The 144179-nt window shown below is 37.1% G+C and overlaps 1 protein-coding gene across 1 annotated transcript; it reads right to left on the bottom strand.

Annotated features, from left to right (window-relative positions):
• Positions 1-24069: 24069 nt before the first annotated feature.
• Positions 24070-140231, bottom strand: MAN2A1 (mannosidase alpha class 2A member 1). Its single transcript, XM_072860259.1, has 22 exons — positions 139565-140231; positions 127199-127459; positions 117006-117150; positions 104890-105061; positions 103081-103208; positions 101383-101556; positions 98797-98983; positions 93057-93234; positions 88725-88927; positions 86434-86619; positions 84914-85028; positions 81928-81995; positions 64423-64588; positions 62249-62479; positions 62014-62136; positions 53458-53572; positions 49266-49399; positions 48016-48157; positions 43126-43259; positions 33203-33397; positions 27984-28094; positions 24070-27052 (listed from the first exon to the last, which is right to left on the bottom strand). The coding sequence occupies exons 1-22, from the start codon at positions 139697-139699 to the stop codon at positions 26900-26902; spliced, it is 3456 nt and encodes a 1151-aa protein (XP_072716360.1). The 5' UTR covers positions 139700-140231; the 3' UTR covers positions 24070-26899.
• Between the last annotated feature and the right edge of the window lie 3948 nt (positions 140232-144179).

Below are 144179 nucleotides of genomic sequence, written 5' to 3'. Positions count from 1 at the left end.
ATATAATTATGTTTCTTGCAAGATTTATGTGGGTGCTGAGCATTGTCTTGACTCTAATATTCTCCTGAGCTGTTGTTAGAGCTCTCCAGTCCTGAGCTCCGTCATTCTAAATTAGGTCTATTTGCATGAGATATTTCAGATTTCTTTCTTTTTTTTAACCATTCTTGTTGCTTTGGAGTGGTGCACACATTTTATAAACTTCATTCTGGTTTGGGCTACTTCTGATGCCTGCCAAATTGCTTTGTCAAAAGTCAGACTGAGGTTTTTGGTTGTTCGTTCACTCCCTTTCTCCTCCTCCAATTCTTTTGTTCCAGACCTAATCAAGGTCTACTCCTCTTTCTGGGGTACTGTTCATCATTTCATTCTTAAATAAAGTCAAAGCCTTTTTGTATTTTCATTCTATTTAAATACAATACCCTCAAAGATTTTACTTTTATGTGAAATGCAAAAATACTCAAAATTTTCAGTGGTTTCAGCTAGCTTTCTGTTTGATTTAACTGCTGTGCCCATCAAGTGTGTCAGAATTAGCCATTTGGTAGAAATATGGCAAGGTTTTTTCTGTCTTTTGATTCTTGCAGATACAGAGTGCAACATCGGTAAAATTTCTACACCCTCCCTCCATACACATATTTTTTGGTCATTGACCACTTCAGCCTTTCATTCAGGCAGTTTTCTTAGCTCCTTTTTAATTCATTACCCTGTGGGATTCAGAAGGTGCCTAGTGCTTCTAGCACTTTATCCTCTGTTGGCTTATCTTCAGGTCTGAAGCCAGGATGAAAAAGTCTGCACTCAAACTGCCCCCAGTTATGAATACAGCCAGTTCCCTTGCTGTGATAGAAATTCTGTAACTTTGAAATGCATAGTTAAGGACAAACTACCATCTTCAGGCAGTGATTTCCATCAGTGCTACACCTGTCACAGTGCTGTGCCCTAAAAGTTTCAGAAATTTCCGAGGCTTCTCCCCTGCTGGGTGCCGCATAGAAGGACCTCAGTTGGGGCATCAGCAACCCACATAAGCCCACTCACATGGACAAAATATATCAGGGGCAGGACCCTCGCAGCACTCTGGACTTGCCTTTGATGGCTGTTACCCCCACAGCTCCTTCACTGTGTCTGATGCTGTCCCAGAATGATTTATACTTGTTGTCACTAGGATCCCGATGAAGCCTCAGAGGAATCTTTGTTCCTCATGCAGGTCGCTCAGAGTAACTAAGTAACTACAGCAGTGCGAACTTTCTTCCTTGCAGCTGAGTGAGTGCAAGCTTAGGAGGGAGGGGTGAGCTGCTCATAAGAGTGGAAGAGTCATAACAGAACCAAGGCTTCAGACCAAACCCACAATATCTGTTGCATTGCTCGCTGACTCCCTGTATTGGTACACCTGCATCTCTGTCTCCTCTTTCCATCTTGTTCAGCTTTACCAGTTATTACATTAACCTCCTCTCAGCCACCAGCACTGCTTTGCAAGCCATGTGTGGCCTGCAGATACTCTAATGAGCAACTACATTTCTAAGATTTCCCTCAGGTGAAGTAGCAAATGCTTGCACAGTATCACTGTGCTCAGTAGGTGCAGTCTTTTCAGCTGGCTAATTCCCCCCCCAAAGCAATGCAAATGTGAGACTGGAAGAGTTAGTCTCCTTCTCCTTTGTCAGAAAGACTTCACAGAAAGCATATTTGATCACTTCAGGGTTTTGGATTGGATCAGTGCTTTATCATCCGTATCAGTAAATTGCATCTCTTCATGTCTTCCAACACATTTCTCTGTACAGTTGCTTGTTCTTTGGTTTTGGATACCTAATAAAAAAAAAATCACTTTTAAAAACCAACCATGTGATTATATAAAAATAAAAACTAATTATCTGCTTCATTCCAGACTGGAAGCTGGTAGGTAGGAAAACAATTATATTTAATCTAGATTGCTGAATCTGGGTAAAGAAATATTCTTCCTCAAGAAGTCTCATTAACTGTATTTCTGTCTCATCATTTCAAAAGCTTGTGGAAATAGGAAGATAGCTAATATTTCTTCTCTAGAATGAGTCATTGCATTCATATACTAACAGAGATCCAGGGAAGATTCTCTCCTTTAAAAGCTATAAGACAAGTTTGTCTGTAACTTCCAAATCATTGTTTAAATGTCAAGATAAATCAGTGAAATTTGTTTGAATATACCACAATATCTTTCAAAATCACCATTATTTTTGGAGTTAGAAGCCACTGAAGTTTCTCTGCTAGGGGAGCTCCTTAACACAAACCAGTTAAAATTAGGTTCAGTTGTCCTTAGTGGTCAATATATCTGATCTTATAAAATAGTCTAGTCTGTGAGAAGTACTTAGACTTTTCAGCAAATTTCTCTGTAAGAATCTAATAAAACTTTATTTGTGCAAGCACACTATTTCATGTAAAACATCTGCACTTTAAAAATAAGTTTTCTACCTTCTTGCACGAAATATTCATAAATTTTTTAAGAGTTAGGATTCCAATTTTAAAATTACAGTCTATGAATTGGAGCAGAACCTAAACTGCTTTTCTATTGAAACTTTAGAAGAAATTTTTGAATACATGAACACATGCATTATAAATCTTGGAAAAAAAAAATTGTTTCTTAGATGAATGAGTGCTATAATAGTCAGAGCATCTGGTATAACACTTTACTGACCTCTATACAAAATACAGTTTGGCTAACCCTTGATCAAAATTGATCATTCTTTCTGCAAACTAAGATGCAATCCATATAGCCTGAAAAGCCTCCTACACATTCCTCCTACAATATGTTCAGTTTAGATTTTGCCTATGACTTGCACTCTAATTTGAAGACCTCCATGTATACACAGAAGAATCCTCCAGCTTTCAAGGCACTATTTTCAGCACAAACTGCACAACTATCAGCCTAAGCTGAGAAGGTTGTGGCATGGCATTGCTTATCACTACATCTCTATGTATTTATACATATGAGCACACAGAGAGAGATTTTTTGTGTTTAGTTTCTAGCAGAAAGACATTCATTATTCCATGAATTTCAGACTGGGACTTGCAGTTCTTTATTAAATGAATGACAAAAATGTGAATGATACTGAACAGAAATGTTAATATGAAGACTAATCAGTTTCCTTTTTTGTATGACTTCCATTTCAAGGTCTTCCCTTCTTCAGTTAGTCTCCATGAATTGATTGTTTAATGCACAACTAATCTTGAACTTGTTCTTCTCTTGCTGATGGGAGAATCAAAGTTAATTTTGTTGAAGTCATGGTGCTTATGTTGCACATTTATCAAATGATGATATTTTCAAAATCCGTATGGCAGCTGTTCTGTTTTCTCCTCAGCAGTACATGGAAGTCAATTTTATTTATAAACATGCAGACTTCTAGCCTGTTTCCTGCAAATAAAAAAACCCAAACAAACATTTTCTCCATCAAACCAGAATTTTTTCCTCATGGTGCTAGGAATTATGTTCCCATGTGCTGTATTACAATAGGTTAAAACATAATATTGCTTAGGCTGGAAGGTCTAAGCTGCTGGCAAAAAGGGATAGAAACCCAACAACAACAGATTATTTCTCTATAGAACGCAGACAAAAAGAATAGATGAAAAGGTCTGTGATATGTTTATTTGCTACAGTAGTTATATTTTAACCAAGTGAAACAATACCTGCACCTTGAAATGAATCTGAACCTCACCTCCAAGGCCCTTTGGGAGTACATGACGAAATTCACCTTTTGTTAGTCCTTTATTTCAAGCTTTACATTTTTCCAAGATAATTTTGCTTTGTAAAACACTGGTGAGAACTATGTTCTCATTCAGAATGTAGTTGCAGCTTTTGCATTTACCTTCCACTGATTTTCAACAAATCTTTTGTAAAAGGGTCATCCAACACAAAACTTGTATTAAGTCTCCTGGTGCTGTAAAGCAAAATGAATGGATAAAGGTGAAAGTAATCATATAAACAGTATCAAATCCTCACTACAAAATCAACTACACAGAGGCTGTGAATCCTTATCTACAGCAAAGGTATAGAGTGCTGACGATTTGTAGATAGTCACTGCTAAGACGTTGACTAAGAAACAGCATAAATTCAGACCTATTGCACTAATTTTGCAAGGATCTTTTTTTTTTTTTCCCAGCTGTGCGCTATCCAAATCCCTTCAACCCTGCTAGGATCACTTCAGTCATTTGTACCATATTTTTCACATGCACAGATGCCATGGATTTGTTTCATTGGATGAAGTAGAGATGGAATCTGCCTCTCTTTCCTGTGCCAGCCTTGTTTTGTGCCCCAAGACACAGCAGAGCACCATGTGCCAGCAGGAGGATGGAAGAGATTCAATTCTGTTCACTCAAGTTTACCCATAAAATTATTCGAATGATCTGAGCCTTGAGCTTTTGAATTCCCAATCTCTATTCTTGACTACATTGTGGCAAGCAGATAATTTCATTAACGATAACAAACTATGTTAATTTCCTCTCATTTAAATAATAGAGGTGTGACATTTTTACTTTTCTGTTTTTTACTTTACTAGCTAGTTTTTTCTTAGCAATTACTAACAGGTCATATTAAGTTTAGCTAAATCCCTTGACATACGTGCTCAAGCATCATAGGAGTCTTGTGACATAGCACAAAGAAGCTTCTGTTGTCATTTGGAGACAGAAAAATAAATATAGGTATCTAAACATATATAATTGATGAAATTAAACAGCCTGAAATTACACAACATTAGTGAGCATTGGGAATTAATTTATGAACTCAAAAAATGGTTAAGGAACTGCCTGAAAGGGAGATGGCATGGAGCTCTGATGAAAGAAGAACTACTGGGCTGGAGAAAGGCAATTAGGGAGTTTTTCAAGTATTGTTTTTAGAACTGATGGTATTTAAATATTTTTGTCAATGACCTTGGGAAACAGAGTAGGAATATGCTAATGCAATGTGCCAGTGCCATGTATTCCTGTTTTATCAGGTCATGGCTACATTCCAGCTACAATATAAAAATGGCCATATGGATTTCTTTTCATTACATGATAAGCTGCTACTGCCAAAGCAGTTTGCCTTTTGGCCCACTCTATGCCACTGTTCTTCCTAACACCCCTCACATGTGGAAAGGGAGCAGGATACAAACCTGATGACTGTTTTGGAAGGCTGGTGAATATTCTGGGAATGCTGCAGCTTCTTCCCTATCATTCACTTTCCCAAGGGCCTCTTGGTGTCCTTGTCTTGACATGACCAGATATGCGTACTGTGTGAACAAGTTCGGTTACTTAGTTATCCCTGGTTACATACCAGACACACACCAAGTTAGGGAATGGGAGCACGCATGCATTTCAGGCCACATGGGAAGAAAGAGCATGGGTGTCCTATCTTATGGCCTACAGACAGGTTAGGGGAAGACACTCATGCCAAGGCAAAGAGTAGGGAAGAAATCCTGTGTTACAGTCTTAACTGACTCTGTTGCCAAAAGTTACATAAATTAAGCTACCTAATAAGGCTTTCAGGGAAGCAAAATGTGAATTACCCAGATATTCTACTTAGGAATGTTCTTGATGTATGAATAATGCTCTTGGATCAATATAAATTTTAGACTGCCTTTCTGTTGACTTTTATTTAAGCACAAAGTAGATGTATAGGATACAGCTGAAGTTTCTATCAGAACAGCTTTTCTTTTGAGTCAGTCAGCTTTCTATGTACATAGTTTAATAAGGTTTTCCTTTTGTTATAAGAGTCTGACAAAGAACAAGAACACCATGTGGATCTGTCTTCAATAATGTGTTCTAAGTCTACATACCTTTCATGTGCTTTTCAAGTATTCCAGCCTCACAGAAAATGTAACTTTCTTCTTTCTGTTTCTAAACTCATGGGAGTCCAAACCTGGATGACTTCTGAGGACCCAAGAACAACATATTTGCTAGTTTTTCAGGCTAATGTTTTCAGGTTTACTACAAGGTTAAAATTATGTATAGCCAAAAACAGGAGGAAAAAAAAGAGTCACTGCTTTTTCTTTCCCAACACAGTTCTGTAGGTAGACAAATCTTTCCTTTTAGGCTCTAAATGACAACAAATCTTGTTTCCCTGTGTTTTGCAGACATCTGATATTCTTTACACCAAAGATTATGAGGTAACTGGAGTCATGCCTCTGCTCTGGAAACTATTCTGTGTGCTTATGGCAAATAACAGTGGGCACTTGTGTGAGCTTGACTGACATGGTATATACTCCAAATACAGAAGTCGGTTACTCTACACAACTTCTCTTAAGCTTTTGCCAACAGAATTAGACTATAATACCATGCTATATCGTGTATGTAAAAAAGTCTATAAGCTTCTATTTCTAAGAAACAGCAAAGTTTTGTTAGTGATTCACTTTTTATTTTTATCTATTTATATATTATATTTTTATACTTTTAAATATATATACTTTTAAATAGATATACTTTTAAATAGATATACTTTATATAAATTTTTATACTTTTTATTTTTATCTAAAAGGGACATAACACTTATGTATAAATTTTAGTCTGTTTATCTGAATTGTACCTGTTTTCCTACAACCAGCATTTCAGTAGAATCTTGCCTGAGAACTATTCTGCAGATGATTAGATAAGAATAGGCATAAAGTGGTCTAGGGAGAGGAATACATGATTTATATCTTGTGTAAGCAATTTTGCATAATTGCTGGATTGATCAGCTTTGGGGTGTACGTAGTATAAGAAACAGTGATTAATATATTATCTTTAAGAAGAGAAGAACATTACTACAGGACTGTTATAAAATAATCTTTACCCTGCTTTACTCTCCTGACTTCCAACAATTAATAGTTCAGGGATTTTCAGAACTGCATTTTGTACCTGGGCTCTTGTTTTTAACAGCCACTGGAACACCTATCTTTTCTGAATTTGTCTAACCTCTTTTTGAATCTATTTACCCATTGGGTTTCCACAAGTTATACTACTTCCTTTTTTTTGGTTTAAATTTGTTACTCAATAATTTGATTCTGTCTTAACTAGTTCTTATAAGGTAAAAAGATAGTAAGTCATTTCCTATCTACTGTATCCACACACATCTATAGTTCCATAATTTTATAAATGTCTTTCAGTTTTGCCATTTCATAATTTTTTATTCTGTGCTGAGGACTCCCAGCTTTTTGCTCTTTCTTCATATGGGAGCCACTCTAATCATCCCTATTAGGCATCCATTACTTTTTCTAGTTCTGCTATATCCTTTTAGAGATGAAATAATTAGAACTGCAGGCAATATTCAAGACAGGGGCATACTGTTGATTTGTGCAAATTCACAACAGTATTTTCTGGGTTTTTTTTTCCTCAACTCTCCTTCTAACAATAAAAGCCAATGTTCTCTTTTTCTTCTTGCCTGCCACTGAGCACTGGAACTAACATTTTCAGAGAACTGTACACAGTGCCTCCTGGATCTCTTTCCTCAGTAATAGTTCATTTAGAGCTCATCATTTTATATATATATATATATATATATCTTTCCATATGTACTTACCCATTCATCTCCATAATTTTACCCATAATTCATCTCCCTGTCCAGTTGTCCTGTCTCTGGTATATATATTGCAATGCCTTATCCTGAATAGTAGGTGTGGTGCCAAAAGAATATAAAAGCATAAGAATTATAGAAAAAACTTCATAATAGATGTCTGAAATGAAAGGCATGTTTCTGATTAAAGGTATTTACATGCCAATAGAGAAGATGTGTTTAAGGTAAGATGCTAAAGTATCAAGTCTACTAACATTGTTGCAAGGTTGATTAAAAGTCTGGACAAAGCGTTACAGCAAATGCCAGAATTATTTCACAGAAAAGACAGTAGTCTCAAAGACATCCAAAGACTATGAAAATATTAACAGGAATTTGATCCTCATGCAGGCCTGAAGCTACTGAAAGCAGAGAACATTCAAGTCAGAAAGATTTGATACCAAAGAAATATCACCAAATCAGAAAAATGAGGGAAGGATATTTTCCACTATTCTTCACAACATGTGTTTCTTCTGATAATTTTTTTTCAGTCCAAAAAACACAGTGTCTAGAATGAAAAGTGCTGTGAGAAGACATTTTTCTTTCTCTAATAGATAGCACATGCCCATTACATCACATTCATCTCACTATGGATAGGTGAAGAGATCTGGAAGGCCTGAAATAAAATTTTTAATTGACAAAACCCCCCTTTTCTTTACAGATGGGAATTTAAGACAATTCAGAGAACTCCTTATATCACAAAAGCTAGTTGATTAGAATCAGAACAGACCAATTAAATCAAACTTTTAATTTGCATAGCAACCAATAACATTGTATTTTCTCTGTTGGTCATGTGGTGCAAACATTGACATAAATTATGTAGTAAGCCCTTGGGAAAACTAATGAATGTTTCATATGATAAATAAGGTATTTCCTTCTCTTTCCTTTCAAATCTTTTCCTAAGACTTATTACTATTTAGATGCCTACAAAAACATTAGCAAATATATTTTGCTAGATTGTAGATCAATCATAGACAAGTACTCTTGCTTATTTATGAGTTTAAATAGATGACCTCAGAAATAACCATTCATGAATCTAACAGAAATACAACTGCCATCTAATAATTTATGAATATGATTAATCTGGTACTGGGCTATTTTCTTTTTGAACATACAGGTTTAGTCTAATGGCAAATAGGACAGAGACAGAGTTTGGAAGAAGCAGGAAAAAAGGAAAAAGAAATCAAAATAACTTCACATCTCATTAGCAATAAAGAGTTAAGAGAAAATCCTATGAAAGGGCAAGGGTGAAGATATAATAGATCAGAAAGACTACTGTAATTCTTTTTTGTTTTTTTAAAGGAGAAGAGGTTAGCTGCTGTGGTAGCTTTTATAACAGACTAGACAAATGCAGACACCTATTGGAACATCTGAAGATGAGAAGCCTTCCAGGGAACAGGAGGGTAGATGTATATACAACAGTCTCTCTTTTAAAGTCTTTATGTTTTGTTCTTACTGTTAAAATAAACCATGCATTGTATTTGTATCCATTTATATACATTTGTGCCACAGGTATAAGTGTACTGACATTGTTAAGCAGAGACTTTTGCACTCTTATCCATCCTGGAGCAGTCCAAGCCTCCTGCCCTCATTTTCAATTTATACAGAAATATAAATGGGTAGATCTCTCCCTGTCACTTCCTCTCAGTCCAAAAATCTGGAGTCAGGACTGTGAGGGAAAAAGACAGAAAGGTAGGTTATAGACGTACATATTGAAAACATTTCTAAAGAAAGAACAGTTATTCTTAAGTAGCTTTTTTTATTTCTTTTTTATTTTTTTTTTTACTTTGAGTGATTGTGTCTGGATGTATTCACTTTAGGCAAGATTCCCAAAATCTCATGGGTAGACTAGCCATGGCTGACTGTTTTTCAAACTCATTTGTTAGGAGGTATGGGTTTCTCTGAGTTTCCAAAAAAAGTGTTATGTGGGGAGCTTTTGTGGCAAAAAAATAGGCACTTGTTCATGCTATCTAGCATCTCTTCAAAAGCTTGGTCTTATTGTTGAGCTTATCTATCATAAGAGGCTGGTGCCAAGTATAAAACTGTGCAAAAAAAGGTCAAGAAATGGCATTTAAGAATTAGGAAAACCTGAAGAAAGCAAAGAAAGTGTGGCATCAGTTTTAATACTGATGATAGAAGAGTTTCACAGAAGCAGTTAAGGAGAACTGAAGGATGTCACAGTGCAAGGGGACACCTTTAAATTATGCATATTCTGTAGAATAAAGCAGATCAGCCATCTAGGCAGCTGATACCAGGCTGATACATGTCAGCCCACTTTTGGGTGTTAGTCATGCCCCAATAAATCAGGATCAAATGTGTTCAGTAGGAACATTAGAGAATGCCACTTGAATGGGTCATCCACCTTTTAGTGAGTTAGAAAATTAACATTTTCACCACAACCCAAGCAGACAATCACATCAGACAGAAAGAGTAAGTAATGAGGCCCAGGCATTTCTGGGTGAAACCCTTTTCAGCACCAGACATTAGCCATATTCCATCACTTTTACCTATGGGCAAAACCCAAATCACGAGCCTAATAGGAAATAATTCTTAGGCAACTGAGAATTATCCATTGTATATCTTAATATCCCATTATCGGTTTCTGTCATCATCCCAGATGCAGACATTCAGGAACATATAACACAAGATTTTTTACTCTGTTAGCTGGCTAATCTACAGCCTTTTGGAACTGGGTACCTTCCTAAATTGGATAGTTGGCAAACAAGTGCAAATCACAGCATTCCATGACACACCAGCTAAAATTACAGTAACTCTAAATGATAGCCAAGGGATTCTTGGGCTGCTGAAGAGCAGGGTCTCATGGTAGATGACATACAAGTATAATACATGCATACGCTTTCATAGCTTACATTCATTTTCTAATGTATATGCTACTTACTATGCTCCTCCATCATCATCATGCTGGCCAGTGCAAATTGTCATGCAACAGCATTTTTAATAATATCTCAATATTGAATAAAAACCTTCCTGAGAGTCATATGGCAGGCTGCTACTTCCAACCCAGCTCACATAATTTTTCATATTTCATCATTTTCAACAGCCACAAGACAAAGTGAAGAGAGGGCATCCAGGTATTGTACACATTTTTAAATTTTATATATTTTGAAACTTTGATCCAGGAAATTATTAATGAAACAAGTTACTCCTTTCAATATTCATCTAGATGTAGGAAAATTTGCAAATTTGAATCTCTGACTTAGCCATTTGAGCCAAAGTGCCTCCCACAGTTGTGCTGCATATGCACATTTTTTCATGATATTATCCCCCTTCCCCTGCAACTCTAGAGCAACGTTGTGTATTCCCAGCTAAGGAACAGATGTGGTTTGTTGTCTAAAACAGGCAATATTACAATTTGCACTGATAAAAATTAAAGCTCCACTGTCTAACAGCTTAGTATTAATAGATACTATTTACTAAGGCAATAAGTAAAAATACCAAGGTTCCCAATAGGTGTCAATACACTTCTAGTTCTGGAGAGTCATAAGCTGTTCTGCTTTTAAAAAGTAAGATATTCTATTAAAGAGAAGAGTAAACTGAATCTCCAAAAGCATCAGTGCTTTTCAAGTTCTGTATAGTTGGCCTTCTGGTACCAGACAGGCTGACAGAGCTGGAAGAGCTTTGTATACTGGAATAGGGGCAGTATTTTTTGACATGTGTGGAGGGAGGAACCTTTCTTAAAACTCACAGTTTAACATCCTTTCTCCTAACACCAGTGGCTGACTGGAAACAAACTTCCTGAGAGTTACCTCTAAGTGTGGCATTCCTGTTAACTTGTTTATCTTACTATAAATTAACATCCACATAAGAATGTTTATTAGACAACTATTGCTGCTGGTATCTAAAATGGCTTCTTTGTAAACTGTAATAAATATTCTGGATCTAGTGTATAACAGAATGATTTGCCAGAAAGATACTCTTCTTTTTTGCTAGAAAGTATTCCTTGGGAAAGTTCTACATCACTTTTATAGTGTGATTTCCTCTAGTATTCATAAAGGAGATTAGCAGAATTCAACTCACTGAAAAGCACACACTAGAAAAGCAGAATGAATAATGAGAATTAAGTATATGAGACAGCTAAACTGAATTGTGAGGGTTTATGGTTTTCTTGTCCCTACAGCCCTCAAACTTAAAAGTGGCACATCCATGTCTGAATCCCTAGGAATTCCAGCAGGTATCTGGAGAGGATATTCAAGACCACATATGTATTTCAAGACCAGTTCAGACAGTCTTGTCAAGCTGCAGCTACAGAATCCTAGAATCACAAAGGACTGGTTGAAATAACTGAACATTTACAATTTATACTCATTACTGTTTGATGTGAATAGCAAACTGGCAGAGCCCTCTGGAAAGTGACCTGAGGCTTCTCACAGAAAACACACAGTAGACACCCTTTAGGATACAAAAAGTAGACATGTTCTCCCCAGGCCACTTGCATTAACCCACAGTGCACAGCTGTCAAAGTCAGCACACAAGCAGTTTTAAATTGCATGCAGCAAAGTTAGCAATGGAGGGCTATGTCATCTTGAAAGAATGGGATTTGTGAGAGGTAACAACTGTGTTCTAAACTCAGAATAAGCCAAGAATAGGTTCATGCTACAGGGCCACACTGTCAGCATCTCATTTCTTTGAGGGGCAGCATGTTCCCATTCCACAGTTTGTAAGAGCTTACATCAGACTTAATTTTGGAAAGAAAAATACAACTAGCCATCCCAACATACCATTTTTCCAACACAGCAAATGGCAGAGATGTTTGCAGCCCACTGAATGGATGTGCAAAATGCTTCCAACTTTCTTCAAACCGGAACTGACTTGTTACGATGGAGGTGGGCTATGATCACAACACATAAGACCTTTCTGGCTTTGTTATTGCAAACTATGGCTTTTATCTATATCTCTACAGCTAGGAAGTCAGATACAGGAATATTAAAGTGATTTGGAAACTAGATTCTTCTGTATTTATTGAATGTGAACAGAAGGTTAATGGTGTTGCCTTTATACTATGTATCCTCTCTGTGAGTCCAGCAACTATCATCCCATTGTGATAGCTGCGAGCACTGATTATTATTCTTAGACTCTCAAACACTTTCTAGGATGTTTTATGTCTAAATTGGGTGAGAATTTTTTTTACATAGGTGGTTTACTTTGCACAACTTTCTCAGGACAGTTTTGCCAAGTGATAATAAAAAGTTGGAAAACCAGGCATACAACTGCTAGTAGAATAACTGGTGAAGAGCAAGATGTGCATATGGTCTGCGTGTGCGAGAATTACTATTACTTGTAAAAGGACTGTAACAGTGTTACATGTACTGAATCGTACTATGCAGAAGAGTCAGAGATTTTTGCCAGTGAAATGTTACACTACCAACTAGGAGGGAGAGAACACTGAAGTAAAAACTCTTAAGCCAGTGAGGAAGAAATGGTGACACTTTCTGTCCTAGACTCACAATTGCATTTACAGCCTTGGAGTAACTAGCAGGGGAATGACTGGAGACCTGTTTTTTCAGGTGAAGAGATGACACCACTGCACTAGCTGTTTGCTTGTGCTGTTGAACACACATGTTTAAACAGTGAGCAATGGAGAAAGTGAGCTGGAATAGCAAAGTTCTCTGTTGTCCGAAGTGTCAACACTAGGACACTGACTTTAGAAGAGCTTCAGGAATGTAACTGACACTTTATTTTGCCCTGCTGCCTTCCGACACAAACCTCATCACATCCTAAATTACAGTGAAAACTATATCAAAATTCTCATATCCTCCACTGAACTGTATTACTGTGCTCATAAAAGCAGAGATGTATAGTCAGACAAGCTTGGCCACACGTAGGCCTACATTTTAAGAAATTCGGCATTCACAACTTTTCCTCAATTGTATTTGAAGGCATACTTACAATCAATCAAAGATGTTTTCTTATGTTGTTTGTTGTTAGTCTTCTATTAACCTTATCTTATCTTTCTTCATGTAAGGAATTTGGAGCAGGAAGAGCAAGCTGAGCATCAGGCTTGGAGAAAGAAAGCAAGCTCTTCCAAGCACAAAAGAGGGATCAAAGCCATTGTCATGGCAACAAGAATCAGATGTGAATGCTCCTGTTGCCTATATTCTAGTAGATAAGTGAAAATAACCTATATCTAAACTGGAGGTGCAGTATTCCTTGTTAATGATTGCATCTCTAAATTATAGATTAATTTGTATAAATTGCAAAGAAAAAATATTCAGGGAAATGGATTTATGTATTAATTAATCTAAAGATATTACAATTTTCAAGAATGTAGAACAGTGTACAGGTACTATATAAAAATCAAATCTTTCAAATATTTTCTTTTTTAAAAAAATCATCTGTTGCAAACAGGTGTCTCTCAGCATTTTATGTTGAGAAAATATTCTGTTTTCCAAATAGTACGTCCTAAAGAAAATTATTTCCTGAAATTCAAAATACAAACAAAATATATGTATCTATCTGCACACTATAGTATATAAAACCACACACTGAAAAAAGAACACTGTAATCACTTCACTAAATAATCTGAAAGGTACATGATTTTTAACTGTGTTCTTTTCCTTTTTTATTTTAAAAGAGGATTACATACATTTGAAAAGGCTTTTGGAAGAGCACAGGTCCAATGATCCTGAACTATAATCCACCAATATTTGCAGAACACATTAAACACTTTCAAGCATTATATGCTGAATATTTAAGACATAAATATTCAGGAAATACTAGAAAGTCTGAAAGTGTTTTAGTTTAAAAGCTGGGACTCTTGAGTCATTAGTTTCTTTGCTCACGGGAGTTATACACAGTACCATGTTAGGTTTAAAGGAAAGTATATTTTCTCCCATTTTTAACATGACATAGTCTTACCAGCCTTCCACCCTGACTAACTGCTAATTCTAACTGTTGCCTAACACCAAATCTTTGGTTCCTCAGCAAGTCAGTGGGAAGTAGCTGCAAACTGAGCTCCCCAACCCAGCAATCTACTTTCCAGAGCCTGAGCCGCACCAGCCTGCCTGGCACCGCTGCTTTGCCCTCCACTGCATGCCAAGGGTGGGAGTGCTGGCTGCCTCTTCACCTCTTCTGTAGCGTTGGTCACCATTGGCCATGCCTATCTCTACACCTGTGTGTCACCTGGGAAAACATCCTGTGTAAGCAAATGTGTTGGAATTTTTTCCTGGAGAAAGAAATCCCACAAACAGTGATGTGAACCTTCATCATGACCTACTGGCTTTTAAGCCACCGAATCTCACAGGAGCATTTTGCTTGCAGTACCAGCCAACATGCCACCTATAGTGAATCTGGTGTTTTGGTATAAATCAAAGCTCTAGCATTATGCAGCTAATAGTCACTTTACTTACTATCCTTGGGTGATGATCAGTGAAATGCTCCTGTGCTTTAATTAAATCAAGTACTGAATGAAAATCTGAATTATTCTGTTCAGCTGCAAGAGGGAGACTGAGTTCACAGGCAAAGAAAAAGTCATTGCAGCAACTTTCAGCCACAGCCCATCTTTCCCTGATAGAAGGTACATACATAGAATTAGTCAATATAGCCTATATTCTAGCATTGATCTTACAGTCTTCACTGACACTGAACTGTTATATCACAACCTCCAAAAATATATCTTTTTGCTTTTTGGCTTTATATTCTGTTATATCCTTTTTTCAATATCTTTTTTTTTTTAGATATCCTTTTGGCTCAAAGACTGCTGTGTCCAAGCTGTTTGATCTCTTGATGTGAAGTGATATTCCAAAAGATAAAGTTGAGCCCCAGAAGATTAATCTCCCTATAAGCACCTGTATATAAGCATGAGAGAGGGCTGTACAGGGAATGCTTCAGTGCACCTAAGAGCAGACTCCTTCTCTGAGTCACTCTGCAGAAGACCTATTTATTCTTCCTGAAAGCAGAAAACCAAGAGAGAAACTAGCCTCCTGTGGCTAAGTTTGCCTTTCCAAACTAGTCTGTATGGTTGCTGCCATGGCGTATCCTTCTGCATGAAACTACTGAATGCTTTTAATTCTTCTGCTTTATGAAAAAGTCTACCAGAAACATGACAAAACACATCCTCTGCCTTACGCACTGGTCCCTTATATCATAGAGAGACATGTTCAAGATCTCAGTTCTAATTTTCAAGATTCCTACAACTTCAAACAGAATATTTAAATAAATTATCTCCATGGGAATATGATGGTTGTAAGAAACTTTGAATTTCAATGAAGATTAAACATTCAAACACCTGATAGAGGCTAGACAAAGCTCGTTCTGCCTTCAGCCAGTAGTGTAAGCCATCTTTCAAAGTAAACGTGAGGAATGCTGTGTTTTTCCAAAATCTTCTTTTTTTGTCTTTTCTGTTTTAATTCACAGGCACAAAGTTTTTACAGCATTTCCTCAGCTAAAACCTCAAAATTGAGGATTTTAGTATCATTGCCCTTACTATAGAAAACTCCATAAGCAGACTTTAATGAAGAAATTAGGTAAACCCTTGACACCTACAATTAACTTACACATTGTTTTGCTACACGGGTCAGAATAGTTATAAGATCTCTCCCTTTTTCAGACAGGGGCTTGTATTGTTTATTCTTCTCAGAGTGAAACAAATCAAATATCCACTTTTTTTAAAGGGCTTCTCCATTTGGCTTGTCAGAAGTTATCATCACATTTTCTCCACTCAAACTGAAACAATTATCAGTTTGAGTTGGCAGGATCTGTACACTGTCCAAATGACAGAAATCCATTTGCGCTTTCCAAGATCTCCAAACAAAAGTTTTGTAGAGTTGTCTGCTGATGCCCGGCTATGAGAAATGCTGCTGTGTGCCAACCAGATTGTTACTGTTGTTGAGCAACCAGATGCTGTACATTGATCTCATCTTTATTAGCATTAGCTTACAAAAGTCATCATGCCAATCCCCACTGTCCGCTCCAAATCCTATAGAAGACTGCACGTTTACTAAGATAATACGAATTTTTAGATTCCAAATATCTCAGCTTGCCAAAGCACTGTAGGTTCACGTTTCTCCCTTAGTCTGTAATGGATACAAAAATGTGCATTCACTATCAACTTTTCTTTCTATTTGTTAAGTTTTAGACCTCTCAACACAACTCAAAGTCCCAGATATGTTAACAGCAATGTACTTTGTTGCTCTCCCAGTAAGCTCGTCTTGGCTAGATGTTCACTCAGTCCCATTTTCTGCAAGTTTTCCACTGCCAAATTTCCTTTTTCCCTGATAAATTCTCTCTTACCTTGACTGAAGTTTTTAGAACTGCAGAATGTCCAACAGTTTAAAACAATGATATAAACTTAAAATCTTCCTCTTCCTGGCATAAGCAGTAGAGCCATGCTCTGATCATCAGCTTGAATACTTAACCTTTGAAATCCAAGCATCCTTTCTGTGATCAGGAAAAATTTATCATGGACTTGAAGGTGAACTGTATTTATGGGATGGATCCTTGCCTGTTGATTTTCCAGTTCTATAAATTTACTTAATTGTCCCTTTACCTTAGAAAAACCTGCGTCTTTCAATGCAAGGCTGTTATCCTATACCCATTTCCCAGCAGTGGAAACAGGTATATTTATATTTCTTCTAATCGTTAGAGAATGGACAAAAATCTCACCTTCCAGAGCAAACCAAATCTTTTCCACAGCAAATTTATTGCTATTTTCCTGAAGTTCAATGATTCAACAAGGACTGAGTTCAAAATTAATATAACAGAATTTCAGATTTGCTCATTAGCAAGTGATTACTTGTGCATTAGATTTGACCAAAGATCTTGGCAGTAACTGCAGACTTGCTATAGTAATAGTGATACAAACAGTAAGGAAAATATCTATATACTTGATTTTCTGAACAAGTTCTTAAAGTAGATTTTAGCTTTTTTTGTAATATAGACACCAGCATTGCAAAACTACTTTGTTGCCAAACCTGTGTCCAGTGTGGAAGACAATATAGGTAGATGAGCATATGAACAGCCACCATAACTTTCCAAACTTTGATCACTAGAGTATAAATTGGTGTTTCTTATCTAACCCATAAAAGAGTTCTGAAAAAATGTCAGATCCACAAACAGATGATGTATAATAGGAGCAAATTCCAACAAAACCCCTTCCATCTATGACTGTCTGGGAAATTACACAGTTTTGAGCATTCTCAGTTCCGGTTTTGCCCATGGAAATGTCTCTGTGTTGATTGTGTGGCTAAAATACATTAATTTCTTTTGAAATTATTCATATTTCTTCACATTTGTTCATATCGACAATATTGTGTTTTCACAGGCCAGTTGAAACAATATTGATTCTTGTTCAAAGCCTGTAATATGTACCAAGATACCATCTTTCAGCAAACATGCAATAGCCTTCAAACATGGTCTGAGGCATTATGCAAGACAAGAGAAATCACTTTATATTATCACATCTCTGGCATTACCACAAAAACGTTTTTCCTTTGCCATTCTGATTAGTTTCTATTTGCTGGTATCTACTTTTAAAGCCAAATGTAGATAAAAAATTAAACCCAACACAGGTGCCAAGTTACCATGCATCAATGCCAATTGATAAAAAACTTTTTAATCTCAGTTTCCAACTTCGTCCAAATGTAAGGTGGCATTGAATTGGTCATGGCCTTCACTTTTAGAGGAACTGTAAACTCCCACCCTGACCCACAGTTCCACATTACCCATCACAATACAACCAGCACATTTCCAACCCCGTTACTCTGCAACCTGCATATCCAAAATGCTACCTGTCACCATAGTCACAAGGCTTTGTGTACCTAATGGCTTAGGCAGGGCCAAAGTGAAAGCAGCGTGCCTAGAAAACCCAGTAAAACCCATATTTTGACCTTAGTTTGCAATATAAAAGTGAACTGGACTTGTATTGTGGAATTCTAGAAATCATGACAGAGATGCTATCACATTCCCAGAGACCGGATGAAATATATGTGTGTTAGGGGTGGAGGTGTTTTTTGCTTTGTGCTTTTAATTGAAACATGGGGAAGATGACAAGGGCTGCTGGAAGAATCCTTAGAGATTTTGATAAAGCCCTGAGGAATGCAATCTCAATGCTTCCTTTTTTTTGGCTACTGATGTTTACGTGAGTGGTGCCTGTTTCACAGTTACCCACATACAAGACCCTTGTTAGGTCAGTGAACCATAGTCTTTTTTTTTTCTTGGATTTAGAATTTTGCTCTTGAATCCTAGCTTGGAAGAGCTTTTTGGTTGTCCCCACTTAAATGTATGACATCATCAAGGAAGGAATCTGTATTTATTTTTTCCTCTTGGCTAGCACTTACATAATTCACTGTTTCATATTTTATATATTAAAAATAAAAAGCCCTACCATCTGGTTACTAGTTGTCAAAAACATTCATAAAATGAACAGAGATCCATTTCTGAAGCATATCTGCAGGAGCTTTAACTGCTAAAATCTCCCAAGTTATAGGTTTCACATCTGAGCTACTCTTCATGTATTCTGTACTGGAAAGCTACTAATAGCCCACAGATCACGAGTTTCATGTAGACCATATCTTTAAAGATGAACCTCCGTAAACTCAATTTTGTAAGGCACCTTTCCTAGCAGTCTTTATTAGCTATAGAAAACCCCAACTCAACCCAATTATTGGCATCTTGGCTCTTATTCCAAAGGCTCAATTTTTGATGAATGAAAAGTCACAACTAATTTTGTCTATTTGGAGACAAATTAGGTGAATAGGTGTGGATGTCTGTGCCAAAACCATTTGAGTAAGTTTGCCATATAGTTACATTTAAGCTTTCACAGTTTCTTTCTCGTATCTAGTAGCCAAGCCAGTAGAGTTCATTTACCAAGATACAAGCAAAAGCAATGGGACTGATTTAGGCACTGTCAAAACAGGCAATTTCCTTTTGGTGTGCAAACCTTAATTCTTTATCTGGGTGAAGGACTTTTACTAGCATGCTCCATTCAGAATTGACACGTCTGTAACAGCTGTATTCAATCTTTTGACACAATCCCTGTCTATCTGGCTTGCTTCCATTAAATTCATATTGTTTAATTTATTTTAGCTTGGAATGGGTTACTGTTTTAAATAATTCAAAACATATGGAATAAAGATGATACTTCTTTTCACTGTCACAGGTACTAAACAAAGAGTTTTGTAAACAAAGGTCATCTTCTATTTGCAAAGCTGTTTCTCTTCGCACACTGCTGCAAGTGATTCAGACAGCACAGCTTGCTTAGGATATATTTCTTCTCCAGTAGGCATTTTAAACTGCAAGTCCAAATTCATTTTTAAACGTGACGATTTCCATTTTTTCCTGAAAATGTTCAGTGCTGCACAGTGAACCAGGAAAAACATTTCTGGTAAAGATTGTTCCTTCTTTCAATTTTCAGCTATCATCTTTGGCCTCACATCTTCAAACATGCATCTGGATCTTGTACAAGTTCTGATTATCTAATGAAGCCTTGCTTCCCCTTCACAGGAACAGGCCACACAGCACCACAAAGTGACTAAATGGTTGAGGCTGGCAGGGACCTCTGGAGGTCATCTGGTCAAAACCCCTGCTCAAGCAGGGCCATATAGAGCCAGTTGCCCAGGACCATGTCCAGACAGCTTTTGAGTATTGCCAAGGATGGAGATTGCACAGCCTCTCTGGGCAACCTGTTCCAGTGCTCGGTCACCCTCACAGGGAAAAAGTGTTTCCTGATGTACAGGAAGAATCTCCTGTGTTTCAGTCTGTGCCCCATTGTGCCTTGTGCTGTCACTGGGCATCACTGAAAAGAGCCTGGCTCTGCCTGCTTTGCACCCTCCCTTCAGGTATTTATATACATTGATAAGATCCCCACTGAGCCTTCTCTTCTCCAGGCTGAACAGTCCCAGCTCTTTCAGACCCTCCTCACATGACAGAAGATTCAGTCCCTAGCAGAACAGAACTACACAATGTCATCACCAGGCCCTTTTTGATTTTCTTGCTCCTTTTCACATCTATTCCTTTGGCCACCATGCTGAATTAAGCCAAGTAAGTCACCAAGGAATTTTCTCAAAGATATAAGACTTTTGCATGAATTGGATTGGGACAACTTGCTTTCTCCTCCTTAAGTCTTTGTGGACCTTGAGAAGAACTGCTGTAAATGTACAGTATTGCTGATAGCATTTAACTGGTATCATCAAAAAACTGACCTTCACTGTCATCTGGAGCTGCTCATTTTCTTTCATCAGCACATTTTACTGCTGAAGTCTTTGAAGATCTTTTCTGTTATTAAATTCAAAGTTGGCCATAAATTTAATATCCCCTATTTTCTAGACAACTTTCTGATCTAGCACAATCAGGTTGCTGATTCTCTCTTTAATGTGACTTGACTGTCCAGTGGTTTTATGGCTGGGTTTCTCAATATGCCTAAATCTTTTGTTCTAACAAAGACTTCATCTGGGCTTACAGGTTATTTTTCTGTCTTTCCTGGAAATCCTCCAGTTGTCCTTGTTTCAAAAAGAGCTTAACTACTTTCACTGTCTTAAGAGATGGCAGAACCTAGCAGTTTCAGGTCTTTTGCCTACAACAATATGTGTATAATATATATCATAGAGGTTTGGTCGCAATACATTATTGCTCACTTTTAGCAGTACTACAAGACAGTTGCCATGCAGAAAAGTCTTTGGAATTGACTTGAAGCTAATATTTACTGAAAAATTGACAACTTGCAAATGATTTTGATTTCACTGTTTTCATTAAGTTCTTCAAGTACAAAGCCTATGGTTTCAAGAGATTTGAGATCTAAAGAGAAAGCTGTAAAAACTCTAATTTCTTCAGAATGAGTTGGGTTGCATCCCATTCTTACTGAGATTTGTACACACAAGTTACTTGACCTAGAGATTTATTTTTTCAAACTAGTTATATCCACAGGGTCGTGCCTACCTGCTTCTGGAAACTAGATTTAGGAAACATCTGACATAGAACTCAAAGAGAAAGCAGCCCAAACCACAGAAATTACAGATTTTGTTGGTCACTGATGTGAGCAGGTTGATCTTAGAGGATCCCCAGTAGCCAAAGCCTTAACAGTGGGCATTATCAAAAAGTCTCTGATTTATTATTGCCTGATCAAGACAGATCAATTGTTTCTGAGCATATTCTGGACTTCTGGAAGGTAGATTACAGGTAAACTAGGGGATGACTGACAGGTCCTGAAATGGAGATTGTGTTGTATCACGCTACCTATGCAGAGCACTAATAGAGCAGAGTTTGCCAGCACTCCTCCATCTCTCCTGATGAGCATCAGGAATTCCTGGACTCTTGATCACACACAATTCCAGCTCACTTATGTATAAATTTATTTTGTGAAACTGGGGAGAGAAATGGAGGAGGAGAAAAAAGTGAAACTGCCATGGAAGTCTGTTCAAGTCGATTTTCAGAGAAAGAAAAATGTATGTTCCTGAACAGCAGGCTAGCGATGTGAGGCAGTTGTGGCAAGCAGGTAGGGTACGTGCCCCATTTGCATGCTCATTGATGTAGATTAAAACCATGTAATTCTTGAAGAGCTGGCTGAGTGCTCACATCCAGCACATCTCATGCTTTGGCTGACACTGCAGGCAGTCTGACTCCAGAAAGCTCTGTAGTATGCACTGGGCAGAGCTGGGAGGTTCCACACATGCTGGAGCCTACAAATGCCTACACATTTAGGTGGCATCCGAAGAAAGGAGAAAGTAGTACAAAAGAAATAACTAAGTTAGAGGTAGAAATAACAATAGACCAGTTATCTGAGGAGACCATAAGTTACGTCGCAGCTCATGATTTGAGAGGAACAGAGTCACAGGCCTTCCTGCATGGTGGATGTGTGTGATGCACAGGGAGTGGTGGTAGTGATAAAGCAGGACAGACACTGCTGGGATTAAAGTCTCCAGTTTAGTCACACCCATAATATGGATGATATTATATACTGTCAGTCAAAGGGTATCCTTTAACAGGGACTGTATAGCAGGAAGAATGTTATATTGAGAATCTGAAGCTCTGAAATGTACAATTAAAAATATCCCTGTCTTTACAGTTCAGATAGCACAAGTTTACATACATGATGGAAATTTTTTATTTAATTATTTTCTCATTACCCTCAGTGTTATTAAATAATTTACCTAAAGGAAGGAGAGTAGTGTAAATAATGCATTATCACTACTACATAGAAATTCTGGCAGACAAAAGCTAGTGATGCAATATGGACTTCAAATATTAATTAGTTCATAAAATCTGTATATTAAAAGACTGACAGATCCACAATTTAATATTTATAGAAATGGTTTGAGACAGAGAAACTTTGTATCAGTAAGAACACTGAAAATCCCCACAGTTGTCCAGTGAATTGAGCTTATTCTAGATAATGTATTAAGTTTTTTTGTATGTTCCCTCTTTTAGAAGACAAAATTAACACCTTTGGCTTATTTTTGTTGTTGCAAATTCTTAATATTATGACAGGGCAGTTATCCTAAAATAAATAGGACAACAAATTGAATCTCTGTTTTATATTTTGTCATACATACAACTCATCACAAGTCAGATAACCTGTTAAATCTGAGCAATGTATTTTAGTGTCAGTATCAGTAGAGATGTGTAGAGAGATCTAGCACCTGTTATTTTAAAACATGATGGACAGCTATACATCAAATATACTTAATTTAATTTCAAGAAGTAAAAGAAGACTTTATTGGTAACTGGAATTAGTGGACTATGTTCTGTCCAGAGGGTCATGCTGATAGTAACGTATCCCACAGAAGGATGACCTTAAAAAGGTGAAGGGTTGCTTTAAATTGGACCCATACTCATTGTTGCCTCCTGCAGTTACATGTTATATACTTTTACCTTGAAACATCTGCTTTAAAATCATGGGGGTTACATAGTATGTGTAAATGTAACTTTTATATTTATAGCTAAGACTATCCAGTCCAATGTCAAATAGTTTCAGGCACTGACTGAAATTTATACTAATTGTCTTTGCAACTCATTATGCTCAAGCTCCATCAGCACTTTGGGAAGCAAACCTGCAAAGCACTTATGCCTGTTCAACTTGTCATATGTAATTACAGCATATTATACTAGCATTATATTATTTTCTTAAAAGTGTTCAGTCTAATTACAGTTGAACTGTTATTTTGACTTTATTTTCTAATGGTGTGTTTGTTAATTTAATTTACAAGAACAGCTTCCATTCCATTACTCTCAAATGTGTAAAAAAAGAAATGAGATTAATAAAAGTAAAAAAAAAAATTCTAGAATGTTACACCTTCTACTGTTTTCTGCTAAGTCTGTGCAAGGTTTCTTTTGTGAAAGAAGAGGTACCCGTTCTCTTCCCACACTGTGAGATCACACATGTTTACATCTCTGAAGTTAGCATCTATCTTCTTCTGTTTGGCACCTGTGAAACAGATTATATCTTTCATCAGGAGTTCATCTCAGTACAGATAATTGTCATTCCCTAAAGCTACCAATATATCAACCTTCTCAAAGAAGGCATGCTTGTTGTTTCTTTTGTTTTAAAATGTAAATTAGCTATGGCTAAGGCATTAATGACACTGACCACATCTCACAATAACATTATCCTTTATTAGAGATCTTATTTTACATATCCCCATAAGATATAAAACCTTCCAAGAGAAAATATTAAAAACCTTCAATTGAAATCAGTTTGTTTCAGACCATATGAGCAAGTGAATCAAAGACATTTAAGATAAAGGAATGTACAAAAAAATTCAGTACGGGTACAACTCTGGTATGGAAAGTAATTACATTGTCTTTAAAACCATATTGGAAGGTAAGGATGCTTGTTTCTCTTAACCAGCAGTTATAAGCCCAGCAGCTATACAAATAGAAAAAAGAAAATAATATGATTAAATTAGATGGCCAATGCACAGAAAAAACAAGAATTTAACTGAAATATCCAATGTCACAAAAATACAGTGTAAGAATTCATTAAGAGTTGTTGAAAAAAAAACAAATAAACCCAAAACCATTGACAGCCACATTCTGAACCAAATACAGTAAAATTTATTATCAGACTTTGACTGGAGTTTTGACTTAGACAAGGATTTCAGGAAAGGATCCCAAATTGAAGGCTGTTCTGTTGTTACACAAAAAATGCAAAATAAAGGAACAAAGATTAAATCTGCTGGTTAAGGAAGATTCAGGCATCATGATTGTACAGATGATGACAAAAGAAAAGATCCAATGCTATATGAAACATCTTTTGGAAGCAATTTCAACAGGCAAAATAACTTTAAAACTTTATTGCATCAAAATTTTACTTTTCTGACCAACAAAACTGAAATAGTTTGAAAGCTCTCTTGCACAGAACACATAAAAGTCTCTGAAGCATTTCAACTCTGAAGATGCAACAAAATAAATGTTATGAGAACTTTCTGCTGGCAAGTCTACCGAGCTTTGAGTTCCAACAAAAATAGTCTTTTCAAATACAGCTAAGAAAACTTACAGTACATGTTTATTGCATGAAAACATCCATTTATTGGATCCGTCTGATTCTTCCATTTGTGGTTAGTGGTTCTTATATTCTTGATATAACTTGCACCAGATCCTACTAAGTATTCCATTAATTACAAAACACACAGTAGATTGAATTAAGTAGGGAAGTCTACACAATCCCAACAGAGATCCAACCTATGACAATGCATGAAATCAAAGTTTCACTTTCATTTTCTTTTACGATAGCCTGTAGCTACATGATATAATTTGATATGCTGTGGAACAACAATGATGAAATTAAATACAGTAGGCAATCTTAGGCTTAGAAAATAGCACAACTTTTTACCAGTTATGATGACTTTTCATGCACTACTATTAAAGACAAGCAATGATGTATGGAAAAGTAAAGCATAAGCAAGAAATAGGAGAAGATAAATGAAGACTAGGAAATGGGATCATACTCAAGTGCATGTTTATATAGATTAACTGTAAACAGCAGCTCTACTTAGGGAAATATTTTTCACACTTGAATGGCTTCAACACTACATATGAATTCTTTAATAAGTGAAAACAAAGCAAAATGTAAGACTCCATTCTTCAATAATGTGAACACTGGCAATGTAAGTGAGGTTGCAAGTTTGAAAAATGTTGTTTAAACTATAGGCACGTGATTCTGAATTAAGAGGTCACCACAGTCTGTGACATGCAAGCACATGTTTCGATGGATTTGCAAACTATGTCTTGCTTACTATCAACTCTGCATCAAGTTGCAATTTCCTTGAAAGCAGCTGAATTTAGATTTTACAGTATTTTTTTTTGTCTGTGTTTCATGTTATGACATCATTTTAATACATTCAAATAGTCAAAATATTCAGAATAAGATAGCACAAACTTGGTGCAGGAGGACATAGATCAGAGTGTGGCCAGCATTGTCAAATAGGAGATACACAGCTTAAGTATTATATAAACTACCTTTCCCCAAAAAACATTAACATAGACACCAATATTGTAACAAGACATATCAAAAAATAAGGCACATTTATCTTGATATGGTAATCTTGAAATAGAAAACTCATTTCAGAGAACATCGGTATCTAAATGAATTTTATAAAAAATCTTGTATTCATGATAATTATGGACATTTCTCATCATATATGATAATGGAATAATTGCACATATCCCAGTGTGTCAAGTAACAAAATGGGAGTTTTATTAAACGTTTCCATTGCAAAATTATTTTTTAGGTTCATGTTTTCCTATTTACATAACTCAGGTGAATGGTAGAAGTATTAAAATCTACCATCACTTATCACAAGTACTGCAGGCTTTCATTTTACCACAATTAATAATCCCCTTTGTGTTGAATAAACTGAAATTAATTGTGGAATAAATTGAGATTATTGTCATTTATATAAATGATTGTAAATATTTGGACATTAGCTACTACACAAGAACATTTTATTCCATTTTATTTCCAAGCTGCATCAGGACTTTCTACACGGAATTACTTGTACATAAATTCATCAAGGATCAGCGAAGAAGGCTGTTTAAAATCCAATCCCCTCTTTATGAAAATTAAAACACCACAAACATTATTAGTTAGCATTTAACCTGAGATTTAATCTGTTGAGAGGTTAACATCCTTAGAAATTTCTTCACTTGTTGCATTAACTTATACTGATGTCGCTATTTTATGAAAAAAACCAAAACAAAACAAACCCCCAAAAGACCCCCAACCAAACAAAAACAATCCCAAAACAATGAAACACAAAACAGTTGCTTGCAACATGGCTTTTCACTGTGTTGGTCAAAAAAATTATAGAATGCATGTTTTTCTCACAGTATCCAGAAGCTGGAATAATAACAATGTGCTTCTTATTGCACGTGAAACTTAGAGGAGATATAATTGCAGATTCCTCATCTCTATCTGAGTATTAAAGCCAGATTTCATCTTAGCCGAATCCGGAACGTATTTATCTCCATAGAACTCATATTTATTTCACTTATATTTCTGGCATCCGGAGGTGAATGCATCAAAGATAAAGATGCAGGTGTAAGACTTTCCACTCTGAATTTGTTAAAGAGTTTATGCACCTTTATCTGGAAAAAAAAGAAATATATTTAGAAAATACAGTGTACACCTTAAAATTTACTTTAACCTAATCTCTAACAATGATCCAAATGATACATCTCCTTACAGGTATCAGCACAGCAATTCTTACACCAAAGATTATGAATATTTTTAAGTACCATGTCTCAAACGTTATATACTAAATTAGATCTTTTTAGGCAGTGTTCACTTGCCACATTTCAAAGCAAGTAAGTTAAATCAATATACTAAAAAACTGATCAGAAATGTTTGGATTAAAACTCTTCTTGTTTCTAAACAAAACAACACTTACTCTTCTGCTTAAAGAAAATCCCACACCTATTTCAAAATTTGATTACAAAATTTCTACAGATTCATAACCATCTAGTCCATCTGTAAGCTTCAGAACAAAGTTGTATAATTTATATTTCATAGTTTTATGTATCACATCAATTCTATAGCAATTGCAAAACACTCAGATATTTGCAATAGTGCAGGTCATGTAAGTGAGCATGGATAGACAAAGGACATGCTATAATAAGCAACGGTTTTCAAAGTAACAGTCACATAATTTGTGGATATGTTAATACTATTCAAAAGATACACTTCAGAAGATGTAACGACTCTTTTTACTTAATAAAGTTCTAAAACACTTAAAAAATTATTTGAGAAATACTGATCCGTGTTGTATGAAAACAACATTTACAGGAAGTTAATGAGATTAAACTGACTTAGAAGTTTACTTGTTGATGCTTACATGGTCGTTCCTACACACCAGCAGATCCATATCTTTATCAAATGGAAAGCAGCTTTCAAGATAAACTATTATCCTGAAACATAACTCTTGAGAAATAACTACCTAGACTTCACCTATAATTTGATTTAAATATCAATGTTTCTGCAATATTTGTAAGGTAAGCTACCCTTAAAATGTCAGTATACCTTTCCCTGAGTAGTGGAACAGAGAAGACCCATGTCTCTGTTTGAAAATCTGCAGTCAAATCCCTTTCTGTGAAGAATCAGAGCAGCTTCATCAGACGGCTGAATATCTATCTACAAATAAAATAGAATAAAAAATTACTCAGAAAGTAGCAGAGCTAGAAAGATATTTTAGGACCTCATAAAATTATCATTACCTTACAGTGACAGAGCCACTTATGCCTTAAATAATCAGCCTAGATTGAAGAGTCATGTTTCTTTTAATGTTTACAAGACTAAACATAGAAAGAGCTAAACAGCAAAGAGAGTTTAGATATACAAAGTACTACAGAATATAAATTTAAGTTGTTAACCAAGGAGTTCAAAGCTCAATAGATGCACATGTACAGACTCAGACTTTAAGTGTAGCTATCATAGTTGTATTAATTGGCTTCCCAGAAAAATTATATGGCAAAACCAAAACCACAGTAGAAATCATATGCTAATTACAATAGCCCGTTTTAAGTACTCATAGTGACTATGTTCCATCAAGTTTTCATTTTGCAAAGCTGCCCTCTAAAATCTAACTCAGCTTAAGATGTACACAAAACCGTACACTAAAATACAAATATTAAATAAATTTTATGTTTATAGATAAGACATACAGTACTCTTGAGCCTCAATAGGCAAAGAGTAACGCAAGAGTAACCCACAGTCTCAACTTCCTAGTTTGGACCAAATCACTTAGGACAAATGGTCACAAGAACAGCACATAAATGCCTCAAATCAGAATCTTGTTTTGATATGTACTTTAGAAAACAAAATCATATCCTAGAACTGGCTGGGAAACTTCAACTTATACAAAAACTTCATTTTTTTTCTTTTACACTAAGACGGAAAAAATGAAAACATACAGCAAGAATAACAGAAAAGAAATTATTCTTCACATTATAGATGAAAGTGCATGCAAGCTATCTTCACACTACACGAGTGGCACATGGCAAGATGCCCTTCACGCTGCAAGCTGTTTGCTGCATCGCTACACTCACCTTAGTCATTTATTTTCTATGATGCATTACTTTATTTCTTTTTTGTTGTTATTTTACATTCTTCAGCTGTTCATCTTATTACATATATAATGAGGGCATAAAAAAGATGGTTCTATCTGCAGCCATGCCAGCTCTTTGGGCTATTTTTCTCTAATTTACTTCTGGTTTACTTGTTTTTGTCCTAGTGCTTTTTCCCAAAAATCTCTGCCATGAGTTAGGTTCATTTCTGTCTGGTACTTCAGTAAGTATCTACTGCCTTGGAGAAACCTATGCCAACAAGCATTAGGCATTTTGTGATGCTTTAGCTCTTGAAGGGGTAACAAATGAGAGAGGTCTTAATCTAACAGACTTCAGATCCAAACCAACTGTCTCCTAATAAAGGAACAGCTTGATAGCATGACAAATTCACAGTATTAAGTACTCATTCAGATAATAAAAAATGGTAAACTGATAAACTTAGTGTTTTCTAAGTAAGTTCCTCATTTAAAATAGTAAAAATTTACTCAACAGCATTTAGAATTGAAATGACATACTTTCCAGTAAAACACTGACTGATAAAAACTGTGCATAGTTTACAAATCATGAATAAAACTCAGTTTAGGAAGATTTTCATTAACAACATTCACTTATAACCACCTAAAATCAGGTTTTTAGTTAATGAATGGTGTCTACAGTCAGCATATTCAAACAAGTTTGCAGTACTTAATATCACTGATGGTTCAAAAAGTTATTCTTACCCTGTTATTGGAACAGTAGTACCACTTTCTACATTAAGTAAGGTAATAATGATGATGTGACAAAATTATTTTCCATCTCCAACTAAGAAATACCTCACTTGGTTTTCACCGTCACTGATGTGACACTGTTGCACTTAAAAGTAGACATTTTTATGCACCCAAAATAATACCATCTGCCTAAACATCAGATTAGTGAAATATTAAAATTCATACTGCAAAAGCGTGACTTCCTATGGGGTAAACTGATTTTAAAAATGACAAGCCAGTAATGGATATCAACACTTTCTCTATTACAGCGGAATTATCTTGTAGTCATCTGCATAACAAATGCATTTATGCATTTCAAATGATGGCATGAATATTTCGTCTCTTAAGTTTTTAAAATTAAATATTATCTTAATTAAGATTCGAAAGATTTAAAACAGAAAGGTAATAAACAATTAATGACACCTTCAAGGAAAGAGTTTTGGTAAGTATAAACATCCATGATATAGTAGTCAACCTTTTAGAATTCCCAGGACTTTATCATGCACATAGCATCCATGTGTAATAAATTAAGCTGTTCTAACCTACTGTCAAAGCAGGTGTATGACTGAGTAAGTTGCCACAGCCTCCGCATCTACTTTAACTTACCTTTTCTTATATCACCTCTAGGTAAGTTAGCCTCCACATCTGCTTTAACTTACCTTTTCTTATATCATCTCTAGGTAAATTAGATTAAGTGTATGCAAGCCTAAGGAATGACTGAGCAAGGATGAACCTAATTTACATCAAATACACCTTCTAAACATGACTATGCTAACTGCATGAAAACCTATAACAAATTTCTCAATTTTCAACAAACAACAATATCCTTAATCTCATAAAACTTCACAGCATTGTTATATGACAAAAATTCCCTAACTACTATACTATCAAATCTCTGACTGCCCTTCTTGGAAGAGCTGCCAAAGTTTGATTTGATTTTGGTCTCTGAGAAATAAATGCGGTTCTCATATCAGGCTTCTAGATAGAAAAAAAATTCTGCTAGACTTTCTCATAAGCAGTATCCCAGGGCAATGCTGCTAAAATTTTGATGAGAAAGAAAAACCATTTAAGCACTTTTTAATCTGATTACTGTAAGCTAACAGACATGCATTGAAAAGTTCAAGCAACATGACAAAAATATATGCTTATATTTAGTATAAAAGGACAAATATACTCAGTTTTTAAATCTTGAGGCCCAGTCAGTAGGTAAAAATCTGTGTCAAACAACTTAAAAGCTGGAGCTTTATTAAAAATTTCTTTAAATTTCATATTCCTAAGGCATTGGACTCTTCCATGACAGGATCATGTATCTTACAACAATAGCAATATTATTCCCACTGAGAGGAGCAGAGTTTAAAGGGAAACTAGGAGTTTCCTTACTTTTTTAATCATTTATGCTTTATTGCATTTTCATGCATTCTGATTTCTACCTTAAATCTTAGTAATACTTTATTTTAATTTTGTACTATTTTATGTGAAGTTGTAATGACATAATTTCTCAAAAATCAAGTTCAACAGCTAAAGCAATGGAGAAGTAGTCTACGTTTCTGGGAAAAATTGCATTGCGTCAATTAGCCAGAATTATGACACTTGTCATTCAAATTCTTGGAAGATGGAGAAAGGAAGCAGCAAGTGAGAAGAGATTTTAAAACGTCCTTTCGGCATGCAAGAAATCCTTTGCAAGGCATAGCACCATTTCTGCTGTGGGGAAGAACTGTTCTGTACCTATAACAATAGTGTTCCTATCCTATGACTACTGATAACTTTCACTTTGAAGTGCACAAAGTAATGCTGCAAGCTCAAGAGCTGTCAATCAAGTAATCATTGAAATACACAGTTGTGAACAGGGAAGAGATCATAGCCTCAGACAGTCTTACACCGACTGGGATAGTGGGGCCAGTATAGCCCCGATAAAATAGTAGAATTTATCTATGAGTAGTTAACATTGAACTCAAAACAGCAGACCCAGAGCCAGCCTTCCATTTCACAGGTTTCATGGCCACATGATACAAAAAAGAGGATGAAGTTTAGGCCTCAAAAAGGGAGAGAGGGCATGTTCATGAAGGTCTGCTCCTGATCTGGACATACTGAAGCAAACAGGTGGTGCTGAGCTGGCTGAGGTAAATGGAAAGATTTTACAGTGAAGTGTTGAACATATACTTCACAAGAAGATTTAATTCAATACAAAGCTTTCTCAACTCTTCAAAGGCATAAGACCCAGAGAATCAAGAGTTATTCCACTTTGAAATTCAAAATAAGAAACAGTCACAGCTGAAGGAGTGTATATGAGATTGAAGTACTAACAGAGAAAGTGTGAGAAAGCAAACTGATTCTTTAAGTTTTAAAATAAGGATTAAGACTGAAAATTAAGACCTATGATAAAACAGTAGCTATTAAGAACTATGAACTATGATTAAGAACTATGTTAAAAAATAAGAACTATGATAAAACAGTAGCTAATGGCAAGTTTTGCAGATACTCTGAATATAATCTGAGGTTATTATAGATGAGCAGTTCTACCTCAGCCACCACGGAGACTCTAAGGGAGAAGGGACAACTGTAGGTTGAAGTATCTAAGTATGGCACAATCAAAAAGGGATTTAATCTATGGTAACAGCACTACTGAGTGATACTGCAATACAGCATGAAGTTAATATACCCGCATTTTAAAAGGTGCTGAAAAACTGAAAAAAATTTGTACAAGAGCTGGCAGAAGAAGGATGCACAAACAGTTCTATTTCTATAGTTTATCAAACATAAAATTGAAATATGGTGGTTACAATTGTGTAAGTTCCTTTGCAAAGGGAAAAAAAGATTGAACACAGAACAGGTTTTTTGTTTGGGGTTTTTTTGTGTGTTTTGTTTTCTAAAGAAAACTTTTCAGAGAACAGTTTCACAGGAACCAAGGATTGTAAGCTGATGTTAGAATAATTAAAATAGGTCTTGTATTTAAACTTAAAAATATTTTAACAATTTATTCTATGGATGTTAAGATGTGGTAGATTTTCTTTAAGTCTTCCAAATGGAATCAGATGGGTTTAAAACTACACATTTTATTAAAAACACAAATTATTGTACTCAGAACAAAGTCTAATGACCTTATATTTAATTCATCTTAATACAGAAGAGGCCAAAGTATATGAACCCTTCTGCCCTTAAACTTTAAGAATGCACTCAAATGTGCCCCCTTCAGAGACAGAATAATGCACTATGCTATTATGTTGTGAAAAAAACAATTCCTGTATTTCACATTACTCAAACTGACACAAGTGTCTAGTTCTTGCAGAATTAACAAAAACTAGTCACCACTCTGCAGTTTATCATATTAAAAAAAAATCACAGATTACTTTCCTAGAATAAAGTATTTGATTAGGCTATATTATTAAGCTATATCACATGGTTGCTCATAAAAATAGTGGCTTGACCTTACCTTTGATTGGATTGTCCTCAGATTGACTATATGCATGTCACAAGGCATAGATGACATGAGTGGAGAAAAAGTATTTAGCATCTCTGGGACACCTGAATCTGCGTATGTTGTCATTGGAATTACAGGGTGATTTAAGAACGAAGAAGTCATATGGCTAAGAAGTGAGGGAAAACTGACTGATGTCTTCTGTTCTTTCTGCAAAATACAAGAGAAAGTATTTGTAAAATCAAGTTAATACACCATCATGTCTAAATTTTGAAACCCACGTATATGATTCCATTAATTTAATAGAAAATTTTAATTTATAGACTGTCCATTTAATCACCTCTGGAAACTTCTGATCATCCACTAACTCTCTTTTCTAGTACTAGGTATATTTCCTGTTTTTACAAATAATTAGTACATCTTTCAAAATGATCATTAGATGATACCTCATTTTACACCATTCCTCAGTTTTCTGTTAGACTTTGATGTGTAAACAATGTAGTTTAGAGAAAGGAACTAGCTACTACTTTATCAAGTTGCTCCTATTTATTCAGTATCTACCTGAATACTGACAGCCAGCCAGTCTTTTGCAGGCTTCCTTTTCTGCATAAATTTCTTATCTACTTTCTTCAGATTCATCTAACTTGTATCCTACATCCCTCCTTTTTAAATCTAACTTTTTTAAACTGTTTTCTGGAAGAAATTGAAACTAGTATCTTTGTCTTGGTCCACAATGCAAAAGATTTCTTTCAGCAGTTTCATTTCAACATCATGCCAACAGGAACTGAAGGGACTCTCTCCGAAGATTTTACAAGTTTTGTACTTTGCCAAGTTTTGTATTTGCAGTGCTTTAGCTGCAGAAGCTGTGCTACAAACCCGAGATAACTAAATCCTACATATTCACAACAGCTAGTTAAAGCTCCATAGAAGCCAGGAAAGAAAACAAAGGAACTTTAAAAAGGCAATTTCTGTTTTAGAATGTCAGTGAAGATAAGGTAGAAATGGGTGAAAAACTTATTTTGCTCTTATTTTTTCTTGCATACTTAATGACATAAATCCCTGCTTGTTTATAGTTAAACAGGTGATTTCTAGCAAAAACTTCACAGAAAGTTTACTGAAAACATAGTATCTTAAGCACTGATATCTTAAATTTGCATTTTATGATAGGCTGAAAATGTGGAAATAAAAAATAAATGGGAGATACTTAAAGCAAAGGGCTGGATTCTTTATCAGCTTATAATGGACAACCATGACAGTAATTCCCGTTTTGGGGTGTGTATGCATGTATGCATATTTATTTATACCTCTGCAATAGCATTAAATACATCCGACGGTGTAGCAATTGAAAATCTGACAGAGCTGAATTGATGCAAGATGATAACTTGTTTTATTCTTGGTGCTTTTCTTAGTAATGGCTAACACCGTTTGCCTCTTTGGTAGCTACTAAGTATTGAGGTGAGTATTTTTATACAACTATTATGACCCCCAAATTACTTTCCAAAAATGGCAATAGTTGATAGTTGTAGAGGATTGCTCCTCCACACACCTCACTACATTTATTTACATTGAATTCCATCTGCCACTTTACTGCATGCTTAATCAGTCTTGAGTCCTTGAATTCCTCAGTTAGCCTGGATTTTTTATTACCTTGAATAGTTCAGCATCACTGGCAAACTTCCTTGTCATGATTTTCTTCTTTTCCAATTAAAGTATGAGCAAGCTTGCTCTAAGTACAGTTAAAGCTAAAAGTCTTCAGTTCAAGTGACTGCATGCATGCTCCACCCACAGGGAAAATGTGCATGTACATGTTCTTTCAAAGAATAATTCACTGTTTCATCCCAAAAGGAACACCATTTACTCTGTTGCCATAGATGTGCTAGAGTCAGTCAGAACATTTTATCGTCAGTTCTCTTACTGTTATTCAATCATTTTTTTTTTTTCTGTAAAGTGGATTGCTTGCATCTGAGAATTTACAAAATGTCTCCTAGAATACCTTACAAACTACACATGAATCAGTCAAATAATGTATTCATCCTATTATAATATTTAAAACAAAAGATGTATCAAAAGCCCTTGCAACTGGTTCCTAGTTCTAGGCATGTTACCTGAGAACGAGCAGAAGACAAAACTACTGTCCAGCAACAACAGTTATTTGACATCAGTTTTTCATATGCATTTTTAAACAATGGGCATTCACACTCAAAGCATTTGAGATCAGAGATTTTGCCTAAACAGAATTCACATTCATCCATTTCCTCCTCTACTTTCAACCATTGCCTAACATACACTACAAACATGTTGAAGTAGGAAATCCATGACCCATATCCAACACAGTTCCCCTCAACTCCAGATTTCTCACATTTCAGGGACTCCAAGGAGTTGGAAAGAAGGGAGAGTCTTCACAGAAACAACTTTTTTTTTTTTTTTTAAATGTTTTATCTAGATGCAAATTCTCACTGTAAGACACCCCAAATACTTACTAGGAGAAGGGCCACAGTTTGTTATGGGAAGAGTGACTGAAAAATCATTCTACTAAGTGCAACCTTATGCCTGGAAGTACAGTGCTTGCTGAAAACAAACAGAACTTATTTAGATGTCCTCATAACTTCAGAAACAGGTGTTCCTCAGAAAATGCCACCAAGGTAATTTGAGATGAAGAGACAGGAGATCTTTCTGAAAGCTTCTGTTCCATGTGCAGAAAAATACTGTGTACATAAACACAAGCATGACATCCATGGGTCAAAACCTTTCCCAAATCCCAGAAATCAGAAGTACAGAAAAAAAAATGAGAGGCAAGTTTGTATATTGGCTGACATGAAAGTAAAAAAGCCACCCATGGTAAAAATATCAGATGAATCCTCAGCCTTGTCTAGGAAAAGATAGAACAGGGCAGGTCAGGACTTCTAGGACTGAATCCTTCAAAGCCTTCTCTAAGGCTAACAGAAGTAATGTGAATAAAAAAAGATGTTTTTAATATAAAGCCGCAGTAACATATATTGCAGTTGAGAAACCAGGAAAGATGGAAGGGAAGACACTGGAAACTTTGAAGAAGAATGTGGGTGGGAGAGAATCATTTACCATCAATGGGCAATTGGACAAAATTCTCAGATAACCCATAGCAGCACCATAAAGAGTGTCTCCTCATTTCCTAGATTCTGGAAATAACTGAGGACTGCAGAGAAACACAGTTTTGAAGGACTCTGGCAAATGCTAGAACCAGGGCTGATTCAACTTGGCTCTTTTCTGCTCCTGCTGTGTTTAGATGTTTTATCACAGCCATAAGCATTGTACTTAAGCATTATCCAAAATTCAAACTTTGAAAAGCTGCACTAAGACTTAGGTAGAGATTTTATCTTGAATCGTGTATTCCTACACCTGGAACAACAGACAGTTTTGGATGACTGCACCAACAGAAGTGCAGTCATTCAGTGAATCTATGTAATAGTAACGGGAATGGAGAGTAGAGCAGGTGTTAACAGCTGCCAGGAGACCAAAGGAAAAAGGGTTTTACAGACACTGTGAAGAAAATGCTATCACAGAAGATCCAGAAAGGACAATTCAAATCCCACTCCCCTCTAGGTATATCACAGTCATGAAAGGATTGAAGTACATCTTTCCCCTCTCAATCTAGTGATCCAAAATTTAAACAGGACTCTGGGGAAAGTGACAGATGGGAAGGTCTTACGCATACAGACAACGCATTTGGAAGAATAGTTACTCTATATGCACATTCACTATGTAGGTGTGCAGTACCCTGCAGTACCCTTTCAGCAGTACCCTGCTGATGCTAAGTCAGAAGACATAGTCCCACAGTCTCCATCTAATTAAAGTACTGTTCTCTCAAAAGTGGCATTATTTCCTCAACTTCAGTGACAGTGTTTAGCACTCAAAGTGTGAATGAAGCTCCACTGGCAGCCTTACAAACATTACCTACTGGCAAGATTCTGATGAATGCCACTGATATAGCTGAGTGTTGGCTTAATGAGCTCTATCAAAGCAAATACTGCCTTTTTAAACTACCTTACAGCACATTCATATACAGTTATCCAATTAGAAACTGTCTGTGTTGAAATACAACCCCTTGAATGACTGTGCAAGAGATGTAAACAAATCCTCTTATAGGATCTTTCCTTGTTATCAAAGGAAGGTGAATAATTCTAAACTTTTAGTTTTGAGGAAAAACAAGCAAACAAACCACACTCCAGTATAACCTTAGGTTACAATTTGCAACAAGTTTTAAGAATGGCCTCATCTATACAAAGTGCCCTTATATCAGAAATGAGCTATTTTATCAATAAATGGAGGATGGAACAGATTAAGAAAAGACTCAAAGGGTTTTCTGGTAAAAGTTTAAATTGAGGAACTGAAGTCCTCAATTAGAGGGGAAAAACACTAAATGATTCAAAAATCATTTAGTAATTGAATGGAAGAAAGAAATGGAACATACTGTAGAGAAGAAAGTAAAGCTGAAACAGTTGGTAATTGGACTTCAATTGAGCTAACAGAGAAACAATTACATTTTCAACACAAGTAGTCTAAAATTTCCCATACAAAAGTAAGGAAAGGAAACTAAGGCAGACAGAATATCAAATCACAAATCTTGACTATTTACTCTTCCTCTAGACTGTTCTCTGCTATGAACAATCCTAGTTAGTAAAGAAATTTAATGATAACTTCAAAACCCCACCAGCATCCAAACTATCTGATCAGACATGCTGAAATGTGGATGCTGACTTTGGATGTCCATGCATTCAAGTAACATCTGGAAACAGACAGAATTATGGGCCTGCTAAATCAAGGAATCAGATCAAAATAGTCTAATACCAAACCACCTGGACTATTCCTGGAAGGAAAAAGTTCCTCACTCTCATGTTGTGTGAAGAAACAATTTTTATCTGCTTTCTCTATCACAGGTTCAGAAAACCAACCAGCAGCACTCTTCAAAAAAGAACATTTCTGGACTGGAAAATATGATCTGTGGAGTAAAAACACTCTTCAGAACATCTCTAATCCCAAAACATAGGGAGACAATATTATTAAATATCTCTCGATCATAATCTAGCAACTGACATCAATTGAGATGGTCAGCCAAAGAATCTAAAGCTTCCCAAAGACAAACATGGAAAGAAAAAATTGTTTCTTTCTGTACAATCCAAAGATTGACAATCCATCTGCATGTTTGATGAGATGCTGCTTCTACATGAGAAACTGGCTGGGTAGTACTGTGCTAGCCTGTTCATAGGTGAGAAACATAATGGCAGACAACATCATTGACTATGTAAATATTCAGTTTTACAAGACATGACAAAAATAAGTGACAGGTAAGGTCAGAAGCCTTAGCTTTAAAATTACAGACGTTCTTCCTCAAATGCAAACATCTTGAATCCTTAACTATGCAGAGTGTTCCCCACTTGAGGAAGGAGGTGCCTGTAAACAGGAAGAGACTGAGAAAATTGCACAACATTCTTGCACACACATTGCCCTAAAGCTCCTAACTTGCAAGAGAAATTCAGATTTTATTTGGGACTGATACTAGTCAAATTTGTGAAATTGACATCAAGCAGTAAATGGTTTCAACTTAGTTGCAGGCTTTACCTGCAATACTACCTGGCTGTTACCTCACCAAGTGAAAATCAGATGGATGAATTTAAAGCAAGTGCAAAGTTGCACCGTGTAATACAAAAAAACAATCAAAGTCTGACAAGTTCTGAAAGTCCTCCAAATAAGGATGTATCATGCCCTTTCTTCTGAGTTCAATGTCTGGAGCTAGGTTTTAATGTCTGGAGCTAGGTTTTTGTGTGCCTGTAAAAACTCCTAGTGCTTTTAAAAAGGAAAGGAGAAGAGTGTTAGATAATGGGGCTTACACCCAAAATGCAACAAATAGCAATTAGTCACAGATTAAAATTGGATGAATTCTTCTGAGGTGAATAATTCCTTTTCAGTGTCCAAGAGTGCAATGCTGATATAACCACGTGTCATAGAAAAAACTGACCATAACTTCAAGCAGCTTTCAAACTGGCTAGTGGTTGCAGAGGGAATTTTGTATGGAAATCAAATAAGGTGATAGGAAGATCTTCTCTGAGCAGTGGGATTCAGAACACTTAAGACCTCAAAGCTGCACAAGAATTTTCAGCAGAACAATTTTCAGGTAATCTCTGTAAAAAAGCAGGTCCTCTACAATGATTTAGACTTTTAGGGAGGCCTGGATAAGTTGCAACCACAAATAAAAGCCACAAATATGAGTACTGAACAGGCAGCTATCCTGAAATCTTGCAAAGACTATAAACAAGAATACTGATGCCAGATTATTTTCTGCCATACTAGAGCATCAGTCTTTCCCAAAATCCTGCGAAAATATAAGGGGCAAAAATCCTAAAAAAAAAAAATAAAATAAAATATATATCCTTTTATACATATATATATCTGTATGAAAATATAAGGATTAGATATGCCTGAATTGTTCAACACTGAAATATGCATCGGTTACATTATAGTTTTGCACATCACAGCATAAATTATTTTGGCAACATGTTTCAAGTCCTTTATTGAGAACCATGATCTGGAATGCTTAGGGTTTTTTGGTAGCTATTGAAGTGACCAGCAAAGGAGGACTGAACTGAGCAGACAAAAACTGATAATATGTCTTTACCTCTGGGAATGGAAGATTTTCCATCAAATTCAGTTGGAGGCTGTTACACTGGAAATGCATTTCTGCCACATGAGGTGAAAGGGGTCCCTGGAGGCTGATTACAGAGGAAATGAAAATTCTGAGGCACTGTAAAATATCCACGAGGCTGTGAGCTGGTTCAGAGTGACTCTAAAATCACCACAGAGTTTCTGTACTGTCTGTGAATTCTTAGCTAGCACTGAGATTGCAGGTGAAGAAAGTCTGAAGTCTTTTGCACAGAGGCACTGTCAGCATGAGTATTTACTACTGGCTAGATGAGCTAGAATTCAAGAACCAAAACCCAGGTAACATTAGGATGAGGGACTTAGTAGAATACAGGCTACCTGAGTATGCTAGCAGTTACTAAGAATTCTACATATCCACTGGACAGGTCAATCTTACACTTCAGGACATTCATGTCATTTGACACTGCATTAAAATATACTGTTCAGGGTGGGGTTGGGGAAGGAAAAAAGTATTTCAGAAATGTACATTAAAAGACACTTTTGGTTGATATTGTCATAACCAAAAAACTTCACAGTAGTTACACCAAAGTGATGCACATTTATTTTAATTACTTTTAAAGAATTGGACATCCTACACTTCACACAGTCTCCTTTTATGGGGAAGTTTCCCAAAGAGCAGAAAAAATCCTATTCTTCAGAACTGTTTTTGAGAAAAGACAGAATGAAATATTTTGGAATACATTTTAGGAAAAGCTTGTACTGGCAAAGATGCCAAGTGATCAAAACTCTCTCCTCCTGCAGCTTCCATGGTTCCTCAAGTCAATAACAAAATATGGCTTGACAACAAAATTAGGGTCAGAGTATGAGTCACACTGCAGCCGATTACATATATATACTGCATGTAATTTCTTCATAATTTTTCTGACAGGGCTATTTTTAAACCATTATAACAACTACCTCCTGAGTAGCAATGCAGAAAGAAAGAAGAAAGAAAAACAGAAAGAAAAGGGACTACTACCCTTCCTTACTTTAACACATCTGAAACAGTTACATGAATCAGTAAATGTTGCCTGTGTTCAGATAAATTTTGAAAAACAAAATGCTAGAACACTGTTAATATAGCAAAGGGGAATTCCAGATACAACACCAGAAAGATAATGTTTCCTTAAATATCTTGCTTGGTTCCTGGGGGTTGTGCACACTGTATCAGTTGGGCCAACAGCACCTCTTTGTGCTCACTCCCTCATAGCTTTGATCCACCTTCTTTTCAAGACCCTGCAACAGTGTATAAGAACCAACTGCCCTTAAAGGCTTACTCTGCAGCTATTTAAAACCATTATAAGCTCAGCAGGAAGAGTCAGGGGGAAAGAAGGTAGATGCTAGAACACAGGTACCCAAAACGCCTTAAAGATTTTTGATCATAGCAGGTAACTGTCCCTTCTCCTTTGAAAGATTCTCAGCAACTTGCACAGAATCTTTAAAAAATGGAGGAAAGGAAGAGGATTTCAGTAAGAAAAGGGAAATATATTGTTATTCTACTGAGCTGATGTCTGACTGGTATCCCAAACAAACTGGTAAATGTATGCAAAGACACATGTAAATGTTTCACTAACCAGATAATCCGAAAGGCCGCCTTTGTTCTAACTGAGGTAACCTTGAACTATTTTCCAAAGCAGTGTTTTGGTTTGAAGCAGCAGTGCCGTTCTGAAATTAAACTTATGGCCAACCCCCACTGAACCAGACACCATGCTAGTTTGCAGAGAAGTCTCAGTGTGCATGGACTAGTTTTCTTTCAGAAGGAAGTAACCAAGAAGCTCCCCTGGAGGCATGCACCAAACGTGCTCTAACCCTTCACATCTCCATTGCGCTCTGAATGGATGACTAATCCTTTGGACAGTTTAAGTCTGTTCTGACACAAAAATAGACCTGCTTTGAGCAGGGACTGGACTAGAAGACTTCTAGAGATACCTTTTAGTGAGTTATTTTATGGTTCTATGGAAAATACCAAAACTGCACACAGTGTCAATGCAAGCACCATGGCACTAACTGATTTGACCTGCCCCTGTTGTTTCAAATTATTTGCTAACGTAAACATAGATTTCCATGTCCAATAATTCTTACTTACCAGCTTCACATTCTAAGTTAATACAACACAAATTACCCTGGGTACTAAAGAGGTTTTCTGTGGCAGTATAGATCTCTCTGCAGGTTTCTTCTTTGCAAAAGATTAACTTGTGCAATGCTCATTGTTGTCAAAGCTAGACTGCTGCAGAACTCAAGTTAGCTTCTTTCAGGTTAGCTCAGATATTTGCACACCACACTGATAAATGCAGTTAATATCCTGCCTGTGTTATACAGGATGAGGAACTAGAAAATCATAATGGCATGTACAACCTGAAAAAACTACTGTCAATCATTAAGTGGTGGAAATTAGCTTTAAGCTTGATATTATCATCCTCTCACAGTGGTTAATGATATCCATTATAAACCAGAATTAATTCCAAATTATCTGCATATTCATTAGCAGCTCAGTATACAACCTCTCATCTTTAGCTATGTGATGATTTTAAAATATACTCAGCGCTGTCATCATAAGCCTACTGCCTCAGTATAAAGATGTACTTCTTATTTTGTCCTTCTCAAAAATGATAGGAAAAAAAAAAGCAAAGAGAGAAAATGCAAAGAACTGAAAGAAAATTGAAGACTTATTCAAAAGACTAATACAGAAAAAGGCAAACTGAGATGATCTGTGCAAGTAAAAAAAAAACAACCCTTACAACAAAATGGTCTCAGCTTTCCCAGAATCATAATGAAGTGAGAAAGTTTATATGTCTGGCATCTAAATATTTCCACTTAAATGTTATTTCCTAAGAAAATTAAGTTTATGAGATGTTTTCTCCTTCTACTCATTCATCTGAAATAATTTGCCAACCTTTGTCTAGATCCAGTTAACTTTGTTAAGAAGCAGAAGTCTCACTAATTAGCAATTTTTTAAAAGCTTCCTCAATAAAGAAAAAAGAAAAAAAAATGGAAAGGAAAAAGAAGAGTCTTCCACAACAGTATCCCAGTCATGTGTTGAAGTGTGAGTGAGAACGCAGACACTGCAGGTATTTGTGTGAAAAATAGCGAAAGATGAAGTCTTCACAATGACAATATGCAAGCAAGCTGACAAAACTCCCTTGGAAGCTACGTTTCCTTAGTTCTACTGGTCATGGAATAATTTCTTTACTGAATTCACTGCTGCTGCATAAGAAATAAATATTTATATCTTAATTAGCCAGAAAAATCCAGACAGTGAACCCTACCACATCTGTTCCATGTCGTCTTTCCAGCAGAAGTCGGAAGACATTAGCTGTAATCTTGTTATCTTGGACACCTTGTCCAAGGCCACGGTTGTCATCCTGCATAAGTCGACGATCCATGATCACTTCCAACTGACCTGAAAGAGCAATACAAGGTTTATACTGCTAACGAGAACACGTAAAGCTTCTATGAAACATAAGAAAAATACCCTGAAATATAACTTATAAAGAATTATAATTTTTCTCTTGCATATGGAAGAGTAACAGCAGATCAATATTGTTAGGATTGACTATGAAAGCAGTTAATACCTTTGGGCTTTGGCTGTTTACAACCTTCCAAAAAATTTTCACAAGCCTTTTTGAAGAAGGTCCTGCACATTTTTAACATAAAAGTCTAAATAGAAGTTTAGCATGAAAAGTTACGACTGTTAACTATTATTTGTAACAAGGATACTTGGCACATCAAGCATCAAAGAGGAGAATCACCCCAAGTAGCTGCAGCTGTATGGAGACCTTCTGTAGAGGAACTGTCTTCACCTTACACTCCATAAAAGAGTGCACCTCCCAGATATATTTTTTTCCTCTTTTTTGTTTTTGTTTTACAGTTGGAGGCAGAAGGAAAAACAGGTAGGCAATATGAGTCTATAAATGAAATCACTCCTTCTTGTACGGGTATTTTCACTTGTGGGAGTAAGGAAGAACTGCACCAGAGGAACAGTGAGTATGAAGTTCTGAGTTTATACTGAACTGTAGCATTGCCATTCACAATAGCTTTTTAAGCATGATGTTAAACCATAAATAACCTTATGGAAGATGACGTTCATATCTTTTCAAGTTTATATGTCCAGAGGGAAACTAGTTCAGGGCATGCAATTAAGGCTGTTATGTTTTTTGCACACTGAATCTTCAAATAAGTGTCCTTGGTTCCTAAATAAAACTGGAAGACTGAAGAACAAGAAATGAACAGTTTAAGCTACTAGAAAAGGCTATTTAGTAAGGTGGTCTCTTTTCTACTTCTGCAGCATTCTACAAATACTTATCCAATTTCCCTAAATACTTGTTCTTCCCTTCCCTCAAGTAAAAAAAGATTTTGTCTATCCAGGACAGAAGTCAGCTGGCAATGAGTAAGAAGCAAATTACCATTTTGAACTAAGGTATAAGGCTACGATTGTGTCTCAAATTGATGGTCTTTGTGGATCGCTGTATGAACATGGGCTGACAGACAGGTGTGATAAGTCTCTGAAAAAAGCTAGAACCACAGTAAGAAGGACAAACCTATGATAAAATTTTGTCAAAGTTTTCAAACAAAACTTGGAAGATCTAGTTCCAAAACTACCTAGCCACATTTCCAACATTCTTTAAGAAGCTAGAAAAATGAAGGCTGACAAAATAAAGCTTTATTATTCTTAAGGCAATTCTGAACAGCAAATACAAACAAAATGACCAATGCTGCTAAAGTCAGAGATAAAAACCATTTTTAAAGTGCATCAAATATTATAAAAAGCTTGTTCTAGGGAAATTTCTGGCTTAAAAATGGTGTAAGTATATTGCATGAGGCTTCAGGACATAAGTGATCCCCACTACCCCATTAATTATCCATCAGACTGCAGGGAAGTCCATCTCTAAATGACAGTGGTGTATGTCATCTATCTGGAGGTCTTCCCTGGGGCATGGAGAATAATCCACTAAGTAAATTAGAGCAAAACTGGATGGAATTTACAAGGTGGAGGATGTTCAGCATCTAACATTAAAAAATGATTATGCATCCAATCCTACAAATGGGAGGAGAGATGGAAAGTAGGAATAAAGTTGTGGCATATGTGCTTTAGAGTTTTTGATCAAGTTTCTTAGAAGCTGATGTTGAAGATTGATAACAATACAGTGACAAATCCTACTCCATATTGCTGAGATTATCTGACAGCATGAGAGTTAACTAACTGCTCCATAGTAAGGAACCCATCTCTAATCCAAGAATGAGAAGTGAGAAATAATCATCTGTTCATATAAATCTCCGATGGTGGGTTATGCCTTGAGACACACAGTCTCAGACACAGGGATACACAGCTACTGAAGGCGCTTGCCTAAAGCGTAATGTTTTTGAATTTTCTTCCAGGATCCCTTTGAGATCCTGAAGGGTCTTCAAAAGAAGTATCATGAAGCATACGACTTTCAGCGGCCACAGAACCTTCAGCTTCTCTTTTAAGAAGTATTTGTTCTCTTTTAAGGAGTCCAACATGCACTCAGGACAAAGGTAGTAAACACGGTCATTTAATGAAATACTACCTAATAACAACAAGTCAGATGAATATGTTCTCCTTTTTTTTTTTCACTGGGAGCAAAGTAAATATTTGCTGTTGCTAACTATCTCTTAACCTTGAGTGACATAATAGAGTTTGCCAAAGAGTGACATAGTTAAGAAATTAATGCTATAACCAGGTGGGAGAGACTGAAAGAGTTAATGTCTCAAACGTTGTGGCGACTTGAGGCGCTATTTGCATGGCGACCGTCGGTGAGAGCGAGAGCGGGACGTGCGGGACGTGGAGAGTGCGTCAGAGGATGCGCGGTTCCGGGTTCCAATGGACCTGACCATATATGGCCAGAGATCACACAGAGTTGATTTGAGGAAGGGGCTTGCAACCGCCCGAGAGACCCCTTGTGACCGCCCCCCTCCCCCAGTGCCTGTGCAGAAGATGGAGAACTTTCTAGAACAAGGACCATGTAAGTCCTGAAGGGGCGTACCTGGAGGCAGGGATTAGCTTATAAAAGACATGCCGCCCCCCCCCCACCCCCCCCGACCCCGGGAAGCGCGCACCCACCACTGGAGGATTATCACGTCTGTCATCGTCATCATGGGATCCAAGGGTGGTGATACTTTCTCTTTCCTCTTCTTGCTTCTCTCTCCCTCTACTCTTCCAATATATGCAAGTTTGGAATAAATTGTGACGGGTTGCCCGGAAAATAGCTCCATTGCCAAATCGCCTCTGTTCGTTCGTTGAGCTCGCCAGTTCATTAAGTTTGTCCGTTTGTGGAATTCGCCAGTTAATAAAGTTGCTGGCCAGACTGTTCCTCTGAGTCATTGTCGTGACTCTACTGACCACGCGGCTCTGCCGAGCAGAGATCGGCTTTTGTCGGTACACAAACCATCGGGGAATTGAAAAGATTTACCCCTCTCGCAACCCACCGAGTGGGATGAGACATTAATTTGGTGTCAGAAGTGGGCCAGACTGTTCCTCTGAGTCATTGTTGTGACTCTACCAACCACGCGGCTCTGCCGACCAGAGATCGGCTTTTGTTGGTACACAAACCATTGGGGAATCGAAAAGATTTACCCCTCTCGCAACCCACCGAGTGGGATGAGACTCCAGGTATGGGATACAACTTTTGCTCTTTTATTTAACTGAAGTGGGGAAAAGCCTCTAATGTCCTCTGACTGGGCTGAAACCAATGCTCACAGAAAGCCAGTTTCTCCCTGATACATAACTGCAATATGTCAAATAGCGCTAGCCTTAACTTCCCGAACTTGAAGACAGAGAGTGGGGGTCTCTGCAGATTTAGATGTTGCGTTATTCTGTGATGTAGAGACTAGGATTGTTAAAGAACAAATACAGACACTATTACAAGGTAATGGAGCCTCTACACGCTAATTTAGCCTCCAATACCTATGTAACAAGTGCCTACAAACATTTGGGGGTGTCAAGTTCATTCACATTGGATCACGCCAAAGGGAATTCAGTTTCTAGCAATGGAAGGCATGAAAAAAATGTGTTTTGGGTCTTGTACAGGTGGTCTTGGAACAAAAGGCTGATATTTTCCACTATGGTTTTATTAAAGCATTGGTCTATAGGCCAGTGTTAACTCTTTGCCCTAAAATGAATTAGGTTTGCTAATACTGCCATCAATCTAGTACAGTATCCACCTTTTGTCAGAATAGACATTAATATGACATTTTTCTGAAAAGAAAGTGGGAAGTAGGTTTTGGCATAATTTCTGATGGGCTTTCTTTCTTCTAAGTATTCATTCAATTGCTTTTCAAAACCGTGTGAATTTAAACACAAAATATTACAGCAAGGAATTCCACACCTCAAATTATGAATTATATACCTTATTTTGCCCGCTACATGCTAGCTTTATTTGAATGCCTCCTCATTCTGGTAGCAGTACATACTAAACAACTGACCTCTGTTTTCATCCCTCCAGGCCATTCATCATAACCTTCTCTGCTGTGAGGGACAGGAGTGTCCCCCTTTTGGAATTCCTAATATGAATTGATTTTTCTTGTCAACATATTCATCAGCTCTTTCAAAGTACTCCATTAAATTTGTGAGGTATGATTTCACTCCAGAAGAAGTATGTTGATTCTTACCCAGGGTCATTTTTATCCTTTATTTTGCTAATTCCAGTCTTCAAAAAAGCTGCTATTGTTTTCCTTGACAGGGATGTTAGGCTATACTGCGTATACCTTAAGACTAGTACTTTCTACCCTAAAGCAAATAAACAAATCAAAAACCATGGTCAGCATCACATTATCCATCTTAAGCCCTCTGCTACCAGAGCAACACAAAAGAGAACAAACCACTTGGTTTTGCTGTTTCATCCTTGAGTTCCATCAGAGTTCTTGGGTGAAAAATAGCTGGTTCTGACAACTTATTGCTCTTTTTGTCTTTTCCATAATCTCTTTGTCTCTAGCTTGAGACAGATCTTCCATTGAAGATGACAGGATCTCATGTGGGAACAACCTCTACCTCCTCCCTATGGACATATTCTAAAACTTGTTGGAGTTGGAGAAACATATTTATTTTCTTCAAATGCTAGTAGATATGGTAATCTCTGAATGAACTATTTCAGACAATCATGAAGGATAGGCCTTTATAATATCTATCATCTTATACTTACCATTTTTCAAGCTTGCAACACCTAGAGACTGAGCTGAATGAAGTGTCAAGCGAATGCCAACATCTTGGATATAAGCCATTGTAGTCATAGGATAGATATTTGCTTGAAGAGGCAATTTGCTCATCGTCATCCTGGGCTGGATCTGCAGTATGAACACAAACTTCAATAAAACACATTCTTTTTATGCATTTAAATTTCAAAGACCTTTTCAGACATTTATCCCATGTGCTTTAGAAGCACTGATTGACAACCGGCACTAAAGCATTCACTCGACTGTATTATTTAGCTTTTTGGAGATTTGTGGCTAAAATTACCACTTTGGAAATGATAACTTCAATGTACTTTTAGATCAAAGAATATTTTAAAAAAACCTGAAAGATTCATCAAGGGAACCTACAAAAAAGGAATAATCACAGATATAGAATGAGAGAAAATTTTTTCTTCTCTAGAGAGCAAGGAATGAATAGATTCAAGGTAGCAGAAAAGGAATTGTTGGTTTATAATGGGAACTTATTAAAGTGCTAGTGGAATTCATGAATGGTACATGACAAATGAGTAGTAGTATTAAAATTGTTTTCACGTTTAAATATTCACTTTACTGTCTCCAGCAAAATGCAGTACTACACACTAACTGGAAAAACAGTAGTCTTTTACTCAGCAGGCATGGTTTTCAATGTATTTGCAAAACAATTTTTAGCAAGTAAGGAAGGTAAGGAAAAGAAAATCTTTCTTTTGTGTGTGCTGCAGAGTCCAAGTTAAGAAAATAGTCACACTATATTTCATCAGATGCATTACCAATAGAACAAGTTATTACACTCCAAAAATACATCACTTATTTCCACCACAGCAGCAAGCAGTTGTTCTCTAGGTCTGAGTTGCTGGACCATATGCACATCTAGTGTTGTGCTACCCAAAGGGCTCTAATTAAGTAGAAAAAGCAGAGGGGAAAGAAGGCATGCAGATATACAAGCAACTACATCGTGGCTTGTCATAACTTGCTGTATTACAATTCTTATATTAAAAAAGATATAAAGGAATATTTAACAAACTCCTTGAAAGAAAATAGTTGCTACTTCATCTGGTCCAAATAAAATTTCACAGTGGATACATTTTTAAAGCTTTTCTCTTTTTAAATGATTAGTGGAGTTTAACATGAGAGTTTAATTAATATGAAACTATTTACAATCAGAAGTATTAAGACAGCCAAAAACTGAGACCCTAGGCTTTTATAATTAATAGACAATAATTACCTGATATCCATTAAGATCAGTATAGAATCTATTTTGACTGTTTATGTCAGATGAAATTCTCATTGCAAGCTCACGATTATATTCTCCTCTAATATCCACAATATTGGAAACTTCAAGAGACTGGCCTTCCAATCCTACATGAAAAAGATGCATTTAAAATCCTCTCAAATTTTAAAAGCGATTGCCACATATATAAGAATGACTATGCTCCCAGAACACAGTGATCTAGTTTTCTTTCTGTTATATCTAACCAGATATTTGAAGCCAGTTCAGTTATGTCCATATGATAAAACAGTACTTCTAATTCAGTACTCATTGAACAGACAGTCTGAAACCTTCACTGAAGTAGAACAGAAGCAATTCATGATAAGAACCAGTGTGGGTTCTGGTAAATCAGTAGGAAACAGCACATGGCCGTTAAATGTCGTCTTTAGCAGCAGCTAATACACTGGAGCAAAACTTAGCCATTCACTTCTCCCCGTGACTCTTATGCAGCTGTAGCCATTCACAGACAAGAATGAAGTTATCAGCTTCTTGACAGCAACTATTCTACTAAGCAGGAAACCGGCCAGCTGTTTTAACCAAAACAGGGAGAATCTTCCTTAAGGACGGTGAATTAAGAAACCGCACACTGATATGAACACACCAGGACACGAGTCTTTGTTGACAGGGAAGAGATGCCTATTTATTAAAAGAAGGATTAAGTATCTGAAAATGCAGACAGGTGTTCAGTGAGATTTTTTCTACAGTGCCTCACACTGAAAACTAAATACCTTTAATAATAACCTGACCTTTTCAAATAGTTCGAGACACAGTTTGGACTGGAATCATACCATCATTCAGCATGACCCCTTCTACCCTTTCTGTAGTCTAATAGGACTAACAATTGTGAAAAAAATTACGCCAAGCAGAATGGAGATATGAAACTTCTCTTTGTAGTGAGAGGAAATTACATGGTGCTTGTCTGACGGATTGTAAACAGAAGACAGTAGCGAGGGACTGATTAACCAACTTAGTTCTTTAAAACTTGAAGACAGTATTTAAAAATCTTAGATACTAAATACCTTTTTTTTTTTTTTTTTTAACAGTTCACTGTATGTCAACTCACAAGACCCAGAGGCATGCTCATCAGTTTGGGCTCCTGAACTGTAGAATCTTTTGCAGAAGGACAAAATATCTTTGAATGAAATGCCTAGATTCCTAAGCACACAGACAGAGGTTAGCATAACCTCTTTTTCATTCTATACATACAGCTTTCAGATTTTTTTTAATAGTTCTGTTTAAGAGCATGTTGGAATAGTTTCCTTATGGTCTTTACTTTGTCAAATTATAAAACAAACACTCTGAACCTTTACACAATGGAATGCTGAAAGTGTTGCCTGCTTCAATTTTTATGCTCGCATTTAGTATGCATAATGCAGTCAGGATTGTGATTTTGTCACCTGAATGAGGAGGATGTCAAGCTCTGTATTTGTTTCCTCACCTTTTTTAAAAATCTGAATGCCACCTGGAGTAATACCAGCAACTGTTAAAAAGTTAATGTTTACCAATGGCTATTACACTACAGTGCTAAATGAAAAACATTCAGTTCAGGTAATTACTTCTATTTTCCCAAACCTAATCTGGAAAAAGTGGATCTCTATACTCTACTCTAGATGCTCTTAGTCATAGATTTTCCAACTATTTTAAAGCAGGACTAGTAAAGCACAAGTACATTGAACAAGGATACAATATTTTAGTTTACAACTTTAAAATGACCAGAGCATGAATTACTCTCAGCTCTTTTCTACTGCATAATTTGCATTAATACAAAAATGCAATTATGAAGATAATGAAACAGAAGAAGCTTCTGATAAAAACATTAACAAAATCATGCTGATATCAAAACCAGATGCCTATGGAAGCAGAAAAAGTTAAAAAATCACTCATTGGTCAATTACTGAACAGAGTTGTCAAGCCAGAGTATTTTCTGCTCAAAATCAACAGAATTCTAAAGCCAAAAGTGGAAAAAGCAATGTTTTACCAAAATTGCTGAAGAAGCTGTAGGACTCAGATGTAGTCCAACATGATCAGGCTTTCCACCCCCTGGCAAGCAGGTAGGTTATAACAGGAGTATTGGGTCTTCATTTAAAAAGAAAATGTATGTACACACATACACATATTTATTTCTCTCCACATGCTTTGTTACTGTACATATCTAGTAAGACTTCAAGATACCTTCTTTTAATTGAAGTAATGCTATATAAATAACTTCCCTTACAAAGCCCAAGAAACAGACCTCAGCAAAACAATGATAAAAAGTCATCAATTTTTAAACTTTGAAAAAGGCTATTTCATATGAAGAAATTAAAATAAAAACACACCATAAAAGTAAACTGAGAAAATCTATAAAATAATTGCATCATTTTTCCTTGTAAAATCTGGGAACATGGTACACTATTTCACCGTGATGACTGGATATGTAATTGTGTAAGTATTGAAACTGTGTCATGAATTAAACACTGTCAAAAAGAGAAAAAACTAGATAGTGCATTCAAAATGAAAGATAAACCTACGTGTTAGGATTGGCAAGCAAGTGATTTTCACTGACAACTCATTTTCTGTGAACTGTGAAATGGAAGTATAACACTTCTGGTAGGCACTTACTAACGAATTAAAGAGAAGGGAGTATTACAAAGAAATCCATTAAAAAAACACAAATGACCTCACCCTAACCAAAAGAGACTTTTCAGGCTTTTTTCAGGCTTTTCCCCCTCCCCTTCACTAAAATAAATATCCTCCTTATATAAGTTCCCTCCTTGCTAAGAAGTTTAATTTACTGAAACCCACACAGCAAAGTAACTTTCTTTTCACATTTTCGGCAACCTAGTACATCTTGACCTCAAGGTACCTTTTTTTTCATCTAAGCACATTTTACATATCAGTCAAAACCAAAAAATATAACCTAGAATATAAACATGTTTTCTCAGGATCTTCAACGTCAAATTACTATACAAGATCTTAGTTTGTATTCATAAGGAATGTGATCTAGAGTTTGATCTAGAATTCCTGTATCAGACAAGCTGACAACTGAACTCTGATTAGTGAATGGCATATGGGTAAACTCTAGCAACTTCAGTGTATACACTTACGTCATAAAAAATGAGGCATCTGAATCAATTTTAGTTCTAAAGAGAAATATATTACAACCAAAAAAAAAAAAAAAAGCAGATCAGTTCTGTGTGACTAAAGTAGGTATTGCTGGCAATACTATTTTTGAAACCTAAAAGGAATAAGAAAAAGAGCAAGGGAGACTTTCAAAGTACTTATAGCTCTATTATTTATTTTTGAAGGTGTTTAGAAAAATAATTAAATATGATAAATAATATTTTAGAAACCATGCAGGCAATTTTGACACCAACGGTAAAAGTAATGCTAATATAAAACATGTTTAAGTTCCTTGAAGTGTTGAAAATATCCGCCAATGCTTCTGTATTTAAGAAAAATTCCAGTAAATACAAATAGATGAACAACTGAAAATGCATGTTTCCTACTTCAATTACAAAAAGATACACTGATACAAGCAAAACTGATATGAAGTTATGCCCTAAGAGTCAGTAAGATGGTGTTCAGTGCTGGTGCCTCTCACCAGAGACAGCTGATTCAGTCACAAGCTCTTCCAAGCAGCACAAAGAGGAAGCTCACAGGTACCTAAAGCATGCCTACAGTTGTGGAGTAAACCAAACTTCACTATTAATGTCACTAACAAATAACTTTACATTCTTTGTGACTTTATAGAGACAATATTGTTGTACCTCCATCAATATGTTTGAAGCTATGAAAGAAACTACGTTTTTACATCATCTACAAGATATTTCTACTTTTTTTTCCCCCCTCATTTTCATAATTTACAGCTACTACAGCATTCAGATGACCCAGTAAAGTTCGGGACCCCCTTGTAGGTAATTTATACTATAAAATTTCCTAATACAGAGAGGTGTCTCCAACAAATCTGTTCAGTTTAAGCATGACAGCTTAATGACTAGCATGATGCTCAGAAAGGGATCATGGTGCACTGGATCCAGTACAGACTTCAGCCTGACGAATTCTGTACTAGTTCAGAAGTGCATTTAAACATTAACAGACAGGTAGGAGCCAAAATTGTAGTGATGAAAAATAACTGCTGAGACACACAGAATTTCACTACTCTTACCCTGGACTTTATACAGTCGCATGGTATGTGTCACGTGGTGGAAAAAACATACAACTTCTGAGAAAATCCTTCCATGAGCAACTCTTATGGTAGGTGGATCTGTAAAAATATAAGGCTACAAAAATAAAATAGAAAGTGTGAATAATTATTTTGAAAGTTTTGCATAAAAGGAGTGTCAATAAATCAAAATATTTATTAAATATTAAATAGTCTTTTAATTTTTTTAAACTGTTGTATATCTCAAATCTAGTCTAGAAACTGGGAATTTAAAAATTACTCCTGATCTGAAATTCAGCAACTTCTCTTCAGAGCCTTACTTGTCCTTTAGCTAAAATTAGGATAAACCTCATTACGTATATCACAGGTATTTTATGAGGATTAATGGATGCAAGGCCTACAGACAAACACAGTAATGTATTAATAAACATCTGGATTGAGCTTTTTTGCTAGCAAAATTATACTTGCTAACCAGTAATCAAGTACTGTAGTTTCATAAACTGTAGCAGATGGTCTAACTGTCTATTTGGTTTGCTCACAGTTTACTATATCAGTGGTACACACTGCATGAGGAAAGCTGCCTCTACACTGTTTTGTGGATCAGTTTGCATATCCTTTTGAAAGTGGAAGAGGAACTTTTTCTTCATCAAAAGCAGCTATAGTTGCCAGGGGAACCCCCTGGAATACAGGGTAGAGCTGGGAACCATTAAGAAACCTCAAGAGGGATATGGCTTCTTACTAATGTCTTTCAAAGACTAGCATAAATTTTACATATCCATAGTCAAACCAAAGAGATGAAGAAAATTATTTTTCCATGCAGTTACAGTATTTTGAGTCTCGGCTAAGCAAACAATGTTTTTTTTTTAAAAGAGTTGATCCGAAACTGAACTGTATACACTATATAGAAATACATGGATGCCTACAAAGGTAAAAATGGGTTAAATATTAAGCGGGTACAAAGCCAAAAATGAAAATACATCACATGCAACTATTACTGTAGCGCAACAGCAATAAATAAAGACTTCACTTAAAAAAATGAACAAAATACTGGAAAACACGCTATTCAGAGGGATCTAAGCAAAAAGCTCTTAGAGGGTGGCTGTCCTCCTCCTGTATGTATCAATGTCATAAGAAGGTCAGAGCATGCTCTTTCTTCTCAAACAAGGAAACCAAAGATCAAATGTATCTTGAGGAAGAGAGGAAATCAAGATTATATACAGACAAAGCATGTCAGAGAAGAACAAGTACAGGTACATATCGTCCAATCTTCTTCTTTGAGCATATAACTATATGTATGTTCACAAAGAAGATTTCAAGAAGTACTGAATAAACGAAGAAACTGAAAGACTTTCAAAGACTAAAAGTCTGCCTTACTATTCAGATATTTATTCTCAAAGCTTCAGACAGAACACTGTTTACTAAAAGCTTTCCCAGAGCTCCAAGAAGCAACTCTGCAGCTATCAACTGCAGGAACACTTTTGTACAGGAGTTTGGTAGAGGAATCACAGTTGCTTACACTTCAGTAAGATGAGTTGTTTTAGGGAGAGAGGGATTTTTCTACTGATCATCTTACAGCAATGTTTTATCCAGTTAATCAGTACAAAAACTCAAATGACGAAACAGTCTTTTGGACTTCTTAACAGTTGACATGAAAAAATGATGGGATACTTCCAATGGGTCTCATCTTGTCAGTAAGATACACAAGTGTTATCTATTATGCAAAATCCATTTGCTAGCTGAGAAATACAGGAGGAGTACGGTATTAGGAGGGCACAGAAGCCAGGTGAATTAATATGCTGGGATAAAAGAAATTTGAAGACCAGATCTTAGGTTAGAATTTGAGCTGGCTTTTGGGTTCTCTTACTTCCATGAAAAACTGCCAAGATCAGTAAATATAGACTGAATCTTCCTGTTTCTTCTGGCAGAAGAGATCGCTATCTATCTGCTTATCTATCACACATAGGTTGAGAAGACAAACTCATTTAACCTGTGACTACACGCTCCTAGAAGTATATGTTTAGATTAAAATCCCACAGAGGAACTGGATTACTGGCTGGAAGGTGTAATAACTAAACCCTTCAAAATCCTACCTTCAGGGTAGGGCAACATGAAGATTCTCAGGTCAGCAAAGAAGGACTGAAACAGCAGCTAAAGGAACTCTCAGAAAATGAACTGAGAAACCTGAGGTCTTCAGGCCAAGCAAATACCCTCACCAATTATTAGCTAGAATAATACTACTTACACGAACAGCAGCCTGCCAAATACATTCTGTTAGCAAAGTAACACCTATCTTATGGGCTTATTCCTGTTGTTTGTAAGAAATTTCTCACTAGGGGTCTCACCGGAGCTATTCAGGACCAAACCAGAAAAATTAAGAGGTGCTGCATGAGTGACAAAGAAATGCAAAAGGCTGTGCACTTATTAAAAAAAGAAAAAATTACCCAAAGTACTTTTTTTTAAAACAAAAAGTAAAAAAATACTTGGAGGAACTCTGTTCCATCTAGCTTGTTAGTATGAAACATGATGGTGACACTGACAACAACTACCAAAATATGTTGTTCCTATACAAGTAGAAAGTTGAAATGAGATGTGTTTAATAGCTCTCAGATTCTGGGATATTGCCACAAACACTAAGTTCACGCACCAGAGCCTCCAAGCTGCACGTATAGCCAGATCAGCTCCCTAGCTGAAGATAAAGGCAACCATACTTCCGTTCTGAACTATACAGAAAGATGAGGTGATATGGAAGAACAGGAATTGTCATTTTGCAGACATTGTCTGAAACTAATGAATTTTTTAAAATCATAATTTGTGATTCCACTAGCACATGCATTGAGAGAAACATATCAAAACCAGTTTGCAAGCCTCTAATTCAGACATAGTGCAGGGAAAAGGTACAAATGAGGAAGGAGAGTTACAAAGGCACATGCTATCATGTGGGTTTGGGGGTTAGACAAATTATTTTCTGAATACAAAGAGTGGAGATATGATGTACACTTGAGTTCTGAAGGATGCCTGTTGCTTCCTGATTGTTGGGCAAACAGGAAAAATGAAGAAAAAATATGGTACTGAGAGAACAGGGAAGCCCCCTAATTCATATTTAGTGCCTAGAAAAGCACTAATCCTAGAAAGTGATTTCTTGATAGTCACCTGGAGACATACTGAGTTCCGAACCTATAAAGAGCTAATTGACCAGGTTTGCCACACTGAAAACATTTAAATGAATCAGGCTTTTAAGCAGGAAAATATCTTCATGCATTGAATGTACAATTATTCTAGTATCATTGTAAAGATCCTTGATGAGATGCACAGAGGCCTGCGAAATGATCCTGGTCCTGGCTCTGAAATATGAAGATACTTTTCATGTGAAAGTCTAACTAAGATGCAGAAGTAGGCCTCTTACTACTCAGACACAAACCACTTTCCTTTCTAAGTGGAAGGAACAAACAATGATAGAGCAACTTGCAAAACTGATTGGACAAAGCCCTGGTCTGAATTCAGTATTTACTCTGCTTTGAGTGGGAGCTTGGACTAAATGACCTTCCAGCGTGAAGAATTCTATGATTACTCAGACCTAAAATGAATAGTCACTGTAAAATCTGTTCCCCTCAGCTCCACTGGAATGAGTTCCTTTGTACAAGATTCAGTAGCCTGCTGTGGCAGGTTTTGTTGAGCCTGGAAAGCAGTATTTTCAGTAACAGAATAACAGAACTATGGGTCAAAGTGTCCAGAAACCATTTTTCAGTACTCATATTCAAGAGAAACATGACAACCTCCCCTTGAAGGAATAAAAAAAATAAAAGTGAGCTAGAAATTTTAAGGGAGAATACTTGGAGCAAAATAATATCCCATAGCTCCCTAGGATATCTTAAAATACTTGGCATCAAATCAGGTGCCAAAGTGCCACAGGGGCAGAGATAACTGGAGAGATGCCTTCACTTAAAGGTTTACTGGCTTGCATAGAAGCTGGCATGGCATACTGCTGCCTGAAGGCATGAAGCACGGACAATAAGCCTTTCCCCTTGTAGTCAAGTGAAGCACTACTAACCATCTTAGCGTGGCCTAGAAATTTCTGGCAGTGCAGTACACTGTTGGTGTGGAAGTCAAATAAACTGTGCCCAGAGGAAAGTTTTCCAACACAGACTGAATTGCTCTTGATATGCCTGAGATTTAAAAAAACCCAAAACCTCAAGACAAAGCCTTCAAGAAAAGTTGCTTCTCAATAGCAGATTACCCTTCATTTGTCAGGGTTTGAGATTAGACCGAGCAGGGGAGAATCAAGTACTATGAGCTCTTGAGAACTGTGTTTTAATAATTACATGGCATAAGAGAGATGGTTGTCATTTTAATACTTTTGTCTCCAAAAACAACCCCACCAATATGCGGGGTAGATTTTTAGATGAAAGATATGATGCTTGAGGAAAACACATAGCACCAATGAAAGAACAGAAACTTCAAAGGCAGCCAGTTCTTGAGTATTGTGAGCACCTTTCCAGGCAATGGTGCCTGCGTATTTGTCTTTTTCTGTTATCAGGCATGCAAAAAGAGGGAAAGTATTAAAAGTTAGGATACTACGCTTGAATGAGGATCCTCTGCCTTTTTGAGAGGGAAGGTCTGAAGACAGATACAGCGGGATACTCTAAATGGACAGTCTCTCTCCTTTTGGGCAGTGGAACATCCCAATCTCACTTAAAAAAATGCAGAGACATACCATTATCTTTTCCTTAGGTTTGAAGGCCAAGCATTTAGGTAACACAGATAAGTTTTCTGGAGAAAAGGAGGCTGAGGGGAGACCTTATCGCTCTCTACAAGTACCTGAAAGGAGGTTGTAGAGAGGTGGGGGTCGGTCTCTTCTCCCAGGTAACAAGTGATAGGACAAGAGGAAATGGCCTCAAGTTGTGCCAGGGGAGGTTTAGACTGGATATTAGGAAATTTTACTTCACTGAAAGGGTTGTCAAGCATTGGAAGAGGCTGCCCAGGGAAGTGGTTGAGTCGCCATCCCTGGAGGTATTTAAAAGACGTTTGGATGAGGTGCTTAGGGACATGGTATAGTGGTGGTCTTGGTAGTGTTAGGTTTACGGTTGGACTCTATGATCTTAAAGGTCTTTTCCAACCTATACAATTCTGTGATTCTGTGTTCTTCTCTGAGAAGCAGAGGCAACAGGTAATCCTTACAAGATTAAAAAATGACCTGTCATGAAAAAAGTTTCTTGAAGCTATTAGCAGCAGCTGCATCTATACAAGTCAGAGATCATCATCAGTAAAGGAAGTCCAACATGGAGACAATGTGTGCAGAGGAAAAAAGGGAGAAAGTCCCTAGCCCTAGAGATCCTGCAGGTTAAAAAAAATAAATCTCTTTTCTTACATACTCTGTTAGTACATAAGTACCTACAGCAACTAGTACATACATGTGTGCACAGACACAGCTGCGTGAGAGACAATCACAATTTCCCAGTCTGGGTCTATCAAAAGAGTCCACTTTGATTCTGAAAAATTGATTTGTAAAACAAGAAAGTGAACCACTCACATTGATCCCACAAACACTTAGCATCTCAGTCCTTTGAAAAAACTGCTTTGTTGTATTCCCTATTGATACCAAACATGGCTAGTAAGTAAGTCATCACATATTGACTTGTCTTGAATACATAGAAGAAAATAGACATTTAACTATTTCAAAGTTTATTGAATACTGATCTTTTTTTTCCCCTCAGATCTAACAGATTTACTGAGTTGGCCATCCTTCACAAAATCACAAGAGATAAAAGCATGCTTTCCCTTCATAGGCAGGATGCTTTTGTTTTTATTTGTTGTGAGGTCCAATGAAGTCCCTTCCTTCCAAACCTTGATGACATTGTCAATCAGTTAAGCAGCACTGACATTTTAAAAAATTAATATACTGCCTGTCTTTTTGCATGGTACCTTGCTTTTGTTCTATTTTGCAGAGAATACAAAGATGTGATAGGAGCACTGCCTTATCTCTAGAACTGCAAGCATGGAGCCTCTGCTCTGTGTCATTGTCCTGGACTTTGCACCGGTGTCCTGACCTGAGGCTGCCGCTGAACTACTTTCACGCTTCAGAGACCGCAGAGACAGAACCATCTATGGTCAAGACCCTATGCCACAACCCCAGAGACTGATCTTACTGGGGCCGTCTAGCTGCACCATGGCAATGTTTGCCACAGTGTCATAGACCCTTATGTCCAGCTATTCTTTCCAGAGCAGTGACAGAGTTATCGGTGTTCAGTGTACCTTCAATTTAATACTATATTAATCACTATCACTAACCCAGGTCCCTGCTGATGTCCAACTTAGTGCTGGTACTAGAGGCTTGCCACTTCTTATTGCGAATGCACTCTTTGCAGTACTGCAGGCTGGTTTTAGGTGAGCCATAAAGATGATTAATCGAAGGAACCTCTTGGAAGATTCAGATCCACCTACATTCTAGTACACAGACCATCATCTGCAGAAAACATGACATCTGCTCATAACAGCCTAGTGATGATCTGAGCTGCACTGTATGCATCAAATGTTCAAAGCTGACATGGCTTTAAGTCATGGCTTGCAAGCCTAGCATGTTACAGCATGAAGTTTCCAAAATTAAACTGGCAGAAGAACTCAAGATCAAAAAGGCTATGTAAGTACTAAAGTAAGACATTGATTAAACTAGATGAAGAAAAATAATTTGAGTATTGTAGAACTGAAAAGAAAGGAAGCAAAAGACTTATCAGGTGACAAAACAACCAGTTAACAAAGGCAAAGAAAACACATAACTGTACTCATACCAGAGGAAAATGACCCAACATCAAATGCAATCATTTGCTGCAAATTTTGCAGTAATACATAGGGTCAGGAGGATAGGAAAAAAAACACCTAGCCAAAAAGCAAGAAAAATGCCTATAATATAGCCTATTGCCACTCCACAGAAGGACTTAGAAAATGTTAGTCAAGCCAGCTCACATTGAGAACCCTGAACAGATGGCATTTCTTAAAAGAAATCATTAGTGCAAACTGTTTTAGAAACTACTGTAGAATTACACTGTTATTCCCAGCGGGACAACCTAATTAATGTTATTAAAAAGCAAGCCAAATGAGCCTATGGTATATTAATGAAGCAGAATTTTTAGAAGTAACATGATTTCATTTTTATTGTATAAAAAGTTACAAAAGCTGAACACACCACCCTTTTTAATGTTAACTAAAAGTGTACTTTAATTTCATTTTTCATAAAAGTTCAATATGTACCTTAGAAATTTTCTAACTGTGTTTGCAGGCATGTGACAGACTTTTTCTGTTCAAACTATAGCATTTTGCCATCTAGATTTGTCCAGGTTATTTTCATAAAGCAAATAATTCAAAAGTGTAGTTAAAATTATATAACTGTTAGATTTAGTGACTATTATTTTTATAAGCAAAAGACTAAAATAAAATTAAAGTGGGGCCATGCAGCTGATGAAAGGTAAAAATTAAAAAAGTAAGTGGTATTGTTCAGATATTCACAGATCAAAACCACCGACATTTAGAAATTAAGAATAAGTGAACTCTGTTGAACATAACTGATGCAAACAATTGTGGGACTAAATATACTAAATGGTTTAAAACTGTCAACTCACAGACCTCAAAATGGGTGCTTCTAGGAGAGACTGATAAAAGGAAAGGAAACTGTTCTGTCCACTTCCAGACTGATTTACACACATAACAACAAAAATAGAATGATTACCCTTGCTTATCTCCTGAAGTGGTAAACATAGAGCTCCCAGTTTGCCTTATGCATGCAACTTAAGTTTCCCCAGGAGAAACTGGGCGGAAGAAATATGATGCAAACTAGCTAGATTCTTGAAGTGTGCATTATCTCATCATTTGACTTCTGAAATTTCACCTTTCCAGTTCCCAGAGTGGTACAGTAGATTCTGTATGGTAATTAAGTCAGTATAAGAACACTGTCATGTCTGAATTTCCAATTTGAAAACTAATAGGAGTATGCTGTTACCTCCAATAATTATGCAGCTAAAAATACTGATAACCATAGACAACTAAATCAGAACAGTTGCTTGCTACTCCATCTTTACATCCAATTGGGACTCAGTATCCTAATTACTAAATTAAACTACATATGCTAATATCAGCTAAAAAAGTACCACACTCTGAACTGGAAGCTCCCCATTCACAATAAAGAAATCTTAAGAATCAGAAAGTCAAGAAATGCAGAAATGAATCAGTATGTCCTGTATATTTTCATCATAGGAAGTGGAAGTGAACTTATTTTGATAGTGAATGATCACATCTCACTGGATTTCTTGCAAGGGTAGCATCTTATTTAAGTTTTTTGGTGAATCATAAGTATTCTGTATATTTTTACACTTTGAAATTAATGCCGAGTTTTTATCCAAAACTAGGGTTAGGAAGTATGAAGTTCTGTCAATCATTTCAATAACTGATGTCATTATTCCTAGCCACACAGCTGTATTTCAGTGTTGGGGAAAACTAGCTCTTCCAATCTGTATTTGCAGAATGCTTCAAGTTACTTCAAGGTTAGAATCTCTCTGCAAACAGAAGATTTACCTTGGCATCTCCATCTGGTAAGAAGAGATAAGCTCCACTTTTATCCCGGTTACTTGTAGTTCCATACCAAGCAAACTCCACCTTCATTTGATGATTTTTACCATCATCTTTGGTATTTATTTTCTAAGGACAGAGAGTCATGTTTGAAATAGTTGACACATGTAGGTTTTCACAAATAAGAATAGAAGTTCTTAAAAAAGTAAAACATAGTGTTTTGAAATATAATGCAACATACCTCCAGTAATCCAGACATTCCAGAAAACCACAGTTTCATGTAAGAATTTTCTAAGATTATATTATCCACAGAATTCTGCATCTCTTGTATCTTGAAAAGTCTGTCTGGCTTCTCCTGCCTACTATTCCTCATGTATATATTATAGTCTGCTAAAACTGCTTCTGAACTCTGAACCTCCAAAAGCTGGTAAACGCCAAGCCCCAGAGGTGGTAGATGTGCCACGAAAGAGATCTGTTGGGAGCAAAGAAGAAGCCATTATTAAAAACAGCAAAGCATCAACTTCTTATACTAAACTTATGCTCAGAGGAACTCCTTTTGCTTCAATAATTTTAGGATGGCTGAATTTTTCCCATATTCCATAAATCAATATGAAATTACGAATGACATTCCAAAATTAATAGCTGAAACATGTTAAGAAGGATTAGCAAACAAAAATGTCTGCATTGCTAATTTGCTTAGCATCAAGATCATTGTTATATTAATGCAATAATGACTTTGAATCTTGTTAAAAAAGGATGTTAGCTGTGGTGTGCAGTTCTGACCATATTCACTGTGCATTAAAGATACGTGTGTAGCATACCAAGTGCGTCCAGACCCTACTTATCACTTAAGTTGCATTTAAAAATCCACAAATTTAAATAGGGAAATATAAGCCAACTGTCTCATTTTTAGTCTCTAGTTATTCAGGAGCTGTAAAGTAATCTGCATAGAAGAGTAATATACAAGGTAGATCTCCAAAGCAACTTGCTTAGAATTTGAAGTACAGATATGTAATTTTATTTCTTCTTCTTCAAGCAATTAACAGTGTTAATTATTGTACTGGTTTTGGCTGGGACAGAGTTAAGTTTCTTCATGGTAGCTTATATGGTGCTATGTTTTGATATCAACAATGTTGATAACACAGGGATGTTTTAGCTATCACTGAGCAGTGCCTACACAGAGTCAAGGTGTTTTCTGCTTCTCACACTGCTCTACCAGCAAGTAGGCTGAGGGTGCACAAGAAGTTTGGAGGGAACACAGGTGGGACAGCTGACCCCAGCTGACCAAAGGGATACCCCAGACCATACAGCATTGTGCTCAGCAATAAAAACTGGAAGGAGGAGGAGGAAGGGGGGACATAAGGAGTGATGGCATTTGCCTTCCCAAGTAACTGTTACACGTGATGGAGCCCTGCTTTCCTGGAGATGGCTGAACACCTGCCTGACAATGGGAAGGACTGAATTAATTCCTTGTTTTGCTTTGCATGCATGTGCAGCTTTTGCTTTACTTATTAAACTCTCTTTATCTCAACCTTTGAGTTCTCTCACAGTTACCCTTCCAATTCCCCCCTCCATCCCACAGGGGGCAGTGAGCAAGTGGCTGTGTTGGGCTGAGCTGCTTATTGGTGTTAATCCACAACAATTATCAATAATTATCCCTTTGGAGGACAAATGAGACACGCTTATTGAATCATCTTCGCAGGAACATTATCCTGAAACAAGTTCAACTTGGCTCCCAAGTCAAAAGGAATCTGACTAAGGATGTAAGCCTGAAAGTAAAAAAATAGAGCTTATACAATACTATTATACCACTAAGTATTTAACAAAATACAGTTTCTGAAGTGTGGTCATTGAGGACAATCTTCTGTAATGATGTATGATTCAAAAATTCTCAGAAACTTTGTTTCAAACCAAAAACAAGAAGTGGACTCAAAGTCATCTGTCTAGCTTGAGTACAAGAGTAACAGAAAATACTATCCAGCCTCTTTATCAGGAAGACAAAAAAAAAAAAATCAGCATCTAACTGCTTAAGCCATTGCACTTACTAAACCTTCCAGCTGGAGTGCTTGAGCACATATAGACTGTGTGACTGTGTGTATGGACTATCACTGAAGGAAAAAGCAGCTTTAGAAAGTTAGGGGAAAAGACACACATCCAGTATGTTCTGTTCATGCAGCTGAAACTGACCTTTTAGATGTAATACACCATATCACAAAAGTTTAAAAACTTATCAGTTTAAGAAACGTTAATGCTAAATATATATATGTTTCTTTTTTTCCTTAAAATGACTGAATTAATGGCATTATCTACAGAACACAGATTGCCAATATTTGAAGTATGCTTTCCATTTTCTTCAACTGTGAAGCTACAATCTATCAAAAAATACTTCAATGCTTTTTACTTGAAGTAGCATACCTGATATGCTTCATGTGATACTGTAGTTGCTCCATCCCAAACAGCACTAATCTGGACAGTAACAGGTTTTCCCAAAGGAGATAATAATTTAACTCTGGGTGAATTCACATTGACTGAAACCACCGAAAATCGCTCTTGTTCCATAGGATTATATATCAAAAGGTACCTGCAAAAACATATTTGCCAAATTATCTTTTGGCAAACAAGCTTCCTCCTTCAGGTTTAATATTATTGCACATAAACTTTACATACAGGGCATTGAAACAATGTTAGAACAACAGGTACATACCACAACAAATAAATATGCAAAACATAACCAGGAAACAATGGATATTTAACATCAATTCTTGGCAGATCTTCTTTTCTTAATGCTATTATTTTTCCAAGCAATTTTGAAAATACCTTACAATAAAAATACATCAATTTCCCATCTTAACTACCACAGTATTGCTATTAACAGTTGCAATCACAACTGAGATATTTAGCGGTATTTTAAATGTATTTTTCAGGCTGAACTATTACATTCTTATCTACAGTTGCCTTCCCTTTAACATAACTTAGAAACAATGAAGTAGTGAACAAACCTGCTGTACGTACATATATTCGATACATATTCTTTAAAGCAACTACTTTCTCTCTGCTATAAGGGAAAGTTCAAGATTATTTAAATTATAATTTACCAAAATTCCCTATGGCAACTGTCTGCATAGACATTGAAATCTTTTTATGAGGTACATATGGAATAATTAATTTTTATGTAATCTTATGCCTGTTCTTCCATTTGAGCAAAGATTATGTTACTAACCAAAAGAATCAGCCCTGAAACTGAATAGAGCAACTTTATTAGCCTATAAATTTTTTTTATTACAGGTTCGTATATTGTATGGTATAGAAAAATGATACTGGAACATTTGTGCCTCATGCATCTGTAGGACTATCATTGTACTTCTTGTCTTTTCATCGCCAAGCTCAAAGAATGCCCTATTTACAACTGTTCCCTGAAGTTTCCCTCTGTTCAGTTAATCTTTTAAAAAAAATTGTCTTTAACAATGAAAAATGTTCTTGACAAAATTTCTAATACCTTTAGATACACAGCAGAACCGATATTCTATCTTCAACCTCCTTGACCCTTCCCACTGTAAAACACAGTTCACTTCTTCATGAAATCTTATCTTTCATCAGTTTCCATGATATCCACTTCTTACTTATGAAATTACTCCTTCAGCATTTCTTCTAAGTAGATTCTCCTCATTCTCTGCTCCATTTTCTATGCAGATTCCTCAGGGTTTTGTCAGTGGTTTTCTTTCTCTTCCTTTCACATCTTAACCTTCAAATTCAGTTACCACCTACACAGATCAAACTGCTTCATCTAGAATTGTCTCCTTCCGCCCAAACTAGAAACCTCATTCTGTCACTCAGGTCTATCAATCATAAACATCACCTGTAGCTTGAACCTCTTTCCATAATCTCACATTCTTGACTGTAAGTCTTCCAGGTTCCTCACTACAGTACAATGAAGGTCCTGCTAACAAGTTACGTACATAGCTAAACTCTTTAATCTTTTCTCTTTTCCAACATTAGCGCTAAACAGACTGCGGGTAGCCCTCCTCTACACACATGCCAGAGGAGAGTGAGGTCTCCCTGGCACCATAAAATCTGGCAGGCAGTGGACAAACTGTTGAGATCATACTTTGCAAATAATGAAACAGCAAAATTCCAGGGCTGAGAGGCAGCAGCAAACTGCTTACAGTTAATCAAGAAGTACAAATTTAACTCCTTATTCTGAGAGAGAGGACTTCTACACAATTTCTGTGTAAAGTCAGAGACACTAAGTTAATACACCACTAAACTATTAATGCAGTACAGACACACAAGGAAAATTCTTCCTTCTCCATACTGCTGAAAAATCTTACTTACTCTCTTTCCATCCTGCACTTTGAATTTTTTGCAACACTACCCCAATTTTAACAAATGCAGTTTTGCTCTACAGATACTCAGAATCCTTACAAACGCTAACCAGGCTACGATTTTCCTCTTATCTTTTCATTGGCTCCCTCTTTTTTTTCCTGCATCAAACTTAGGCTGTTCATCTTCAATTTCATAGCCCTTCACTGCTACCCTATTACCTCACAACCAGTAGGAAAGGTCAACTCCAACTTCTCATTAGTTGAACAAACTAAAATCAGAGGCTGTATTCGCTTTTTTCTATCAAGAAACTTTGGATTATCTGCCACACATAGAATGAGCTTCCCATAAAAATTATTTTCCTTTTAACTCGCTAGATGAAGATTCCTGTGCTGAAGTATTGTTGAATCACAACTTCTGTGCATAACAACTATATGCCTTGCATATTTGTGCATCTAACTGTGGTCAGTTGCCTTCTAGCACAACCAAAAGTGCTTTGGCATGCTCTTTTTTACCCTGTTTAATGTTGAAAACTCCTAGATTACCACACAACACAATAGTTAACTGTACTTTTGGTCAGCTTTCGAAGTCTTTAACAGCTTGTGCAAGACTTTGAGAGCCTCCCCTAGACTTGCGTAGGTCATTTTACACTTTTGCTTAACTGAAGACATCTTTTGGATAAGATTTTAATTTCAGTGTTAACATATTTTTTGTATAACAGTTGTGGAATCAAACCCAAACTAAACCAACACTGCTCTCAGTCTAGACACCTTAAAAAGTAGGAAGACAAAAAAAAATTAGTGAAATACTTTTTAAAGAACTACTTATGCATTGTGAAAGAAGAGTGTAATAACTCTGTCAGAAACAATATAGATCTAAAAGATGATCCAACACCAAAGCTCAGAATAGATCATCATTCTCATCCATCAACAGAACATTACAAAAATCTTCTATTTATTCTTTCTATACAATGGAATTCCTCAATTCTTATGCCTCCAAGTAAAATGCTAGCTTACACATACAATTAGTTTGTAGTAATGCTATACATCCTCATTAAATTTAAATTATCTGCCAAACAAAGAACGTATTCATGTAAAAATATTTCCAGAAACTTTGTTCACCTTCCCATTGATATAAACATGTTTCACAACTTTAACTGCATGACAGCTTTACCCATGACAAAAGACCTTAGGAACTGCCATGTTACCATTCTATTTCATCAGATTATATTTTTTTTAATATTTGGATAAAACAAAGCTCTTTTTGTACCAAGGTACATATGTTTTATAACTTCTTGAATCAATGTATAAGTGCATTATGTGTATGGAGAGTAACAAGGCAGTCAGATGAAGCTAGTAATGACAGGGCAGATTTTTAGCAGTTAAAATGCAGAAATTTTCCCTAGATGCTAGTATTTTGTTTTCAAATTTTATTTCAGCAGGACTGAAGTATTTATACTCAGTAAGATATAATTCTTGTGCATATACAAAAGCACTGACTAATGTAATTAAATTACATTACTTCTGAAGTATCATTTAACTCCCACGCTTAAATAACATGCCACTATAACTATTTTAAATTCTATATGAAACAAAAGAGCTACACTTCACTTAAGCTGTATCACTGCAAAGAATGTCATCCACAAATGTAGAGTACACCTGCTTAATGTATTGTGGTTACATTACAGAGAACCAACTTGACAAGATTTAAAGGTTTTCTATTCCAGATTTTAAGGTGAAAACATGAATATTACTGTCTTTCAGAAGCAGCAAGCAATTATTTTCCTTTCATTATTCAGATCACTGGTGTTTGGCAACAGGACCAAGAAAACTATAAAACCTCACATCTTTTGTCCAAATAAAGCGGGGAGGTATTTTAATGCCTAATGGTAAAATTCAGATGACAAAATTTTACCTGAAATATTTTACTTTAGAAACACCATTATAGCCAAGTGTGAGCCATCATTTCTTCCATTTATTCAATAAATCAAAAAATTCTGAAATTATTTTAATATAAACTGTATTGAAACAAAAGGAAATCACGTAACTTTCTACAGATAAAACCACAGCCAATTTACTCACACAGAGACCATGTATTCCATCTGTGCACTGGGAGCAGGAGTAAACCACTCAGCCCCACCAAAAATGAGAAACAGGTGCAGATTTGAGCTCTTAATCCTAAATTAGATGTATCTCTGATGTGCAAATATTTGCAATTTCAGAAAAGCAAATCCTGCACCTACTTTTCAGACACTTTTGGAAAGATATACCTTGAATTTTTTTATCCTGTACTTTTCTGGGTCTCTGAAACCCAGAATGAGTATCTTTTACTCATACACACATGATAATTTTTCCTATATAACCTACCCTATGCCATTAATAAACCCTTCTGTTAAACAGGTACATTCAAGCATCAAAGAATATTTTGACTAGTCTTTCCTGTAGTAAAGATTTAACTTGCTGTGAAACATTTTCAGCCAGAGCTGAAAAAAGGCGCCCCCCATTCTTATTTCAAATACTTTCTTTATTAAATTATCAAGAAAACACGTAAACTGGTGTAGCTATACTTACAGGCAATGTGAGTATAGCTACACGTGTTTAAAAACATGAATAAAGCTGACTCAGATCTCTAACAACTTAATCTTGGTCTCCTAGAAGAACGCTATTGAAAATTTTGTGTCTTAAACTGAAAAGTTACAGTATTTCAGACCACTGTCCTTTTTGTTTCACTGATGTGTATAAACATATGGGCATACATATATATTGATACATATACAATTTACTGGTAACACCTGCAACACAATTACCATTTTCTTTTAAAGTTCATTCAATGCCACCTTCACAAGCCATGCATTCAACTACCGTAAGAAACCAGAACTCTAGTAAATGTCAGAGGATCAGTGACAAAGGATTATTCAGAAGACCACCTCTTCAAGACACCTGGATTCACAACAGCTTAGAACAGCTTTCATTGCTCAGTGGAGGACCTCTATTCAAGTTTGCTTTGAAAACCAATTCCTTGAGGCACTCTAGCTCACACTGATCAATTTTACTAGAATCTCTCTGACAAATCTTCGCAGACAGATTAGAGCATTTCCCATTATAACTAATCAGAACCAGTTCTCTGGGCACATATGCACAATTTCAATGCAAAGTTACATGAACATCACCTCTGAAGCTGGTTAGTTTCTGTCCCTCTTCTATTATAGAGGCTAAGCTAAAAAAAAAAAAGCTAAGTGGTGAAAAGAACAAAACTGCTACAAGTACATCCAAAATTGAGAAAAGATACCAGCCAGAAAGCCAAATGATATACTATATCAACAGTCTTCCACTGAATAACGAAAAAGAACAAACAGAAGCACGTAAGTTCTCCTGAAATGTGAACGGGGTGGGTGGGAGTGAAAGGGAGGGAAAAAATCATGAATACACATTAAAATGCTTTAAGCCCCAAAGAAAAGGAATTGAAGTAACTCTACATATGTTAAAAATCACCAGAAGAACTGGCGGGTTAGAAACCAGAATTCAACTAGAAAGGTATTCTGAGATCTTGGCAGTTGATGGACTTCAATGGGCTAAGATTTTACAATCCTAACCAACACTGAAATTCTCTGAACAAAGTCATCTCACTGGGCTGATAAAAGAATAAAAATTCTCCAGACATCAAATGGGGGGCCAGGAGAGAATCAAAATTGTTCCATATCTGAAAATATGAAAGAAAAAATTACTTTGAAAGATGTGAGAAGAGTCAGTAGATAGTAACATTGTTTAATTAGTAAACACTGATGTGTATTAGGTGGAAACAAACTGAGGATTAGTATTTAAGCTGCATAAAGCACTACTTGCCACGGTAGCCGCCAAAAATATCATAAAAAATATCTGAATTATGGGAGTTCTGCCATATGTTGGAAGCTTTAAAAAAAAAAAAGCCCTATAAATGCCATATATACAACTTGAAGTGTCCTTTCATCAACTTCATTTTAAAAAAAAAAAAGGGGGGATTCAGGATATCAACTGAAATCATCTGGTCATGCTGCTTCTCTGGTTCTTCAAAAATTAGACATTTTCTAGTATCTCAAGCCATGTTCTTAATATTCCTTTAGGAACAAGACTAATCAAAAGCCATCTGTGCAGGCTCATGATCATGACACTCTCCTTGACAGAAGATTAATGCTTTTTTCTACAACTCTTCTATCAGTTACTAAATTGAGCTTTAGAAACTGTATGTTTCACAGCACTTCAAGATACCTTTCAGTCCTATTCAAAATTTATTTAGCAAGAAAGTTAGGTAACAGAGAAAGTTTTGAATGTCTAAAAGTCATCCAAAATCTTATGCATAAAGATCATTTGACCAATCCAGTTTCTGAAGGTATTCAAGTCTGATTCAGTCTTGTTTTAAAGAAAATTTGACTCTGCAGGTATTTTTTAAAACCATCCTCATTTCCCCCTCTGCCACGTGAATGTTTATTTCTGAAATGTAAAAAGTTCTCCTGATTTAATCCAAATTATACTTTTTTCTAATACACGTCATTCAAAACACTGAACTAACTCTAAGCCTCTGTGTATCTTGAACTATTATCAATAACATTTGGCTCACAACTTTCTTTTAATAGTGGCAAACCCTACCAAAAAATAAGGGAATGAAGAATGAGGAAATTAATTTCTCAGTTAATTTTGAGTTAAAAAGTCCATAAGCCCCTGAGGAATTATTTAACATATTTTTGAAGAGATATGCATGGATACTTGTCCAATAATAAAAAAATAATTTTATTCCTAGTTCATATTCAGAAAGGAAGCAAAAACTGTAATACCCATAAACCAGAATAATTCTGCATCAGAGGGGTTTGTTTTTTCCAGAAGGGAAAATATACTTCCACATCAAACCACACTAACTAATTTACAGAAATCTGGTGTTAGGAATAGGAATTTAGGATATTTCTTTACAAATATAACTGGATACATACACATACATGTACTATATATGCTACATAACAGGCGGAAGTGAGGGAGAGGCAGAGGGAAATTCAGAATTTTCCAGGATTAGGAAATATCTTGACCTTTGCATTCCTACAGAGAACAGATCTCTTGCTACTAATCTAAGTAGTTATTACTCTACTCAACACTTCTCACCTCATTACAAACCTACCTACCTATAGTAAAAACAAAAAAAACCAAATTTAAACAAAACAAGATAAACGTATTACTCTGCAAACATTTAATGTGTAAAACTTAAAATGTAAAAAACTTAACTCAGACAGCTCTTTCATCAAAAGCAATACAGAAACACTCTTCCTTTTATATCACACCTGCCAAGTGCCAAATAACATTTGTCAGAGGAAAAAAAATATTTATCCTAAACAGGAAATTCCTTTTGCCTGTATGACAAACTGAGCACAAATTGTTGTGCTTGTGCATTAGGGACAGCAGTTGGAAGCAGACCTGTTCTCTCATTAGAGCAACTAGTTCTCATACAAACATCAGGTAACATTTCAGCTCTCTGGAAGGTCTTGTATGCCTTAAACCAGTCCATTTTTCTTGTTTATTCCAGTTGGTCAAATAAAAGATGGTATGTACAAAACAGACTATCCTATAACCTTAGGCCATGCTGGGTACTGCAAAATATGCTGGTTTGCTATGACTCTCAAGACTAAATTCAAGAGACAAAAAGCAAATCTAGATATTAATAAAAAAACCCCCAAACGGTGGACTAGAAGGTTGCTGTAGTTTGACCTCTTAACCAGAATGAGAATTCAGTAGGACAACCTTTGGCAAATGCTGCAATCACTATTCTTGAAAACACCCAAAACTGTTTATACTGTTCTGCGGCTCAAGCGCCCATTTTGCTAATAAACAATTAGATTTTTAATTACTTTACATTAAACAACATTTCTTCCAATAATGACTTCCAACTGATTACAACTGATACAACTGATTCTCTTTGTAACAAACCTGTATGTATTTATAGATTTATGTTCCTCATTATCAATCTTTTCAAACTAAACAGATGATACTCTTTCAACTTCTCTTTGGTTGCTTTCTTCAACTTAGCACTCTTGCCTTCATGTTAAGCCTTCTCAAAGTCTCATCTCTCAAAGCACATTACCAGATACCATACTTTTGATGAAGCCTTCATCACTCTTGATACCATAAACTAGATACCATAAAACTAAAACTAGATACCATATTTTTGATGAAGCCTTCATCACTCTTGAGTGGTGCACACTATTTCAGCTGTATTTTACATAGAACATTTCCATTTAAATCATCCAAAAGCAAAATTGTTTCTGATGCCATACAAGTAACTCTCTCAATCTGATGTTCAGTAATGTCTAGTCTTTTTCTGCTTCACTAATGTCTATTTGGTTAGTCCCCACATTATTTTTCCATGTGGTGTGTAATACTTCCACTTGCCTGCTTGATTTCATTCTTTGACTATGAAATATTGGCTCCAGTTTACTAAGATAGTTTTAAATCCTATATAAAGTGTTTGTTCCCAGTATGACTTCAAATTTTATAAACTATTTACATTCTACTCTATTAGCACTATTGATACAAATAGAAAACAATTTGTGATTTTATGATCTGAACTAAAGAATTTCTTGCTTGTTTTTGGCCTTACTTTGCACAAAAACCTCCGCCCTGCTCAGATGGATACCCAAGGATATAAGTTGAATAATATGCAATATCCAACATTTATCAATGAACATTTAAGTAACGGCTAGGTAACCAGCAAGTCTGTCCATTAACTGAGTGACGGTAGCACTGACAAAAATGCATTTATACCAACTGACTAGAAATTAAATGAAAGCGTGGAATTAAAACATGATGCCAGGTCTGCTTTTTTGATTTCCAGTTTTAAAGAAAGGGGATCAAATCTATTTTAGTATTCCTGATTGGGTCAGTGTTTTGTGGGGTATTTTGTTATTTTTTGTTTGTTTGTTTAATCTAATCTGCACATTATGAGAATGAACTTTCACAAAAAGCTATACTAAGTTAAGCTCAGAGCACCAAATCAAACTACAGTGAAAGTGTGCTTTAAACTGCATCAACACACTTAATTATATTACATCACTTAGTTTCAATAATTGCTACAGTTTTAACGTACACCTCCTCCGAGACACAGTAGATGCTGAAACCATTAGCGTTCATAACTATACAATCCTAGTCATTTAATTAAGCAGAAAAGTCCTTTGTGAGGAAAACCTTATGATTAAAAAGCTGCAGTCTCAGATATACTGTCAGACGTAACATGAAATTTGGGGGAGTGGGAATATGGGTGCTTTAATAAAAATTCAAGTTAAGCAAACAGTTATCCTTTATATAGTCAGAGAGAAGCAAGTTCTCCCCAAAAGGAGATTCTGATACCTTCCCAATTGGCTCTTCATTGACTGGATAACGTCTAAGGAGATTTTTCATCTTACTTAACTGGATAAGATAAATAATGCTAACATGGTCCTCTGCATCACATCCAGCTAAGCTTCTTGTAAATTTAAGAATCCAAATTTAGGACTCTCAATACTGTCACAGATGTAACAAAAAACAAATCAGTTTACTTCAAGCAGCAACTCTTATAATCCAATTAAACTGTTTATTATAGAGTAGAATATTAATCTTGAATATATATAACCAATTATCATATATGAACAAATATAAAGATTTTTGCCTCTTCCTAAATGAGACATTTTTTCCAGTTCATGACTTTAGTAGGATTCCAACTTTAGTAGGAATCTAATCTCAACTTGAAACTACAAGCACACAATATAAACTTGTGTTGCTTTCAGAAGGTATAAAAACAAAGGTGGAAACAGAATCTATTATCCACAGATCAGCTTTTCATTATAAAATCAAACTGGTGACATTAAGAAATAAAAGAGGTACTATAAATAAGTAAATTCACAAGAATTTAGCAGAGTTTCAACTAACACAAAATAGAATTATGCTACGATTATAACAGTATTTGAAGAGGAAGTCAGATACTTAGTTTAGAGATAGAGCTATAATGTTAAAACTATGCAGTCTTTCTAAAAGCAGTAATGGCTGACAGTTCTGATTAACATACAAATAATTAAAAACAACGATATTGTGCTTAAAAAAAAAAGTCCCATTATCTTAGCTTGACATTTCAGAATTCTGAATTACTTCAGGAATGCCCTTCCTAACGACAAACCCAATGACAAAGCCAAAGTAAAACTTTAGATTTGTTAATAAAGGTGAGAAAACTCATATGCACACATTCCTATCAATTCTCTTTTTATAACTCTGCAGATAAATCTTTATAATATCCATTGCTCATGCAAAAGGCAGAGAATTAGGCAGACGATAGGCACATATTCCATTCCTCTACTCTCACAGGAAACAAGACCTTTGCATGGTTTTCTCAAGAACAAACCATGGAACACCCTCAAGAAAACATCATTCACGATAAACACAGACAACAGCACAGCAAGAACTATAAATTTTGAGAACACAAAAAAACAACATCAACCTAAGACAAGACTTTTAAAATGTTATGTACCTACTACATATGCCAGATACACATAATTCCTATGATTTGGATGGATTCTAGTGGCACACATATCCTAATCTGGAGCACATAACTACTCTCCGATTAAGGATAAAAGGATTAACTCCAAAGGCACTATTTTAAATTTTTCTTTTACCACAAAGTTGTGAGGTGTTCTGAAGTCCAAGATGGGCTTGAAGCCCCCTGACTTTTTCAGGATCAGGAAGTACCTTCACTAAAATCCTTTCCTTGTTCCTCTTGTAGTGCAGGCTTTATAAATCTGCATTTAGAAGGGAAAAAAAATCTGGTTCAGAAGAGCAGAAAGACTTTAAGTATGCCATATCACTTCAGTCTGTGCCTTGAGAGCCTTGGACTAACTACAGTATTGCCTCAAAGCAACTCCAGTAAAAAGGCTGAAGGGGCCACAGTGCCTGGAAAAAAAAGAAATAATACACAAATATACTAATATACGGAAAATGTGTATCTTCTACTTCCAAAACGACTTCAACAAGTACATGCATACAATGCAGATCTTTCAGTTGTATTCAGTTCTTCACTAGTATATTCCTTCATAATGATCACTTTTTGTTTTTTGAAAAACAAACCCAGGTTTTTTTCCTCCCCCCGAAGTATGTTTAGTTAATCTATTTTTTCTGCATTTCATATGATGCTTCCATTGCAAACAATGTTTTCAGAGGAGCCCAGAAATTTCTTGTAACACCTAATTGTGGGTTTTTCATTCTGATGTTATATTTTTTTATAGCAACTGAAGCACCAAACACCTTCATAATCTGATTGCACTGGTACTGCGAACCCCAACAAAAACTGTTGAAATTCTGTGCATTGAACCAAAAAACATAAATTTGTGCAGTTTTGAGAAACTGCAAAGATTCTACAAACACTGCAAACTTTATCAACTTATTTACCAGTTTAATTTTCCAACTGCAATTTCAAGGACAGCCAGTAAGCAAAAGTATTTAGAACAGACCATCATTGGTTTATCAACAATAAGACAGACCAAAAACTGAAAAAAGTTGGATTTATAAGAATTTTTATGCACTGAAAAAGTCAAAAAATGAACCACAGTTCAGTTTTAAAGAGCTATCCCTTACATCAGAACAGACATTCATCCCTTAGCTTATTTGTTGTTTTGTTTTCAGAGTTCCCAGATAAACTTCTAGTGAAATGTCAACTGCCAGTGCAGGGAGTGAGTCCTGAGATAAGCCTGCATGTAGTGTAATTAACACAAGAAGTAGAAAACTCTCACAGTAAAAATTGAAATCTCTGGAAAACTGCTGTGACCTTACAGAAAGAGTGGGAATGAAGAGATCAAGGTGCTGTGAACTCTTCCATGCTGCTCACTTCCTCTCCCATTAGACATTGTCAATGCAGAATTTGCCAGTTTTGGTCATAAAGGTAGTAGCACAGCTAACTTCCATCTATAAAGTAGAATGAATGTATCTTGCTTTTGGTTTTGTTCATTTTGAAGTCACCACTTTTGCCAGAATGATTTTTAACTGATGTTTTGGAATTCAGATGTCTGAGTTACCCTGTGTCAGCCAAGCATTTCATTGCCTTTGCAACAGCTCTTCCATCATGAAAATCAAGAGGGAGAATGCTTTTTAAATACCCATTCAATTTAGTCAAAATGGCCTTGAGATTACTACAAACAGAACATGTTCATGGCAGTTACAGGTCACCTGAAATCTAGTAAATTGATCAGGCAGCTGAACACTGAGATTAACACTTTAAAGTAATTTTAAAAAAATCATTAGGTTGTATTCAGCCTAAGCAGCCAGGGTATTGGAAACTAAAAGTGCAGCTCTTCACATATATTTCAAAGGGTTTTCTAATTTTTTAACTACTTGCACTACTGTGTTGAGAATACAAGTGTTTAATTAAATGTTGTTTCTTAACAGAAGAAAAGAGTCTTAAGGCTTGACTGAACGACCATTCATCCTGTCCACCTCCCTTAAAGTTACTAATACAGAGGTTTCACTTGAACAAAAACATAACAAGGTTGTGCATATTGCTATCACTATTTCATCCAATAAAAAACTAAAACTGTTGGTTTGGTTTTGGGTTGGTTGCTTTGGTTTTTTTTTCCTCCCCTGGGGAACAAGTGTGCTTATTAACAATATATGAATGGCCACAAATTTGGCCTAATTTTAAACGTTACTTTATTCTTTCTTGTTTTCTTTAAACATTTTTTCCCCTCATTGACAATTGAAAATACCCTTGTTTCAACTGTCCTTTTTTTAAACTGTTTCAGTATATAACTGGAAACATATATGCCTCAGAACTCATGAATGCATAAAAGGTAATTAAAATATATATTATTAAAATGTCAAATGCTGTCAGAGCATTGTCTCCTTAAGTACACTGGACAACTTTTAGATTGTCAACATGGGCAACACAGGTCAAAAAACAAACAACAAAAAGCCCACCACCAAAGTTAAAGTTGCTAAATGAGAATATTAAAACATTACCCCAATCCAGTCACCTTGTAAGCTCAGACAGATACAGTTCCTTTGATGTGAAGCTTTAATCAATTGCTTCACATCATCAGGACAGCTTTCCCCTTTGGAATCATACCAACAAAGTCTCCTTCTCTGGTAAGTTATCCTTGCTGTCATCTTCCAACACAATACAGTAACATACACACTACTCTGCCAAGAATTTTTGACCTTTGTATGTTATTCTTTATCACACATTAAACTTAATAACATAGCTTTAATTTCTACATTATAGTGCTGTGTCGAGAAAGCAGTGGGTACACCTGCCAAGTGAATTTTTGAAAAGGTAACCAACTTGCAAAATCTTAAGGGTAAATTAGAATTTTCTTTCTCAAAAAAGATCACAAATTTTGCACCTAACAGGATTACCGCAATTTATGCCAAAACCTGCTCATAGATATTGAAGTAAGGATAATAGCCCTGATAATTTTGTATCCTCTATTTGGAAAAATGAATCTTTCTTTTATAAGGTGGATGTCACTAAACTGCTTGGTGCTTTGACAGATCTTTGAAGAAATCATTGATTACAGTGTATCCTACTAAGAATTAATCCCCTAGGCAACCTGAATATTTCAGCTAGTGGAAAATGTGTCTGCTAAGCTATTAAACTAGCCTGATAAGAAGGATATCATACCATTCCTCTACGATTAGCTGACAAAAGTAATTTGTGGGCAAATTATAAGTATTGTTGGTTTAGCACTAAAAGTAATCCTAAATAAATGATTTTTTAAAAATCTTTCAATATCATAGTATCTTCAGTTCAGATGGGATGCTTTACACCGTGCTTGTAATGTGCAATGGTGCTCAGTACTGAAACTCCCCAGCCAGCTACATGAAGGTTCAGAAGTAAAAAAAAAAGGAAAAAAGTGCATGATTGATACTGTTAGGTCTCATTCACTCCTAGGTTTACCATGTTGTGCCAAACAGTACTACTACAAAATCCAAGTTGGTACAGACAGCCAGTTCAGTTATTTGGTCATGTATCACATCCCCCTGAAATGCTGTCTCCAGGAAACACTGTAGATAGAAATAGATAGGAAATTTTGCCACTCACACTGTCGACATACCCTTCATCAACAGCCGACAGCTTAAACTGGATGACAAGAGGTTCAAACCCACACCCCCCACACCCCCATCCCAAGTCCAGTGAGTGCAAGTCTTTCACCATTCATGAAGTATGACCTCTGGCAGACTATGCCCAAGAAGCAATGATTATACCAAAGGACAGGGCTCTCACACAAGTATGATGCAGTATCCAATTTATCAGCACACTCATGGGCTTTGTCTCCAAGACACGGTGTAATAACTGTTAATCTCAGAACAAGACAAAAGCAGTCCCATATCTAGTTGGATATTATCTTGTGAAAGCTTTGTTCTTCAGCTGGAAGTAACAATTTTTTTAAAAAAGCATGCAACTTCATTTATAAGTTAAAAGGGCCTTAGTGTAATTAAGTACGCCATAAATTCAGTACTCAAAAGCCTGATCATAAGACCACTTAGTTGTTCTAAGGTGGCAGAGTCACCGTAAGATTTAAAACACTCTACGTACCTATTTCATTGAAATTAACACATTACTTTTTTTATAAAACTACAGCTTCATAAAAAGATGGCAACAGAGCACTACAAAGAAGAGATGCATAGGTGGGGGGAAAACAATACCAAATATATTAAAAGTAGTACCTACTTAGGAACAGTTTGAAAGATACTTCTCAACTACACAACAATGTGGAGCTACTTCATACTAGAACAATGACTACTGAAGGGCAGATTTTTTTTTTCCTTTTTTTCCCCATGTAATCAAGTTGTACTAGCTCTCCTGTACAGTCTATCCGATCAGGTTTCACTACTGACTACAACTTTCACAAGCAATGAAGAGAACACTTTACTAAAAAACATCAAAAAGGAAGGCTGAATGAGAAAGGCAAAAGCATACTACCAACTACTTTCCTGTTGAAAAGTAGGTTAGATTTGAAATTGACAGTATCAACTCAGTAAAATAAGAAAAAAAATAGGAAAATGATTGAGTAATTAATCAGATTATAAAAAGCATTATCTTATGAGCTTCCCATCAGCAATGTTCCTCTAAATCTATAGGTGATATGAACCAAACTTTTATAAGAATAATCAATTTACAATACAGCTATTTTTAAAAATAATCTTGACATGGACATGCAAAACTACAAAAAGCTAAATATTCAGCCAATTAAAGAAAAGTAACACCTTGCCAGTTACATTGACTTAATTTCTATCCCACATAAAGGTATATGAGATATATATATACACTAACAGAAAGAAATCTAGAAATTTCATGCTACAGACATGAACAATAAAGACTATTATGAATAGAGGATAACCAAATAATCAAGTTTTGATGAGAATCAGTATTTTCAATCTGCTAATACCTCAAAATTTGAAATGAAAAATCAGTTTCTGTCTTAGAGGCTTCAAACTCTGAAGTTTAATTTCAGTAATCCTTAATGATAAATTTATCAAGTTGAATTTAAGATTATACTGAAATTAACATTTCACATCTTTACTGGTTACGTTGAAAACTCAGATGCACAGTCATAATATTCACACATTAGATTTAAGCAAAAGTTACTCTCTCAGCTTACATACCACTTTTCACAATGGTAGTGTTAATGGAGATTCAGACTACAACCAGAGATAAAGTTAGAAACCTAGAAAGACTACGCTCACTCTTATAAGGGAAAATAATTGAACATAGACATATTCAAATAAAAATTTTAACAACAAAGGAAACATGAAGTAGTGTGCATTTAAACATTGCCTTGAAAGTGTTTGCAAACAGGAAGTCATCACAAAAAAAACAGGTTTTCAGGCAGCAATATCAGTATTCCCTTGTAATCTTTCTCCTCCTTTTCCCCCTCACATTTTTTTCCTCTTTATTCTATCTCTCATAATCCTGATTACACAGGCTTTGGAACATGAACTGCATCTTATATGACTGTATGGTATCTTCACAATACCAGACAAGTTAAAATTAGCTATTATCTACCAATGTTATCTTCTTAGTGAGTTAAGACAAGTTTAGAGAACAGCAGCAAAAGGCTGCTAGGATAATATTAATTTTAAAATAAAAAAGCTTGACCTGTATATCTACTTAATGTACAACTAAGAGGAAAAAAAAAAGCAAATGCCTGAAATGCATAATCACCAAAAAGGGAAAAACTTACTTAGCATACTATGCAGAGAGATAAGTTGGAACAGCGAACGCAAACAAAAGGCATATCAGGGGATGGAAGGGGCATGGGGGAAGTTTCAACAGCTAACCAGGCAAGGAAAGCAAAAGCATTAAACCTATCCTCAAATGGCAAAGAAAGTCTACATTATAACTTGCCTCCAGTCAAGTGTTTATATACAATATACACAGTCCTCTCCCAGTGAAGATATCTGAGGGGATATTTTGAAAAAGTTAAAATGTTTAATTAAATAAATAGCTAGGCACTTGAGTTTTTTACTATTTTGGACAAGTTTAAAATAATCTATTAGCACCTATCTAGCACTCTAATAGAAGAATACAACTCCTAGTAAAAAAAAAATAGTATGTATGTCTACATGACTGCTCTAGAGACAAGTTTATATTAAAACTATATATACACACAGTATATACATTTAACTTCAGAGGACTGAAGACAGCTTCCCCCAAAAGCTCACAAGGACCAAACTTTGCTCATTTTTTCAAAGAATCTGATTAGAACTTTTTAACAATAGCAGTCAGTCTGCTGAATAATCTGACACCTTCATGAATTAGGCAACTAAGTTTTCTTAGCTTGCCATTTGCTAGAACTAGAGAAATTAAATACTAACATCAGCAAAAACAGCATTCACTACTTTTTAAATGAATCTTAAATCTTCTGTTCTGTAAGCAAAAACCTTGTATTACTCTATTTACACACATAGCAGTTCTCATATCCACACATCTTACTCACTTTATTTGTATTAGTCGACTTTTAATGAATGTTTAAGTTATTTCAGGTTGGATGCTGAATGTTCATGGGGATAGCAGGATGTCAGTTTCAACTGAATACTCTAGAACTACATATAAATAAAGAAGTAAGCCTCCTTAATGCAATAGAAAGTTGGAGTTAAAAGAAAACAGCGTCCTAGTTTATCTTCTACTTGAATTTTAAAGACAATCCAGCATTTACTTTTTGTGATTTTTAGGCCTTATAAAAACTAGAGGTTTGCTCACAGTTTTAACTGAGCCAGCTGTAATTATGTTTAATTAGAATTTCCTACTGCTGCCCTCAAGCATAATTTATTAAGAATTACAATGCTGTAAAAGCACATAGTAAACAGACTATTTTACTTGCTACAGCTGAACTAGTGGTATGTGAGAAACTTCTATAGTTTTAAAGTGCTGTGTCCTCTTTCAACTAGACATAATAGTATTAGCATAATATGCCAGACTACCTTTTTACCTTTTTTAATTTTTTTTTTTAAATTTACCTTTGAGTGAAAGTTAAAAAAAATTAAATGGCATAGAAACCTACTAGGTAGTGAAAACACACATATTGCTAAAAGAATCTTAGACACACTAAGTAATACATAAATTATTTACCTTGGTTGCGATGTCAGCTTTATAACCGTCTTGCGTGGCAAAGAATCTTGGGAAGACTGAACATCATCCTACAAGAGAACATCTTTGAATTTGCTTTTGAATACACTTAAACATATAATATATGAGCTACTTTTAGCATGTTACACAGGACGATGAACCACAAAAGTTTATAAACTAAGTACTTCAGATTGACAAAAGAAAAAGGGTCACTTTGACCAATTTATCGAGAAACCTTTGCTTTCATTAAATGTCTCTATTAGATACCACTATCAAATTGTCACCCCCATGTTTTAATTTTTGCATACAAGATATCGTAATTGCCAGCTTCCTTCAAATTTTGCAAATACTTATCATGTATTTTTATTAACTTTCTCTTGCTATAAATTTATTCTCTGAAACCCTACATTCCTGTATATTTATCACAAGGATTTAGAGTTTACTCTTCTGTCAGATCTCGTTGTTACCTTATATTGTACATAAAGAAAATTTTCAAAAAACATAATTTGGGGTGTGTATATGATTTTTGTGTGATATAAACTACTTGAAGACTTGTTTCACAATATTGAGGAATTCTTATTTTTCACTAGTTTCTGTCTTTTCTTAAATACAATATGACCCAGTGCTCACTTCCAGTGAGAAAAGATAGTGACAAGCCATTGCTGTCACTATTGCGTTAGTCTGTTAAGTAAGAGAACAGCCAAGCTGTTGACGTACTGTTACGTTCCTATTGGTTCATATAATGGACCATAGACTCATCTATAGAATGGACTATAGACTTTGCAACTGAAGTGCAAAGCTCAGAATACTGTATTCCTCAGGATACTCCAAAACATCCTCAAAATCAAGTTTTTCAAATGCAACTATACTGCCACTTACATGAAAGGGTTTTTTCTGCACTCAAAGAAACAAGACTAATATACAGGAATGGTGCAATGGTTGCCTAGCTTTACTTTTATAGGTTGGATCTCATCCTATTCATTGGATCATTCAGGGATCTCTAAGTTTCTTCTGTTTTTCAGTGTATTGTCTTCCAAGCAAACTAGTTTGTTTGTTTACTAATGTAGAGCCTGTAAAACTTACACATGATGTACAAAGTATTCAGTTATCAGCTGAGAAAATCATGATGCTTTTGTGTGTAACTAATAATTAAGAATAGCACAAACAGTGCATGCAGTATCATTCTGGAATCCTTCCATCATGTCTCATTTCCAACTTCCTTTTTTCTGGCTTCAAGAAGGGCAATTTTCCCCTGGTTGTACCTACTGTCTACAGGAATGCTGCTACAGTCTCTTGCTCTGTCCTTTGACCATGTGTTTTTTCCTTCTTCACTCCTCAAAGACAACAGCCATTTTCAATCTTAAAGTCTTCATCATTTGTCTTTCTCAGCGCTCTCAACATCCATTCTGAATGCCCATCTCTGAGCAATTCTTGATGTCAGCTTCCATCAGCCACCAAAATACCATGATGGTATCTCAAAAAAGTGCCTTCAAACTTTCTACTTGCTCAAGGTTTGCAAAAGGTTTTTTGTAAATATACTGAAGTTCTCCCATGAGCAATCTACAAATCCCACATTAAAAAAGCTTTTGTCATGGTGATCAAAGTACTGAGGGAATATTAGGTTTATTATATGCTGCAGTTAATGTATATCATACAGAAAAATCACAATCTACCTTTTTCTTATGGTAAATCATAAACTTTTTTTTCTGTTTTATATAGATATAATAAGTTCTTTGAAATAAGAACTTTCTTTTTAATTTCTGCTTTCACAGTGGTAATAGTGGGTTTGACTTAGTATGCTCCTAGGCAATATACAGTTTTAACAGCAGTTAGTACTTGTACAATCCAGTGGTATTAATCTAAACTCATAAAGAACAGGAACAATGAAAGTTTAGTAAAATGTAACACCAGAACATCCTCCAATACAATTCAGAGCAGAAGTGAAAACTTCGTTCCGTGAACAACTTCAAAATATTCTTACTTTATGAAGGTGCACGTTCATTTTGTTAGACTTTCCAGCCAGGAGAAAAATGACATATTTGTGGCACACGTCCATATAGCACAAACCCACAGGCACATATAGGCAGCATGCACATATATATTAGTATCGAAGTAATAAAATGTATAAACAATTCTTTTAACTTTTTTTTTTTCTTAACATAAGTGACTGGAAGAGTAATTCAAGGTATGACAGATCTGGCACATCTAAGCCAGCAGAATATGTGTCATGTTAGTTACGTTAGAAGTGCCTCAATCCTGCTATGTTTATGCACAAAGAAACTAAGCATCTCATTTCCTCTCTATTCCCAGGGGTATGGACTTAGGTAGACTTCCTAAGACTACCTAGCTATCACAGCAGAGAGCTGTTGTTCAGGAAGCAAAGAAACTAAGAATTTTGAAAGGAAACAATATTAGCAAGTGTGTTTCTTCAGGGTGCTCTTCACTGTAAAATGGGTCTCAAAATGATATGTGGGGATCTGTTGCTGACTATCATCAGCAGATTCCTGTTTAGAATTTCAGCTAAGGAAAAATGCACAAGCTCTTTTGTAGACCAGGTCTTGCAAATTCAGCTTAGGCTTATGTTCAGGATGGAAACTCTCCTCTTCCTACTTTTGTTAAGTAATAAGCAAAGTCAAACTACAGGACTGCATACCATTATATATTCACTTATCATATGCATGTCACTGAAGTCACTGACAAATTTATGCCCACAAGAAAATTCGAACACTTGGTCTTACTATGTGATTCACACAGTGGAATAAAATAAGCCCATTTACTTTAGATGTGTGGGGTTTTTTCAGCATTAACTACTGAAGTTTTCACTGTTTACTTTCTAATATCTTCAATTAATATGAACAGTGATAAGTAGCAGACTTTTGAGCAGGTATTAGCAGCAAATTTTATTCTGACTTTTCCCAGGCCACTCAAACTGTATTGAAAAGACAGTTCACATTTTATTTCTGGAGAAAAATCAAGAAAGATAGCTCACCATCTTCAGGAACGGAGTTGATATGTCATAATTATAAGCACCTTTATCCTTCAGGATAAGAATATGAGCAGCATCTATTATCACTTTCTTCAAGTTCATTATTGAATGGAAAAGCCTGTTAAAAATTTTAAAGTCTTAGTTAGTTTTCAGTTGTTTTTGTTCAATGTGATAACAACAAAATTTGAAAAGATTAAAGAACTCAAAAGTATGAGTTACAGAAAAATAAATGTAATTTTTAATATCAATATAGCATGAAATTAAGAACAGCTAGTAGCAACGGGTGACCAGACTGCAAAATGCAGAAATATTCTGAATTTCATTATATTCGTACCTTGCATACTGAACATGAGGTACATCTCCACCCTTCTGTTGCTACAAAACATATACCCTCAAAATACCAAGTACTTTTTCAAAACGCTAACCTTAGGAAAGTTTGTGTTTTATATGTTTGATTTCCAGTATCTATAGTGGAGACAAGCCTGAAACGCTGGTCACAAAGTCAAGATTGCTTTTAAGCAGGATTAGAAAAACAACCAGAAACAAAAAAATGTAAATTATTACCATTTTTTCCATTGCTTCAACTGATACAAGGTTTACATTTCTTAGAGACCTGTGTAATTTTATTTGTAAAGTGAAAAAAGCCATTATTTTACTCTCTCATAACCAAGTGCATTGCACATGTTTATACCTTGATAATACCTATGTTTTAATAGATAAAAATTTAACAGATTTATGGACTTTAAAAATACTTGTCATTAATGGAGTAGTTTAAACCAAGAAAAGGTATTTGAGGCATTCAAAACAATAACTTATTTAATGGACATGCTCTACCATCAACCATCTACCATCATCTACCTCAAATTTACTAGTGCTTAACATTCCAATATGTAACAACTTTCTGAACAAATGCATAATTAAAGCATATATCCACATACACAGACATAAATATATATATCATACACTCTTCTTCAAAAAAATCCACAAAGTGGCTAGCAGAATAATTTGTCAATACCGAGAAAGCAACTACCCACCAGATATAATAGCAATAAACAACAACAGACAAATTAAGTAGAAGATTGGCAATATGAAAAAGATTTCCCACATTGAAGAAAAGTAGGTTACAGAGGGTGTGGGATTTTCCAAGGAATATATGCTTAAATTAACATGTCTCTTGATCATTGCTTTGCATAGGCAGATACAAAATGTTCTGCTATGCAATAGTTACTGCAGAAAATAATAGCCTTGTTATTAAAGAACTCTCAGTACTGCATCTACATAGCTTCTTTTGAAACCTCAGAAATTTTGTTTGGACATCAAATTCCTGCTTCAGAGGATGAAAAAATGTTTCACAAATGAAGAACACGGGTAATCAAATCCACTTCTCTTGTAGAGCACCACTACACTTTCAGTACTGAGTATGTTGCTAGCTATAGCAAATCTGTATCTCTGAAATAAATACTTCTGTTTTAAAAAAGCAAAGGGAAATTAAGATTTCAGTTTATATGTTTATAATAAATTACCTAGTGCCATAATCCACAACTACCCAATCTTTAGATGTTCCTGTAATAGCATCATGATGCTGAAAGAGTCCAAGGTTCCTCCTAGCTTCTGTCAGCAATTTATAGTTATCCGCTGAAGGAAATACACTCATCATCTCAGATTTACTGGACTGTACCAAAGCCAAGGAGTAGAGGATTTCAGCTGCTCTGAAATTGCAGAGAAGGATCAAATATTTATATAGGTTTAAAAAGCAAAAAGCAACACACATTTTACCTGAAGAATAAACTGATGTTTTTACATCTTTCCTCATGCCTAGTTCTGTGAGTTCTTTAAACCTTCATCTTCTACTTTTTAACCGGTTTATAGCTTCAAAGAGTTGAAAATCACTGCTGTACTTCATCATCAACTAGTTTTACACCGTGTAAGCTTCCTGCAAGGCTTCAGTGATAGAAAATAGAGCTTTACAATAAAAATATGCCGGTACAAAGTAACATACCATTTTCACAAATGTGTGAGGTATACAGCTCTGATCTTAAAATGATACAGTAATGATAGACTGCCTTACAGGAGACATACAATTCCCATTTCAAAAACCAATTTATTAAACAAATAAAATTATCTTAAAGAAATATATTAATCTGTACACTCTATATAATACCTATTCTGCCATTTGTACTTTAAGCAAACTAAATTCTCCTAAAGACTTAGGCAGTTCATGCACCTGCTCACTATACATTCACCTGAACAGTGAGAACACTGGATTCAAAAACCCTTAGACTGAAAAGAATGCAGAGCCCTTCTCTCCGATTTCTTATGCAAACACCTAGCACTAAAATATTACCATTAGGTTCTCACTTGCTTTATGAGAATCTACATTTATTTCATGAAAAAGAAACCCTGTAATTGCCAGTCATCATGAATATCTGACTAACAAAGATGCCTGTAGAAATTCTGGGAAACCATCTGTTAACTTTTTTCCCTATCTCCTTTTCCTAAAAGGTTACAGTTCTGTTTTTGTAAGTCTGCAAAGTGTCAGATTCCTTTTCAAACTTTATTTGAGCTTAATGAAGGTTTCTCAAGTGTTTGAAGAAACCAATAAGATTCAGGTTAATGTTATAAAAAGCAAAGAAAGCAAAACAACATATGTTCTTGAAACAAATGTAAAACTAACTTCTAAGCATGCAAAAAAAAAAAGAAAGAAAAAAGGAAAATATGTTAACTTTTACATTTACCCAAGCTGTCAGGGAGTACACGGGTTCAAATTTAAACTAGGTACAACAATGAATTTTAAAATCATTCTCAACCTGGGTTTTCAGACTGTGCATTGATATTAACTGTTAACATGAAAAATACCTTTGGATTCAGTTTGGTCTCACTGTCTTTATGCATCATATAGGTGACAAATACGTAAAAACTGCAAGCAGCATGTGTCAAACTAAACTGAAAGGTACACTGTACATAACAGCTCAATTCATTTTTGTATTGTCAAAAGTTCTCTAGCTCAAAAAGGTCGAAACAGCATATACAAGCACTACAATAGGTGTGTTTTACAAGGTCCTTCCAGAAGACAAACTGTCCTTTGACTAAGGGTCCTTAGGAGAATAATCTTTTGGAAAGAGAGTTTCCAAGTTTTGGAAATAGATGAAATATCCAGGGTTTACATCATATGCATCTGTCCCAGATTTCTTTCTGGAGCCTTAAAATACAGCTAAATAGTTTTAAAATGCATCTTATCTACAGCTGCTACAAGGAAGAACCACTTACATACTCCGTTACCAAAATTCAGCAATAATTTTTTCTTTAAAGAAGATGCAAACACTTTTTAGCAAAGCAGTACCTTACAATCTGAGATCACTTGCACACAATATTCCTGACTAATTCTCAACTGCCTCTAACAACCCTTGTAAAATTCGCACTTTTGTATTTCTCTCAAAGAGTTCATAGTATAGCCATAATGATAGATTGATCTGATAGAAATAAAATACATATAGAAATAAAAAGCATACTAGCTGCTATTTTTCATGGAGTCAGGACTTGTTGATCACTTGAATAGCATTTTAGAACAACTTGTTTGGATGGAAAAATCATAATTGTATTTCTGTGAATTTACTAAAAAACCAGATACACCAACTAATCTTTGTAACAAGAACTATATTTGGGGGCCATTTAGGTTCCCCTTATTGTAAGTAAACTTAAACTGTGCATTTCAAAATCACTCTTCCATCTGTCCAACAGGTTTAGAGTACTTATACACTCATCTCTCTCATGTGCCAAGACATATGTTATGACTTCACTGGGTGGAAGTATTTACCGTAAGTAGGATTCCAGGACTCTATCTAGGCGTTTATAGAAGGGTCGCGATGTAAAGTATCCACTCCAGTAATGATGATCTCTGTCTGCATAGGTGAAGAAGTCTCCGCTTAAAACAGGGAAAAAGGAATTGCTGCTCTTTTCACCCAGATTGCTTTCTTTGCGCAGAGCTTCAAAGTAATCTGATAAAGTTCCAAACTGGGCCTGAATGAAAATTAAAATTACTATAACGTAGTTCCATTTTCTTTTAGACTTATGAAGAGAATGAATATGCTTGGTTTCATATACATTTCAGAAATATGCCAATCTTCCCGCAGAATTATAGCAGAAATCCTATCCTAAAGAGCTTTAAAGTTTCCCTGCACACTTTTCAGACAAGCTGAATGCTTCCAAAAGCATTTCAACTTCGTTTCAACTCAGTACAAGACAGACACGGACCTGTTGGAGAGTCGGTCCAGAGGAGGGCCACAAAAATGATCAGAGGGATGGAACTTGATCAGAGGCCTCTCCTATGAGGAAAGGCTGAGAGAGTTGGGGTGGTTCAGCCTGAAGAGAAGGCTCCAGGGAGACCTTACTGCAGCCTTTCAATACTTAAAGGGGGCTTATAATAAAGATGGGGATAGACTTTTTAGCAGGGCCAGTAGCAACAGGGCAAGGGGTAATGGTTTTACACTAAAAGAAGGTAGACTCAGACTAGGTATAAGGAAGAAATTTTTTACAATGAGGGTGGTGAAACACTGGAACAGGTTGCCCAGAGAGGTGGTAGATGCCCCATCCCTGGAAACATTCAAGATCAGGCTAGATGGGGCTCTGAGCAACCTGATCTAGTTGAAGATGTCCCTGCTTGTGGCAGGGGGGTTGGACTAGATGACCTTTAAAGGTCCCTTCCAACTCAAACCTATCTACAGTTCTATGATTCATGAAATATGATTTTTTTTTTAAGTATAAATCAGTATCTAAAATACAAGCTAAATTTCAACAAATAAGCAAAGCATTCTTTCGTGTCTTACGAGTAGGTCTCTAATACATGAGCCACGTAATATCTCATTATTATGTAAGTAGATGCCTGGACTAAATAAGAAACAATGTAATGCAACAAGAGCACAGTTGTCTTAATGCTGCATTTTCAAAATTAACTCTGTTGTGCTTCATATCTCCAACTTACACTTAACGCAAGATGACTGTTGATCAACAAATTAGCATTTGCTTTCAGAAGCTGTTTTTTTAAGACTATATACAAAGAAATTGTGTTTAGGGAGGTAAGATGCAGGAGTACAAAAAATTTATTATCTTCTGGTCATTTTTAAAAATGTTCAGACAAATAAGGCAGTAACAGCCCTTTACAGGATAGGTCAAAAGACGGTACCCTCAAGCTTGAGTGGTACAAAAAAAAGGGGCAGAACCCCCCCCAAAAAAGGGGGAGAACCCCCCCCAAAAAAGGAGAAGGACTGGTGTCAATGTTGGCAGCATTGAGAGGTGTTGTTAAAAAAAGGCATAGAAAGCAAACTGGATTTTGAATGAGGGTGATGAGGGTGGAAAAACAATTAATGGAAGTGGGAACAGCACAGAAGATCACATTACCACAAGTATCCACATAATAAACTATAGTGATAATTCTTCAAATTTAAGTCACTTTTTTAGAGTTTTTTTATTTTTAACAAGTGTACAAAGTAGCATGCTACAATTTACAACACCAGAAAACAAGACTTTAGTAAAAATCTTTTAACAGTGACTTGGAATATAAGGAGTATTAACTGTGACAACAAATATGTGCTATTTCAACATTAAAAAAAAAACCCAAACAGTATTCACTCAAAATCATTCAGAAGATCCAGGTATCTGTTACGTGGATACAGTATGATAACTTGCCACTTTGAATGGCAGTGAAGCAGAGAAAGAGACATATTGCCACAAAAATCCCAATAGTAGTGATCCTTGCCCCATCAGGCACTTCTAGGACACTTGGCCTTTTCCCTATCATAGACACCTACAAGACATAATTCAGAAGAAAAAAAAAAAAAAATCAATGGACCAAGAGAAATCAAGTACAGGTGACCTCCCTTCTGTATGCTGCATTACATCAGAGGAAGAAAACCTCACCAGAGGAACCAGCAAAATTGAACACAACTAATTCTAATGCCAGGTGAGTGGAAACAGTGAAATAACCTGGTAGACTCTTCTACTGGCACATAAAAAGTCTCAGCTTAATTTATGCACAACAGATGTAAAGGAGATCTCCAAATGAGAGATTAAACTCCCAGAGAGCAAAATAGGTATCTTTTACAGTAAACTACCACATACTTTTAGAGCCATAGAATAGTTGCTGGCATGAGAATCTCAGATATAAATATCCACTAGATAAACATCTCAAATTTGTCTGAAAGGGTAAATCTCTCAAAATCAGAAAGGCAGAATATGCAGTCCCTTGTGGAAGTAGTAATATCCTAGGCATCTCAGCACTTACGGAAGAAATGTTAACTATTCCTTTATATCTAGGTTCTTAGGAAGCTGACCTTGACCTCTTACTTGCCTGTAGAGTTACAGTCCACTGGGGAAAGTGCAGCAGAGTGTGAAAGTTCTCCACTTAAGCTCATATTTCCAAGGATAAATTACATCAGTTTAAAAAAAACAAAAAAACCCCCACCACACAAAAAAACCCCAAACAACAAACAAGGGCGGGGGGGAACAGAGAGAAAGAAAAAACCCAACTAAATAAATAAAATGAAAAGGAGACACATTCCAGTGCCAACAGTGCTCCAGCTGAGTAAAGTAACCTAGGTATAAGTGGCTGAACCAGAGGATTGCGTATCTTTTAGTCTGGGTATTAAGAACCAGAAAAAGGGTTGGATACTTCTAAGAGGGCCTCAAGGGCAGGTGTGATTCCCAAGGCATTAATCCAGGCAGGCAAGCCAGGGCTAATGAAGTAGACTCCTAGAGTCCTTGACAATGGGCTGAGCAGAACCTTTCAGATAAGGATCTTTCAGATGCCTCAGGACTCAAGTGGTCCTTGAAGAATGGCCTCAGAGCTAGAGACTTCAGATTTTGCCCCAGAGAAGAAATCATCCAGCTCAGGTTAGTAGGAATGCTGACCACAGAAAATATACTGCTGTTAGTATCCAAAGAGTAACTACCTGCACACTATATCCATTTTGAGGGGAGTAAAGCTGGTGATAGCAGCAAGCTTTAGATTTAAAAGATGAGCTTTAGATTTAAAAAGTTTAGAAGACTACTCTCCAGGTCTATCTCCTCCAGTAAAACATAGCAGGCATTCACAAATATCATGTCACCCACATCCCATAGGAAACAGATGCAAAATCCAGCTCTCAGAGAAACTGTAATCCCAAGAGATCATCTTTCTTATGCAGAACACAAGTCCAGAAGTCAGCAGGAAGAACTAACACACTACAAGGCACTACTCAAATCTGCAGTTAAAGGAATGGGGGGAGGTCTCAGAAAAGGTAAGGAAAAAGATACACACACAAACAATACATGAAGGAGACCAGACCAGGTTTAAAAATCCTAAATGTGAAAGCAGCAATAGTGCTCTCAACGTGATAATCAAGAAAAAACAAGGTTGTGGTCCCATATTTCTTATTCCCATGCTGAAAGATGATGAAAAGGTGTCTGAGCACAGAGAACATCTATAGTACATGAAGTCTCTAAAGTACTCAGCTTACACATTAGAATGTATGAATGTGTATATTAACACTCAAACATAATTAATGATTTAAAGAGATATCTCATCTGCTAATTGTGTAAGTATATTTACTCCTTTTGTAGCCAGGTTAATCTCTTAGATTTTACTGTATTCAACGTGTGCCAGCAATGGCGCCTCTTCGGATTTTCTGTTTCTTTGTTTTAGGACATAAAACCAAGAGGACCCAAGCAAAACAACAAAATTTGCTTGAACTTCTAATAAGAAAATACAATGTTTTTAAATAGCAAAGCTGCAAGCCTTAAATAACAATGCCTGAAGCCTGTGAAAACAAGAGTATTAAGAAAACAATCAAACCTAATAGCTATTCGCTAAAATAATCTAGTTTGGATACTATTTATAGTTTTCAAGCAGATATTATTAATAGCAAAGTTTTTGTTTTGGAGGGAGAGGAGATAGTAAAGGTAAAAAAAATGTGATCTGCCAAGACAAACCAATCTGCTGTTAAATAATATATAAAGCTCCACAGTTTAAAAAAAAACAAACAAAACAAACAAACAAAAAAAACCCCAACACAAAACCACACACAACTCCAAACCGCAACTTTTTTCCATGAACAATCTCAAAATACTGAAAAATATTGTTTTCTTTACAAACCAGAAAAAGTGTTGTATTTACCTTAACATGCCACTCAGGATGAGAATTCATATAATCAAACAGCTTCTGATAATTCTGGTACTGCTGATCCCATTCTGAGCTCTCAGCATAGCGGAAATCATCCCCCAGTGGAGCTAACAGAACTTTAGTACGGAAAAGCTTTGACTTCTTTCTGTATTGATCTAAAATCATCCAAGCCCTTGGGGGGACAGGGGGAGGGGAAGGAAAAAAAAAAAAAGGCAATTTAGCAAACAGAAGAATAAAGGTCAGCATTTGATGAAACAATTCTTAGATATCGAGTTGTGCATTAGGGTGACCCTAAATAAGACATACAAAACTCTGCTATTTCATTTTGTAACAAAAAGCTGGATGCAATTCCCCCGACTGGGACACCACATTCCACCTACTATTGTTGCAAACACTATGCTAATTAAATCCTCCAATAAGCTTATCAAGCTCCATCTTGAACAGTAGGTCAGTCTGCATCAATTTGTTCCAGTGCCAAAACTAACCTTCAGTTTAAATTATGTTTACCTGCTTTATATTTCAATAACAATCCTAATCCTCTCCAGCCCTTATTTACAATAATAAGCAAGCTCTTCTCATCCCCTCTGGTAATTCCCTTAGATATTTTCCTTCATATCTTCATGTCCTTGACAGAAAAACTGCCCATAAATTAATCTTTGAGGAACTCCAGCCTTCCAAAAAAAGAAAAAAAAATTCTGGAGGAAGTTCACTACTAACAATCACTGTTCCCCCTTCAGCCAGCTTCTTACCTATCTTAGAGTCCACCCTCTTAAGCTTTAAGCATATGTCCTGAAAAATTAAACCCACTGCTTTTGGCCTTTAATAAAAAAAATAAAACCACCACAAAATACCTACACATGCATACACAGAAAAAAGGCAGTAAAATTATCCTTTGGCATGTACTAACTCTTTGACAGGTAAAATATCACTTCTGTCATTAAGCAGCAATGTATTAAAAGTTACAAGTCTGATGTCTGGGTTACTGAAAAGGCCCATTTCCCCCCCTCCCCTCCCAACCACAATCACTATCGAAATCTTCAGGTGCTGATCCTCTTCTAATTAAAGTTATGGAAATAATTTTAGTAGGGAGTATAAACCATAGTAACATATTTAAGAAAACAGGAATACAAATGAAAGTTTTGAAGAGAAAATAGCAGCAAAATCCAGATTCCAGTGAGTTTTTTGTTTCGAGAAGTCCTTTTAATGGATGGTCTATCGAAATCTACTTTCAACTCATACACTTGAAGATTTGTTACACAAACAGTTATGTGAGAATTTAATCTAGTCCAATATATTTGAAACCCATATTTCTTTGATCAGCAAGTCAAGGTTTATTTGTTTATCAGATTATAAAAGTATTGAGTAAACATAAGGTCTGACTGTATTCTGGAGAGAGAAAGTGGGCACAACATCATCTTTAGTTAAGGATCTACACAGTTCTGCTGAGACTAGAACAGATCCAACTAGTGGCTTCCGCCCCTCTCTGTCTATAGTTTGATTTATAGTTCAGCTAACCAAGTATTTAGTCTTGAATCAATATTTTCCAGGAGTTTCAACAGGTTGCAGATTCAAACATAAAGACTTCCTCTCCACACAACTAACATAATTGGCACAGTACAGACTTAGTAATTCTACCTTCTAAGAAGCCAGCCTAGCTCAAATTTTCTACACGCAGCCTACAGTTGGAAACATACTTTATTTTAGAGCCTCTTGAAAAATACAAGACTTCAGGAAAGGTTACAGTTGACAGGATATTTGACTTTGACATCTCTCTTCAAAGTCCTCCTCCAGTTTCTTCCCAAATCTACTGCAAAATTATCCAGTACTGCCGTTCTTCCTTTCTTCAAAGTACTCACAACTGTAGGATTATTAGGTGTTTTTAAGGGTGCAGCAGGGTCTTCCTCCATTGCAAACCAGTTTCAATTGCAAAAACACCGAAGAAAAATTAGATGTCTCAAGTAAGGTATATCCTAATTAGTTTCTCTCAAATAACTTCCTAAATCACTATTTCATACAGGAGTGAGAAAGAGACAGCAGAAAGCCCCAGACAGAATTTGCTGAAGATGAAAAATACCTCTGGAGAAAAAAACCAAACAGATTCCACTGAGTCTCACCAACACTTTCCCCTTCTGGTTCCCCAGCAAGACAGTATTAGATACATTTTGATAGATGTTTATCCTGCCTACCTGAATAAAAATTTGAAAACCAGAGAGATCAGTCATGATAAACTTTTTGTAGCACCATAATTACGGACACAGCATATCAGCAGCAGCTCCATTTTAATGGCTTTAAAAAAAAAAAAAAAACAAACCCAAAAAACCCAAACAACTGCAAATTTTTGGTCTTGTATAATCAAAAGTTCTTGGAATTGTACACAAGATGCATTATATGGTTCTCAATATTCAGAGCAACCCTAACTGCACTCTTAGATGGCAACACTGAAGTATATCAACATTGTCAGTAACAGCATCAAGAATATTTTTCACCTTACTTTGTGAAGCTTTCAGATTATCATTGAATGCTTAAGACTTTTCACAAATGAAGAAAACCCCTTCATATCACAAGTGTGTTCTTTTAACACAAAAATTCCAAGTATTTGGCTAAAACATATGAAAACAATTTGTGACCGGTTTTGCCCCTTTCTATGTCAAAGGAGGAGGAGCAGTAGCCACCCAGAGTCTGTGGGAATCACAAGAAATTTTGCAGCAGCTATAGCAAGTCCTATGTGACAGGTTTGACAGTGGTTATGGCTTCACAGTCCCTACTACTTCAGCCCATACAGCACAGGAAGCATTAGTGACTCCCTCTTTGCTCAATTATCTGAACTAGAAAACAAAACCACTTGGTGGATTGGGAATTTTCAATTCAGGTAATTTTGTGGAAGAGACGGCTATGCAGATAGGATGAGTACTTCCTAAGAGGGTATTCTCAGATTCTTGAAGTTGGCAATCACAAACATTAACCACCAATGCCACATCAGCAATGTAATTCCGAACGCCAGTTACATGTTGTGCAATGTGACCAGCCATAAAAAGAAAAAAGCTGAAGGGTAAAATTGGGCTCTTGAACAGTAGGGGGTGAAGGGGAAAGTCCATTTCCTACTCCTTCTCTGAAATGTATAACTTGCATTACAGATTCTTTCCTATTTCCATGCAAGGGAGAGGGAGACATACACCAAAACAAGCTATGCTTACTCTAACAAAAACAACTCATTCCTATTCAAGGGAAAAAAAAAACCCAACAGTTGTTTTTTCTTGCTACTGTGAAAAGCTAGAACTTCAGTATTCAAACATATGGATAAGGATGCAGCTGCAAAACAGGGCAAGTGCAACAGCAATCTTCATAACCTAAGCTGTTATGAAGTGTAATTAAACAAGTACAGGCTTTCAATTAGGCTCCTGTTTCACTCCTTCCTACCAAATCACAACTACAGTGGCAAGGCAGTGACAAATCCAACAGCTAGTAGTCTTAAATTTTCAATTCAATATCTCTTCAGTATATATGTATGGCCATAATAGTATTGAAATCAGAAGCAACAGTCCCAGCTGAGTATTCAAGATCTGTGTTTTATCAATTTTGTTGCAACTTTAACATTGAAGTAAGGTCAGTGATCTAAACCTTGCCTCTAAATTAATCAAGTCTGTATCAAATACTTTTTTCATATCCATGTAGTGTAGACCTCTTGTATTTTTCCAGTCTTAAAAAACAAAGCAATCAGAGATGAGAGACAGGTTAATTAGCGTGCTACAAACCTTTAACCTTGGAAAGCTTATGATATAAAGACAGATTTTTCAATTACTTCTGGGTCTCATACATCTCACCATAACAACTGTAAAACTTGTGTTGTTACAGACATCAGATCAGAGAAGTTTTTGGTTGCCTACAATATTCCAACTTTTTTGTAAAATGAGTAGTGGTTTTAGCATTCTCCAGCAACAGACTATTTCCAATGTTTTAGTGGATTTATTTGAAATTACACTCTCAAAGTATGGTTTCGGTGTTCCTTCCAATGTTCCAAACGCAAATACTCTAGGCTTCCAACTCAAAGACCATGTGTCAGTTTTACCTTAGGTATCATCTAACATACTGCTGTTTCAGCTCCCTGCTAGACACTGAAACTGTTTTTATCTACCAAAAGCTGATGTAAAAGATTAAGTTTCAGAGACCATATTGAGATAATGATCTCTTCAACTTGATCATACGTTCACTACATAACTGCCCCATTTCCTTTATTCCTTGATTTCATATGACATGATGAAAGAACCATTTCTTTTAGAAGGTCTAATTTAGATAGTCAAGCAAAGGTTGCCTCTTGGATGTGCAGGGATAAATTAAGATCTAATTAAAAAACAAAAACCTTAAAATGCATTCCAAGCAGTCTCTCTACATTATACTTACTGCCTATATGTTCCAGGTGTTTGTTAAACAAGCTGTTACTCTTCCACAAATATTGGTCTCAGCTAATTGGAATACATATTCAAGATTTTTCTTTTTACAACTTTGATTTAAAGACACAGGAGCTTTCCTTCACATTTGATTACCACTAAGTGTGTCATAATGATTCTTCTATTAGCTCTCCTGTTCTCCTGCCACCTTCAGCTTTCATTTTTCTACTTTTAAAGAAAATTACTTTTTCCTATCATCATTCCAATTTCTACCTTAAAATATTACAGTTGTGATGTATTCTGTCTTATTTTGATTTTACCTTCTATAAAATATTGTAATTTAATTTTACTGACAAAGTGAAGTTTTCAAGATGCTTGGCAAAATTTATACTCAGAAAAAGGACGATGCAGACTTGACATGTGGACAACCAACACATCATCATCACATCATCACTTCAAAACTTTAGCATCAAGACTAGAACCAAAAAGTCACCCTGTTATCCTTAATACATTTGTTATACTCAGCAGTTTGCCACAATTGTAAACACCTACCTAAATTTCTAACTCTTGAACCTGGAGATGGTTTGAATGCCGGAAGATAGTAACAGGACCATAGAATACAATCTTTGTCTGGAAAAAACCTTTAGTACTTCTATCTTCCCTTTCTTTTTTTCTTTTCTTTTCCCCTCCTCCCAAAATTGAAAAGTAGTTTTGTAAAACTATAAAACTTGATTCTTACCTGTGGCAAAACAACTCAGTGTTTCTATTTGAAAAATAAAATTGAGTTTAATAGAATTTTCCCCCACCCCGCCCCCCAGACATGTAAGACACAGGACTCTGATTCATTTAAAGTGTCCATTTCAGGAAACTTAGGCCACAGATTGCCAAGTTTTGCAAGGATATACCATGGAAAACATGTCACTGTTTGCAGTTACAGCATACTACACCATGCTGTCCCTGAAGTCTTCCACTACCAGGAGACAGATCACTGTCTATTCATAAAATTTGCAAAAACTACACTGAACCAGCAACATGACTATAACCAAACAGATGACTATGTTCTGCCTAGCATTCAGAGATAGTAACAGACTCATTATCATGAATAGAAGAGAAAAAAATTTAATGCATCTTCCTTAATTATAACCTATCTTCAAATTTCACTGTCAATTATGTTCTGAACTTACGAGCAAACACTAGGTTAGGTAATAGGTATTATTTTCCTATGACAAGTGTCTTTTAAGAATTGTATAAATCCACCAAGCTATGCTAAATATCACCTTTGACCAGCATAATTTTTTTTTTTTTTTAAGTTATTCCCAGAATTTTTACAGATTATGGAAAAACTGTACCTGTGTTGAACATTTCCAGCATGAATGGCTTCTGGTGGAACTCTCCATGGACAGCTTACTCTTCCTCCAGGAAGACGTTTGAAATCAAACTGGCAACAGATTTTTGGGTCTGGACCACAAGTATGAGGAACATCATAGCTATAGAAAGGCATCATATGACAAAGGATATCTGTACTGGATCCCAAATCTGGAATTAAATACATAGAGCACACCTTTAAAATAAACCCTCTCAGATTTGCCAAAACTAAATGAGTTCCATGTTCTGAATCCAAAAATTGTATTTAAAATATCAAATCAAGACAATTCCTTTCTTTGAATATCCATGCCTGGAGTCTAGCTTTTTATGTACCTTACGTATAAAAAGGCTGAAACCAGAGATACAACAAGGATTGGAATGTTCCAATCAATCACCAGCTGATTGGGAAAGACAGGAACAAAATGTTAGGGTTTGTTTTTTTTTTTTACCCAGAAAATCTCATTATTTCCAGAGTTTTAGAGGTGAACAAAACACATCTTTTATACTGAGTGAATCAAAAATGAACAAAAAAAAGACCAAAATACCCACCAAAAACCCAAACCAAAAACCCAACCACCCTGCTGTCATTACCTCATTAGCACAACATTTGAATTGGTTTGCTTTAGCAGTATCTTAATTTCTTGAACACATAACTTCAATGCATTCTACTTACTTGTAGATAGATTCTGTGTGCCTGTACATAGAATTACATAGAATTCTATGCACTTCTGAGACAACCTTTGCAATCTTAACTTTTCCATCTAGTCAGTCCATTCCCTAAAGTCTAAGCCACAAGGAGCAGAGATCTACACACATTTTTTCAAATCTCAAATTTAAAAATTTAACTTCAAAGACAACCTGAAGTTCTCAGAACTTGAGAACCTTAAGTTTACTCATCTGGTAAAATCCCTAAATGCTGATTACCTATTTCCAGCACTAACTACTTAAAAGTAATTTTATGCTGAAAAAAAATGGATGCATGCTTTAGATGTGCCACAAAACCTGGCTCCTAAGTATGTCAACAATACATACAAAAATACTCTTCAAAACCTTAACAGCGTAAGTTGTCACAGTTCCAATCCAGACCTTTTATTTAAAAAATCCTATTTTACTACTTACTTATTACTAAAAAGGTAAGATACCATAAATATATGCATTTACTTTTCAACTACAGGAGTTCTCTATCTCAGGTACCACCTCTAGGTATTATGCCAGATGAGTGTGCAGTGATCACTGAAAAGCCTTCTTTTGAAGCCCAAACACTAGACCATATCATGCATATGATTTACATATGCAACTATTTAGGAAAAAGGCCTGTCAATTAACTATTCTGTACACTGAGTGGCACATACGAACGTTCAAAGAAAAATCTCTGACGTGTCAGTATCTGACAACTTCTTTCAGTGGTATGCTTTCCTCAAGTCAAGTTTACTTGTGCAGCAGATTGCTTTCTCTGAATACCCTCCTTCCTACAATTTCTGATTAAAAACACTAAAAAATTTCAAAATCACTCCCACCTTTCAATAGTAAGTACTAAATACATTTGTTTGACCCTGTATTGATAAAGCAGCAACATACTACCTTACTTAAAAAAACAGAAAGACCAAAACCTCAACTACATACATTCATCATACAGCTTACTGGAATGCTGGTAGAGTACAAAGCAAAAAAAAAAAAAATCATATAGAAAAGTACATTAGTCTACAGACACATTAATTTGCTAAGGTATAATCACTACATTACCTAAGAAAGCTTTCATAGTCTATATTGTATAACTAATATCAAAAAAGCAATTATATTTATTCTAAGAATAAAGTTTTAGATGTGAATTCCATTGCAAATTAAAACAGTGAAATGTTTTTAATCTTTTTTTTTTTCTGACTAAAGGTAACCTACAAATTTCGAGTCCACAGAAAGTTGCTGTAACTAATGACACTAGTTTGTCACACCAGCTGAGAAAAACTAGTGGCATGAAAGTTTTTTCCTTATTAAGAACATAAACAAGACAAATCTCTCCATCTTCAAATATTCACTTTTGGCCTTTTTTGTCCCATCCACTGTCCCCGTCCCTGTTGTCCCTCCCAAGAGAAATGTTCCTAATGTTCTTTCTCCTCTACTTTATTTCCACATAGTAGGAGTAGGAGGAAGAAAACAAAGAAGTAAGAAAAGGAAAAATAATATTCCATCCCATTTACTTTTTTTATATATACTTGTAAGGAATGTCGGAGAAGGGAAATAAGAGAAAGTAAAAACACAAATGAAAGTGAAGAAACAGGAAGATCAGAGGAACAATGGCCATAATACAGTTTTTATATTTAACACCTTTCCTAACACACAGGTACATTCCCTTTCTGTTATTTAAAAAAAAATTCCCCGCAACTTAACCTAGATGAAAGACAACTTTTCTTTTTTTTTTTAAACAGAACTGCTAGTTTAAAATTTTCAAGTCTTAGACTAACTTCTCTAAATAACCTGTTCTATAAAGTTTTCCATAATATTTGTTCAAGTTATCTCCATATTTTACTTGTGTAAATGAACAAAATAAATTGACATAAAGGAAAAACACATACCCCAGTTCTGTCTCCAAAAGAATTCTAGTGTCTTCTGCATTGCAAAATATTTTTTAACTGAGTAATGAACTCTCTGTATAAGCATATTGGAAAATCCTGTGCGTTTCAGAAGGTAGGCCATTGTTGGTGAATGCCCAAAAGGATCAATTGCCCAACCAGACTTTGGTTTTACTCCTGTTGACAAAAGAAAGTAGTAAAGTAAGAAGAAAGTTTTACTTCTCACTCAAACAAAGCTATGCCAACATAATTCAAATGAGAGCACTAAAGATAAAATTTCCAAGAAGATAAATTAAAATATACAGCTGAGTATTAAGCCTCCTGCAGAACACACCTTGGAATTAACAAGCTAGAATTGAACATATAAACAATTAACAACAACAAAAAAAATCAAATGTCTTAGAGGCAAGGCATTCTGTATAACTACATTAAAAAAAAATCTGAGATTAGTACTCTATGTTGTTACGCTACTTCAACTGTGTCTCAAACATCTTTACATGGAATCATAATGAAATACATCTCCTTTTTCACTTTAAGTAGACTACAGATTTACAACTGGAAAAGAAAGCTGAAAGAAAATGAACAGGTGGAGATGGATTGATGTTGTATCTTGTTGAATTTTCACTGTAATTTAAATAAAGTTAACCTTTTTTGCCTTTGGAACTAACGTTTCTTTACTTTTGATTTATTTGGTTGGCAATGATTAGAATCATGTTGATTATTACTGTGTTTTCGCTGAACTTCATAGTAGCAAATAAAGAAGCTATATCTAACTCTTGTTTACCTGGTTCTTCAATATGATTCCTTAGGTGCATTTTTACTATCTTACCAAAAAAACTGTAGGGAATGCATTACCCTTTTATTAGGCCTTCCCTCTCCCCCATCTCTAAATTATGTCAAGCTGTGTTTATGGAAGTTGCAATCTAAGAAAAACATAGTGAAACAGCTTTTCAAAATAATTTCGGTTAATTAGATTAAGTAATGTTAACTTACTATTAAAATCACAGTACAAATATTTTCTATTAAAAAAGGGTTATCTCTACTTATAGAACTAAACAAAAAAAAAACCTCCCAAAGCCACCAAAACGGTTCAGCCAATGTTACTGCAGTCAGTAATACCTCAAAGTTTCAAAAGCGAATGAGTCTTTTTTTTTTTTTAAATATGAACAATTCTAACATTACAATGGGTTTAGGTTTTATAGCTTCTACTACTACAACAACTACTACTAGATTTCATATTTACTTTTTTGAAAGCCTTACATAAGAGAACCTAATGAATACACAGCCTGCAGAACAGATCCAAACACATGAAAGGAATATCAAATTTTTAAGTTATTTTAAGGCCTTTTTCATGATTTTCAAAAGACAGAAATGGCAATCGGAAACTGTGATACCAGAGACATGTGATCTATAATTCAGCATGATCTAGTGTTATATTTTATTATGCTATGCACATCTTTCTTTGACCAAGACAAAATGTTATGAAATAAAATTGTTTAAATACAGTTCATCCAGGAACTTCTATCTGCAAACAGTAATTGCAAATACTAGACTCAATCCTATAGCTTCTAGTAAGTGGTCTGATTTAATGTTGCTGGAAAGCAGAGTAAAGACAGCTTTCTAAGCACTTCAGAAATACAAAAAAGCATTTTCTAATTGACTTCCTGTATTAACAGTTAAATTTTAGATCAAGCCACATACCGAGGTTCTTTTCTAGCCATTGATGTCCTTCTATCAGTTGGTCAATTAAAGCAAAATAATGCGGAGAGGCTTCATCAGGCATGACCCATCCTCCTGTTACTATTTCAAATTGTCCATCTTTTATTAAGCTGGAAAAAATACAAATTGTGTTCAGAATCTTGCATATGAAAATACACTCTTGAATTTCTGAATACCCAGTAGGTATTTACCAGGGACACGATGCCAAAATCTAAATTGTTTGTGCTACTTCCTCCACTGAACTTACATTTCTTTAATCAAACAGGGAAAGAATGAATAGACAAACAGTTAAATTTTAATGCCTCTGTGCAATGAATACTACCAGCTCTACTGCATGTGCCATAATATTTGATTTTTTTTAAAATCAGGAAGAAAGCTATTTCCTGCATAGATTACAAAAAAAAAGTGTATGTGTCACAGTACTGAAGGCAAATTGAGCTAGATGCCTAGACATTGCACATCTCAAGCACTACTGTCATCTCCCCATGTGTGGTCTACTGTTCTTTGTATTGTTTTAGAGAGCTGATAGAGCTTTGAAGTTTATTGTATCTATAAAGGCTTCAGACCACCTCACTCAAAATGCCTTCTTGAAACAGATCACAAGATGATCAAGTCTCTCTATTAAGATGTCAGTGAACATAATGATCATGCTTCCAGCATCAGGTGCTCCCTACAGTTAAATAATGTAATTTCAGCACTTATATTGTACACCAGCATATAAATGTTTAATGAATTCAAGAAAGAAACACAGTAACTTATCAAAACTTAGTCACATTATAGATAATACCCGTAAGAGTAATGAAAAATGTACAGCAAAAATAATCTCCAGTGCAGCTTCTATAAGTCTTACAGCAGTTTAACTACTACCCGATTCCCCTGAAGAAAGAGCACAGTTCCCTAGTGGCTATCATTTACTGTTTATTTGCGTTCCAAGGGAACTTTTTGATCTCAAAAAATAAAAGCTGTGCTATAATACTCATGCATTGTACATAAATTTTTAAATAGTTTTCTATGTCATTCCCAAGATTTCCAGCATTACCTAACCCTTGCAGCTGTGAGGCTCTCACAGATTTAATGTATACTGCAACCTGTGCATCTTGAAGGAGGGCACGAGGAGAACATCACAGAGATGAGCTACGAACTGAAAAAAAAAAAAGGCAAACCCCCCCCCCCTCCTTTTTTGAATACTCCAAACTAGATCCTTACTTCAAGTTTGTTCAAGCAACATGCTTTCTTGTCTCCAAGTCTAGATAAAGCTTTTATTTCTGTGTTACATCTTGACTTAGGATTTTAAAAAGAACTAAGAAGAGCAAGGGTGTAGAGTATATACTACTTTACCATTTAAGCAGCTACATGTTTATAAAAAATACACATATTTAAAAACAAAAAATCTCATCTCATAATTGTGTTATAACTGAAGAAAAAATTACCGTATATAAATAGCTAATATGAAAGATTATTTTTATTCCATTGCCGATACTTCAAGGTGACTTCAAATAAAGTTTATAATCACAACTCCATTACAACTTGAATGACATCTTCATGGTTGTACATGGAAACCTTTACCCAATTTTTTCAGCCACTCAGTAATTTGGCTTCACTTCTCTAAACACAGTTTTATTTTGTAACTGGAAAAAAACAAACCGAGCCCAAAAAAATCTGAACTTGAGTAGTCTACTATTCTAGCAATTCTGCATCACAACAAGTGAAATCTCAAGTTCACATGTAGTCAAATACACAAAGTCTCAGAACATGCCACGTGGAAGATAAGAAATAGTTCAATGTTCAAACCTTTTAACAGCATCCTTTTTTTGGCTATCTATTCCATCCCACCATTTTGAAAAGTAAGAAATCTCAGACCACATAAATTTCCTTCGGTTGTCTTCTTGCAGTTTTATAACCATATTATTTAAGATATGCTGTGTCTGATCTCTGAAGTAATCATCAAAAGTCTTCAGCCAACCTAAGAAAAAGAAAATATGAAATTTAAGTTACTTTCAACAGTCTTAGAGACCTTTCTTCTTCCCACTCCCTACAAAAAGTTAAGTGAAGCATCTTCTTAAAAAGCTGAACTTTACATGCTGTGGAAAGTTCAAAGTGCTAAACTCTCCAGGTGTTTCTTTTTACAAAGTTTAGATGTTTTATTTCCTAAACATATAAATATATGGAGCATTAGGCTTTCTACTCTGACCAACAGAATACACAGATTTTAAAAACTGCGGATTTTTTTTTTTTTTAATTTAAGCACAAATTAAGTAGTTGAAAAGGAAGATGTACATATCTGAAAGTTGATGTTCCTTGATAACTTCCACTAGGTTTCCTCTTCTCTCACATCAGGAGGACTGGAGCATCTACTAACAGATCATCTTCCCAGCCCAAGCCCTATTCCCAACACACACCCCCACAACACCCCCTAATCCTTCCCACAATGTCTTATCTCTTCTTTCAAGTCATAAACACCCCATCACTCTACTTTATGTAAAACAACTGAACGAAAATCCTTACTAGCAGCATCTTACACCACAGCTTGAGGAGAATATTAAGAGCCACTAATGGTATCCCACAACCTTGAGGGTAAAGAAATAAAATGGGGGCAAAGAAAGCAGCAGTAAGCCCTGCAGCACATGTTCAGCATCATTTATGAATGAGGGGTTTGTTAGCAATGACTGAGAAGAGAAATATATTGTAGCTGCATCTCTCATTAGAAAAAGAAATCAGTGAGATGCAGAGTAAAGGACAAGACAACTTTAACACATATTTGACCTCACAGCACAGAGCCTTCCATTAAATTCTTTTACCTTTCCCTAAAACCTTGAATGAGAAAGCACATGCATCTTCCTTCCCAAAACCTGGAAGGGATATGTTCCTTCTGTAACCACAACTGGAAAAAAGAGGCAGATAAGCCTGTCTACTTAATACACAAGTGGCATATTCCTACTCTTCATACCAGCTCTTGTCATATGTAAGCATTTTCATTTAGGTGCTTCCAAAAGGGACTCAGCAGTTGAGTTCAAGGAAGTATCATACACAACAGAGTAACTACTGAAGAATGCAAATGATGTTATGAATTGTTCCTATAGCATGCATCCACATTTTAAGATTTTGTGAAAGCTTCCACACAATGTGAGGATTGTTCTCCAGACAGCTACGATCCTAGTGACTCCACTCTGATTTACCAGTTCTGTTCTGCAGAGGCACTGCCATTCTAGCATAATGCCAGTCTGCTTATAAGAAGATACAGGATTAGGCTGTTCTGGAATGAAATAATATTGTTTCCAGGCAGTTATAAAAATACAGAAAATTTTAGTATTAAAAAAATCATTTTTAAGTCTAATAAAAGAAAACAACTTTATTATTGAACAGAGTCTGAATATTGATTCAGAAAGGATATATTCTACTTGACTAACGATAAAAAAATCAATGACAGTAACGTTAAGTAGAAATGCAGAGTTAATGTAATTTGACAACATGCACATTCTTTTCCAGTTCACATCAAATTTTTAATTATATTTCAAATAAAGGATCTTGTAATTAGGAATAAACACTAGACACTGGCGCACTCTTACTTCGGTTGCACTACTTTCAGGTTGCACTCTCACTTAGTAAAGGTCAAATTTTAATAAAGTATTCAGAAACAAACAAACACCACAAATTTCCAAAAACCTCCCTTTTTTACTTTGCAAATGAGGAAATAAAACTATAACACTCCAAGGGAAAAGTGCTAGCTCAATATCTTTTTTTTTTTTTTTAAAAAAACAGATTTTTAGCATCTAGAAGAATCATCACATCCGGTGTAGGTTTCTGTACAGATAAAACACTAGGATCTAATCTAATCTATCTTAAAGGGGAAAATACATTTTTTCAAGACAGTTAATATGAAGGCTTAAAATCTAAACTTAAAACACACTTTTCTTTAGAGGCATGGAAACAGCTCAATACAAAGAAGTTGACCATAAATTACTATTACACAATAGTTTCAAGAAGACTGAAAACAAAAGCAATGAATAAGCTGAATTTATCTTCCTTCTGTGCTGTTTTTAATCAACATTTGTTATGATCTCTACTTATTTCAGTACGTGTTTTTTTTAATGGAAGCTTTCACTCAAAGAATTGAGATCACATGACCAATTAATATATTTTAGGGCTCATTTACTGTTCAACAAACCAAAGAAATATTTTACTAATGTTTACTTCAAAAGATCCACATGTAGCAGAGACTACAAATTTATAGCTTTTTACCAGGAATTTCTTCTGAAAGACATCATACCATGCTAGCACACAACTAATAGTATGGTTTTAGTTCATCCTCCATGTTTTTCCTATACAGAAATATATCATCATAATAAACTATTTTAGCATATTTTTATATTGCAGCAATAAAAGCAAACTTACACTGAATTCTTAAGTATTCTTGAAAAACTTAAAAAAAAACCTACGTAAAGAAGCACAGAGCTAAATGACAAAGCAGCTGGCATAAGAATACATTATGATGTAGGAAGAGCTGTGTGATGTTTAGTGGTTGTTTTATTTTAATATATTCAGTTTTTTAAGCTATAGAGGAAGGGTACAACATGGTTAACACACTGAATCTTCACAAAGTCCTAGCAAGTATTTACAAGTATTCACAGAAATAGGTGCAAGCCAATAGAAAGTCCTCTGAACTTTCTAGGCCCAGAACTGCACACAGTGTTCAAGGTGAGGCCGCAGCAACGCTAAATACAGCGGGATAATCCCCTCTTTTGACCAGCTGGCTATGCTGTGTTGGATGCACCCCAGGATGCGGTTTGCCCTCTTGGCTGCCAGGGCACACTGCTGACTCATGTGGAGCCTGCTGTCAGCCAGCACCCCCACATCCCTTTCTGCAGGGCTGCTCTCCAGCCACTCCTCTCCCTATTTATACTTATGTCCAGAGTTACTCTGTCCTAGGTGCAGAATCTGGCATTTGCTCTTGTTAAATTTCATGCTATTAATAACTCTTAAACCCATGACTTACAGAGGCTGTTCAACTTTACATGGAGCCATAAAAATTTTAAAAAAATCAAAACCTGAACAGAACAATGAATAAATTAATTTACAGTTGCTAGCTATAAGTCTACTACTAAAGACTACCACATTAAATTTATTATTTCACATCTCAGTCCCTAATATTACATAAGAATCTAGTACAACTCAAGTTCATTTTTGTACTTATCCACAAACTAAGAAGTTGTTCCCAAGTTGAAAGAAAGGGTTTACCAGCGCATTTGGATCAGGAAACTTTTAATACAAAATACAATATACACATGAAAAACATGTGATAGTTTAAAGCTGCAATTACCAAAACTAAATATGCTAACATGAGCAAAATAACACTTGTTGGTTTAAATCTACATAAGGACCTTTGTCGATATAAAAATGTAAACAAGAAAAAAATAATACTGTCTTTTATGTTACTATGCTAGTCTTGACTTAAGTATTCAGGACTTTGCCAGCTACTTTCATTTTCTGCCAGCACATGTGATATCAACAGAACATACACGTCGTTAAACTGCTTGTCTTTTGATTGCCTCACTCATGTTTGTCCTCAAAAGTGTGGAAACTTGACTTTTTTTCCCCCCAGGGATTTATCAACATCATGCAGTTGTCTGTTTTTTCACTTTTTTTCCCTACTTTGCTAATGTAAGTTTTCTCAGGTCAACAGCAGACTCCAAGAATCATGTCCAAATGACAATACAATCCATTGCTATGCAAAAAATCCTGAAGCATTTCATTAACTGATTTGCCACTATTCCTTTCTACACTTTCCAGTCCAATTTCCTTCTTGAAGCTCTAACAGCTCTTTGCACTAGAGAAAGGTATTCTTGTGTCTTCGCACAGTTAAGACACATTTGTAGAGATACAGGCAAACTTTCAGGACAAAATCAGAACAGAAGTTGACAATTTAGCATTATTCAAAAAGTAACCTAATTAAGTAAAATCACTTTACAATTTGATCATGACAAGAATCACAAATCAACTTTGAAAACATGAAATCATTACAGTGGTTTAGCACTGCTTACATGTACCTGCAAGGCTGGTTTTTATTTTTTTTTTGGGGGGGGGGGTTGGTTTTTTTTGCGGGGGTGTTGGTTTTTGGTTGGTTGGTTGGTTTTTTACAACATTTTTATTTATTTTGTCTTTTGGTTTAAAATTAACTGCTGTAATGAAACAAAAAAAAGACTTTTCAATTGCTTACTACCATAAGTCACCCTCCAACATTTATGAGGAAATATGTCCTTAAAAAAATCTCTAGTTTCTCATTAAATCTGTTTTAATGAAGAGGCAGATCTAGTAAATGTCTGGAGTACTATCACTTGTTAGATTAATACATTTTTGAGGGCAGTTTGCATGTCTGATTTACTTTACAGTAGATCATAATCAATTTCACTGAGTCTAAAATTCACACATCAGTGCTGCTTCTTGCAACCTAAGAAACATGAGTAATTTATTAATTTTATGGCAGAATTAAATAAAACCATTAAATTTCAGCTAGCATTATACAGCTTTCCAGAAAATAAAAGCAACCTCTTTGCAACAAAACTAGTGGAACTTCAGTTCTTGGATTTTTCAAAATGTACACTTGCGTTAGTAAAAAACCTACATAATTTTTTTTACAGTTATGCTTAATTCTCAGCTAACTAGTTCTTGGAAGAAGACACAATTAAGTAACTGTTTTGATAGTGATGGAAGTAAAAAAGAATTATAAGCTGAAAGAGGATGTCTTAGTTCTTAATTACATCCATGCTCCACATAAAATATGATACCGCAATGGTAAAAGTTTTCTAAAAAACAATTAAAAAAAATTAATGGACATGCAGCCATGAGTTCTTATCAGTGCTTTGGAGAACTTAAGCATGGTATATGTGTTTAACTGATCATACACAGCCACACAATAATGACAATAATGCAAATACTAGAAATAAATCCAAATGCTAAGTTTTAACTTACATTTTAGTAAGTATGATTACACATGGAAAGAATTTAGCATTAGCCCCTTTCTAGATTCAGCAATTTAAAAAATTCCTTTATTTTAAGGTGTAGAATATATGCATCAATTGTTTAATTTAGAAATCTTGCATCATCATTCTATGACGTCAAAACTAAATAGAACAAATATGCAAGTTAATATTTTATAGATGTTTCCGACATAAAACTTCAGTGCTAATTTCACCAAAAGAAGTATCATTTCAATAAAGATGAATGGCTTATTGGCCAAGATTGTGAAAGAAAACTTCAGAAACATAATGTCTCTCAGGTAAGGCTATCTCAAAATTAAAACTAAAAGCAGTCTAAGATGGTTTTTCATTTTTCTATTTGGCATAGCATAAACCAGAATAAGACAGAAAGCCACCTGGAATATCCCTGTGTTGAAACATTCATTCCGATTCAGAAGAAGATCAAGAGAAGATGAGCCCCTTGTTCCCCAAAATTCCCCTTTATTCTCTGAAATAAAGTCATTTAGACAGGAGCAAAGACACCAATATTAAAAAGGTGCAACAGTGCATTTACTTTTCCAATGGCATGCTTTAACTTGTAAAAGATCTCTGCTCAAGGGACCACAAGAATCATTCCATATTTATCACATTTAATTTCATAAGCATAACTAAAAATTCAAATGATTGCACATTTAAACAAAAGCAAAATCTGTCATGAACCACGAGGTACTTCAAAAACTATAATTAGAATTCTTATTTGTTAGACTTACACAATGCAAGGTCTATCTCTGCTTTGTACATATCAAATCTGCTGCTCTCAAAACTAAGACGAGAAGAAAATTTATACTCATCAGGAATTAAAAGTGTGCTCTCTGTAACTGTCCTGTCAATTTTCAGTGCAACTGCCCTGAATTTTCTTTTCCCCTCCCCCCCCCCCCAGACAAAGGAAAAAAAAAACTTGCTCCCTAAAGTCCCCTACCACCTCGTATGCAACCACAGAAGTATTGAGAAGTGGGCCAGGAATGAAAGTCAGATTTCTGTAATTCAGCATGTCAAGAAAAACTTGTCAGGTGCCCAGTTTCCCATTCTATTCCTAGATCTCATCTTCTTGGAAAAATTAGGTGTTCACCATTCAATGTATATTTTATAGTCTTTACATAGCCTTCATAGTTCTTTCTTTTAGAAAACACAATATACTGTTGCTGTTTATAAAAAGGAAAACAAGTTCTAGACAAACAGTGGTGACTGATATTTTTTAATCTTCCTATTAAAACACAAGATTAATATATCAATCAGTGAACTTCCAATTTACAGTCTGCAACTTTTAAAGGTAAAGTTGTCAGATGTCATTCAACTACCATTTTTTCTTTCCTGCTTCAGCCTTATACTAACCTGCTCTTATATTCTGGTGGGTCAGACAACAGTCTAAATAATCTGTGTTCCAAATATGTCAGGAAAACTAAGAAGTCACCTGAAGACCATATCCAGATATGGTCAACAGAAAACAGACCTGGTGTATTAGAGCATCAAATTTTTATTCTTTTCTCTTAACTTAACACTGCAATTAATTTCATAGGGCTATACAGATTTCCACCTGAAACTCCGCTGGAGACTGTCTTAAATAATAAAAAAGGGGTTAATGTGCTAGTAAGGTAAAGATACCAATAATATAGATAATTAATGAAGTGTTAAAAAGCAGAATTTAGACCTGATGTAGGTGCACATACACTTTCACATACATTTTTATTTAGGTAGAAATTGGGGGTGGGATCGCAGAAAGAAAATCTATTTTAGTCTCTTTCAATTCCACTTAAATGCTGCTTGTACTACGTCCATAACAACCACATTCAGCAACAAAGTACTCTGATCTGGTACACATATATATTACAAAGCTCACAAGTCTCAATTCTTAAATAATTTAATGAGAAGACAGTACCAAAATCATCACTGCCAACAGAGCAATAAATGCTAGAGGTGTCTTTCGACCCCTTGGGTCATATCTGAATATCATCTTTCAAGTCCAGTTGTGCTGGTTGACAATATTGCTGTTCCTGAGCAGGGTTCTCACCTCTGGAGTTCAGCTGCTTAATCCACTTCAGGCAGTCACATGAAACTGCCGTTGAAGCACAAGAACTAACATAAGGGCTTTGCCAGCACAGCAGGTTATATGATCACTCCTTAATCTGCTCCAGAAATAAATGCTACCCATCTGCGATGCCTATAACCTCACACAATACAGCTATTTGTAAACTGAACATCTGTCCGTGGCTTGAGATTAATCTGCACTGGGTGAGTTGCCCTAAATCAGACATGCTACTTAGGTGCTCAAATGTTCATCAACTGCCAGCAACTATAAGACAATTATGCCTGCCACTGATCAAAAGTGTGAAGGGGACCCATTCTCATACCTGACTTCCCAATAACGGGTAAATATATTAGCTACCGAAGGGAGAAGCACAGAGACCTGAAGTTTATAGGTCCCGGTTGAATTCACACGGAAACAGTTAACCCAGATTTAGCAGAATTTAGCAACACCAAGTGTTTCAGAGCATCAGCGCACAAGTCATCCCCAAAACAGAACCTGGAACCTAAGACCACCCCTTTCCCTATAGATTCCATTTCAAGGCAGTTTCTTTGCCTTTGAGCTACAGATTCTCACTAGCATAACTGGTTATATGAAAAGTTAAAGAGAAAGTAGCCTCAGATGAGAAAACTTAAAATGTAATGAGAATTTAAAGCTTCTGCAGCCAATATATCTTTACTGACCCCATTTCTTGGTAAATATTTTCACATACATTGTTATACTATAGGTTTGTTATACCTTTCAGCTTTTTTGCCAGAAGGCATTTCTTTCGCATCATGCCTTTTCATCCCCTGTGGGAAAGGAATAATGTAACCATCAGCTATACAAGAGATTTCAGATCTCTGTTACACATAACTTTTCCCTCTTTCCAGTGCTTATTAATATGCAGTTTCATATGCAGACAATTCCACAGAAATGTCCTTACCAAAAGCAGTACCAAGTCAGGAGATTTGTATGATAACACTCTTTGTAAAAGCAAACAATAACCAGTCTCGCATGATCACCTTTGGTGATGGAACAGGTTACATTTACCAGGATTATATCTCAGTTTAACTCTACTTGATATCAACTGAGAAGCCTAAACAAGCTGGTAGATATTTAGATTGTATGCATGAGGAGATGCAGATTTCTTGATTTTAGTTGCTACTGGTGAAAGGACGGATATAATTTTATAGTAAAGGCATGAAGAACTTAGGTATTAAGGAATAAGACCTTAGGAATCAGTCAGCTATCAAAGGTGAATGACAACACCGTTAAGACTTCAGGCAAGTCCTTGGGAATAGCCTATGTGGGAAAAAAGTTACAACAGAAAGAAAGAGACAGCTCTCAATTTCACAGAATTCTTCAAACCTTATTATTGAAGGGGCAGCCACAGAGAGGACTTCTTTCAGAGAGCTGGAAGAAAATGAACCTTCCTATATATGTAATGAGTGACTCCCTCCAAGATAGATATCCGAATGCTGGTAAAAATCCATCTCTGAAGCTAAGTTCATTATGACCCACACATGTTTGGAACAGGGCCAGAGCAGTGCTGGAGAGAGCAAAATAGAAGCAGATTAAAATTCATTAAATGGAGCTCTCAAGTGTACCAAGAGACATCATTCAAATGTAAAATTAAGGAATAGACAAACACATGGAAAACATATTTCCTGGGTAAGTAGAAAATTCCTAATGGGAAAAGTACAGGAAATTCCATGATTGATAACACAAAAAGTTAAACAGGAAAAGGTGTTGGCGAGGCTACTTCTCATTGTAGAGAAGTATCTATGCCTTATCTGTCTTAGAAGTTTAATAATTCTGGTGACTCAAAAAACTTTTTTTGGAGAGGGTAGGAGGGTAGGGGGTTTTGGTTGGGGTTTTTTGGGGTTTTGGGTTTTTTTTTTGTGTGTGTGGTGCAGTTAGTTTTTATTTGGGGCTCTTTTTTTGTTTGTTTGTTTTGTGGTTGGGGGGTGTTTGTTTGGGGTTTTTGAGTTGTTTGGGTTTCTTGGGGTGGGTTTTTTTCTTGGGTTTTTTGTTGTTTGGTTGGGTTTTTTAAACACAGGCCAAGAACCCAAACCTGACAGAGAAGAATGCCACATATAGGGAGGAATTGCCCATTTCTCTGGACCTGGAGAAAACCCTTGTTATCCTCTGACCTTCCAAAAGAAAGTATAATATTTCAAGCGTCATGGCAAATACATAGTGAAGCTCATGGAGTCAGCTCAGTAACTTGCCATCCTAATTGGGAGGCTATTAAGAGATGTGTCCTTCTTCCCAACAATTCCACTATTTTTGGGACGTTTCTCATAGGAGCAATACAGAGCTATTTAGTTTAGTCTGCTAGTCCCAAAAGACACATATCTAAAAATATGGAGGCTATGACAAAGCATCCTCCAGCATAACCTGATATTGACAGCCTTTCCTATTGGCTAGCTGAGCCAACAGCAGCCTCAAAACTGTATGCCTTGCTTGGCATACAGTGAAGGAGAATGTAATTTGTAGTGACAGATATTAGTGTCTACCAAAATAATCTTGATGTGAAAAGAGGTCCAGTAACTTCAATACTCAAATTCCTTAGAATACAAGTGCTCAGTGGGCCACTTCTGGTAAGCAGAACTGTTGTTACAGTATGAACCAAACACTAGATTAAGGCACCCAATGCCAACGTTTGTGAGACACAAAAGGTCTTGGCTGTGAAAATCTAGCACAGCTGTTTGCCTGATTATAGGGGGCAAGACAGGAACCTAGATGTCAAGAAGAAAGGAGAAGGCTGGAGGTCAGAAAGCTAAAGGTTAGCTCCAACGAGTCTGTCCAGAATGGCAACAGAAACTGGCCAATTGTGCATGGAGTACTGACAAGACAGGCCAGGCACCACAGAGGAAATCAGCCCAATATATTCTGTTTTGGAACACAGTTACAGAAGTAATAAGTAATAAGTTACAGAAGTAAAATAAAAATAATTTTTTTAAAAAAAAAGATGAAAACAAGATTACTAGAACCTGTAGAAAAAGAACCAGGGGTTGTGTTAAAAAACCCTGTTCTTTTATGGGACCCATATGGATAGTGAAAACTAGCCTCCTTTAGAGAAAGGGGCAGAGGTCTATCTCTAACAGCAACGCCAAAAGACCTGAAACATCTTGGATGTGCAGTTATGAAACCACAGTATTTTTTTATGAGTTCTAGAGTAGGAAGAGGAGAGAAGCTACCATTTTGATACAGGAACCTAGACAGAGCCATGAAACAGCAAGCTCAGCACCAGAATTAGAAGAGATCTACTGGTTAGGCTTTGGAATCGTCTAACAAAACAAACGGTCTGAAAGTTAATATCAAGGACATAAAAAAAAAGTCTCCTCTACTGATCTACTTTTAAGGAGGCAAGGAATGTGAGGTTAAAAATGCAGGTTCTTAGCCTCCACTAACAGAATGCATCTGAAAAATAAAATCAGTGCCAGAACACTGAGCCCCTACCGAACCACATGATTTGAATGGTCACCGGAGAAGTTTTATGCAAAGCTCTTCTCAGCTTCCCTCAGGACTTTCCCCTGCAGCTCCCAAGCTTCATGCTCCTGTAGAGCTACCTCAGCTTGCATTGTGCAGGGGATCTTTGTTCAATCCAGCTAAAATAATCTCTGGAAGATAGATGTGACCCCAGGCAACTGGCCTCTAGCAGGATGCCAACTGTCCTCCCCCAATTAGGATATGAACCTACTAGCTTCAGCAGAAAGAAGGGAGAGAGGTGAACTCCATACCCCATTCTAATTCTCTTGGTTCTTATTAGAAGTTCTGTACATTCTTTTAGGATGGTTTCAGATTCATTAAATGACTGTACAGAGTGTGGCTTCTCTTTGGGAAAGTTTTCAGGAGAACAACCAGAGAGGAAATAAGTGGACACAGGTTTAAAGACAGCTCTACAAAAGGGTAGATCAAAGTCTATACTGTGATTATTTTCTCTGAATATTTTTACTATACCCATACTTTGTTATTTTAGCTGTCATAACTGTACAATACTGTCCCTCCAAATTCCAGTGTTCATTTTCTTTGAAAATGCTAGATACGTGCGAATAAAACTCACTTACGTTCAAACTACCATATCTTACTTCGCTCAGATCCAAAGTACTTCAAACAACAAATTAAATTGGTGGAGATATACAGTAGTAAAGTTTAAAAATCGCTGAAATTGTGGCTTTCCACAATAAAAAGCAGCTTCACCAGCTTCTCATGGTCAATGTACACATACCAGGAATATACTACAGCAGTATAATTCACTGTTTTTGGGTGTATTTTACAGTCATTTCAAAATAAAGTGACACTTCCCCATTTTATTTATTACACAGTAAATATCCACTTGGGAGGAAGAAGTTAAATTATGCAAACATACCTAGGTTTCAGTTTAAATCCAGACTTTATATTTATCCCACTGTAGGCTGGGGGCGGGGGTATGCACAAAACAGTAAAGAAAGTGTTATAGTCAAAACCCTCAGATTTGCCACTGTCACTTCTTCCAAAAAGCACATCTCTTCAGCACAGGCTGAGGGTTAAATATCTATGACAGTTCAAAAAGTCAAAATAAGAGCAGGCCATATTTAATGCAGCAATTAATAAACTGACTGGGTTACCAGCAGGATGAACACAGAAAATCCATATTACCTTCCAACATCAACACTGAAGTTCTACTCCAGTTAATAAATAAATACATGTACAACTTTTATCATAACAGTTGTCAGTTGAAGTCATTGGCACTCGAATTATACATCTGCTGAACTACCTTGCTAGACTTAAATCTCACATATTAAGTAGTATGCTTCAAAAAACCCAAATCTTAACAGAAAGGACAACATATTTCTTAATTCAAAAGCCTCTAGATATCCAAATCAACACAGCTAAAGTATTACCTGGGTCATTATGTGAGTGAGGCACGACAAAAACTTGTAGCGGTTCACTGTCCCATTCATTTTCATTGTATGTGATATCGAATCCTTGTTTCCACACGCCACCATCTGGATTATCGAAAGGAAGAATGTCATAGACATCCAACATCTGAAAAAGGGTAAATGGAATATAAAATATGAATGCACAAAACCAGTTCTATTAAAAACCAAAGCTGTTTTCATCAAAAACAGATCAGCTTGTTCATTACACAGGGAGAGATGAAGTGTCAAATGAACAGAAAACTGACAAATGAGAGCAAGTTCCAAGTCATGCTAGGCCAGCTAAGACACAGCTGGCAGGAAGTGGAACATTTGGCAGGCCCTGTTCTGAGGAAACTGAAATTGATTAGATAAAGGGTAGGAATAAGAGCCTTAAGTCACAAAAATTATGACAGCTCACAAGGGCATTGGGGCAGGAGGGTAGGGAGAGAATTATACAGAATAGCACAATACACTAAATAGGGGAATGCAGAAGATGAAGAGGACAAACTAAGCAAGCAGTAAGAAGAGATGACAACATGACAGAGATTGAGGCAAAAGTGGTGGACTTGGCAGTGCTAGGTTAACAGCTGGACTTGATGATCTTAAAGGTCTTTTCCAACCTAAATGATTCTATGATTCCAAAAGTCAAACTGACAAAACGGAACTGAAAGAAATTAATCAAGGAAAAACATTCAGAACTATAGTGAATTGCTACAACAAAGCTCCTTCTATATTTACTGTTGTCCAGTGCACTAATTATACAAAGAAGGACATATTTCATTTGTCAATGCAAATAAGGAGGTTACAGGTTATTAAAGCAACTCTAGAGTTACTTTAACAAGTTCCTATGAAATTTATATATCACCAGTTAGCTTTGAAGATAATCTTCTAATGTGAGTTTAGAGCAAAGTTACCATATCCAACTTTTTTTTTTTTTTTTTTTTTAATGCTCTGGTCTGCTTTTAGGAAAGGTGGCAAACTTGATGAACATGAATTATTATCTGGACAAGCCTTTTCCCAGGACTACAGTTTAAAAAACTTAAACTAATCTTTAGTTTAGTTCTATCCCATGTTAGGATACAATTGTACACCTGACAAACCTTCTTCAACAAACATTTCACTTCCACAAAAATAGTCTACAGGAGTCATTTACTACATGAACACTACAGGAGTTAAAAGTTTCCAGTGGTAAGCTGTTTTCTGTCCTGCTAAGAAACTTGAGAAAAATACAGACAACTGAAACAAACATCTGACTAAAGAAGTTAAGGCCTTGTGATGGCTTGACCTTGGCTGGCTGGCTGGCTGCCAACCCCCCACCCAGCTGCTCTCCCACTCCCCCTCCTCAAAAGGACATGGGGAGAAATAAGATTAAAAGCTCATGGGTCACGATAAAAACAGGGAGATCACTTGCCAATTACCATCACAGACAAAACAGACCCAGCTTGGGGAATATTAAATTAATTTATTGCCAATTAAAATAGAGTTGGATAGTGAGAAATAAAGAGAAAACTAAAACAGCTTCTCCCCACCCCTCTTCTAGCGCTGTTCAACTTCCCTAGTTCATTCCTAACTCCTCTATGTCCCCCTGCCCCAAGTGGTGCAGGGGTACAGGGGTTGTGGTCAGTCCATAATGGTTCCTCTGTCACTTCTTCCTCCTCACACTTTTTGATTCCTCCAGCATGGGGCCCCTTCCACAAGCTACAGTCCTTCATGAACTGCTCCAGCATGGGATCCACTCCACAGGCTACAGTCCCTCAGGAACTCCTCCAGTGTGGATCCTCCATAGGCCACAGTTCCTTCTGAAAATACTGACCTGCTCCAGCATGGGGTCCACCATGGGCTGCAAGGAAATACTTGCTCCACAGTGGTCTCCCCCACCTGCTCCACTAGCTGGAGCACCTTCCCCCCTTCCCTCTTCAATGACCTTGGTGTTCACAGGGTTGTCTCTCCCACCTTTTCCTCCTTATACCTCACTAGCATGTAGCTTTTTGCCCCTTCTTAAAACACGCTCTTCCAGAGGTGCCACCACCCTTGCTGATGGAGGGCTCCTCTGTATCCTGCAGTGGGTCTGTTTTGGAGCTGGCTGGAACAGCTGTGTCTGGCACAGGGCAGCGCTGGCCTCCCCTCACAGACACCACCCTTGGAGCCCCCTGCTGCCAACACCTGGGCACCTGCACCCAGTACATTCCACCATCATTAATGTGAAACACGGATTTAAGAACAGTCAATAAAATATACATTCATCACACACTGTTCACAGACTTCACTTACATCTACAAAAAAGATTCCCACACCAAAATCAAAATGACATAACAACACTGAAAAAGTGGAAAATTTACACACATGATAAAACTCCACCCCTTGTCCCTTCACTTTATTACAACAAAAGAATCCCCATAGTTATTTCACTCTGTCAATGTCCAATCCAAGTTTTGGCCATTACGACTCCCAATTACTGTCCTGACTTTTCATTCCTCAAGCCCCAGGTTGGGTGCCAAAAAGGACTGCAGTGGGTTGATGTCTGGCAGCCAGTCAAGGTCAAACCACCACAGGCCTTTAACTTAAGGTACAAAGTAATATTAGATGGGAATACAAGCCACTGTAATCCTAGAACTAGCAGAGCCTCAGTTGGGCCTACAATGTCCCACTAGATATCTATGGCCTGTACGAGATGATCTTATCACATGACTGCTCCACCAGGATTACTTCCACCTTTGGACAATATTGCTTAATGGAAAATACAGGTGCAATACTTGCAGATATATGTGTTGTGTATGGCCAGCTTGAAGGCACCAAATAAGGGTTACACTGAAATTACCCTAATACCATCTTTTCTTACTTTTCTAAAATTGGATTTTGAGGCACTGTAATTCTTCTGTGAAATACAACCTTCTGAAGAAAATTAAGTGCATACTCTAAATTTGCCAGTTACTGATGAGTGACCTTAAGACTGGTAAACTCTTTTGACGTTTCAACCATGAGAACACATTTGTTTAAAAAGCAACAATTGATGGAATTGCCCACATTCCTATGAGTTTCTCATGGATGGAGCCTAAATTTCACAAGCAACTTTCTGCAGTCTGCAAGATACCAATTTTTACAGTCCATAACATACCTAATTTTTTTCCCTAACATCTATTACCTTACAGTTATCTCAAACCATGCTCCCATCATTATGAGCTCAAGATTTGGAAACTGCAATTCAGGAAATAGATCTTGGAATCTTAATCAGTAGTTGTCTGAAATAACTGGCTTAATGACTTGACCCATCATCTAGAGGTTTGCCACCTGATGGGGGCCCAAATCCAGGCTGTTCTAGAGGAACTGTCAAATCTTGTCCAACTCGCTGACTACTACCCCTTTTTGTTCTTCCATATGGGCACCAATGATACTGCCACGGGCAACCTGGACTGCATCAAAAGTGACTACAGAGCTCTGGGGGTAGTGATCAAGGTCACGGAGGCCCAGGTGGTGTCCTCTTCAACCCCACCAGTGAGGGGTACGGGTGTGAGAGGAGAACACTGATAGTACAGGTCAATAGTTGGCTGTGGAGCTGGTGTTGGCAGGAGGTTTTGGGGCTCTATGACCATGGGACTCTTTTTGTAGATCAGTGTCTGCTTAGAAGAGATACAGTCCAACTCACAAAGTGGGGCAAAGGTATATTTGCCAGGAGGATGGCTGACCTGTTAAGGAGAGCTTTTGGCTACAAATAAAAGGGGGAGGCAGAGAGTTAGCAGCAGCCCTGTGACAGAGTCATGGACAGGAGTGATGTGACATGAAAGGATTAAAAACCAATAATAATAATAAAATAAAATAATCAACAAAACAGGGCTTAAGCAGGGTCACCTCCAGTGTCTGCATGTAACCAAGGAGGTGTCTACAGGCAATTACAGAGAAAACCCCAAAACCTCTTCTGGGAAATCAGCATGCTGGGGTGCCTCTCTGAAGTACACTAATGCACACACCATGGGAATAAACAGGATGAGTTAGAGATCTGTGTGTAGCTGCAGGGCTCTGGTCATGTCAGGATCACGGAGACATGGCAGGATGACTCCCATGACTGCAAAGTTGCAATGGAGGGATACAAGTTCTTGAGGAAAGACGGGCCAGGAAGATGAAGAGGGAGAGTCGGCCTTTATGTGAAAGAGCCGCTAGTGTGCATGGAGCTCTGCCAGGAGAAGCCAACTGAGAGCTTATGGGCAAGGACTAAAAAGCAGACCAGTATGGGTGACATTGTAGTGGATGTCTGCTATAGGCCACCTGACCAGGAATAACAAGTGGATGAGGCCCTCCAAGAGACAGATAGGAGCAGCCTCACATTTGCAGGCCCTGGTCCTCATGGGGAACTTCAACCACCCTGTTACATACTGGACGGACAACAGAGCAGGGCATAAGCAATCCAGGAGGTTCCTGGAGTGCATCAGTGACAACGTCCTGACTCAAGTGATAGAGCAGCCAGTGAGGAGAGCTGCTCTGCTGGACCTCCTACTTGCCAAGGAGAGGCTTGTTGGGGCTGTGAAGGTCAAAGGCAGCCTTGGCTGCAGTGATCATGAGATGGTGGAATTCAGGATCCTGAGAGGAAGGAGAAGTGAAAAAAGCAAGATCACATCACTGGACTTCAGGAGAGCAGACTTTGGTCACTTTGCTTGGCAGAGACCCGCAGGATAAGACCTTGGAGGGAAAAGGGGCCCAAGACTGCTGGTTAATATTCAAGGATCACCTCCTACAAGCTCAAGAGAAGTCCACCCCAAAAAGTAGGAAGTCAGGCACAAACGCCAGGAGGCCTGCATGGATGAACAAGGAACTCATGGCAAAACTCAAACACAAAAAGGAAGCATAGAGAGGGTGGAAGCAGAGACAAGTAACGTGGGAGGAATACAGAAACATTGTCCAAGCATCCAGAGATGAAGTTAGAAAAGCTAAAGCTCAAATGGAATTGAATCTGGCCAGGGATGTCAATGGCAACAAGAAGGGCTTCTATAAGTACAGAGGTGACAAAAGGAAGGCTAGAGCCTTCTGCTAAATGAGACAGGGGGCCTGGTGACATAGTACATGGAAAAGGCTGAGGTACTTCACCTCAGTCTTTACCAATAAGATCAGGCTTCAGGAATCCCAGGCCCCAGAGACCAGGGGAAAAGTCTGGAGGAAAGGAAGATATGCCCTTGGTAGAAAAGGGCCCGGTCGGGGAATACTTGAACAAAACGGACATATATAAGTCCACAGGCCTTGGTGGGATGCACACACAAGTACTGAGGGTGTTGGCTGATGTCACTGCAAGGCCACCCACAAGAACCTTTGAACGATCATGGTGATTAGGAGAAGTGCCCAAGGACTGGAGGAAAGCAATGTCACTCCTATCTTCGAGAAGGGCAAGAAGGACCCAGGGAACTACAGGCTGGTCAGCCCCACCTTGATCTCTGGAAAGGCGATGGAGCAGCTAATCCTGGAAACCATTTCCAGGCACATGAAGCATAACAAAGACAACAGGAATAGTCAGCATGGATTGACCAAAGGCAAGTCATGCTTGACCAACTTGAGAAACTGCTATGATGAAATGACTGACTTGGTAGATGAAGGGAGAGCACTGGGTATTGTCTACCTTGACTTCTGTAAGGCTTTCAGCACTGCCTCCTGTAAGATCCTCATAGAGAAGCTGTTGATGTGTAGGCTGGATGAGCAGACAGTGAGATGGACCAAAAAACAGCTGAACAGCCAGGCGCAGAGGGTGGTGATCAGTGCCATGAAGTCTAGTTAGAGGCCAGTAACCAGGGGTGTACCCAGGGGTCAGCACTGGGTCCAATACTGTTTCACATCATCATTAATGATTTGGATGATAGGGCAGAGGGCACCCTCAGCAAATTTGTAGATGACACCAAACTGGGAGGAGTGGCTGATACAACAAAGGGCCATGCTGCCATCCAGAGGGATCTTGACAGGCTGGAGAAATGGGCCAACAGGAACCTCATGTAGTTCAACAAGGGGAAGTGCAAAGTCCTGCACCTGGGGAGGAACAACCCCAGGCACCAATACAGGCTTGGGGCCACCCAGCTGGAAAGCAGCTTGGCAGGAAAGACCCTGGGGGTCCTGGTGGATGCCAAATTGAATGTGAGACAGCAATGTGCCCTTGCAGCAAAGAAGGCCAATGGCATCCTGGGCTGCATTAGGGAGGAGTGTTGCCAGTAGGTCAAGGGAGATGATCCTTCCCCTCTACTCAGCATTGGTGAGGCCACACCTGGAGTACTGTGTCCAGTTCCAAGCTCCCCAGCACAAGGGAGACACAGACACACTGGAGAGTGTCCAGCAAAGGGCCATCAAGATGATGAAGGGACTGGAGCAGCTCTCCTGTGAGGAAAGGCTGACAGAACTGGAACTGTTCAGCCTAGGGAAGGCTTGGGGGGGATCTTATAAGTGTGTACAAATACCTGAAGGGTGAGTGCAAAGGAGGAGCCAAGTACTTTCAGTGGTGCCCAGTGACAAGACAAGAGGCAATGGGCACAAACTAAAACACAGGAGGTTCCTCCTGAACCTTAGGAAACACTTTTTCCCTCTGAGGGTGACCAAGCACTGGCACAGGTTGCCCAGAGAGGTTGTGCAACCAACCCTTGGAGATATTAAAAATCCATCTGGACATGGTCCTGGGCACCCAGCTCTAGGTGGCCCTGCTTGAGTAGGTGGTTGGACCAGATGACCTCCAGAGGTCCCTGCCAACCTCAATGATTTGGTCATTCTGTGATTCGAATGTTAATCAGAAGCTGTTAAAAAAAAAGCCAAGAACAAAAATTAGGACTCAAACTTCTACCGGAATAAACTGAAGCCAGAGCAGGCTGAAATCAGTGCACTTATGCCAAGATATCCAGAAGAGAGATGTTAAGTCATTTTTATCTTTCATATAACATCATCCTCAGTAAGAATTGTGCAAAGGATTAATTACTAATTACATCATCACTTTACCAGGTTACATGACTGCAAGTGAAGAATAAGTTTGAAGTATCTAGTAAGCAAGAAGCAAAAAAGGTTAAAGACAACTATTTCCTCGACATATTTTAATTTCATTTCTAGGTATAAAATACTGATATTGTAAAGCAAGGACTTTGTAAAAACACTTCTGTTTTTGATTACAAAGACAAATAGATTTTCAAATAGACAAATAGATTACAAAGATTACAAAGACAAAGAGAATTTCAAAAAGGATGCTGCCTGTCTTTATTATGACTGCATCAGAAGACAGTCATGTTGTACAAGCTTTTCAATTAAAACATTTGAAAACTTATCAGTTGTCTTTTTTTCTATATGGGGTTATTCTTTCTCTATACTGAGGGACTCAGACTGCTGAAGTAATGCAAGTCTTGGGCAAACATCACAACATTTACCCCAGTGAACACTAAACTATGGCACAGAAGAAATAAAAGCATAGTTCATGCCTCTTCAGGCCACCTTTTTAAAGAGTGATTCATGCCTCATTTTTAAAAGGAGCAACATTACCAAGCACAATGTTAGATGCTTCAATAGTTGCAAGGGACAAGAGAGGAGACACCTCACCATGTTAGTTAAAAGACTTTCCAGCTCAGCATAATGGCTGTTGAGAATTCTGTCTTCTTTGAGCACAAATTCCACGTACTTCTTGAACTACTGACCTAAAAAAGCTTCAGGTCATAACCATATTTAATCCAGAGTTCTTCATTTTGTTGGTTTTATTTATTAACTAGCTCTATGTTCATCTTTTGAACAAAGTACACATTAGTCTTCTATTTAATTTGAACTACATGAATTCTCAATTCAGTGTTATTTTCAGTGGCCAGCTCTATTACAATTTCCTACCTACTTGCAAACACCACAAGTAACAAAGTATACAATTTCCTGATTTACAGTTCCTCCATGAAAAAAATCCTTTAGCTATCCTATCCAAGAATCTTTGGGGTCTCATGTTATTAGTAACTTGTTTTGTCCAATTTATGCAAAGAAAATACATCTCTGAGTAGCAAGTCCTGGTAATATTTCTCATGGAAATATCACAAATGTTTTTAATCCATATTTGAATCCATTCTCATCATGGTTTCTCCATTATGGGAGACTATAATGAACTCCCATAATTTATTCAGTAAAGCCTCTTTTGCCTTCATTCTCTAAAGTGATTTTTATTCAAACGCTGTGTCTCACCTATATTAGCTCTTACTTCTTTCTAGTCTCTCATTTCATTCTCATACATCCACTTAAAAAACAAACACGGAAGAAGTAAGGTCAAAATCTGGGGGTTTAAGTTAACATTTATGAACAGCAGGTAATTAACACTTACAAGCTGTTTTAGAATTTAAAATAAAATTAGAAAAACAATGCTCCAAATCTCATAATTTCTCAAAATCTAGAAGAAAATAAATCAACTGAGCTTGCAGAATACATCAGGCTTGGTGAAGTATTAAATAGTAAAATCATATTAAAATACAGTAATTTAGATCAGCTCGTTAACATGGTGTTACAGGAATTCTGCTAAAGTCAAGGTCTTAGATTCCCTAACTGAAATGCACATCAGACTCACAGGATGAGAAACTGTATACGGAAGCAGTATTAAAGTGACTTAAGGATGATGGCGGATAACCTGCTGAGTACAAGGTACTATACTAATGCAGTGACATGAATAACATTAAAGCCCTCCCTCCCTGTGCAAGGCAAGGAAAGAAAGTGTGAGTAAGGGAACAGTATTAAGAATATTCCCTGCTATACTTGTTACTTAAGTATATGCATATAACCTTAACAGTAAGGAAAATTATCAAAAAGCAGTTTAGCTACTACAGCCTACCATTAGGTAGGTAGGTACATTGATACAAGGTACATGTTCTGATGTTCTGTAAGTGTGAAGCAAAACATGACAACAGTTTAAGAAAACATGTTTTACTTTTCATTCATAACAGGTTAACATGTCCAAGAATTTAAGCCATCATATTTTACCTCAAAAATCACAATTCACATTTACTATAACTCATTTCTAATGCACCTAAAAAGGCACATTACTTAATACGGTAACAGACTGCAGAAGGAATAACCTGTTAACAATCCAGTAACTTGAAAACATGTATTCATCGGTCCACATGCTTTACTTTCCTGCATAGAAGTCTTAAAATATATTAGACACATGAACAGTCAGATATTGCCTTTAAAAAAAACCTACTTTCTCTGTAAAAGACATATTAAGGTGGTACCTATCCCTGAAGAGCTTAAAGGCATTATGAATGATACATCAGAGGTTACAATTGTTCTAATATGTGTAGTTATTAATCTTAAGTCCACTGTCTTTCTCCTGCAATAGAAATACTTTCACTTCTAGAATGAGAAAACTGGACTTCAAAATTTAATCTTTGCTTTAGAGTACTATGAATATTTATAGTACTCCCACAAGACTCCCAAAAACAGTACAGATCACAAACTTCACACAGTATTCTCAGCGCTCCTGAAACACTCCATTAAAACTGAATATATGAGAGTCCATGAACTCACAAGCATCACCAGAAAGCAAAATAAATTCAACTTGAAGTGTTTGACTTGAAAAATTTCAGCATCCCCAGTTCATGCCAACCAGTCAACATGTATATATTCCTCCTTTCTGATCAAAGTGCCTATACAAACAGGAGACACACAAGAATGCTGAAATACGGAAATGGCATTCAAAAGGGAACATAGTACCTGAGATTTTTTAAAATTATTAGTTCTTGAATATTCTTTGCCGCCTTCTTAAGACTCATCTACACATATATCCTTAAAATATGAAACCTATTTAAGTCAAGACTATCCACTACTTCTAGTTTATTTGTCATCAATTTTAGAATAATTTTGGGAAACTGAAAGAGAGTCTCAAATAAATTATTTCCAAAGAACTTCTGATAGTACTGGACAATAACCTGAGTATAATCACTGGTCTTGTTTGGGGTTGTTTTTTTTTTTAAGAACTTTTAAGCATTCTGAAATGTTGACATAATCACTATTCAATTTCTAGACAGTTTAAAAAAGGTAAAAAGAAGTAGTTTCATAACATCTGTTAAACAGAACAGTTACTTGAACACTTCTGTTATGTCTTAGATTAGGACCTTAGTCCAAGCTTTTACCAGTAATTAGACATTTGCAGAATTAAAAGGTAATGACAGCTAGGACTCCAGCAGAATAAAGGAGAAAAACATACTGCTTACCTGTACACCTGAACCATGGCTTCCACTTTTTGAAGCAAACAAACAATCCTCAGAATCAACTTCAAGCAAAACTGAAGTAGAAGGAAAAAGCTCAGAGACAGATCCTTGACTGAAGTTTATAGCCTCTGGATTTTTTTGACCATCCTTTACTGATTCACTCAGATTGATCACAGAATCTCGTATGTTTGAAATAATCTCATTATTTTCTGCCAACAGGCGTTCTAAATGATCTATTTTTTCTTGCAATATTGAAAGCTGGCCCTATGAAAAAAAAAAGTAAAGTTTAATTATTTCTCAGACCAATTCTCAACAGAATTGTAAAAAAAATTATATAAATTTCAGAATAGTATATGATCACACACAAAAAAATCAAATAAAGATTTATCCTATATTTTATGTAAAGGCAAACTAATAAGAAATTGAACCAACATATGAAATCTTGTCCTTTCAGAATACAGGAAAAGAACAAAAGTTACATTTTTCACTGTGAACTTGAATTCACAGCACAACATTTAACCAGTGATACAAAGATATTCTTAAAAGGTCACAGTGTTTCACATACCAATTATGCCAACTTCTACTTTTTTCACATCTATCATAGATTTGCAAAAATCTGATCTTTTCATTTATCATCACATCAGAACATCAAAGGGAAAGCCATTTTTAGAAGGCAGTCACATCATGATGGATTAACAGGAGGTATACAATTTAGGTTTTTCCTGCACATGTAAAATAATATTTCAATAAATAGGGGAAGGATATAGGATTAGCATCAATGTGAATTGAAGGAAGTCAATGTATCCCCCAAAGCAACTGGGACGGAGAGACTGATACCACAAAGCAATTTAATAGCATCTAATCACCATATTGTTGGAATACAGGAGGGAGTATAGCAGAACAAGATACCTGTAAACGCTACTGCCCTCTCATGTACTAGCCACTCCTTTCAAATGATTTGAGGTATGCTTTTTTTTCAGGTATGAATGTATATGCTTTTCATGTATATCATGCATATGTATTCAGGTATACGCTTTTACAGAATCACAAGAGGCAAGATTATTTAATATGTTTTTAGGGATACTTCATCTTAACAGTAATATTTTTCTTTCCTCAGACTGACTTCAACCTAACAATAATAAGAAAAGATACAGAACAAAAAGCCAGTCACTTCCTATTATTAAAGTTGTGGTCAGACCCTGAAATGTACAATGTATGATTAAGTTTTTCTCAAGAAGCTGTCGTTACAACAAAACCCTCTGCAGACTCAGGCATTTACATTTTACCCATTACATTCAACACAAACAACACTGATTCAGTAGACAGCTACTCTGTGACCTATGGTTTTAATGACAAGTAAAACTTTTTCCTACCACCAATGCCTTATTTTTTAAGTAATATAGAATAATATTAGAAACAACATCTGTACATGACACTTTTTTCCCCCTTTGACAATAATTTACTCGAGGTCTTTGCATTTTCCTTTTAATGGACAAATTGCTTTCCTCAAATGCCAAGTTAATTTCAATTCCTGTAGTCAGGCTGTAGTTTGCAAAGGATTAAGCCTCCTTTCTAAATTGCGATATGCACTTTCTTTTAAATTTTGTTCACTCTGAGAAGTCTGCAGGAATAAAAAACCCTGCCTTTTACCAAGAGATACCAATCAGCCTCTCAGGTTCTACTAAATCATCATTCCTATAATGCTATCTTTACAGAAGTTCTTTGTAATTCTGCAGAAGATACATTTTAGTATTTAACCTGTTGGTAAGTTTGTTCCCTCATTTTCTGGGCTGTGTAAAGTGCTGACGCACTTTGGGTTTTTTTCTTAGATTGATACATCCTGAACAACAGGTTTTAAAATGCAACACCAGCAAACAGTTATTGCTTCCCAAAAGACAAAAATATATTTTGACAACAGAGCAAGGTTAAGCTAATTGAGATGTAGGGCCAATATCTTAGAATCTCAACAGTTTAAAGACACATCCCAGAAACTTATAAAAGAGATGAACCAAAACCAACAGGAAATCAAAATGCAGATGATGGGATACTGGAAAGAAAAAAAAACCTGTAGTCCCGTGCCCCCTGGTGGCACAAAAGAAACAGACAGACTGAAATCTTTCAAATACTACATTAAAGATACTGTGTACACATTTCTGTGTAAAATTAGTATTTTCCCTTCCAATGACTGTGACATTTTAAAACAAAGAAAGGTTTCTCTACTCAGAAAACTAATAGCTTATTATGTCACTCAGTCTAAAAATAACATATCTAAAATAATACTGATTGGGGCTTTACAGGCTCCCCAACATACCCTCTGAACTTTAGATTCCTAAGAAGCTAAAGAATAGCTGCCATCTATATGAATTATTACCTGCTTCACCGCACATACTATAGTTCAAAGTTAGCAAGTGTGTAAGCAGCTAAAATGCTCTTTACACCCATCCCACCACTATATACATTGCCTCTACAACTGTAAAATCAGACAACTGCTTAAAATTTATATTCTCATTCACGTATGTTCTAGACATATTTTACCTCTTCCTACAAGAAAAGAGTTTTATATTGCTTAGCAATAGCCTGTCAACTACCTGGTCATAGATTACACCACCAATCTACCTTACATCATCTAGCCGAGTATAGTCTCTCCAGCACTGGCCAATAACTGAAACAGGGTGGGAGGGGGGCAGTGGCAGGAAGAACAAAACACCACCACACAAAAAACCCCACCAAATACATGTTTAGACTCATCCTTCTGTTAGGATATACTGCCAAACTCTAGCAGTCAGATATAAACTTCCAATCTGTAGGTCATGTCATATTTCACATCTTTAAGACGGAGCTTTCATTTAACTTATTATACTTTAAACCTTCAAATATCTACAATAACAAGTTCTACCATTTTACTGTTTATTATGTGAAAAACACTTTTCTTTGTAAACCAAGTTCCCTGCTTTCTGTGTCACAAGAAATAATAATTTGTTCCCTGATCATCTTCAAATAACAATGATTTTATACATTGCTATATACTTCCAGCAATAATTTAATTTTAAGGTGGAGAGGTCAAGCCTACCTAGGACCCTGAAGAGCAGTGATTTTTAGAAGTATGTTAAAGTATGTTACTTTAATTTTGGAGGTAGATATTCTGTTATTTGGAGAAAGGAATCTTTACAAAGACCTCCCATTGTGGAACTTAATAGAGGACATTAATAATGACAATCCTGCTTTCTTTTCTGAAGTGTATGAGAGGCATCATGCCTCTTCTAAAGCACTTAAACATGCCATGCACTAACTCAACTTGAATGCAAAACATAAAATAAAAAGCTACAGTTAAGAACATGTAACTGACCTCATGCAGTATGTAACTATGACCTCATGCAGTATCCAAGTTAAAAATGAGAGGCAACCAAATACTTTGAGAATTTAAAAATATTTTAAATTTCTGTGGTGAAATGCATCAGCCATGAGAGTTAACTTTAAGAAACAGTGTCACAAACTAGAAATGGATCCTAGTTTTAATTCAGTATGAAAACAGTTAACGTCAGGAATCCATTCTCAAATTGAAAATTTCACATGGATCCAAATTATGCAAAAGCTAGGTCTATTTTCATTGCACATTCACCTTTTCTCCTTACTCTTTTTAAATAGGCAGGAGCAGACAATGCCTAGAATGTAGTATTCAATAGTAAAATTATTTTAAAATACAAGCTAAACATGGAAAATATTGCAACTCTTCAAGACAATGAAATTAACATATGAAAATAAATGAAATTCAATTTCAAAATTTTTCGAGGAAGGCAACCAACTTACCCTGCCCAATTTCAAATATCAAGGCCAAACAGTAAAAAACAGTGAAGTTACTCTAAAAATGTTTCATCTTATTCATTGCTAGTAACAGATGTTGATTTGTCAGTAGACTTCCCCTGAGTTTACAGCATCAAGTCTTCTTAGAAAAGAAGCAATCCTGATCCAAGACTTTGAGCACAGAAAATTGGAGGTATGCTGTCTCGATAAGTATGTCTTAGTCTAAGTGAACATGATTAAAGGATGCTCTGTTAATCTACATACTTGTTGTAATATAAGGAAACGCAATGTAAAGTTATGTGAATCACCTGGCCTCTACAACCACTTAACAAGTTTATAACAACTTTGGTATAAACTTCTTTCTTTCATTTCTCTCTGCCCTTATATATCGATAAGATTGTGCAAATAAAGGTTTTCTTAAAAAGCAAGAAAGGCAACCCTGCTCTTACTCCACAGCAAAGCAACTATTTCTACAAGTGCAAACTACCAACAAATCCAACAGTACTGAAAGTAGGTAGAGCTGAATTGGTAGAAGATTGGCATCACGTGAGCAGCGCATCTTTTCACCATCCCCATGGTTTTATAGGGTTGGCCTGAACCAACGAAATCTTCCCATGTGAGGACAGCACACATCAGCACACCCATTTGGAATAAAAACTCTCCATACCTGCCAGCTGCACTGAGCAACCTGCCACTTCCACCACGTGAACCAGCTACATAAAAACAGTTCCTTATGCTTCAGTCAGTCTGAACCCTTCAGCAGTTTTAATGCCCCAAATACTCCAAAGCAGTCTGCTTTCCCACTGCCCTCTGCTTGTCCTTCTCTGTTTGCTTCTGACACTGGTCTGATCTGTAGCAAGGAGTCTCTCCAGAAAGGAACGTACTGCCACTCAGCACAAGGAGGTAAGTTCAGTAACACAGTGAAAGATCAAGCTGCTTTATTCTGGGGAAATGGAGAATGGACAGTTTCTCCCATCTAAACACTGTACACTGCAGAAAGGATATTAGTTGCAACTTTCATTTCCTCAGTGAATGTCCACTCCTTCTCTAAATGCAGTCGCTTTCAACAGGCCACTAATGATCATTTCATCAGGAAAAAGACAGCTAGCTCAAGTAATTAAAGTGGGAGTATGACAGGCCCACAGATGAGGAAAGCTCATGGAACAGACAGGCAGAGGAGAAATCCACATTAGAGACTTCTGAGGTTAGGTCAGCTGGAACTTGATTATTTGTATCCAGGCTCAGCCAGCAACTGCCAAGTGCTTGGTTCAAAACCAGCCAGAGCCCATTCTCCTCACCCACATAAAAAAGTAGCTGGCAGTGCCCTGCATAAGAGGCTCTGGTGCACCAATGAGCTGTGGTGAATAAAGCAGAGCACTACAATGAACAGAGTTGTCCAGGGGATGTGGAATTCACGTCAAGATCGTTGCCTATATAGATTTACTGCAGTAAGCAGTGAGAAAACCTGACTCAAAAAGTCTCACTTTCTGGCTGCACTGAATGGGAGTCATCTTAATACTTTTCTGCACCAGTCTTGTCAATAACTATTGTCAGGTACATCTTCACAAGCCACATACTAACTTCACTAAAATCTTGATATAAACCTCTGATCAGATGCCAGCATACCCAGATGGTAAGACCAGAACGCATTGCCTGTTCACTGTTAGAGCACTGTACAGTGAACAGAACATACTAAATGTAGAAGTAAATGGGCACCTCCTGTACAGAAAAAAGCAAGCAGGTAAAAGTTAAAAATGTAACCTGATGTAGCATCAAAGCTTAATATTTGAACACACTGTTTCAGCACATATTCACATTGCAAGGTGAACGAAAAAGAATGGAAAACAAAGCATACAATGCATCGGTCAAAAGGACAAGTCAAGGTTTAAAGCCTTTATTAATCTGGGCAGAAGGCTTATGTGCATTTATGATTATGAAAATTACGTAAATAACCTTGTTAATGATTTCCTACCTTTAAAGTACCATGCAAAACAAGTGCACTTTATGAAGGCACAGGAATTCTTCTGAATTAACTGAACTACAAAACAAGTCTGCTCTCTTAAAAAATGAAAAAGTTCTATTCCAGAGATGCAGCAGCCTGACAAACAGATTCTAAGAAGCTGATGGACTTGCACATTCTGTTTTACCAGAGGAAGCAATAACAGGAGTGTTTAATGTACTATTATCCTAGACTTAAGTTTCATGTAATTTACAGATATAAAAATAAGGCATGCTGTTAGGGACTACTTTGACATCATCATCAGTGATTTGAAGGCAAGGAGAAAGAAAAGGGAGATGGAAACAAATCTAGAAATATTCCCTGTTTAAAGTCAATTAATCTGAAAAATGTTCACTACTACTCTGGCTGATATGTTTCAGGTTCATTTCCTTTTTCATTCCCCTCCCTGCCCTATACTGAATCTTCATTTAAATGGCTAGCAGTACAACACTGAAGCGCAGCTTACATGGCATTAAGAGTATGAGCATTTTAGTAATGTTCATTTTTATTTGAATAAGTCAAAACTTAAAATAACAAAACCACGTGTCAGACAAAGAAAAGGTCAAGTAAGAGCAAACTAGGAAAGTTTCTCTCTGCATTTAGTTTATACAGTTTAAGTTAGGCATTGACTTTAGGTAGCAGAAGGAAGTGCTCATTTATAGGTGTTACTACTTTTCTGAAAAATACATTTCGCTCAACATTTTGCACCAGATTTAAAGACTGTAACTGAAGGAGGCTATTAGCTTCTGCTTAACTGCTGCTTAGGCAAAACTTTGCACAAAATGTGCAAGCAACAAAGACAAATAAATACACTCTGTGAACATTAGGAAGTACAAAGAATTGCTACTGACCTGTAATTATGTTCACAAAGACATAATTGTCTCCTCCTTTACAAGGTACTAGAAGCTCAGCAGAAGAAATTCTAAATTTTCATTATCTTACACTCAAGATCGTTCCCATGACAATCAAAGACTTTTAGATTGTGAACTTACTAAGTGGTGTTAATAAGGCTTTGTTTGTTTGTTTTTCAAATAAGTCAACATGTTTCAAATCCAGGAAAATGATTATTCCTTCTGTGGATTTCTTCACTCAACATTCATTCTTCTCTGAAATGAAACTCCTAAGAATGCTAGTAAAAGTCACTGTGCCCACAATTTTTCAGTGCTTAGAAGTCAGAAAATGACAACTTCTAAATTATGTACAACCTGAATTGCCACTATTCACATTGTAGAGTAAAACAAACAGTTCCTAAATACCTGATCATGCTGCTTCCAATATGTCTGCATGCAGAAGTCCTGTTCCTTGTCATACAACATGGCTCTGAAAGCTGCCAAATGAGCTCATAAAAATACACTGATTACTAAGAACATGCAGCAACAAAATGTGTATTTATAGTCCATTTAGCCATTGATTTCACTACAGCAAGGCACCTAGCAAAACTCTACCTGGAAAAGGTGTTTACAGGAGCTATTTCAAAACAGGAAGTGTACAGACTCGCTGACACTGGAGGGAGCTGAGGTTTGCACTGCACAGCATTGGGGCACGGTAACTACCAAGCACGAGCTGATACACTGTAGTTACAGCCACCTAATGGAGACTCTGTGCTGACTGAAAATAGTGCTTCCTTACAGTAGGGGAAGTACTACCTCAGCAGTACTCCAGAGTAAAGTTCACAAAGTGCCTTTGTTCAACACACACACAGATTCAGAGAACTGCTAGTGTTTCTGCCATGTATTTGGTCCTAATTTCCTACTATTACTGCTCCACCCTACCATGATTCATATTTTGGCCAGGTGGTACTGCTATCAAATTATTGGCAAGCTCAGATGAAATAACACTGCATACTGCAACAATCACCATTTGCGCCATTTTTGCAGAAGTATTTGATGCATTGTGTAGATGCCCTGAAAGCATGAATCCAGTAAAGAAGCTTTAGCAGTACCACCAACAGCCAGGCCACTTAACGTTTTGCTGAAAGCACACTGGAAACAAAAGAACAAGCCAGCTGCTTTTAGAGGAACTGTACTTGATCACCTCTGTTCAGTGCAATGCAACTACCGAGGCCATAAAAGCAGTTAACATATATGAGTAGATCAGAGTAAGCTTCAAATAATGGTGGGCAAAGGTAGGAGGGGGAAGAGAGATATTATTCAAATGACAATTGTTTAGAAAACAGTAAACAGTAAGGATGGAAGTTGCTGTATGTTTGTGCTTTGCCACTTAAAAAGTTTAAGGGAAAAACCAAAGATAAAAAGGAGCAATCACTTGGTGCCATTCCAGTTATCAACCAGAATCACGGCAGACTTGAGTTTTAAAAATGTATTTCCAGAAACAACCTTGCACACAGTGGGGAGATATGTCCCACAAAAGCCAAAGCAAGCTGTGTGAAAGTGGTTAGAGGAAAAAGCTCATGTCCATCACCTATCAGGTAGTGACAGAGGATGCTGTGTTATGTTGCTGTTTTGCCTTGCTGAGGCACAACATTCACTAAAAATGAACTTTCACGTGACAACTACACAAAGGCCATACATTTCTGAAGCAAGATACTCTTACAAACAAATCCTCTGCTTAATTTTTTTAAAATTGGATTTTTAATGTGTGCCATCCATGATTAAGTGTGAATCTAGCAAAAAATAGAATCAAAAGAAATATTCCACAAGCTTCTGTAAATGAACAGCTTTTATGGATCTGTTCTGAGTCAAGGTAAAGTTAGTTGAGAAAACAAGCCATGTTAGGCTAATGATTTTTTTCTATTTGGGTCCAAAATACAGAATAGATTAATATGGGCTTATCAGTATTTGGTATTCATCTGTATACAGTAACACAGGTTCTTCAAGATAAGCTGCTTACAGACTTATTCCACTTTAGACTTGATTTGAATGCAGTTTTCATTTAGTAGTTACCAATTTAGCCCGCAAATCACTTGCACCTGATACTCGCTGCCCAAGAGATGGCAGAGACTCATCACTACTCTGAACACCTCTCCGCTGCACAGTCACACAAGATTTCTCAGAGAATTCTGTGTTACTACAGACAAAAACAATATACTCAACCATTTTCCCACTATATTCCACTAGAAGACTCTTACACAATGATCTGTACTGACAACTGGTACAATAATAATCTAAAAATGGACCTAAGGCTATTCCTCCACCTTGAGCTCGTCTCTGCACAATGTTGTAACATTGTTCCTAGCCTGAGACAGGACACTAGGACACATTGTATCCTGAGACATGTCCTGAGACAGGGGCATCCTATGGCTCAGGGAGAAAGACACAGCTTGTGATACGGCGATTGTAAAAATAATATACACCTGACAACCAGGCAGGATCCATAAAGATACATGCAAAAATTACAGAGGAGAGGCCAGTAAGTCTTGATCTCCATGTATTATAGGTACCTAATCTTCCCAAAATTAACAGGGACTTCACTTCTAAGGCGACATACAGATCTTTTGATATTATGATTTAAATGCACCACCAATGATGACAAGGCTACAAATCGCTTTAGCTCAAGTTCTATTACAGTTGCCACAATGCCACCTTACCATGGATAGGAGTGGATAACGTTCACTATAAAACTGACTACTGATCCCAGCTTTTGCAAACCCAACACCTAAAAAGACACATCACCACTGCCTCCCAAGCCTGACCACAGGTGCTGTTTAGCACAGCAGTGAAAGGCATTTACAAGTATTTGGTTAGGGAATACGTAAAGGCATCTGCCTATGGATATTCACCCATCTTGGGAGATCTTGTCCAAAAGTTATTCCAGCAAGACATTTCTGTTGACATCCTTGAACTACTTGAACTCTCAAACTGGAAAGCAAGCTCCAGAAGGACAACTTTTGGCTACACTGGCAGATCAGCCTGAAAGAGACAGGTTCACAAGACTGAGTCTGATGCAAACTACCCCAAGACCATGCAAAGAGAAGATGCCTTGTCTGGAAGAAAAAGTGGAAATGAAAGTGGAGCAGCAATCCTAATAATTTCTTTTACTACTGGTATTAGGTACCATGACACTTGGTGAATGCAGACCAACAGGCACTGCCAGCTGAAAAATTCCAACTCTAACCCTGGCAGAAATTAAATAAAAAGCCTAGCTAGACAAATGCTCATAAGCTGAACATGAGACTGCTTCCAGAGGTACTCACTGCTCTCCTCTGAGCCTAGTATAAGCCACGTAGGTTAGGAAGAAGAAACTAATCAATATGCAACTTCCAGGACACGAAAGGTGACGTGTGTTGTCACCAGAACTGCACAGAGGAACAGCAAAGCTAAAAAATTAGCACCTTGTCAGAACAGAAAGATGTATGAAGTGAATCAATCCAGCAACTTGTGAAAAAAGTCTCAATTCCTTTTTCTAAGCAAAAAAACGTTCTGACCTTTGTCATGAAACAGAATGCCTTCTTAAATCTACAGACAATCTACTGCTGCCATAGCTTTTCACAAACAAAAACAGCTTGAAGTTTTTACATCTGTGGCTAGTTTCACTTACAGTACATTGAGTTCTGGCAACACTGCACTGGCACAAACAACTTTTTGTCAGCTGAGGTAGGATTAAAGCTGTTCCTTCCAAATATTTTTGGTGGCTTCTATCCCACTCTTCATCTTTTGCATTACTTTAAACTGATGTGTTATAGGGCTCTGAAAGCATTTGCTAGGTGTCAAAGGTTTTCCAGTTGTAACAAAGTGAAAAATTCCTACCCTATGTCATATCATATCAATTTCATCTGTTACTTCCTCAAAGGATAAAGCAGTAAGAACGAAAAAGGTAACTGTTCACCCAAAGGAAGGCCAAAACAGTGGCAGGCAGAGGATTCTCCAGTGAGAGTCAGCAGCCTCAAAAAAAATTTAGATATGGAAAAGGCAAAAAAAGTGAACACTGACAGACTGTTCTAGAAAACCGAGGGGAGGGAGGAGGACGGAAAGAGAAATGTTTGTCTCTAGCTGACTAGATCACGCAGAAGGAAGAGGTGTAATGACAGATTAAGGTACTAAATGCTTGGTCACAAGAGATAAGACCATGTTACATGCAGACCAGCATTACGCTGTAGGACACAGACAGGAATTTCAACTGCAAGACACTGACAATGGAAAAAAAAAACATGTATAATAAATCTTCCCTGTTCACTCAAGTATTTCAAACCAAAAGCTAACATTAAAAAAAAAAAAAGACCACTCATGTACGAGGTTTCCTGTTTATTCTTTACCTGGATTAAACTCAACTGGTGGTATAAGGACACATGAATTGATTTCCTAATATAAGATACTGACCATATCACCAAAGCAGCACTTGTACTTAGCTGTTAGAAGTGTCACACGTGGCATTACTCTCCTGCTGGAGCTATATATTGAACAGACACAGCTGCTGTAGCCAGCCTTGTCTTGCTTTCTTCTCCTAAGCTTCTTTCCCATCCTCTTAGTTTCTGCAAAAAACCGTGGCTGACCTCTGAACTGTAACTCGAAGGAATAAAGGCAGAACAGATCTGCGTGCTTTCTTTACATTTAAGCAAGGTTTTTATCTTTACCATTAACAAAATGGTATCAACTAGTATCTTTGCATTAAATGAAAAACTAGTGATTCTATCAGAGAGATAATTGTTACTTTTTAAATAAGGCTTTTGAGTTCTTCTATTCACTTGAAGCCTCACTGCTGCACTAAAAAACACTTTCATTTGTTTTATTTCCCAAAAATTAAATACGGTGCAAGCATAAATAAGCTATAACTTTACTTTCCATAATTTTATTTTGTCTACTACTATAAGAAAACAAATCTATTTATACACAGCAGTATTCTGCCATTCTGCACAGCATACCATGTGCTCTCGGAAATAGTTTTTTCTTGTCATGGTGAAACATTCCTTATTAGAACACTACCACAGTACACAGCTTTTAAGTTTCTCTCCCACACAGACAACAACGGAAAGTGAGGATCTAAAGAACCGCTTCGTATAGCCATGTGGTGCAGTCAGGTATCAGCCAGTTACGGCTCCAAAACACGGCTTAGCGAAAAGAAAAGCAGTAACGCAAAATCCGCGTTTCTCTAAACCTACCTGTTGATGCCACAGCTGAGGTCTACCCTCGCGTTCTCAGCCTTCTCTGTGAGCTCCCACCCGTCCTCAGCACTGGTTTCCAGAGCGCAGAGTAAGCCCTGCACTCCCGCGTCTGCTGCCTGCCCCGGTCCCGAGGAGGGCGGCCGGCTGGTGCAGCCGCAGTGCAGCCCCCAGCCCGTCCCGCCCGGGGCGAGCCCCCGCCAGCCGCCCCTCCGCACCGCCCCCTTGCCGGGCGGGTGGGCTGCGCCCGCCTCCCCCCTGCAGCCCCGCGCCCCGGCCCGGGCCGAGCCGTACCGGCAGCAGCGCCGCCCAGAGGCGACAGCGCTCGTCCCCCGCCCCAGCGGCCCGGCAGCCGCGGCACCTCGCCGCCGTCCCGGCCGGGCCGGAGCCCCAGCAGCCCCAGCGGGGAGAGGGGAGGGCGCCCGGTGGCGGCACCGCCGCCCTCCCCTCCACCTCCGCCCCGGCGGTCCGGGCGCCCGCCCACCCGCCGCGCCCCGGCCGCCGCCCCGCTCACCTTGGGGAAGGTGCCCTCCCGCCGGGGGCTCTTCGGGTGGTCGAAGTGGCCGCGGTCCAGCATCAGGTAGAGGGAGAAGATGACCACGCAGAAGACCGCGCTGCCGAACACCGTGAACTGCCGGCTCAGCTTCATCTCCGCGGCCGCCCGGCCGGCCCCGCCGCCGCCGCCGCCGCCGCGCTCCTCCCGCCGCGGCCGGCGCTCCCGGGCCCCGCTCGCCGCCCCGCGCTCGGAGGGGAAAGTTCTCCCGCCGCGGCGGACGGCGGGGACCCCAGTCGCCGCCGCCCCCGGCGCGGGGCAGCCCCAAGTCTCCTCCGGAGAAGTGCGAGAAGTTGCCCCCCCCTCGCCCGCCGCGCCGGGGCGGAGAGCCCTGCCGAGAGCCCGCCGCCGCGGCGAGAGGCGAGCCGAGAGTTTCCGGGAGCGGGTCGGGTTCTCGGGCAGGCTAGCGCCCAAGCGGGGAAGTGGCGGCGGCAGCGCTGCGGGGCCGACCGAGCGCCGCCGCTCCCCCCTCCCTCCTCCGGCCGCCTCACGAGCCGCCCCGCTCCTCCTCGTTGCCGGCAAGCGGCGCCGGAGTCTGGCACCTCCTCCCCCGCCCGGCGGCCAGAGCGCTGCCGCCGCACGAGCACCGCGGGCCGCCGCGCACACGCTCCGCGCCGAAAGAGCCCCCGCCCGACAGCGCCGGCCCCCGCCGCCGCCGGAGCGCCGCGCTCCGCCCCCGCGCGCCCGGGCGGGTGGGCGGTGCCGCGTGCGTGTCACGGGCGCGGCACCGCCCCCGCCGGCCCGCGCCGCCCCAGCGCCGCGGGGGTGGGGCGCGCGGCGGCCGTTGGGCTCGCCGCTGCCCTTGGGCGCCCGGCGGCGGGGGTGGCCGCGGCCGCCGCCGCTTCATCTCGCTCGCGGGGCCGCCGTGCGGAGGAGGAGCCCCGCTCCCCCCGGTTCGGCGCGGCAGGGCCGGCCCCGAGCCGCCTCCCACCGGGCGGCGCGGGGACGGCCGCCCCGTGGCGGCGGCCGCTCGGAGGCGCCGCGAAGCCGTCTCCCCGCGCTCGCCGCCGCCCCGTCGGCAGGCGGCGTGGGGCAGCCTCCGCCGTGGGAAGCGAGGGGGCTGGAGGGGGAAGCCAGAGGGCTGCCTTTGGCCTCCGCCGTCCGTCCCGGGCCTTGCCATGCCCCCCTGCGGGGCGGGGAACGGCTGCCGGGGAGAGGAGGGGAGAGCCTGGGGTGACCTCCGGCACTGAACGAGCCCCAGCATCCCCGCGTTGTTTAGCAAAGACCCGTTGCCCCTTTCCATACGAGTCCTATTCTTCCGCCAACAGCACTGGACACACTTGTGGGCCGCTGTCAAGCTCCAGCTTGGCCAGGCTTTTCTACATCTGAGTAGGTAGCAAGCCTCATGAAAAGCACCGCATGTGCCCATAGGAACGGGTTACAGCTGTAACGGGCTGGTCGAGGGCCTGCCGTCCAGATTGCCCTACTCCTCCATTGCAGTGTTTAGCTCCTTCTAATTTTCACAGATTTAATCTGCTCAGGTTTGAAAAGGTTCATGGCTTCTGACCAATATTTTGGGGAAGTACTTAAGATGCGTTGGCTGCCACTGAGAACTAGACACATGCTGAAAACATCTTTTACCACTGTGCATGTGCTTCTTTTTTAAGGACTGTCAATGAGACACACCCCTACAACTTGAAGTCAAGATGTATGTGTTATCACCACTACTTTCTTTTCTTTTTCTGTGAAAATCCCTCTGAAGTTGGTAAAACTGTAATAACACACATAAATTTGGCCAATAACGTTCGGTAGACTTTTGCAGGAGTGGCTAAGTTTTTCCATGTTTGGAGCTTGTTCCGATATCTTAGAGAACCTACTGGAGGGCTCGATTATTTGTAACTTCTCCCTCCCTTTCTTCCACTGGACAAAAAAAGTTTTTGATTCTGGCTTCGAAAGGCGGTACTCCTGCAGTTACTGGATATGGACGTTATGAGCTACTGTGGTGGGAACTGGTAACAGCAGAGAAACTGCCTCTCTCGTACATGGTGCACTATTGTGCATACTGACTGCATTTAAGAGTTTTTGATGCAGGGGAGTGGGAAAGAGAGGTTGAAGAGAAAAGAAGCTGAGCAGTGGGGACAATACAGGGAATAACCTGGGGAATGACAAAAAGATGGGGGCTAGTGTAGGAACGGAAAGGGATTGACAACCAGGGAAAGCTTGGAATAAGAGATGAAGCAGGTTAGGAGAAAGAATGACAGTGGAAGGGCACGACACTCGGTGTCAGGCAAAATAGAGGAAAGATGCAGATGGGTCTCCTACAGAATCTGGAATAAAACCCAGGAGTTTTGGAAGCTGACGTTACTGTGCTGTTCAGCAAAAGGCTGTGAACACAAGGATCTTACCATTTCACGTTTGCTCTATTCCCCCTCTAGTGGCAGATCCCTACAGAAAATACAACACTTCTTACTCCATTTGTTGTTTTGTTAGTGGAGTTCAGATACCTTTGTGAATCCAACTTTGCCATGATCTATGTAAGATGTCATTTCCAAATTTTTTTCTTAAGAAGGAAATTGTATTTAAATCAACAGTAAACTAAAACTAAGATTACAAAAAATGGCCTCAGGGTTTCGGTTACGTATTATTAAGGTTGACTATGAAGCCTTTGTTCATGTTGTGCATGATCAGATAGATATTATTTTTCCTCTTTTTTTCATGGAATATTTAGTTGATTCATTGAACGGGGTAATGGGGTGCCTAAAGGGAAAAACCAGGACTGTGAACAAACCAGTCCTCTGTAGACCTTCTGTTTTGCTTGTTAAAAAAGTCAGAAACTGTTTGATGAATGAGATGAGTACTGCAGAGAGACAGTGGTCAGGTGGCTAAGAGAACAAATGTTGCCACAGACAACCAGACTCTGCTCTCCTCTCTGTTAGAGGGTTTCTGGGTGATACTAAGTCACACGAACTGAAATACCTACAGAAAGCTGGTAAGGATTATTTGCTTTCTCGGTTCCTTCTCAAGACGTACGTGATCTAAATACCAGAAATATGCAGAAGTCGCTTTTGCAGCTGAGGCCAATGAAAGCCATGAGCTTAGACCTTTCTTCACAAGGATCTTTTACACATAAAACTGTAATGTTTGTAATAAACTATGATTTCTTAGAACATCATTAAACTGTAAGGAAATTAACTGTTCTACTGTTGGTTCGTTGTTTCGATGGTGTAGATGGAGTAATATGAGAGGTCACAACTTAAGATTTCAGTAAAACCATACTTTGAATCATAATAGTTTCAGTGAGAGCAGTCTGAATAAACCAGAGGTCAGGTGGAAAGTAGTACCTGGTCTTATACTTTAAAGCCGTGTCATAATGTATATTCGTTTGAGAGGGCAAATGCAGGTTACTTTAAAACCATCTTATAATGTATATATGGACCAATTCAGGTTTTCTAGGCAACATTGTGACATGTTGTTTTATCTGTGTTTGATTTTGCAACTCTTCCTATTCTTGTGGTCAGAGACTTGTTTTAGGTGACATTTAAGATTAGATATCATTACCTGTTTAGTTACATGCTCTGTTCTGTTGTGTTAGGTACACTGTAGTATTCTAAAGTTTAATAGCTGATAAAGAAGAATATATCTTCTGTAGAATGAGGGACTTAGCTAATGTGGTCTAAGACTGAAACTTTTAGTCTAGCATCAATAAATCTGGTATGGGTGGTATCAAAGACAAGAACTACAACGTTTCCAGTTCTGGCTTGTTTTTTTTTTTCTCTGACACATAATGTGAAATGTATATTGGTACTATGCAGTATTAAAACCTATGCAGAGTTCTGATTCTCCTAGAGATAGAGTGCTAGGCCCAAAAAATTCTTCTCAAGTAGAATACAGGTTCCTTTGTTAGATGCCTAAATTATGATACAGAGGGGATAAGGAGAAGTGTTAGCCTCAGAAATAAGGCTCAAAAACCTAGAGCTGTTCAAAGAACTTTCCTGGGCAGTCAACAGGAAACACTGAAGACAGTCATTTGTGTAAAACCCAGCCCTTTCCCAGGATTTAGGCATATTAGTAAGAGACTGGAAATGTATATCTTGGGAGCCCATCTATTTGGGCTCCGTAATTTTGAATTTTCTCTTGAATACAGGTGTTCACAGTTTATTTTTCAAAGATATACTATTTGCACTTTTGAAGCGTGGAAGGAAGAAAATGGTGATGCTGACCACTTTTATAAACTAGCCATGTTTACTTAAGGCTTTATATACATATCTCTGTATGAAGCCATAAATAAATACATATATCTATATTTATACATGTGTGTAGTCCACATATTATGTCAATATTATCTGTGTGTACATACACACACATTTTGTGTGTCAAACATTTCAGTACTGGCAACAATACACTGTTCAAACCTTGGTCTCCTTTTTCTCATGCCAGTAACCTGTGTGCTAGGCTACAATATAGGTGGACATAGCAATGTTTCCAACACCCTTTTTTTTTTGGTTTTGTGTCAAGAGTTGCATTTGTGAAGGGTTCAAGGGTTCAATGTTCTTGCTATATCTTCAGAGTTATGCCTATGTTTTTTCTACCCATTTAGGGTTAGATGGGAACCTGGGTACTGAGGTTGGGGCAAACT

Source organism: Ciconia boyciana, chromosome 4 (genome assembly GCF_034638445.1).
Source record: "Ciconia boyciana chromosome 4, ASM3463844v1, whole genome shotgun sequence".
Taxonomy (NCBI): domain Eukaryota; kingdom Metazoa; phylum Chordata; class Aves; order Ciconiiformes; family Ciconiidae; genus Ciconia; species Ciconia boyciana.
This window is presented reverse-complemented; position numbering and strand designations above follow the sequence as displayed.

Bases quoted from the DNA above. Each gene is read 5' to 3' on its own strand.
- MAN2A1 (XM_072860259.1), bottom strand. From the start codon at position 139,699: ATGAAGCTGAGCCGGCAGTTCACGGTGTTCGGCAGCGCGGTCTTCTGC. The intron at 117,151-127,198 runs GTAAGCAGTATG...ACCCTTTTTCAG, and splicing joins GCCATGGTTCAGGTGTACAG to ATGTTGGATGTCTATGACAT. The intron at 27,053-27,983 runs GTATACTGACAT...TTTTTTTTCCAG, and splicing joins GTTCCACTACTCAGGGAAAG to ATAAAGGTGCATAAACTCTT.